We start from the raw sequence: 144,179 nt of genomic DNA, 5'->3' as shown, positions 1-144,179 counted from the left end.
CTTAATTACATTTATAAATTTCAATAAGATGGAATAGATCCTCAATAGTCATTCATCTCAAGAAAATCAGTGAATTATATAATGCCCACTATTCGATCAACCTAACCTAAACTTTTAAAAATGCAGAATTTATGCAAAGTAAAGTCAGTGTTAACTCTAGCAATGGGGAAGCTGTAAAAGATGTGATCATGCAATCAGGATGCGATCTTCAATTCTGCCTAACAAGTCATTGCCAACATGTAATTGACAAAATTAGGAAAAAGTTACCTAGGAAGTCAAAACTAATATTATTGCCAGATATATGTTTATACGTATCTGTTTCCCAATGCATTATGAGTGAGTTTTGACCTTATAACTTCTCAAAAAAGAACATATTACATTTATTTTGTCTACATTGGCTTTTAGGTCCTCCTAGTTAGTATGATAGTTTTCCATTTCAATGGTACTTGGAGCAACAAGGTCTACTTGTGTATTGATGTATCTTGTATTTCTTCTCCTATTCCTGTTCTCTTATCCTGCAGTTTGGTTTGTTCTCTAAATCTGAAAGGTTATTCTCATTTAATAGATAGCAGAGCAATGCAATTCTTACATTTGTATGAGGTTGGAAAAATCCCTCCCTGGTCATGTTTGAAGTCTGTCCAATTCTATTATTCCCTTCTTTGTAATCATGGTTCATTTGCAGGTAATGGCCTTGACTGTCAAACTAACCAATGACTATTCTAATATGCATAGGGATGCTTAACATTTATCAGCCCATCACCCAAGCACATAGTCCTACATTCTGTTGGATATAGTATAAGCACTATATTAAAAGCCCCTAAATAAAAAGCATAATGTCCATAGTTATTGTGTTTAGAGCCAGTTTAGCTCTTGGATTAAGAAAGCATTTACCTTTGTTATTAAAGTTTACTTTGCATCCCAGCCTTTTATAACAACTCTGCAACTAAGAACAGTAAATATTACATCATACAATCAATTTTTATATTGTACATTATTGATGTGGCAGTCCAATTACTAGGTGAGAAGCCTGTCATGTTTTTGTTTTCCTTCATATAATCTGTTTGATGGTAAGAAAAGACTATTTTTCCATTTACTGAATTTAAGGAATAGATTACTCTCTTCTTTACCTTTAGTTCATGTGTTTGGAACTGTTTGGGTAACAGTCACCCCTTAGGATAAACCAATCTGGAGGTCCTACAGAGGATTTTTCATCTACTGGATTCCCATCTTTTTACATGATTAATAAAATACAGGTCAGTGAGGTGGTATAGGTCTGCCTTCACATTATGGGATGGACTTATGTTTATCTGACTGACCATCACCTGAAAAAATTCCATGTGTGGCAAATACCACAGGATAAAATTGGTGCAAATCCAAAGGTGATTAAAAACATGTAAAATCACATTTTAACTTTGCCTTGGATATTATATACATAACTAATACTATTCACTTGAGGAAAACATTTGCTCATAGATACCTATCCAAAGGTTCTGCAGATGTTCCCTTTCCCAAATGGCCTTCCACATGCCCCAACAGTAGAAGTTTTGTTCTAGGATCAACTGTCCACTGAGAGGAACCTCCCTTTTTCTGAGTAGCAATTGATTGATTGATTAGAGAACAGGTAATTCTGGAAGACACTTTGTCATTTTTAATAGAAGTGCTGAGCAGCTGGGGCTAAATTACAGCTATCAGTCTCCAAACCTATATATAGATACATTAATTTGTCCCTCTATAGAGAGAGATAGAAAATTAAAGAGTTTTCTTAGCACCATCTGCGTTTGTATCGCCAACCAAAAGCACTTTCTTAGACTACTTAAGTATCTTTTATTTCAGAGACAACTTTTCAGTATCTGATATAACATTAATAGAAAACAGTGATACAGAGATTTAATCCTTACAGACAAAAGGTTTCTCTGTAGTTAAAAACCATCTTAAATGTACATCAGTGCTAATACCTGTCCATAATTATTCTGAAGTGATGCATCTTTTACAAGAATATAGTTTATGCTCAGTCATAATGGAACTTTTGTTACTACTGCTCAGGAAGAAAGCTGAAGACTAGAAAGGTCTAGTCAAATGCTGAATGCCCAGAGACATCAGTTAGGAAAGAATGTTTAGATTAGTCAGAATTGTGTATTATATCTATTATTTTAACTAAAATGTTTTGTTCAGAGTAGGGTAATTACACTTGTGATTTGGATGAAATCTGAAAATAACAACACATTTTGTTATTTGATCCAGCTAGAGATACTCTGCTGTGATTTGGGGAAAGCTCCCTTGCCCTTATTTCTTTTTGCACTTCAGATCAATAATACTGTAAACAGACTTTAAAATTAGAGGTGTTATTCTTTAAATGTGAAAATACACTAGTACAATAATATGGATGGGAATTTTATTTTTAAAACATTTTAATGTTAATGTTACAATAAGGAGGAACTATAGTGAAGCACTGACAAAAATGAACTATTTGAGAATTCCCTATGAAAATTGTAGATGAGTCATTTGCAATTCAAAATGAGGATAGTTCACCCATCACCCATTGCCATATGCAGTGGCTTTGATACAACAAAATAGTTTCTCTCTTTCTGCACCTGTCAAGATTCCCTTTTCTAAATGTTATTTTAATGCAGTTTTTAAAACACATAAGAATTCAATATTTATTTCACCTGATCAGCATCATTTCAACAATACCATAATTTACTCATATAATTTCCCTGACACACATATGAAATTGCTGAAAACGTGCTTATTTTGAAATGTGTATTTTAAAAAAATAACCAAAAAATCCTGCTTCTGTTTTAAATATTTCCTTTTATAAGGCAAAGATGTAATATGCAGTTTACTATAACCTTTTTCTTCATGTTTCAGTTCTACTTCATTAGACCAATAAGATGCTCTATCTCCAGAGTGTACTTCTTGGCTATTAAAACCACAAGGCTTCGACCTTGTGTCTTATCAACACCACCCAAGACACACGATAAGCACCAAGAAATACACTGCCTGTCATCCCTTATTACTGAATAAACTTGCCAGCGGGCCAACTGCAACAAAATTATGAAGCCAGATTATTGCACTAGTCTCAATAAATAGAGACGCAAAACCCGCTTAAGGGAAGCAGTTGAGGAATCTAATTTAAGAAATAACGGTTGTGGTGAAGGGATCCTATCAGTTTAGCTACAGTTTGTAAACTTAGAAATGGCTACTTAGCACATGCAGAAAAGTGAGAATCTAGTGTAAAGAATCTGTTATACAAATTAAGTATTTATTATATTGAATGTAATATGACCGTATGGATGGATGCACATATGGAACTACAAATAAATTAGCAGGATTACGTTTTAGCTGTTTAAATTTAGATACAAGAGAATTCTATCTTTATGGGCTGAAGATTTTCCGAGGGTGCTATATAGTGATACAGTGAATCATAGACAATCTTACACAGATTTACATAAGAGCAAGTCTCATGAAATTCAGTTGAAATACAGGTAATTGGATAGCTCGGTTGCTTCCAGAGATGGCAAGACTAGGTCTAAAATTAATTTTTCTCCTAATTTCTAGGAAGTCCTACTCTACTCACCTTATTATATAGTTGGCTGTATTCACCTAGCTATTCTAATTGCCATTGTGCCACTTTAAAATGACTTTTCCTCAAGTCTAAAAAGCCAGAAATATCACACAAGAAGGAGAAAAGATTCTATATCCTCAGCACCAAATACAGGATTAATAAAGAAACAAATAGACAGAAAAGGCTGGATAAATGCATAAATCCTAGTCTACTCAGAAGTGCAAGAAGTTTATGTGCATATTCACACTGTGCTGCTTGAATTGTTCAGTCATGTGTTTAACCACATTCCATGCACTGGACTCTGCTGTGGCTACATCTTTCTTATAGCCTATTTGCTGTGAATAAAGAATTAGGATAAAGGAATCTCTTACACAGCCTCATGTTAGAGAAGTTCTGGATTCCAGGAGCTTGTTAGGGTAGACAGGTTAGCAGTGAGATGATGGAGTCAGCCAGTCAAAAATCATCTTCTGTACATACTTGATCAGACTAGCATTTGCAACTGTCACTTCCATAGCTAATAGCACCTGACTCTGTCCTGTGATTGTAATTTCAAATGACAGGGCTTTCCAAAACTAGCCACATGACAATTAACAAGCAAACAATGCCAAAACTTGACATAACACAAAGGGTTGCTATTGTACATAGCAACATAAATGCTGCCCTGATATGAGCATTTGTGAATATTGCCATGGTTACTTTTCACTTATTTTATTGATACAAGTGTTTCTATATTACACTACTTCCAAAAATCAAAATTAGGAATTTTCTAATACAATAACTGTTAAAAAAAAACACAAAAAATCAATACTAGAAATGTTACTGTGACCAGATCCAATATCCATATAGAAGATTTGTCAGAATAAGACACTTTTAATCATTTTACCAAAAAAAAATTAAGATGCAAGTCCCAATATCTCAGGGCTGAATGTTCTATAACATTCAAACTGCTGTCAAGAAGGGAAAAAATAAATGAGAGCCTGATGGGGCAAGGGAAAAAACGTCCAAGAAATGCTTGAACATGGCTGACTCAGGAATTCTGGGAGTGAAAGTCCACAGGTCATAAAGGAGCCATAGTTGCTCATCCCTGATCTACACAAAAGTCTTCTTGGCCACTGTTGAAATTTTTAAGCACAATTGTGAGCCCAACTGCCTCTTTCACCAAGATTGTACATTAATTTCTAATTGGAAAGTGCTGCAACACCAACCCAAATGAAAGATGGGAGGTTTCTAGAGCCAGGGGCCCAAAAACACACATGATCTCTCTTTTTTTCCCATTTACAGTAGATCCACAAAGCTTCTAGACATTGGGATAAGCCATCAGCAGCACTATCGCTTATATAGCCTGACTCAATATATACAGTACATCAGCATATTGATGAGGACAGACTTCAAACATAGGGATGAACTCCAAATTTTGTGGCCAAATTTTGTTTTATTGCTTGTAAAACTTGCTGTGATTGTTTATATTGATTATTTCAATTTATATTCCATTTATATTTCATTTCATTTCATTTATTAGATTTCTATACCGCCCTTCTCCCGACTCAGGGCGGTGTACAGCCATATTAAAACACATATAAATATACAAAATTTAAAACAATATGGATTATTTCATTATTGGTGTTTATTTCTGTGCTTTTGTTTCATATTTTTCTGTTTCTGGAAAGGACAGTACAGTACAGGAAAGGACAGATTATCTGACTTAATGTATAGGAAGTCATGTTAGTAAATAAATTAACATGTGAATGTAATACACTATAATGAAAATGTAGGTAGGAAAGCTAGTTAGGATTAGGGCTGCACTAATCATTAAAAAGTGCTTCATTACCTTAGCTACACTTAAAAACAAAATATAGAAAGCTAAAGTACTTAAGGGACTGCAAAGGAGTATAAGAAAACATAATATCTTCAAGACCGAGGAATAGTTATTAGAAATGAAATAAATACTATATGTGTCCCCTACTATATGTTTCAAACACACCCTGAAGTCTCCAAAAAAAGTTGCCCTGGAGTATTTGACTGAAATTTATTGGATAATAACAGAGTGAAGAATAAAGAGCTTAATTTTACATTGCTTAATTTTATTTTACTAATATATATTTTAGTAGATTTACAAGGTCTAGCTCATATATTGTTTTTATTGCAAAAGTGCTTACTTGGTTGGTATACCACTATTCCCTTAGAGAGCTGTCTAGGTTTGTAATGTGTCGACTTTCCTTTTTTTATTTTTCTAATTTAATTGATATTCCTTTATTTATGTTCCAGATTTTTTTAAAACTCAATATTGTTGCTATTGTTATAGTATAAATATAATCTATAAATCACTGTTAATCCAAAATTCACATGGGGTTCACAGGTTTTTTGCCAATACAATATTTTTTACAAAACACATAATTATATATTTCTAATCTTTCTAATAAACTTGGAGAAAGTGTCTATGGCAAAATTTACCATTAAGGATCAGATGATAATAGAGTAAAGATAATAAAGAGTAAGCATTAACACTCCTAAGGGAGTGTTTATTATTAATGTTATTGAGTTACTAGTCTCTGCAGAAAAAGATTAGAATGAATATTCTGAAAAGTTTCTTTGGAGGAATCAATGGCCATTTCCAACTAGAAAAAATATCTCTAATAAAATAAATGATTGTCAAGAACTTTAGTAGTTTTAAATCCTCGCAGGTTGAAATTATACAGACTGAAGTAAAAGAATAAATGACTGAATAATAGCTATTATTTCAGTGAATAGATATCAAAGATTGTCAGGTATTTTATTCAAAGCCCTATTAAAAAGCTATCACTCTTTTCTATAATTGTGGGTGTTACTATCTAAAAAGAGATATTCTAAAATGCTATTTTCCCCCTTCTAATGGTACTATAAGATTTAAATATTATGCTGCCGATTGTAAAATACAAAATCCAATATCCTGCATATATTCAGATATTAGGATAAATTATAATATATAATAAATCCTTTTAATCTATGCAATGTTATTACCCATACAGTACTAGCTATAGAATTTATGCCAACTATTTTTAAATAATATTTAAGAGTTGTTTTTGTTAATAATAATAAACACAATTCCATAGAAAATAACTCTCTGAAACTGGAATTGTCTTCAGCTGAGTGGGTATTATCACATTTTGAAGCAATCAAAATAATATATTCCATTTTTTAAAAAGCAAAGATGAGACTAAAATGAAAACTTTCAAAAATCTCTACAGCACTGTAGGGAGAATTAAATGATGATATCTGGCAAATATTTCTAGCATTAAAGGCACCAAGCTGCAGTCATATAGCAGTGAAGGAAATATTCCATCTTCTACAATAACTTTAAAGGATTCTTAGAGCAATTCAGCAGAACAGCCTTAATTGCTTGCTTCCAATGCTGCTCCTGCCTGTTTCTTAAACCTATTTCAATTTTCCCTTCTTTACATTATCAATAATTGCTCTGATGCTACAATAATCAAACTAATAAGGAATGGGTTGTTCATTCATTTCTACATTCCTCTATAAATTCAGGAAAATGTTATAGGAAGGAAGAATTTCATGCCGCTTCGGAGAAATAATGTACTTACATTGCAGCTCATAGATGTACTCAAAAAAAGAAAAAGGGAATGTCAGAGGTTAGAAAAAAACAGAGGGACCATGCCTCGCCCAGACTGGGCAAAAATCAAAACAGCCCAAGCGGGAGATGTAAGGCTGAATAGAATTTAAGTTTCTAGAGTTGAACATTCTTTAATTATTTATTTAGCATATGGCAATTCTTTAGTGATTTAAGGAGACACCATTGGATCATATGCAAGATTATTTTATTTTTTAAAAAAATCAGCAATAGCCATTCAATAGAGAAAATAGCGGCCCAAGGTGAAATGGTTGTCCAAGGTAACAATTACCAGCTGGAGAGGAGAAAATATGACAGGCAGGCTAGGAAAATAGAGCTGGGGCTCTATTTTCTATGAAGCACTGGGGAACCATCTGATGAAGAACTTAACATAGTTTCAATCAGAAAGCCGCAGGTTTGAATTGCACCTGTACCTGGAAAGAGCAGGGATGATATACAATAGGAGGAGAATGGTATTATCTGCTCCTGCATAGGAAGCTGTTGAATGCCCAGAACTAATGATGGTCCAAGCAGAAAAGGCTTGTAACAAGATTTTCAGAAAACTTGTTTTCCTTCCCTAAAACAAACCTGAGACAGAAGTGCAACAATTTCTCCATATCTTGAGAAGTTATAGCCACCATCTGTTTTGCTCACTTACGTTCATAAAGCTATCAGAAAAGGCAACGTGATAAGCTCACAAAATGTAGTTAAATGGATTTATTTTTATTGCTTTCATATCTTACAACATAGACCTTGTTCTTTCCAATTTCCCCTCAATCACATATTGAACTGGTCCATCATTTTCCTATTACATTCTTTCTGACACTTCCTGAAATAACTACATACTGTAAAGAAAATTAGAGAAAGGTAGCCAGGAGTAACTTGCAAAGCCTACACAAGAAAGCAACACAGTTGCCTGATATTAATATGCAAGTTATGTAAGCATTTTGAGAAAAGGCAGATTTCTGCCTACACTTTAGCCTGCTGGTTGCTAAAAACAATGGAAATTTGAAGAAATCATTTTCATCTAAATGAAAGTTGTCCATCAACTTATATTGATAATTGATCATTTGATCTTGGTACCATTGCATATTTCCTCCATTTGTGTTTTTTCCATAACTGGATTCCAGAAATTTAAATAGGAGTGGGAAGAAAACAGACAACAGGAAGAATGGAAGAATAGGGACAATAATTTCTTCCTCAAGAATTCAAAAAGTACTATATTTTCTGGAAATTTATCTAATGGGTCATCTTTTCTGCATTCCTGAATTCCTGAAATAAATACAATCACCTAAATCTGTGCCTGGTTTTATTTTAATAATGAAGCAAGCACCAAGTCTGATGCCTGAGCTATGGTTGGTGATGGTTTTTCTCTTTGAGCTTGTTTTCTTGCATATTCTCACAAGAGCAGAAAGAAAACAGAAAACAGAATAACAGAGTTGGAAGGGACCTTGGAGGTCTTCTAGTCCAACCCCCTGATTAGGCAGGAAACCCTACATCACTTCAGACAAGTGGTTATCCAATCTCTTCTTAAAAACTTCCAGTGTTGGAACATTCCCAACTTCTGGAGGCAAGTTGTTCCACTGATTAATTGTTCTAACTGTCAGGAAATTTCTCCTTAGTTCTAGGTTGCTTCTCTCCTTAATTAGTTTCCACCCATTGTTTCTTGTCCTGCCCTCAGTGCTTTGGACTTGACTCCCTCTTCTTTGTGGCAGTCCCTGAGATATTGGAACATTGCTATCATGTCTCCCCTAGTCCTTCTTTTCATTAAACTAGACATATCCAGTTCCTGCAACCGTTCTTCATATGTTTTAGCCTCCAGTCCCCTAATCATCTTTGTTTTTCTTCTCTGCACTTTTTCTAGAGTCTCTACATCTTTTTTACATTGTGGTGACCAAAACTGAATGCAGTATTCCAAGTGTGGCAATACCAAGGCATTATAAAGTGGTATCAACACTTCATGTGATCTTGATTTTATCCCTCTGTTTATGCAGCCTAGAACTATGTTGGCTTTTTTGGCAGCTGCTGCATGCTGCTGGCTCATATTTAAATGGTTGCCCACTAGGACTCCAAGATCCCTCTCACAGATAGTATTATTGAGTGAGGTACCACATATACTATACCTAAATGTAGAACTTAACTTTTTTCACCATTGAATTTCATTCTGTTAGATAGCACCCAATGTTCAGGTCTGTCAAGATCCTTCTGTACCTTAAACTATCTTCTGGAGTGTTGGCTATTTCTGCTAGCTTGGTGTTGTCTACAAATTTGATGAGTTCCCAATCTATCCCCTCATTGAAATCATTGATGAAGATGCTGAAGAGTACCGGGCCTAAAACAGAGCCTTGGGGTACCCCACTGCATACTTCCCTCCATGTAGATGAAGTTCCATTGAGGGCTACACATTGAGTATAGTTGGTCAGCCAGTTACGAATGCTGTCTAACCCACATTTTTCTATTTTATCAAGTAGGAGGTTATGGTCTACTTTATCAAATGCCTTACTGAAGTCCAAGTAAATTATATCAACAGCATTCCTTTGGTCCACTAATTTTGTCATTTTGTCATTGCAATAAGATTAGTCTAACATGATGTTTTTTTATTCTTGGCTGTTCACCGCCCTGAGTCCAGTAGGAGAAGGGCGGTATAAAAATTCAATAAAATAATAAATAATAAATAATGATCTGTTTTTGACAAACCCATGTTGGCCTTTGGTTATTACTTTGTTTGCTTCTAGGTGTTTGCTGATTTGTTGCTTGATTATCTTTTCTAGAATCTTTCCTGGTATTGAGGTCAGGCTGATAGTATGGTATTGAGGTCTGTAGTTTCCTGGATCTATTTTTTCCCCTTTTTTAAAGATGGAAACTACATCAGCTCTTTCCAGTCCCCTGGCAGTTCCCTGATGATCCAGGATCTTTGAAAGATATAGGTCAGTGGTTCTGAGATCTCATCTGCCAGTTCCTTCAGAACCTTGGGGTGTAATCCATCTGGTCCTTGTGATTTGAACTCATCTAGGATAGACACATGCTCACTTACCATTTTCTTACCTATTTCTCCATTCTCCATTCCTGTCTGTTTCTCTGGCTTAGCACTAATTAGCAATAGGATAAAAAGAAATCCATACAATTTAATTTAAGAGTGTGCAAATTTCAGTAGCAGTTCACCATTGTCAGCTGGATGGCCATTTATGGATCATCTAGAAAAGGGGAAACCATCTGCCTGTGATTTCTTTGGACTTGAATCAACACAGAGAAGATAATAATTTACATAGGAATGTAATACATTTTGTTGGATGGTGACCAAATGATTGTGTGTCTAACCACTTGGCTGCCCAGATGTAAACTAATAATGTCAAGGATCCTAGAGTTGTATTTTCTTTTATATGTTCCTCCTCTGAATAGCCTTACAGTCTTTTTTCTGACAATCTATCAAATAGAATATAATTATCCAGAAAAAGATCTATTTTTTGTAGGTGTGGGACACAATAAGACTGATTATTCAGCACCACTTGATCTATTAACCACTACCACAAACCACAAGCAGTAGAGTTTAGATAGAAAGTTAAGGATTAACTTCCTCTTTGTTTATCAGTCTAACTGTTCTTTATCTAAGAAATTGCTAATTTCAGTTTACTTTCTTCTGCCTTTCTTCCCAGCCCCATTGCCCATGTCTTTCATTTCGATATAGCTAGTTAGGTACTAACTTTTACCTATCAATAAAATATATTTTCTCTAAATAAATCTTCCTCTTCTTTATTATTACAGTTATTAAGCCTGTTCTTCTAATAAATATTCAAGTTGGATTCCCGCTTTCAGAAACATTCACACAAAGCATTGTTCATCACCCAAGATGTCTTTTTTTTCCTGCTAAAGAAAAACAATCTTAACAAGTGAATTTTGTGAACTTGAGAAACTCATATCACAGGTAAGGCAATAGAGTCAAGATATGATCTGAAGTTAAAATACTAAAGCAGTATTATAAATCCATAGTCTTAAGAGCAGAAAATAATAAAAATTAGGCTGTAGTACAAAGGTCTAAAAAAGCAAGATCCCACTACCCTGTTTCACAAGAAAAGTTATGACCAACATCATTTGTATTTATTAATCAAATTTGTATCCCATCATATCACAGGACTCTTGGTAGCTAGATGACTTTAACCCATAGTCTAGATACAGAGGCAGCAAAGGTTTGTATCTAAAATCAGGTTCTTATTAACCTTTATGAAATATTGTGTACTGAGGAGATATTCTGAAATTTAGAAAACCTAAAAGAGCTGTAGCTTAGCTGTGGTTCTGTTGAATTCCAAGGACCTGCTTCTGCCTGCAAGTCCATGATTAGATCTGGGATCTCAGACAAGAGGCTCATTTAGCCTTTCTTCTCTCTCTTCCTTACATGAGGATTTACTCAAATGAATTGTGATACTTCACTACCCTCGTGATAGCATTCAGAACCTGATGGAGGGTGTTGTCTTCCTTTTGGCTTGCCTCAAAGCCTCTGAAGCACATCTTTGTATTCTTTAAGCACTGTAAACATGAGATGGAAGCATCTCTTTCTGTGTAGATCATCTAAGAACTCATTGTAGAGTCCGATGCAATATATATATATATATATATATATATATATATATATATATATATATATATATATATATATATATATATATATATATATATATTGCATCGGACTCTACAATGAGTTCTTAGATGATCTACACAGAAAGAGATGCTTCCATCTCATGTGTGTATATATATATATATATATATATATATATATATATATATATATATATATATATATATATATATATATATATATCCCTGTCCATGGAGTGGCACTAGTTCCTGGCATGCAAGCAACCTGGTCATGCAAAAAGCGAAGTCCCATCCATGGGATGCAGGCAGCATACAAAACCACACCCTCTCTGGTCTGCAGAAAAACCACTCTCCATGGAACCAGTCTCTGATGCCCAAAAGGTTGGGGCCACTGACCTAATGTACTCTTTTTGGAGTTGGGTGGCCTCAAAATGCAATACATAAATACAAAAATAATACAAATAGCTTTGCTTACCTGCTCAATTTCTCAAGATTTTCATTAACAATACCCCCACTTTAAATGGATACTATATTCTTTAACAATTCAATTCAAACCATTGATAAGAAAATCTATCCTTGTTTCATTGCTTTACCTTCAGCCTAATACAGACATCTTTACTACATAGACTATTGCAAATACCCCATTTGGAAACTCATTGCAATCCTAGGCTTTGGAAACTGAATTGCAGAAAAGAAAACTATGATCAGCCCTAACCACGTAGCTTGCCTACATAAACATTCAGTCATAAATTCCCATAGTGAGCAGTTCTCTCACGCTTGGAGAAACATCTAAAGGGCATCAGACTAACATAAGAATGTGATGCCTTGGTTATGCTGGTATTATTATGGCTCTAAAGGTCAGTTCCTTATTTCAGATTTCACACTGAGCCTCTCTTCTCCAATCCTTTAAATAATTTCTGAAAGATAAATTGTGTCTATATTTGTGTGTGTGTTTGTATTATATATAATTATATAATTGAAATCATTAAACAAAAATATAAAAAATGCAAACTAATATAAAGCGAGAAAAAAAGAAAGAAATCAAGCAGAAAAGTGCCAGAAAAAGAAAAAAGTTGAAGAAAAATAGAAAGAAAAAAATGAAGAAATAAATAATAATAATAATAATAATAATAATAATAATAATTTTATTTCTATACCGCCCTTCTCCCGAAGGACTCAGGGCGGTGTACAGCCTATTTAAAAACACAAAAAAACACGACAACAATTAAAATTTAAAATCATTAAATAATTAGGCTCCAATTAAAATCCCAGAAATTTAAAATACCCCAATTTAAAACATTATGTTAATAGCCCTGCCTGGCGGAACAACAGGGTCTTCAGAGCGCAGCGAAACACCCGGAGGTCGGAAATCTTTCGTATTTCGGGGGGCAATTCATTCCACAGGGCTGGAGCTCCCACAGAGAAGGCCCTCCCCCTGGGTGTCGCCAGCCGACATAACTTGGCTGATGGCACCCGGAGGAGACCCTCTCTGTGGGAGCGAACTGGTCGGTGGGAGGCTATTGGTGGCAGAAGTCGGTCTCGAAGGTACCCGGGTCCTATGCCATGGAGCGCTTTAAAGGTGGTAACCAACACCTTGAATCGCACCCGGAAGACCACTGGGAGCCAGTGCAGCTCGCGCAGGAGGGGTGTCACATGGGCACAACGGGTTGCACCCATAACCACCCGCGCGGCCGCATTCTGGACCAGTTGGAGCCTCCGAGTGCTCTTCAAGGGGAGCCCCATGTAGAGAGCATTACAATAGTCCGACCGGGAGGTGACAAGGGCGTGAGTGACCGTGCACAAGGCGTCCCGATCCAGAAAGGGCTGCAACTGGCGAATCAGGCGAACCTGATAAAAGGCCCCCCTGGCCACGGCCGTCATATGCTCTTCTAAAGACAGCCGTGCATCCAGGAGGACACCCAGATTGCGAGCCCTCTCTGTGGGGGGCAAAGATTCACCCCCAATAGTCAGCGATGGCACCTGCTGACCATATCGGGGCGCCGGAAGCCACAGCCACTCGGTCTTGGAGGGGTTGAGTCTGAGCCTGTTCCTCCCCATCCAGGCCCGCACGGCCTCCAGGCAGCGGGACATCACATCAAGGGCATCGTTGGGGTGGTCTGGGGTGGAGATGTACAGCTGAGTATCGTCAGCGTACAGATGACACTTCACCCCGAAACCACGGATGATCTCACCCAGCGGCTTCACATAAATGTTGAACAGGAGAGGCGAGAGGACCGACCCTTGTGGCACTCCCCATGCGAGATGCCTCGAGGTCGACCTCTGTCCCCCTGCCAACACAAACTGCGAGCGGTCGGAGAGGAAGGAGGAGAACCACCGCAAAACGGTGCCCCCTATTCCTAACCCCCTCAACCGCTGCAGCATGATACCATGGTCGATGGTATCAAAAGCCGCCGAGAGGTCTAATAGGACTAGGACAGAGGAGCAGCCCCTGTCCCGAGCCCTCCAGAGATCATCCACCAACGCGACCAATGCCGTTTCAGTGCTGTACCCCTGCCTGAAGCCCGACTGGTACGGGTCTAGATAGATAGCTTCATCCAGGTGCCGGGGAAGTTGTCGTGCCACCACGCTCTCAACAACCTTCGCCACAAAACGAAGGTTGGAGACTGGACGATAGTTGGCTAATTCAGCCGGGTCCAGGGAAGGCTTCTTGAGGAGGGGCCTCACTACCGCCTCTTTCAAGGCGGCAGGAAAGGCACCCTCACTCAGAGAAGCACTTATAATCCCCTGGAGCCAGCCTCGTGTAACCTCCCGGGAGGCCAGCACCAACCAGGAGGGACACGGGTCCAATAAACACGTGGCGGCACTAATCTTACCCAGAACCCTGTCCACATCCTCGGGAGTCACAGGATCAAACTCCTCCCAGATAACATTCTCAAGACCTGCCCTCGTCTCCTCCCGTGGACTCATCCAGTCGGAGTCCAAGCCATCCCGAATCCGAGCGACTTTATCGTGCAGGAATTGCACAAAATCCTCAGCGCGACCCTGAATAAAGGCTTCCAATATTCTTTACAACAAATACTGGTATATATTTCATCAACCATTCCTTCATAGTGGGTTGTATGGTATTTTTCCATCTCTGTGCATATAATAATATTGCCACAGTAATCTTATATTGAAATAATTGAATATTTTGGAATAATTTATATAATATTCCATGACTTTTTCCTCTTTATCTATTAATTCTAAAAAGGAAAAGTTCTGGTTTTAATTGAATATTGGTCTTTTGAATCCTTTGTATCAACTCTGTATTTGAATCCAAATTTCTTTCAGCTTTTGTTATATGTCCACCAAGCATGATAAAATGTCCCCTCATTTTTCACATTTTTCACATTTCCAATCTATATTTTTATAACTTTCCATAGATGTTTAACAAAATAACAAACAGATAAATCCTCCTTCTCTGACCACTATTTTACATCTCATTCTCAGCTCAGCCTTTCAATCAACATTAATCTTGATTTCTGATTCTCAAAAGCAATACCTACTATTTCCTATAGTTGGGGTATTTGATAAAATCCAATGCTTAGTGTGTTATAAGATGGCACTGGAGATCAGTCTCATTCAGCCAAGAACATAGAAGAGGAGAAATGAAGGCAAAATGAGATGAGCAAAACTCCAAAATTGCTCACATTTCTCAAGGACCTCTTCAGAGACAAGTGGTAACATGAGAGGGAAAATTGCCTTTCAAACAGCAGGGCGGAAAAACAAGACTTGTTCAGCAAAAGGAAGTCAGTTTGAGATTTCCTCATTTTTCTCCTTTTTAAAAATCTGGTAATTTTAAATCATGAGTTCTCATCAAGTATTATTTAATTTAAGAAGACCATCTACCCTGGGGCATCTGCAAATATAGTTACTTTTTGCAGGCCTGCAGATGTCTGTGGCCTTGGCCTAGCTCTTATGTGAGAATCTTCTTCTCTCCTTATCTCTCTCTGTCGCTTCCTTTGCCTAACCCTTTGCAAAAACCACAATTAGTGTGTTGCCTCTGACAATGAATGGGACACTGAGTCTTGTACATAGACAGGCATGTGCACAGCTCAGAGAAAGTATTGCCCTCTTGTGATAAGGTTCCATGTACTGAGACCCTAGATAATTTCCTTGTATATAAGACACATGTGACTTTCCCTCAGATTGTTCTTCCTTCCCTTCTTTGTGTATTCCTTGTTCCTTCCCTGTGTTATTTCTTTTTTGACCAGCCCAGGAGCTTATTAAACAATAAACTTCATTAAACATTTTCATTCATTAGTTATGTTGGAAAAAAATATTCCCTTGATCTTACTATCTCTTCGCCTTCCTTTTCAAAAAACAAAACTCCTGGGACAGTTGTTTATTTATTTATTAAACTGGTTTGCCATCCATCTTGCCACAAGATGACTCTTGCTCTCTCTCAAATAAACTTATCTTGCTTTTCTTAATCTTCATGATATTTTTCAGATGGAAGTTTTATTGGTCATTTCACTAATGAAGCACTCGCTCAAATATTAATATTCTCAACCATCAGATGATTTTGTTTTGGCAGGCTTCTGCATGAGGCTCTATAGCACATCAGCGGCTAATCTTTTTGGCACCAGGGATCAGTTCCATGGAAGACAATTTTTCCATGCATTGGGGAATGGGATGGTTTCAGTTTCAGTCGCTCCCCCCCCCTCACTTCCAGCTGTGCGGCCCAGTTTCTATTGGTCCATGGCCCAGGGGTTAGGGACTCCACTATAGCAGACTAGATGCCTCTGAAGGAGTGGAGACATCACAACAGTGAACAACACAATACTGAACAACAGCCAGTAGTGATTTCTGGCCAGCAAAGTCTTTCTGGATAAAAGAGAGACTGAGAGATTCAGATACAAATCTGGACTGATACTCCTCATGAGGAACCCATGAGATGGAAATCTTTTGGTTTTCTCATGAGTTGAGCACTAGGGTTCAAAGACAAAATAGCTTGATTGCACACACAAGTGCAGCCTTTTAAAGGACAAACTAACAAAACCCTCACTTTTTAAATCACTTTTATATATAATCAATTTAGAATTGGGACAAGGAAAACAGACTGTGGAAAACAGACTCATAAATATGAATTTTAAATGCCTAACATGGAATATAAATGGAGCAAATGCTCCTCAAAAAGAAAGAACAATATTTTAAAAAATATTGAAACAAGATGTAGCTTGTTTACAAGAAATGTATATTAGAAAAAAAGATACAAAATATTTGATCTGCAAAAATTTGGGTGAAGAATTTCTTTCAATGGGAATCAAAAACAAAAGTAGTTTTGCACACAAACCCCCAATTACAACCAAAATTGATGTTGTCTGATAATTATGGCAGATGAGTGGATACTGAAGCTACTTTGCATGGGACCAAAGCTTTAATAATGGGAAATTGAGCTCTAAATAAGGATTAAGTTAACATTTAACAAAGACCTTATGGATAAATTAATGGACTTACCATGTGAAAGTGGGCATTTAATGTAAGACTGAAATCAAGTAATTTGTCCACCAAAAGTTTTTTTCCTTATGATAGACAATTTAGAGCAGGGATGTCAAACTCCAGGTCCATGGGCTGCATCTGGCCTGTGGGGTGCTTAGATCTGGCCACAGGGCCACCCTAGAAACAGCAAAGGACCGACCCGCAGTGCCTCTGCCAGCAAAAATGGAGCTCAGGAGGCCTGCTCCGTATTCACTGGCAGAATGTTCAGGCCAGCATAGACAGCCCTGACAAGAGTGACATCAAGCTGGCCACACCCACCCTGGCCATGCTCCCTGCCCTCCCGAGGTCAAACACAACTCTGATGCAGCCCTCAATTAAATCAAGTTTTACACCCCCGTTTTACAGCTTGTATATGCATGGAGATATAAAAATTGTGGTACAAAAAGAATACATTTCTTTTTCTAAAAGACATTGATCTTTCTCAAGAATTGATCTACTTTGGATATCCAAGAATTAAAAGATCTTTTCAAACCAGTGATTCAGCATTTAAACCCAGTGATTCAGCATTTAAAAGAAAATCAATTCCTTTAGATGGAAGTTAAATGAAACATTGTTAGAGGAAGAAACAGTAATTGAAGATTACAGAAATAAGTTGAAAGAATTTTTGACAACTCTGATAAAGTGATAGACATAAGTATTGTTTGGAATGCAAGTAAAGCTTTTACATAACATAATATGAAGCTCAAAAAAGAGGGACATCACAAAATACAAATTATGTTAAAATATGGAATGAAATTATGAAGGATATCATAAAATGGGAGAAATTACAATTGTCATTGAATACAATTGTCAATGTCAAGAATTATGTCTTTGTTTCAAACAATGCCTATTTTTATGCAATGGCAGAAAAATATATGTAGGTTTGTATGGCAAGGAAAAAGGCTAAATATAATGCCCTGCAAGATGCAAAGGACCATGGAGAACTGGGATTGCCTGATTTATAATTGTAGTATATAGTGGCTGCTTATTTGGGATGAATGAATGGATGTTGCAGAGGAATGAAAGCATTTTACAACTAGAGCACGATCTGAGGTTTGGTGGCATGATTTTCTGTGGGGCAGTCAGATTAATGTAGATTTCATAAACTATTATGTAAGAAGTGCCATACTGAGAATATTTATTTTTGTTTATTTGCCACCTTTATTGTTTTTATAAATAACCTAAGGGAACAAACATACCTAAAACTAATATTAGTATTTTATCTAATAAATACAATTTTATATATAATATAGATATAATAGGTTTACCATAATACTAGTAGTAATATCAATTTCTAATAGATATAAACCCAGACTGTGCCCAAAAAATGCTTTTATAGTCTCAGCATAAAAGCATTTTATAGGAAAGAAATAGCAGGCAAAGACATGTGTTTAACCTATTGAGAATTATTATAATATGAACATAGAGAATATAAGAGAACAATTGCCTACAGATGGATATAGTTTTCAATGGTTTTCATACTCACAGTTAAGAGTAAAATTAAAGGTAGATAACCAGACATTTGGAATTGAGTAACAGAAAGAGAATTTGGACTTGTGGTTATGCTATTGCTGCACTGAGCAGGGTTTAAAATAATCCAGGTTGTTTTCAATTTTCTTCTTTTTCTCTCATGTGTCTATTCCTACATAGCCCTGCACTTGTTCCCAGTTATAGCCAGGTAGCACCCAGAATCTTAATTTGAGCCTTTAGGGCACTGAAATGTGCTACTCATCCACTATCACAGGGGTGTCAAACTGGTAGCGTGCAGGCCAGATGTGTCATGTGCAAGCCACACCACCCCAGCTCCACAAAGGCAAAAAATGTCATGATACATCACTTGACGTCATGTGACACGATCGAGTTTGATACCCATTCACTATTGCATTGTGGAGGAACTACATTCTATAACAGCTACATGATGAGCCTCCTTTCGTATTTTGGCTCTTGCCACACTTGGATAGCAAATTTACGTATTTGCCTCTGTAAATATGAATACTTTTATTATATAAATACTCCATTTCCATTCCATACATAGTTTTTAAGTGTGATATAAATTATTAGTGGTGGTAATAGTAGTCCTCTGTGGTACCTCCAGTATGGCAATTTTCAAACTGCAGGTTGGAAGGCAGGGGATTAATTGTAAACCTTTATCTTCAGTCACAAAGCAGATGTGAATAGGAAGTGCTTTCTTCCCAATGCAGAAGCTCACGGGAAGAAAATAACTGCATTTCGAGGGACTGCAAAACAGCTGGAGAATTTGGCTGCCTGTAGCAAACAGGTGGTTATGTGAGAGCAACAGGGTATTTTATAGTTCAGAACAACATATCAAACAAAATGCAAAGGGATTCTTCGGTGATTTTGTCTATTGCAAATAATTGCATAATAAAATGCGAAAATAGGAATCAATCTTAATTGAAGATTAGTAAATAAAGGAGATTCTTTAATAGAAGGAATATTTTGATTCTTGCTGCAAGCAAGTAGACTAAGGTTTTGTGGAGAATATGTTTCCAAATGCAGGGATATGTTCAATATTACTTTGGGAGGTAGAAGTGCATTTGCATGAGTGCTCTTTCAGCCCCAAACACAATGGGGAACTCTTCCTAGTAATTATCAGAAACCAGCTTTACAATGCTGTATATCAAGAAGTCTCTCCATTCAAAACTGTTAAAAACTGTTGTGCTACAAAAAGGCATACCACTTAAAACAAAGACAATTCACCAACTCATGCTCAGTTCCAAGATGGAAACACACACATCCCCAACACACCCACATGCAAGGTGTAACCCAACTCATTTTGCGGGTTTGCCCATTCCCTATAGACTTCACATCTGATTCCCTCCATCCTGACCATTAAAATAGTGTTCAGTCCAGGGAGTATTAAGTAAGGAAATCACCCCTACGTGTGTCAGTCTCCTCAAGCCAAGAATCAGCAATACATCTCAATTTCTTGACCTCACTCAGTTCAATGAGATTGAAATCTCTGAGATACATTATATGGTAAGGCTGAATAAGAACACTACTGAAAACTGGAATAGAAGTACACTAAAAACATGATAGTCTTCTCTCCATCTGGGCTGTCCCACTCACTTACTAACACACATAAATGGGGTTTGGAGAGTTTATTAATGTTTCCCAGCAGTTCCTTTCACCCAGCCTCAGAACTGTCCCAAATAAATCCAGCCACAAGCAGTCCAAGATTAGCCCACAAGGCAATGGCCAATAGCCCATAAAACAATGAAAAGCCATCCCAACAAATAAGTCCATCAAACAAACGTAAATCCACCAGGCAAAACTGAAATACACCCCAAGAGTTCACTTGGCAAGAGAAGTTCAGAGTCTCCAAGGCACAAAGTCAAGCAAGAAGCACGAGGAACAAATGCACAGCCAGAAGCCCAACACATTGTTTCCAGCAATACCTCCCTCTGCCTGCTGTGATAAATAGCTTTCCAGTGCAGCCCATCAAGACAGGTAGGTTCTCCTCCCAAATAATCTGGCAGATCTCCCTTGCTCTTGTCTTTTCTGTGCCCTGAATGCTTTCGGATCCACCACAGAAGACAGCTCCTCCTCCTCCTCCTCTTCACTGCAAGTTCATCCCTGCAAGCTGTCCCCAGCTGGAGCCTCCTGTAAATCTCCTTTGACTGTCCATCATCAATTAACACAGTTCCTGATGTTCTAAGAATGAGCTCATCCTCTCTTGAGCTGACTCCAAGGAAGAATCTGGCGAGTTGTTCGAGGGAGACATCACATCGTCTGAGAGTGCAACTCCCTCTATATCTATAGTAGTTTAAACTTGTTGCTTTCCTTATCCCCCCCACCTTTCCACATTTCAAAGGTCTCTGCTTTGCACTTCTAATCCCCAGAAGTTGAGCAACTGATTGTTGACATAGCTGACATCTCTGCCCTTAGAACTGCTGCCTTTCAGCTTCTCTCTTACAATAGGAAAGCACTTTAAAGCCTCCAGTGTGTGTGCCTTCATATGAAACTACCTTAGAGTAATTTATGTTGAAGTATGCAGTTTTCAAGGTTTTAGACAAGACGCTTTTTCCTCATACCTTCCTAAGAAATGTATGTATTGTATGCATATTACAACACAACACTTAGTTATCATACTTCTTGCATATGCATTTTGACTTTATGTATTGGCCATATTGTAAGAAACTAGCATTCAGACTCCATGGCTTATATTTTTCTTTAAAAAATCACTGTGCCCTACAGTGTGAGAGCAGTCAGAATGTTATAGTAATTATATAAATTCATTACAAATTTATTATCGCCTCAGGCATATTTTACATGAACTTTAATTTGCTATTCATCCTCCCCCAGGTCTAAGAAAATGGATACAAGGTGTTTTGTTTTTAGAACCACACTGTTAAGACAAATAATTGTAACAAAATGCATTAAATGCCAAAGATGCCTAAGGCATTTTACAAAATAGTAGCATACTAGTGGAACCTTGTTCAGAAATGTAGGTTCTTTCATAAGAAGTGGTGGTAACTTTGCAGGACAAAAGCCTTATTTAAAAAAAAACCTAAAAAACAGTCTTATTATACAATTATATAAAATATGCATTGGATGCCTACATATTAAAAGACTCTGAGGTCTTATTTGTGTTTCTTTTAAACTTTTATCCTCAGAATTTCTAGAAGGTGTTCTTTTTCTATCTTAATTTAACTTAATTTCCTCTAATTAGACTTCAGTTTAACCTTGATGCTCTCTCTGAACCTGTCAACGTTTTTTTCAGCTCAATCACTGAGTTCTTCATTTAACCTCTCCTGTTCTCACTCTTTTATTACTTTACACTTTTAACCTTTTCTTTACTGTTTGACTGCTTCACAGCTTAAATCTTACACTTCTATTGCTTTATTATCTTCTCTCTCTCTCTCTTCCTCCACCTGCCTTTTTCCTCAGAGTCACTGTTTCACTTCTCTTGGCTTCTGAGAGCAATTACTGTCAATAGGAGAATAGTTGTTCCTCTCTTCTTGCTAATGGGACAGCATTCTCCTCTTTCATTCTTCCCTACATGAGTGGGAGAATCTCTTTTGACCATCCCCTTCTTCCTATCCTAGGCTTGTGACTTTCCTTCACCATCACTATGTTAAGACTGAACAGTCCTCTCTCAACAGAGGGAGAGAGATATGACCCCATCTATCTCCTGTTTACAACCCAGTCCTTTCAACCTTCCAAGAAGGTTGGAACTGTGCCCAAGAGGTTTATTTGTGCCCAAGAGGGCACAAATAAAACTTAAAGTCGCCATAATGACTCCCAGAAAGAGTGCTTATGGCCAGATGACTGCAAGGACTATAAATCCTTCCATTCTCCACCACTCAGTCAGAACTGAAGAAGCTTCTTGGATGAGAAGTGAAACATCTTCAAGGAAAACAAAGAAAGTCAACTGTCTTTTAAAAAAGCACCTTTGGGACAACCATGACCTGGATGATTGGGAATCTCCAAATCTTTCTTTTCAGAATTTTTTCTATGCCTTGAGGTACTTTGTAACTTCTCCTTTTTCTCTTTTATTTTGTTTTTCTTTTCTTCTCTGTCTCTGGCTGCCAGCAACAACAATTTAACACTCTCATAAACAAGAGTCTCTTCTGTACCTCCCAGCTGTTTTTATTTAATACCACCTTCCTTCTCAGAAAGTTATAAGTCTATTTGTTGTGAGATCTGCATTTCTGATGGGAGACACTTGCAGGTGGCTAATAACCAGGATGAGATGGAGGCAGAAATGCATTCTCATAGCAGGAATATATAATATAGTACTGAAGAAAAATAGACGAAATTAATAATAAGATGACCTACAGAAGAGATGCCCCTGAATCTTTTTCTTTCTTTATTCTAAAGATTTAACTGTCCAAACTCAACATTCTTTGTTGTTTGGGCTTGCAGTAGGGCCATGTCAATTTAACACCCCAGATTAAACAAGATTTTACAATCCTTTTTTTAGCATTGACCTGTTTTACTCTGATTCCTAGCTTTCATTTTCATGGATGAAGACATCCTTTTCTTCCTTGTATTCTCTTTTAATATTGTTTGCCCCAAAAATATGCTTACTTGTACACCCCAAAAATACAACCCAAAAATACAACCCAACAAACAAGCAAACGTAGAATTACCTCTGTTAGAATATCTACTGAGTCCAAATCCTGATTCCATGTAGAGTTCTTTTGGGGACTTTCTGTGTCTCATTAGGTTCCCAGAATGGTCTGTACTCTATTCAAGATACTAATTGTTGGTTCAATAATAGCAGAAGTGACAAATGTAAGGCATTTACTATTACATTGTAAGGCATTTACTATTTACTATAAATGTAAGGCATTTACTATTTACAAATGTAAGGCTTTACTATAATTGCCAAACTACAAGACCAGCAACTTCAGTTACTTAGTCCACCTGGAAGGATGGTGGAAGTTGCAAGGTAGCAATATCTGGAGTGGGGCTGGGGGGGGGGGGGGCAACACAAATTATCCAGATCTCCCTTAGGTATCAATGGTGTCAATACAATCTTGCAGCCATGCCATTTCTTTTTAGAATAATTATATTATTATTTTAATTGTCTTTCCCTTTCTTGATATCAGAATTACTAGTGCCAATGAGAACCCCTGTTTTACAACTTTCCATTTAACAAACAAAAGGGTTTGGCTTCAGATGGTTTAATAGTAGCCAAACCTCAGTTCAGCCCAATTTAGTGTTCTCTTATCACAAATGCCAAAAATCCAGCCAACTTTCAAATATTTCACTTTTTGGTCTTTCTGGATAAGTTGTTATACAATTCCTGGGCTCAAACACTAAGCCAAAATGTCATTTGCTTCTTTGTGCATGTTGTATTATGTGTGTAAATCAAGGTTAAACCATCTTGGTTGTTTCTCTAAAACAACATTATAATGGTCTGACTATTTTTCTCTCCATATTTCACTAACATTTGAATTTTCTCCTGGCAGATCATTTCCAAACTCTTTCTTTGCGCAGTGCCTTCTTCTATACTATATTTGATCAGTCCTATGATACTTTCTTTCACTATTCTGAACTATTAAAAGTAATATATTATCCCATGAGCTAAAGGTTGGTACATTAAACAAATTGTCACTTTTGTAAGACTTATTTATTGAAAATAAAATATTTGTCCTTTAATTATGGATTCTTCTAGGAATAATTCTGGAAAACAAATCCCCTGATTATTGCACCCATTTTGATGTGTGTGTGTGTGTGTGTGTGTGTGTGTGCGTGCGTGTGTGTGTGTAAAATGCAGTAGGGATGAAGGGTTTCCAAGTGGAAACACACTTGGAAACACTAAGAAGAAGAAAAATCACCTCATTTTGATTCATTAAATAGCTACATCAGTTGCAAGGCTAATACAAGCCAAGAGACAGCTTCCAAAGCACACGAGCTTATAAATAATAGAGCTGCTTTTGAATTGTTTGTATAGCTTAACATCAAATACTAGACTGTTTCTCAACCTTAGCAAGGTTGCTAAGACTGAAAAACATGGCTGCGTAATATTGTAAAATCCAAAGTTCCTGCCTTTACAATGAAAGTGGGGACAGTGGGCTAGATCCCAATTTTCTCCTGCTCTTCTCTGCTTTTGAGTATTATTACTGTAACTTTTCCCTCCATTTTAACATCTAACTTAGGCATCAAACTAATGCCTAACTAATCTTCCTGCCTCCTATTTTCCCCATAACAACATCTGCATTAGGGAAGTTGAGTTGAGAGCAGGGGTAGAAATTCAGCAGGTTCTGACGGGTTCTGGAGAACCAGTAGCAGAAATTTTGAGTAGTTCGGAGAACCAGCAAATACCACCTCTGGCTGGCCCCAGAGTGGGGTAGGAATGAAGATTTTGCAATATCCTTCTCCTGGAGTGGAGTGGGAATGGAGATTTTGCAGTATCCTTCCCTTGCCATGCCCACCAAGCCCAGCAAGCCAGGCCACGCCCAGCAAGCCAGGCCCACAGAACCGGTCATAAAAAAATTTGAATTCCACCATTAGTTGAGAGGGAGTGATTGGCTCAGTCACCTAGCAGCTTTCATGACCAAGGCAGGGCTAAAATTTACCATCTCCTGGTTTCTAAACCAGCACCGTAGCCACTACACCAAATTAGCTCTCATATTCAAATTTATATGATATACAAAAATTCCGTATATTTGAATCCTCTGAGGCACTTAACTTCAGAGGATTCATTATATAATAATAATAAAAAGTTTCTATTTCATTGTGGAAAGCACTTGTATCTTAAAATGTCTGCACCTTTGTCTTTTTACTTGTAGGGGTGACTGTTTTCTTTCAGGGATTACATTCCGCTGGCAACCATAATGCTCATGTTCTACTGCAGTTTCTATAGAATGACTTCACTGGGCAAATAGACAAGAAGAGCAACCAGGACTTTGCTTTAAGGAAAGGGAATAGACCAGGAGTCATCAAACTTGGCAGCTTTAAGACTTGTGGACTTCAACTCCCAGAATTCTGGGAGTTGAAGTCCACAAGTCTTAAAGCTGCCAAGTTTGAAGACCTTTGAAATACACAGCGGAGAGAGGAAGAGCCAAGAAAAAGGAGAAACTGTTGGCTGATTGCCCAATGCATGTAATAGGAACCCTGCTTTCTACTGAGCCAGTTTTCAAGCCTGCAATGAGCACTGCAAGTCAAATTGGAGATACCTAAGACCAAAAAAAAAAATTCTCTTATTTTCTCTGGGAGAACTACCAGCCGGGATAGGTGGTCAGGTGTTGTGTGTGTGTGTTTTAATAAGAAGGGGACTCTTAAGTTTTTGTCCCCCACTCCATACTTCTTCTCATCTGATGAACGTGTAAAAAATGTGTCCTCTTATTTTTTTCCCCCTGTAAAGATGACAAATACTGCACATATTGTGAGGTCAGGCTAATTGCCACTCTGAAAAGAAGGTGAAGGGACTAACTGTGAATTTGCTCACTTTCCAGCTTCACTAGCAAAAAGAATGACAGTGAAACAGATTTTGATTGGCTATCAGGAATAATTTCTTAGAGTAAGAACTGTATAACAATGGAACAAGACACCTCAAGAAACTGTGGATTTTCTTTCAACAAAGTATTTAAAGTGTTTTAAAAGAAGCTGTATAGCCATCTGTTCTGAACACTGTGATAGTGAATTTCTGCACTGGAACTAGATACTCTGCAGTCCTTATATTCTATAATTGTATGTGAAATTCTTCCCCATGGTGCTACTAGGCAGCACATGCTGATACGACAATCACATAGGTTGGCCCAAACTATGGAAAGAAGTCTTTGGTATTATCACATTTCAGTTTCATATAGAAATTCTTGGCCCTGAAGAATTAATGGATTAAGGTTTTTCTGCAAGCACTACAATATTTAATCTTTCTTCTCTCTTGTGTATTAAAAGGCTCATTGTGGCTCTAAGCTTGCAAGTTGTTAGTGCTTCTCTTGGGAATAGCTAAGTCATTTGGAGCAATTTTCCTTTTATAAAGAAATCTTTAAAATTTTCATTACAGAATGTAGGCCAAGGGAAATGAGAGAATTTAAAAGTCAAATTCAAAGCCACAACAAGACAGAAATTAAAGGAAAAGGGTAGATATATAATTGAATCAAAGACTGTATCTCACCAATTGTTGGAAATCTATTGAACTCCAGGATCTTTTGAATTCCAGCTGATTTGTTTGCAATACAGCATAATCTTATAAACCTTTAAATGTGATTAGAGTAGAGTGAGATGAGGTGATTTACAATATCTTTAAAATTATATCAATCCTTTTCAGTAGCAATACACACACACACACACACACACACACACACACACACACACACCAACACAGGAACAAACATAGGCATACAGTATATCTAGCTTTGATCCCAATATAAATCACTGAAGTAGCCTTTTTTCCTCAATTTTTTTTGTGCAGCTCCCATTGATTTATATCACCCTTCAAAGTGTTTCCAGAAAATATCTATCCCTTATAAAAAGTTGATACTTCTCAATGCTGAGAAGTATCAACATACTCATTGAAGTATACTCAATGCTGGGTCTAGAAAAGGCTGATCATGGGAGCAAATCTCATTGAATGCTATGAGATTTCCTTCAGAGCAAACCTATTTAGGATTTTCTGTGAATTGTTTGGAAATTTTGTGTGATGCTACACTTAATACTTGTATCAATCTCCAGTACTTTTAGAGAAGATATTTGTCTTCTTTTGACTTGGATTGGTATAACTATGCAACTGAAGACAGATGTAATACCCTGATGAATAGAAAGATGACCATTTGTTGCAACAGAAGATTTTAAGCTGGGATTTTAACCAGGATTTTAAATATTTTAACCAACTTATTTACAATGACATGGGAAAACACCCGAGATTTTAATTTTTTGCATATGCATACCCGCGAAAACTTAAGAAGACACATATATGTGTGTGTGTGTGTGTGTGTGTGTGTGTGTGTGTGTGTGTGTGTGTGTGTTTCTTCTAGCCAGGTTTTCCCTACGTAACCAAGGTTTTTCTGCAGCCCCAGCTCAGTAGAATCACATCCACTCGATTCTGGGCTTTTTTCCTTTCTAACAGCCAGCGAGCTCTTCCTGCTAGGTGGGAGACCTATATAGATCTATTTCTAGCTCGTTTGCTTTCATCAGTAGGCCACACCCACATCTTATGTATCGTCCCTGTAAAGGTATAGTATCTATTTTCTTACTTCTTCGTAGGGTTTATGTGTGTTTTTCTTCTAGCCAGGTTTTCCCTACGTAACCAAGGTTTTTCTGCAGCCCCAGCTCAGTAGAATCACATCCACTCGATTCTGGGCTTTTTTCCTTTCTAATAGCCAGCAAGCTCTTCCTGCTAGGTGGGAGACCTATATAGATCTATTTCTAGCTCGTTTGCTTTCATCAGTAGGCCACACCCACATCTTATGTATATAGAAATCCACATCAGTAGGCCACACCCACATCTTATGTATATAGAAACCCACATCTTATCTATATAGAAATCTTGTGAGGCTAATACTTTTTCCCCCTATGAATATATAGTGCATTAAACCATATATATCTTTTTCCCAGTATCACACAACCCCCAGAAAAGGTACGCTGCTCTAAATTCTAAAGAATTACGAACAAATGCTACATCCATGCCTCCAGATGCACTGAAACAATTTTTTTATCTGTGAATCCCAGGTCCTGTTTAGGCCAGTAATAAGCAAGGTGTGACACAAATTAAAATAAGCAACTGTCCTGTAAAATTACACTAAAGTCTGAAAAAAATTAAAAGTGTCTCACAGTTCATGTTCAACTGTTTAATGATTCCTTTTGCTTGGCGTATCATGCATTTTTCTAAAAAATTGAAACATATTCTCTTTAGTCATCTTGCATAATCTGTCTAAATCATGTTTTTGAACCACTAAACTGCCATCTTCAATCTGCTACCATTTAGACTTAAATTCAGAGGCAGAGAGAAAAGACTATAGGAAGTTTAATGAAGGAAATTATGATAAACCCCTGCCTTTGGTATGGCACAAGAGTGTCATCTAAAGCATTTGATAAATTGATCCATACTGATAGACCTATATGGATGGAATTCAGCTTTTATTTCCACAAATTGGGGTTCTTTGTTCTATTGCCCTTTTTTTCAAAATCATAGTGCTTGAAAACCAAACTATACTTTGTAGTTCCACCAAGGTTCATAAGGAACATCAATTAACATCAAGAGCTGTGGTGTGGTGCAGTGGTTAGAATGCAGTACTGCAGGCTAATTCTGCTGACTGCCAGCTGCTTGCAATTTGACAGTTTGAATCACACCAGGCTCAAGGTTGATTCAGCCTTCCATCCTTCTGAGGTTGGTAAAATGAGGACCCAGATTGTTGGGGGCAATATGCTGATGTTGTAAACCACTTAGAGTGGGCTGTAAAGTACTGTGAAGCAGTCTATAAGTCTAAGTGCTATTGCCATCAATTAGTCACTTGATTTGCTGTCTGGATCTAGATATCATAGATGGGACATTGTTTTTGGTTTAGCAAAGCAATAATCAGATTAAAGCGGTTAATATTTACATCTCCCATATTCTATAAAACTGAAGATAAGAAGAAAAGGGGGAAATGACCAGGAAGAGTTGTTCAAGCAGAAGGTTCTGAAGACCTTCCAGTCCTTCATGGTTCGGAGACCGTCCAACCATCTCCTCTGCAATTAACATGTTAAAACTCTAAAACTTTAACTATATGTAATTATACTGACTAGAAATTTCAATGTGAAATTACTTTTTTTTCTTATACTGTATATCTCTTTAATAAAATCCTATTTGTAGGTAAAAATTTAGTATCATTTGTTTTAAAAGGGCTTTTCTCATTAAAACCTTCCCCAAAACTTTACAATTGCAAAGCAACTCCTTGTGTTTTAAGATTGGCACAAGATTTGTTAAATTCAGCACTTGTTGACTTTAGGTAGAAATAGCAAAGTATTTTTCATTCTATTTTCTAGAGCTGGACTGGAGGGAGAAACTCTGGATGGAAAGACTAGGAACTCTGTACCCAGGCAGACAGACAGATGTCAGAAGGTTCAGTCTGGCTGGTAGCAACCTATCATAATAATCTTTTATTTGGAAGAAGAGGTTTGGCAGGGAGGTTTTTAAATTATTCCCTTCCCAATTTATAACAGAGATGCACAAAAAATAATGGTCAGTGCACCTTTGCCAAATGCATGTATTGTTTATATTTCAAGCTTAGTTATGTTCTGGTAGAACATTTACTGTATAATAATATGGCTGCCTGAGGCACCTTCTGTAATTAAGCTGAACTGCCAAACTCACTTGTTATCCATAGTACCAAACCTGCTTATTTGCATTTAGAACTACGAAGTTATTTACAGATCTTTTTACTCAGCCATGTAGGAATAAATATGGCTCTTATTTTCTATTTCAGCTGTCCTCTAATTGAGCTCTCATGCATTTTCCAAAATTCTAAGGTTTTTTTTTTTAGATAACGTTATTAGATCTAATAATTAAGAGAGGAGAAAGAAAACAGTAAAGAGAGGGAGAATAAAGCTAAAAGTGCAGAGAGGCAGAAAAAGAAATATAAAGAAATGACTTCTTTTTCTAAAAACGATAAGTTGAAATTTAAATTGGCACCTTACTCTAAGGCATGGGTGTCCAAACTTTTGCTTGCCTGGTCTGGATTGAATTATGAGGAATTGTCTTGACCCACATAAAATATATAATGTAGTTTTAGAATATAAAATCACATGTTAAAAGTTTATGATCTTGTGGGGCTACATTACTACCTGTCCAAGGTCTCATGCAACACCCAGGCCACAGCCTAGACACATCTGTTCTAAGGTTACGTTACTTTTTTTCTATTATCTACTATTTTTCTAATAGTCAAACCCATATATCACAACTGAATCTTTTTCTGTCTCATGTCCAAAGTCCAATGTATTTTCCAATCACCATTAAAATTAATCAATATATCTTCTCTAATCAAAACTGTCAGGTTCACCTTCTCATACTTATCTTCAGTATCCCCTCTCTAAGTTGTAAGGGAGAAAGGATTTGAGGCAAGAGAAATTTCAAGAAGCATAATTTCATCTTGTATGTCTTCTCTAGTCAGGCAAATTAGCAAGTATTGAAATACTGTACAAACTTGCAAAACCTCTGACAATATCAGGATGTTCACCATACAGACAGAGGTGACACTTTGGTTCCATCTTCATATGTTTAAAACCCCTTTATATATATATATATATATATATATATATATATATATATATATATATATATATATATATATATATATATATATAAAATTAGCTAGAAATACTGGAATATGGATGGAAATTCTGATGCATTTTGAGTGGTATTCTCTTAGATTCATCTGTTTTATGAGACAGCACAAGAGCTGGAATCTCTCATTTTGTCACACTTGGAATAATAATCTTCAGCCAATTAGATCTCTATAAACACACATGTGAATTTTCTGGTCTTCAAAATAGGAAGAGTTTTGTTTTGTTTTGCAACATAAGAAATGCTGTAAATTTGTCAAAATTCCAGAGATTATGCCTATTGATTTTTACTTTTTAAAAGTGTTTTGGTTTTTATATCTTTTTTAACTGTTTCAAAACAGCTCTTTCAAGCAAGGTTTTAATGGATTTGCTTTTTATGTTTGCAACTGAATGATTCTGATGCAGAAGGAGTGTGTGTAGGATATTTGGTCAATTGATGGCATTTATGTCAAGCTGTGCCCTCTTTTCCCTTGTTAAAATGAGTAGAGAAGAAATGACATAGCCAAATGCTCAGTCCAAGATGTAATTGTAAAATGCACTAGCGACAAACTTAAGATAAATCCTTTTCATTTTATAGGTAAAGAAAAAGAGAAGAGGGCAGGAAGAAAAAAGAGACAGATAAAAGGCTAATAGTCTGGTACAGTGATGTACAACCTTTTTCAAGGGCATGATTGCATCTATCTGTGAGAAATTGTGGGGTGGCTGGGAAAGCAGAAGCAAGTCAATTGACAGATACGTGATAAATGGCAATTACGCCTAGTGGGGAGACAGCTGGGGAACAACATCTCCTAGACAACAGTCATGAAGCTTATTCTTCTACAACAGAAACCTTTGGCTTCATGTCTGGGATTTAGGCCATGGCCATTGACCCACAAGGAAGTCCATTGACAGCAGAACAACTAGCTATACCAGTAGCATATAGACAAATCAGTAATCTAAAATAATGCACAGGTCATGAAACAATCCTTGCAATTTCATTGGGAATAAGAATAGTACTCATCCACTGCTTGGAAGGCTTAATAGTTGTGTGTGAGTGTGTGAAAGGAATGTAAACAGAAAAAGGAGAAACATCTTGGTCTAGAGGTTCTAGAAACCAGAAGGCTGTGAGTTCTAGTCCTGTGTTAGGCATGAAAGCTGACTGGGTGCCTTTTAAACAGTCATTTTTTAGGGATAGATAAAATATTGAAAGTCCAAGCTTCTTGGCCACTTATGGTTTCCATCCAGGTGGGGATGACAGAAACACCTATTTCCTTTTTGAGGAAAAAAAATCAGGCAATTGCTAATTACACAAATAAATTCATACCTAGTTTGTCCCAAGGAATACAGTACAACAGGGTTACAAAAATCATTTTACATTTTAAAAACTTAAGAAAATTAGAAGTATTTAAATGGGAAATATGTTAGCAAGAGACCCTATTCCCCCCAACAGGAAAAAAAAAACACTCTAAAAGCAATTATCTTGCACTAATTTGTTTCTGTTGTCAGAAGGGAAAACAACTTTTTAGATGTACAGAAGATTTTAGAACAAAGTAAAAAGAGAAACTAGTACTCAAACACATGTGGTGCAGTTATAAGCCAAAGAGGAGAGCTGAAGTCTTAATGTAACTATCTTTTTCCAATAAAAATGTAGACATGTTTTATTGTGTACAGCTATAGACCATCATAGAATAAAACACAGAGCCATAATAAAAAGTAAGAACTTAAACAATCTGCATAAAATCACTATGTGATTTCTTAACAGCCAACAGAATGTTTTTCAAACTAAGAAGCATAACGAGGTTTATCACATAATAGAAATATGATTTTGCAACATTTAATTAGTGCAGGATTTATCCAGAAATATGCATATCCACTCCAATACTGGTGTTCCCAGGTATCTCCTCCCTGTATATTCTAAAGATTCATGTAGAAGAATCTTCTTCAACATAATTCTATCAGGGTGGTTACAATTGATGGGCCAATTATTGATGAGTCTTAGACTCTAGTAATCTGTGGGTAAATTAGTCTCTGTTAGAGTAGAAAGAGTAGAGTAGAGTAGAGTAGAGTAGAGTAGAGTAGAGTAGAGTAGAGTAGAGTAGAGTAGAATTACCTTTCACCAATAACTTTAGTCTATTAAAGGAAAAATGTGTAACATCAAGAAAATCATATAGTCCACAGTATCCTGATCAAATGCCAACTTGTTTTAATATAGAAATATTACCTTCTGTTAGAATAGGCAAATTGGTGCTGCCAGAACTATGCAGTCATGAGCCAAATTAAGTTATCATGACTTAAGGAAGAGGGCATCCCTTTAGTTCAATAAGATTGAGCCTGGTTCCTCATAAATCTTTTTTAATCTCAACCCTTCAAATTTCTGTCCTCAGTAGCATTTAAGCAAGCATCTTTAGGTCAAAGATTTTAAGAATTCAATTTATAATCTTGCTTTAAAACAAATTAACAATCAGGCAAGCAAGCAAAAGACTTGAGAAGCTTTCAAAGGGGCTTTTCTCTGTTTCCAGGCTTGTATGAAAACATTCAAAATGTTTGAAAGACAGGTGAAACCTAGACATCTGGAAGCAGGCAGATTGGAAATGGAATGGGACAACTTGCCACTGTCAACTCGCTGCGGCCAACTCACAGCCAACTCATCATGGTCAACTCACCACAGCCAACTTACCATGGCCAGCTCGCTGCAGGAGAACTTACCACAGCCAACTTGCCATGGAACAATTCACTGTGGGACAATTTAACAATTCTATTTAATTATTTAAAATAAATGAAAAATTATTTTAATCTTTCCCATTCACATTCTGTCCCTCTTATTGTATCCTTTCTTTAATGATTCTATTCCACCACTTCTTTGATTTTAGGGCAACTCTTGTCCTGTAGCAAGTTGTCCTGCGGCAAGTTGGCTGTGGCAAGTTGTCCTGCAGCGTTGTAGGAGCGTTGTAAATGTTCATTTTATCCCCCTAAACCAGTTTCTATCTGGCAGGTGCTACGTACTATCACTACAATAAGCAAAAGCTCACCATCCATAGTCAATTTAGATTGACAGTCACTGTTTATAATAAAATATTTAGGATAAGTAATTGTTTATGCTCCATTAATCATTACAGAATCCTAGACTAAGTTTGTATTCCCCATCACAAATGCAGCCTAATAAACTGTTGTGTGATTCCTTCCCATTTAAATTTAAACATTGTTAACTGAGATACTCAATTCATCAGTGCAATTTATACAATAAAGCAATTTATTTATTGCTTTATTTCAAGCAATCAAGACCATCAGTGAGAAGACTGAAAAGGCTCCATAGGACTGCAATTTTGGAATTGATAGATATAGAAAAAACTTTCTAAAATGGAAAGTCACAAATAATCATTTATACTAAATTATATTCCTGCAAAGTATATTAAGGGATCTAAACAGTTTGTATCCCTGGAAATCCATCACCAACAAGAACAGAATGGAGATTTTGATGCTAAAAAAAATAGTTGAGCACTTCTCCCAATTACAGTATATCAGATCCTTGAGCATTTTTTAAAAAATAGTATTATAACATAGTCTGAGCACTTCCATTTTGGAGACAAAAATGTAATTATAAAGAAAAGAAAAACAGCAACAGGATATTTCTGCTTTTGTAGGGTCAGCATGAGTTCAATCCTATCAAACTATATAAAACAGTAATACTTGTCAATGTAGATAGGATTATCCATTTGGGTACATACCCAAATATAGACAATCACTATGGGATAGCAAAGAGATACAGACATCACTAACCCTTTGCTGCCATCTAATGCCCATCTGGCATTTTGCAGCCCAGTTATAGCTTTAATAGAGGAAAAATTCATACAACTGAATATCTGCTGCCTGCCTGATATTCCAAAGTAAAACATATGCGTTAATTTCAGTAAATGAATTGTGTAATAATTTAAAAACATTTGATTCAGTTAAACAAGAAAGCCCAATTAAATGGATGAAGACATTTTAAAAAAACTAATATTTACCTAATATTTTATTGATGATGAAGGATATAGTTTTCTCTTTTTTCTTACTCTCCTCTCCTTGCACTCTTGCGTTGCTCTAGGTAATCTTATTCATTGGGCCTCTCAACTGTCTGAAATAGATTTAGGGTAGGTGCACAGGAGTAAAGCGAATTACATTTGCCAGCAATGTCTATTCTCTTGCTTTACAATGGATCAAGCCAAATACCAAGTGCCATCTTTGAAAGGATATTTTCTAATCTTGCACCACAAATAAAGGGAGGTGCATCTTTTCCATAATGGCAAATACCTAGGTAACAAGAGTAGATTATTTTCTACTGCTCAACTAATAAATGCATAACTTTGCTGAATGCTATGAAAGGAGTAAACGATGCATATAATTTATGGAGCTGAACTGCAACTTTAGGATTGAAAGCATGGAGAATTATAGAATTGAACACTTTGCCTGATATGTTTTAAAACTGTACTTATTGTTATGGTCAGCTCAACCATTAAGATGAATAAGACCATTAGACAGTTACCCCAGAAAGATAATAATTGGGTATTATGGAATGAAGATTAGGAGATTGCTGGCTATTTGATTTCTTATTTTATACATTTCCAGAAGAAAAGGAGTTTATGGAATTTTCAATACTAGTTTAGCAGATTATCCCTATTCATTCTGAAAAAAAGGGAGACATTACAAAGCTATCATTAACTATACTCAACCCTGCAGTCTTAAAGATGGGAATCAACATAGCAAGATATATGTCAAGAACTTTATACTTTAATTCCACACTGCATTGTAAATGTAGGGATTATACTGGACTTTGGAGGAGTCTTAATCCCTGTCCAGTTAAGATCTGAAGTATGTGGGTAACAGTGAACTATGCCATACAATCATACTCTCTACTACTTCACATATAATTTGCAATGTGGGGATAGAAAAACCGGATAACTACAGTATGTTGTTTTCTTCCCATGCAAGAAACATTTGAAATCAAAACAAATCTTCTTAAAATAATTTAACATTTTACTACACAGTGAAAATTATTTTAAATCTCTCAGCATGAATGAAGTTAATTGATGATATAAAATGCTACCAAATAGTACAAAAATAATTTTCTAAATTTCTCTCTGTTTCCTATAAATATCTATAAATTTGACACTTCTAAAAAAAGCATATCATCAAAGTAAAGAAGATACCCAATGCGTAGATATATGTAAAGCCTGGTTAGTAGTTTTTTACAGTCCAAATTGAAACATACAGAACTTCATACGTATGAACAAATGTCAGGTAATATCAGAAAAGACATTTCCTCCAACCAATCCTATATAAGCATTAACATTTCCTTGACATCGGCTTCATTGTCCAAAGAAATGTTCTAAATCCCTCTGAAGTTATCTATGTTATTAAACCAGATAGCAACTTGGCTTCTATGAGCCATGTGCTAGTGACTGTTCAAAGTAAACATGAAAGATAATACAGTAGAAATCTCAATTACAAGAAGACATCAGTTATGGCAGTGGAAAGCAATCATATCACTTTTTCTTAAAAATTATTTTCTTAAAACCCAGAACAAATGTGTGTTCTCTGAATATGAATTCTGTGTTCTGGTTTAATAAAGTGATCGTTAAATGTGCAGTATGACATTTCAGTTGTCTATTTGGCAACAGACTATTGTTTATTAATATGCAAATTTAATCTATTCCAATTCTTATGATTAAATGACATAGATTGCTTGAATCTGACGGCAATTCTAGCTAGCGAAAGGGAGCAGACCTGGTTGATGTGACTTCTAGAAATTCTCAAAAAAATGACAGAAATGAGGCTGTTTTGAATAACTTAGCATTCTGGAGGTGAAGACAAAAGCATCAGGTAAAGATGTTAGCAGTGCTCCTCTCTCTGATAACTTTTAAGTGTGTCTCTGAGAAATGGGGATCTTTATGAGTTACTGTCACAGTTCCCAGTAGCCCCAGCCAGTATGACCAATGATGAGAGATAATGTGTTTATGCAATACATGAAGCAATGTGTATTCTCTATATATTTCTCTATACTTTCCTTCCTTTTTTCTTTTTGAGGAACAGTTGTCACACTGTAAGGGTCCATGAAGATTTAAGACTAAATAACCTTTTTAAAATTAAAGCCACAAAGCTCTAATTTTTTTACGTTGTACCTCTGCAATGAACAAACAACCAGAACTTGCTTTATGAGGTCAGCAGAATGCCCATCCACAAACAGTATTCATTCCAGCAATGGTCCCATTTTTAATTGTGCTTCAAAGATGCCATCTATCATCCTTTGCCTTCTCTTTCTTTCAAATAATGATTCATTCATTCTTCTAAAAACCATGAGAGGTTTGTTCTGTTTTGCCTTTGTCTGAGAGGAAGCAGATGTGATGGATGGTGTATACATTAATAAATAAAAACACTTTTTTTGTGTGCAATCCTTTATTTCTCTGGAATTCAAAACCAACCCTGCAAGGCAGGGATATCAAAAGTTGCAAACCATACAGGTCAACAGTTGGACATACTTGACTTTTCTAATAATCCTCCATCTATTCTAGAAGCATGCTGCTCACAGCTGATCAGGAAATAGCTGACCTACAACTAAAGCTTTGTTTGTCAATGCAATGAGATAATCTTCTCACACAATATAAATTAAGCAATTACACTGTGCTACAACCTATTCACTTTTATGTGCATATCTAAACGATTATTGCTTTTCTCTGCATAATGGTTTTTGCTACATGGGATGCCTCATTTATTTATTTTCTTGGCGAGCATTCTTGTCTGTGGAGAAATAGGGAAAGGGGGGGGGAAGCTTTAGGCAGTTATTATTGCCACCAATGCAATTTTCACAAAGGAAAGCTTATGAAGCTTTAAAAAAACAGGCTTACATGAATGCAAAACTAAAATAGTGGAGAATTCCCCCCATCCTCATATTCATTTCTCTGGGAAGGGGGAGGGAGGGGAAAATGAGAAAAGAATATGCCAATGAAATATAATTTTAAACAGCAGATAATATCAAACAAAAGAAATCCATGCTAGCATGGGACAGCAAAAAACATCATACGTCTCTGGCAAGGAAATTAAATGAGACAATTTAATGAAGCATAAAATATTGTTGGGGAAAGTGGATCTTTTCTTTTCATAAATAAAAGTTACATTTTTCAATATTAAAAAGGAGAGAATAGATTAAATTTTGTGATGCTGAAATTGTTCAATACATTTCACCACCTCAGCAGAGATCCAAACTGTTCGTAAATTTATTTACTTGTATAAATCATGTGTGTTTCTAAATTGTAACTTAGCAATAATGGATGGGAAATAGGCAATTATGGAGAGACAAATTAAAGCTGGCCACCAAGGAGCCTTCTAAAATAACCTCAGTATTGCAAATAGAGAAAATTATTTTTTATTTACATAGTCGTGTTTACACAGGGTAACTTAAAAAATGACTAGACCACATGCAAAGAAAAGCTTCATGAAGATTAAGTTTTGTGAAACTGCTTTACAAATCTCATGGGACTCAATTTTCTCACTGCCATCATCTACAAATAACAAGATACAGGTAGACCCACCACAAAAACTGCTGCAGGCACAGCTAGTTTCCCAGAACTAGACCATGGTCAATAGTATCAATACCATTGGTGGGTTGCTCCTGGTTCTGTCTGGTTCTTTAGAATCGGTAGTAAAAGCAGCGGGAGGCTCCGCCCTCCCGCCCGGACATCATAATTGACGATCTGCGCATGCGCTCCCATTGCAAACCGGTAGTAAAGGTAAGTAGAACCCACCCCTGATCAATACATAGAACAAGGCATCCCATAGCACCAAAGCAATTTCAGTGCTTAAACCAGACTTTGAAATGGAATTGAAACATTCCTTTTATCTAAGAACATTTGAAGCTGATTAGTCACTTGCTCATGCACTTTACTTGGGAAGTAAAGTGCTCTGGAGGCTGGGGACAGCAAAAAACATCCCTTCCTGTCCCACCAGGAGTTGGGAAATGGGCCGTTTCAGGCCTTTGGAGGGCCTCCGAGGGAGTGGGAAAGGCTGTTTTCGCCCTTCCCAGATAAATAGAGAGGATCTGGAACCAGATAAGAAAGAAAAACAGGCCTACTGGGCCATTGCATGCCAGGAGCGGGGGGGAGGGGGGTTGCATGCGCATGCGCAGGGCAGGGCACATAGAATTATTGGTGTGGGCACATGCACGAGCAACCCTCCCCCACCCCCCCTCCTGGCATGTGATGGCAAAAAGGTTAGCCATCACTGGTATAGAGCCATGATGGTGAACCTACGGCACGCGTGCCAGAAGTGGCATGCAGAGCCATCTCTCCAGGCATACGAGCCATCGCCCGTTGCTTTTCCGGGTTCTGGCACATCGGACAGCTGGTCTTCATGCACGTGGGAGCACTGGTCTTCCAGTTTCTGACACGCATGCACACATGAAGACCAGCTGGCCAGTGCACATGCACATACCAGAAACTGGAAGATCATCTTCCCAGTGCGTGCATGCGCACCAGACAGCTGCTTTTCTGGTTTATGGCACTCGCACACTCCCGTTTCTGCACACGGTGCTGAACAGTGGTATAGAGTCTCCTGCTTATGCAGGAGGTTGGACTAGAAGCTATTCCCTTCTAACTCTGTTATTCTGTTATCTCCATCTTCATGGATATAGGCCATATGGAACAAAACTGACTTATCTCAATTGAGCTATCTTAAAATATTATTCTTGTCCACATCTTCAGAACTTAAGAATTGAAAAGTTATCCAAAAGTTTCTCACAAATAATGCCCTGGATATTTTTGCAGGCTGAACCCCAAACCTCAGAGTCTAAAAGCCTATCTGCTCCTGTGCCCCTGTCAACTTCAACCACAGCTGGCAAACTATTTGATATGAACTGCAGGCTACCATGTCCTCCTCTTGGACAGCTCCACAGCTGTGTTCCTTCCCAACTTTCTCCTTAGAAAGATTAATTGTCGCTGCTTTCCTTCCTACAGGCAGTTCCTACAGGACATATACAATTTGTGTCGTGTGTGTGTGTGTGTGTGTGTGTGTGTGTGTGTGTGTGTGTGTATACATACACATAGACACAGAAACAAACACATAAAATAAAATTAACTTTATCTCTGCACATTTAGAAAAACAATATGCACATATATGTAGTCACACAGTCATAATAGCCAGGTTTTTTAAAAATTAAATGTTTTGCTGTCCTGTTAGATTCTAGTATTTCAAAGCTCCTTTTCAGTGCAGTAAGAACTACTTTCATTTAAAAATAAATAAATTAATTAACTGTGCATCATTTCTGCAGTTACTAGGGTATTAACTCAAGGCTGAAGAAATGATCAAATGATCTGTGAATCAAATTACAAAGAGAAGAAAAGAAAAAGCCCAGTAAGTAGTGTAAAGAAAGAATAGTAATTTTAAAAACTAGTAGGTTTCAAACTAGCAACATTCCATACATAAGACAAGTGCTATACTATTGTGGTATTACAGAACTATGTTTAGGATCAGATTTCGAAGACATCAGATAGTATGGCACCCATTAAATCTGTCAAGGGGGCATTCCTGTCTCTTTGAAGTAGTCAATGTGCAGAATTTAGCCCAGAAAAATGTCATGTGCTGCAGGCAGAACCGTCAGTATTGCTAGAGGCAACCAAAAAGTACTTCAAAATCACAGCAAGAAAACACCCCTACAGGTTGTTTTTGCAGTGGGTGAGTAGCGAGTTCAGGGCAATGTCATCCATTCAATGTCTGCCACCCAGAAAAGATTGTCAGTCCAAACTAACAATGCGACCAGCTGGCTAGGCGGACGAACCCTTAAGCATGAGAAATACATCCTAGGTTCTATAGATTTGACTTGACTTCCTTGGCTTTATAAAGAAAATCCACGTTCAAGACTGCATGTTACCAAGTTAACCCTTGTCTTTCAAAACTGGCACAAAAATTATTGTTCTGTATTTCTAGGTTTTAAGTGAGAAGATCCAAAACATTTCCTTTTTGTTTTGTTCAAGCTGGGCTAAAGGCAGAAATTCTGAGTAAAATTGCTAAGGGCTACAATTCAACATACTAGGAGAGGTCAGGAGTTCAAGCTGACTAGTGACAAGCTATTATAATTATCTTTTGATGTGGGGCCATTGGCGGAATGTCTTGCCAGCAAGAATTTTAAATTATCCCCATCCTAGTTTGTAATACAAGATTTCTAACATGACAGACCCAGCCATGAGTAGGAGTGCATGTGTTTTAACGTTTTTAAAGTTTTAAATGTTTTAATGTTTTTCTTTTTAACATTTTTTATGGGATTGTTTGCATTGTTTTATTCTTTGTTGTAAGCTGCTCAGAGTCCCTTGGGAGTTGGGCGGCATAGAAATGCGACAAAATAAATAAATAAATAAATAAATAAATAAATAAATAAATACTGGTATTCTCTGGCTATCAGCCCTGCTTTTGTTTTAGACTTGCTTTATTTCCTTCACTGTGGTTCTTCTGTGCGAGCAGAAATAAGCAACTGAAATAACACAGAACATGAGAGGATACAATGGTGAAGGAGAAAAAGTGTTCCTTATTTCTATCATCACCTTAAAATAGGATTTATAATGAGCCTTTACTGGTATCTGATCAAATTTACGATGAAATTTCCTTAATCTGCATTTTAGCTATCTCCTAATTTACTTCACTGACCTTCGATGAGAAATATATCAATGGTATCAATGAGCTTTATACAGGGGGAGAGGACTATCAAATTCCAACAAAGGAGCAAGAAGGACATTGACAGAAATATCAATCTTACTAGCTGGAAATTACTTCAGCAGACTCCATTATGTTCTGGAGACAAATCAACATACCGGGAGACAAAATAAGTATTCCAAGTCTAAACCTCAGTAAGTAGTATGCCCATAATAAAATCTTCCAATTTCAGGACATTATTGTTCTGCCCAATTCAACAAAGAAACACACACATACACACACACACACACACACAAATCCCTAGATCCAGAATGTTGTAGCAGGACAATCAGGGCAGACACATAGTTGTGATGATGCTCCTACATGGATACTGAAATCCATTCGTGCCAGAATTCTGACCAATCTCATTGTACGTATGTTGTGCACTGACAATAAAGATTTGAATTTGGATCTTAGCACAAGATCAGAGAAGGAAAAGCCACTTCTCGGCAATAGAAAGGATATCACACAAACAGAATATTCAGGTGGTCCAAATATCCAACATCAGATACAAATACTCTCATTTGGCTCTAGAATGGGCAGGAATCTTGTAGAAGAAAGAACATTCCTAGAGATCACAGTCACTTTCTCTTCCTGGTTCTTTTTTTATTATTATTATTTGATCTGGTACTGCTCTGAATCTCCCATGGAGGCTCAGCTGAGTGAAATTTCCAGCTCTCCAACTGTAAGCTATGTAAATTATGCCAGTCCTCTCACCCATAATCAAAATCTCCCCTCCCAAAAAAATCCCATTATTGATTTATTGAAATTTAACAAGGAAGAGGTCACAAGTTAGTACACAATGTAGTACAGTTAAATGGAGAAAATTCTCAAGCACATGAACTAAAATGAGAACAAAGAAGCCTCACCCACACCCCCGCTCCTGCCAATATAAATTAAATACTACTAGCAGTGTATATGTTCAGTAAATAAAATGTGTAACATCTCCTTCAGGATTTATCCCTATAAACGTTGCACTGCCACTTCTTTCATGCCTTTCATAAATTTAAACTTATCCTTTTGCTGACTTCTAGGACCAGGTAATGCCAATATCCAGGTGGAAAACATACATGGAAATTGCTCTCCTGCAGATTTTTGGCAATTTTTGACCTAGTTCCTGAGCTAGCAGGACTACTTGAAAATAAAAGAAGGAATATGAGATCCTACATCCTTTCTCATTTCCATTTCAAATCCAACAAGGATGATGGAAGTTACAAACGCAATTCAGTCTACAGCTGTAAATTACATTTATCTGTTGCTCCAGTCCTGATTGGAAACATTTACTCAAGGATTGTTGCTTTGTAATTGCCTTGGCTGAATGATTGTGACATCTACGTGAAATTTTCCATGGCATGCAGATATGCAAAGAAATAAACAAGCAACAAATATATTTAGGATGCACATGAGGCATATCTACTAATTTTATAATATAAAAAGTAACAGAAAGGTAAGTGGCTGTGCTGAGTGTTATCTTCAAGCACATTTCATGGCAGTTTTCCAGAATGTCCATTTTTCCTGTCCCACTCTATCGCCAAGGTCTGGGAAGTTAATTGTATAACTTCTGCATGACTCACGAGAAAATTCTGCAGTCTTGAGAAAGATTGTCAGAGACAAGAAGCAAGCAAACAAGATGTCAATCAAAGTCTTCAGCTACTTCATCAAAAAGCAACAAACTTCATCTAATCCTCCTTGCTGTTTTGTGAGAAGTTTCTGGAGACATAAAGTAGGACAGGGCTGAAACATCAAAAAAGAAGGGTGGGGTAGCTCATTATATTATTTCTTAAAAATAGTCCTGGCTAAGACTATGTAGAGTTTAAAGCTTGAAATCCCAGACAAGCTGTTCCATACCACTGCCTCAGCTTTGAAAATACCATTGAAGGAAGAGTTTTCCTGAAATGTCCAGCAAAATAATGTTACTTTGAGAGGGATTAAAGAATTAATATTATACTTCTTTTTGGAAGTTATGTACACACAAAAACATAAAATTTTAAAAGCCTCAAACTTGCTTATATTTACCTAATTGGTAGAAATCAATTTGTTTGTATTGATGAGATTATATCAGAGTGGATTTCAGAGTTTTTATTTTTCTTTCTTTGCCTGGATGGTACTGGAAATCTATCAAGTGCACATTTCCTCTATATTGAACATTTACAATTGAAAGAATGTTCATCTTCCTTAACAGTAGATCAAAGCCCAACAGTTCCAAAAGAAAACCAATTCATTAAATCAAATACATTAATCCTGATGCAAACACCAGGTGGTCTGCTTCTGTAACTCTGTGCAAAGGATCCTATTTCATTTCAGAGTCTGGAGATAGAATCAGGAACAGATGACTCCTGGAAAAACTTTCTGTTGCTGGGTTTTTGTTTTTATTTTGTTTTTATCTATTTCTTAGGTAGTTGCTAAATATGTAGAAGCACTGCTATAAAACACTTGCACTCCAGATCAGGGTATCAAACTCACAGCATCACAGCTCATGACATATCGGGACTTTTTTCCCCTTCACTAAACTGGGTGTGGACATGGCCAGCATGTAACACATCCGGTTCACAGGCCAGTAGTTTGACAGCCCTGCTCTAGATCACGATGATTCCATGAACAAAACTGAATTATTTTTATTTTTCTCTTAATACCATAAGTGAATTGTATTTGTGTATGCAACAAAAATATGAAATATTGATTCTATGACATAGAGATATATAAGCTCTATGACTAAGAGCTTTGGGGAAATTTAATATCTTTCCAAAACTAATATTAGACCAGTAACATTTCAATGTTTCAATTTCTGTGCTCGGTAGCATAACTACAAGGCACACCCATTAAGGGTATGTAGAGTTAAGTGAATGCACTTTGTTGTATACCTGCTGAAACCCTTAAATCTTCTGACAGACATTGCTGGCAGTAAGCTAAATTAACTCACTATTCTGACTCAATATTCAGCAACTATGTTCTAAAAGTTTTTTACCTTTGCTTTGTTTATATGCGGAATGCATTTTTTTTACTGCTTTAAACAACTATGAAACAAATGGTAGGAATACAAATAAAGACAAGGGTTTAAGAAACAAATAAAACAAATACATTAAATAAATCATAATGATTAGGGAAACTATATAAAAACTTCAGTTTTTAACAAAAACTATTCCAACAAATTTAAATGTTGACCATATGGAACGATATTGTTCAGTCCTTTCTTAATAGCAAAGAATCAGTTCAAAGGCTGAAATATGACATAGTTCATCAAGCCAGCTTTTGACAGCTGCTAAATGAGTGTCTTTCCAGGAACACAGACAATCGTTTTAGCAAAATTGCAAGCACAGACTAAATATAAAATTCTTCATATATAATACATCCAAAATTTTAAATATCACATTGATACCTTTCAAGAATCTGGTTCATCACAATAAGTAGATTCAATCCCATTCAAACAAAATAAAGCAACCTCAGAACATAACCAAGGCAGATACTATACCTTCAAATGTACTACATCTCCAACTTCAAAGATAAATGGTCAACCTTCCTGAGAGATGCATATGGGATGCTTATAGGGAACTTACACTTGAAAAAAGAAGTAGATGAGATTCAAGACCTGGAAAACACTTCAACTTTATTTAATCACAAGTTATTAATTAAAATGCACATTTAATTCTGGAAATTGTTCCATATGACAGGGTCCAGAGTGAGGGCCCAATATTTGAGTTTTCCAAAATGTTTTATTCTTGTCTACCTTCCAATTAGCTGCAATGTTATGTTTGAAGATGGCATCCATTCCTCTTCTTTGTCATATGATATACAATATATTTAGCTTGGGTACAATGATGAGCATTGTATTTTCTGGATTTTGGTGTATTTGTTGTAAATTCATTATTTTCAGCTTGGTCAACAAAAAGCCATCCATCCAGTGTAGATAAATCAGTTGCATAGGCCATTGCATGCAAAGGAATACATTACCCTAAACATGATTTAATTTAAAATATAGTAAAAATTGTGTTCGTGAACATTATGCTCAAGAGCAATTAGGAAGAAGAAGATTAAGACTGCATTCACAGATATGGCAGTGACAATAACTGGACTCCTACAAAAGATGGAATGAAAATTGAGCTGAGAGCCAAGGCTTCTCAAGCCAGCTTGGCGGTTTCAAGTAACATGAAGCTAAATGAGCAACTGTTCATTTTCAAGGCCAACCAAGCACCACACAAAGGGCTTTTCTGTTTGCAGCCTTTAGTTGCTCAGCTCCCAACATAAACCAACTGGAAATAAAGCCAGTTTAAGAAATCCATCTCCAGATTTCAATCTCTTTTACTGCTTTGGCTATGGTGATGGCCTGATGTTCTGCCCGTGATGTATTTTTTGAGGCCCTTGTTGCCCATTTCTTTACCCATCATGGGTCAGTTAAAAAAAGTTACTGTTTTATTTAAAACAGAAGGGGAGAGTGGCAGAACTTGTATTACTTTCATATGTTATTGTTTCTTAAGGACAAGTCCATTGTTTCACTAATTCATGAGTTGACTTGTTAAACAATTCACTCTCGAGAAGAAGGGCCAAGGACTGAAGGGAAGGGGTGTTCCTAGTATAGCACATGGTAGTCAGATGGATTAGACAAAGCAGGAAGTGAAGGATTTCTTCCCAATCAGCTTGGGCAGGGAGCAAAAGAGACGAAGGGTATTATCTTGCTTTCCTCCCCTTGAGAAATGGTTGGTAGTGATTATCCTCTCACTTGGTCAAGCTGGTTATTGTGGAAGAAATAATGACGTGTTTGGCAGTGAGAACTCAATGGTATAGCTTCTTTCTGGTCCTAGATAACAATTCTTATCTGGCCAAACAATATTTCTTAGATTTCTACTAAGACCTGATCATTTTAATTGCCTACTAACAGTGACATGGCAATGTAAAGAGAGATATGGCTCCATCAACCAAATAGCCAATGCCTCACTCCAAAGTTAAAACCAAGTGGCTACCCAAAGGGACCAGCTAGTCCAAGTGATGAACTTTATAGCTCTCAACAGGTTAGAGAAAATCAACTCCAACAGGAAACCCAGGCTGACTCTGCTGCTCCTCCCATACTGTCTATGACAGATATATAATAGGAATCCAAGCCTATTTACTGTCCTCCTCAATCAATATGAATTTTATACCTCTCTAGGACCAAAACATTTTCCATTGATCAGGCCCCCATAGGATTTGTAATGAACTTAATATCTGAAAGATCTCTAAAGTGTAGAATTTAAGACAGCCCAGATAAAGAGAGTTATCTTAATTTTGTGACATGTCTGATAGGCATCAGACAAGCAAATGACTGACTGGTTCATCAGCTAGTTCAAAGAGGGACTATCAGATGAAAATGGAGATGAACTAATACATTGAACATTATGTATTGAACATAGAAAGAGGGACTATGATTGCCTTAAAACAGATCAGCTTGGCAAAAAAATTGAAGATTCAAAAAATTGGAGATGCTACAGATAGGAAGGAAAGACACCAGTTCATGTTTTCTTGCCCTCCTTTCCCATTCTCCTGCACATATGAGACTTTAAAAGTTGAACCTCTTCAGCAAGTCTTATTGACCTGAGAACAATTATGCTATTGCACATAAGGCCAACCAGGAGGGAGGGGAAAACCTTACACTTCCAGATAAGGTAGAATAAAGGAGATGAGGGAATAGTGTGAGAAATAAGCTGAGAGACAGCTATTTTCAGGACAGTTAGGGAAACATTCAATCAACATTCAGTTTTAAGACCACTACATGAAAAAAATCCATTAATTCAGGGGAGGGGAGGGACAGAAATTACGATCTAAAACTTCCCATTGTCAGAAGCATTTACCATTACCCTGCAGACAATCAACTGATATGTATTTCTGTATACAATAAAGATTTTTTTAGCTAAACTGTATGAGTGAGATTTCTAACTTAGGAATGAGGCAGGGGTGAAATACTCCTGGTTCGGACTGGCTTGGGTGAATAGGTAGCGATGGCGGCGGGCAGTTTGGAGAACCGGTAGCAAAAATTCCCACCCCCCCATGCCCAGCTGAGCCGCGCAATCATCAGAGCCTTTTTTTCCTTTTAAATGGCTCTGACGAGCCAAGCTCTGACGATCCCAGCTGAGTTGCCTGCTAATCAGGCAACTCAGCTTGGATTGTCAGACCCATTTAAAAGAAAAAAGTTTCTTTTTTTCTCTCCCCCGCCCCCCCAGCCTCCAGCTTGCTTACCTTAGCTGCTGGTCGCAACGCGCTTGCTGTAATACCTGCAATCCATTGCATCAGCAAGCAATGAATCTCCCTGCCTGCAATCAAGCTCATCGGTGAGCAGCTCTATCTGCAACTTTAAGACTTGTGGACTTCAACTCCCAGCAAAGCTGGCTGAGGAATTCTGGGAGTTGAAGTCCACAAGTCTTAAAATTGCCAAGGTTGGAGACCCCTGTTCTATTGGAAAAGTTTTTTTCCCCTTTGGGAGCTTTAAAAAAAATAGTTAATTGGGGGGGGGGGTTAGTTGTTCTTTTTTTAGACCTAGCCATTTAAAGTTTAGGAAGTTTTAAATTTAGCTGTTTTTATATAAAAATAAAAATAAATTAAAATAAAATAATATTTGTGCAGCTTTCTGAGATTTAGTGTGTTTCTGTAGTGTTTCACTCTAACTACACAAACACACAAAATCTCACAAAGGTGTATGTGGTGAAAGTGTGAAAGTTGGTTTTTGGGGCTTTTTGTGGCTGTGTGAGGTTCCTGCTTGTTGCAGGGCCATTTTGAGTCTAGCACAGGTGCTTTTACATTGTGGGTGAGCCAGTTGTGTTGTGTTGTGTTGTGTTGTGTTGTGTTGTGTTGTGTTGTGTGTGTAAAGTGTGAAAGTTGTTTTTTGGGCTTTTTCTGGCTGTGTGAGGTTCCTGTTTGTTGCGGGGCCATTTTGGGTCTAGCACAACTGCTTTTACATTGTGGGTGAGCCAGTTGTGTTGTGTTGTGTTTTGTAGGTTAAAAAAGGGCAAAGAAGTGACATTGACTTGGCCACGCCCACCCAGTCACCTTACCACCAAGCCACGCCCACTAATTAAGCCACGCCCACAGAACCAGTAGCAAAAAATTTTAGATTTCACCCCTGGAATGAGGTGTAGTCAAGTAACAATCAAGACATCTGTGATTTATTGTCAAGTCCTAGTTGCAAAATCTGACAAAAATAGAGTTTTGTGCAGCTGCAACTATACCTATAAAAAGCCATCTAATTCTTTCCAGTTCTACATAATTAGCTTGGATTATTTATGTATTTTACTTGCACATAATGTATTTTCATTCTGTGAATATACCTAGAGCGTGCTTCTATCAGAAGTCCTATAAAAAAATCCAAACAAATATCTCTTACCAACCCATCTGCATCATCAACCATGGTAGATGTTCAACATATTTCTAAATAAAGTATTCTAATATAAGCCCCAGCAGATGGCAACATCTGGGCAGCTTTTTCTGATCTCAGATGTTAAGCAGGATTGTCTGAGTAAAACTTGAATGGGACCACATGAGAATTCCTGAGCTGCTAAATCAGACTAGAAGATAAAAACACATTCCAGAAGAGGGCAATGGCAAACCATGTTGGCTGTATTACCAATAAAACTGCATGGAATCAAACGCTACTCAAGGGTATCTTTCTCTCCTCTCCCCACTTCTAAAAAATTCAATATATTTCACTCCTTAAGAAAGGATATGGAAATTAAGTACTGTAATGAAAAAGTCTTAATGCTATTCAAGGTTATTTTTAACCTGACATTTCTCTGATGCTGATGTTCCTTAATTGATGATGTTGCCTGGAAATATTATGTCTGCCTCCAGTATTTATAGCTTCCTAATTATCTGGGCACTACTAACAAGCTGCTAACAGATGAGGAGAGACTTTCAAGATCCAGATCTTTCTCCACTATGAATCAACACAGTGCTATTAATCCATTCACGTTTGCTGATGGACCTCAGCTACACCCTTCCTCTCCCCGCCCCCATCAAATAATGTATCCTTCTGCCCAAATTCAATTGCCCTTGGAGGAGACACTGAAAGAATTAAGTAAAATAATGGTGTTTTTTTCTGGAACAGAGATAAGTTTCTGTCCCTTTTGACAATGTCCCTTCTTTTTCTCAACATTGTTTTGCAAAGAAAATTCAAATAGCATGCAAGGGAGATTTTAGACCCTCCCCCACCCCAGCATAGTCAGGAATAACTGCTATTAGAATAGCAAGTTGTCTAGGGAAGAATGCCACTGAAGTGAGATAATTAGTTTTAAACTGGCAGAAATATAACAATTTTTGAGGTTCTTTTTCCTCTACTGAGAAAATAGAAGTTAGCTGAAATAAACATTTACAAAAGAGAGATGGGCAAGTTTTCAGGCTTCCCGTGGCTTCATTTCTGCCACCTCTCTCGAGGATCCCAAGAAATGCTGCTTAAATTTGGAAATGTTTTCAATAGGGAGCAAAGCTTCACGAAACAGTTTTGTAGTAAGAGAATCCGAATCTTCCTCAAAACCAATTGAGTTTGGTTTTGGTTTTACAGTACTTAATTTTGAGAAAATCAAGCAAAGCATTTTAGATCCACTCCCTCTAGTGATGATTCTTTTCTTACCTTCTGGCCTTCAGAAGCTGAAAAAATTTAAATGGCAACCTAATACTATTCTTTTTCTTCATACTTAAAGGTGTCACATTTATAAATCTATTTAGCCCCTGTTAAGAACTAATATCGCTCCCCTGAGCATCCTGAATAATTACATAAGCTATTGTTATGTCTGATCGTCTAAGAAGCTGTGTAAGACCAATTGTTCTGTCCTGAAATCAAAATGCTAAATCATTCTTGCCCTTCTATCTTAAAAAGTTCACAGAATGAGTAGAATGGACCTAAGGAACAGGGTTAATGAATAAGGAAAACCAGGCATCCCCTTTCAGAGTTTGCATCTACTTCTCATAAAATTTTCATTAACTCCTTTTAACATGCTCCATAAATCATGAGAAATCCTGTATCGAGTAGCAAAGCGTTTCTTTTTAAAGGTTCATCATCCCTTCACAGTAGGCAGAGTATTCCATGCAGCTAAAGGAACCTTTTGTCCCCACCGATGTTAACACCCTATATATTTATGCCTGTGTTTGTGTAAATATGAGAAATAAAAATGAATCATGGTAAGTACTTAAACTTTTTTTGCACAAGTTAAACGATTGATAATGTTAACAAATTAGAAAGTGCAGAATGCCAACCCACAAATTACTCATTGAGTAGCAAAATGCCACTAGGTTCCTTTTGTGATTGGAGTGGAATTGTCCACATTAAATAAATCAAATAAACTAAACTAAACATTAAAAAAAGGAACAATCATTCAGAATTACTGCTTGTCAGAGAGCTGCGCATTGCCTTTGGTGGCACTTGCAAACAAGCCTTCTTTCCTTCAGTGTTTGCTGAAACTTGCAAGTGACTAGAATCAAAGGGAAACTTCTTTTCTCCCTTCTTGAGTGAACCAATGTTGCCTTGCATAGCAACAATCTGAAATGTATAGACACCGCTCTGCAGTCTCTGACATACTCTGCTGTTTTAAGTTTACTCTCTTGAGGAAAATTTAAGCAGTCTAGCCTTAAATGTGTTCACACAGAATGGGAAGCAGACACTTGAAAGACATATAAACATAAGTGTTCGATGGTCAGCTGCCTTTACTGGACAGCACAATAGCCACAATGCTTACTATCGCCATACCCCCACAGGAGATGAATTGTATGATGGTGTAATTAATTTGTGCAGAATCATAAACTCAAGGACAGGACTGAGCAGAACAGAATTTTATGAACTCTCCCTCAAACACAACACTCCATCAACAGTAATTTGAAGGAGATCATTGAAATATAATGCAAACAATGAAAGGATTTGTGCATTTTTACGGAGTAATGTCATGCTGCAAGGGAACTTTTAGAGTTGTAATGTTAACACAACTGGATGAAATTAGAATGGAGGAGACTGTTCTAAAAGAATTAAAATTTAATATGGAGTCATGCATAACAATACAAATAAAGAGGTTTTCCAATGTGCATCACTATAGCTATGCATTTATATAACCGAATGCTATATAGCTATTTCATTGAGTTCAACAACATCTGTTTCCAGCTAAGAACATATAGCTTTCTAGCTTTCTTGCTTTTTCTTCAACACAGAGAAAGAAAAAATTTAGAAACATTTAGTGATAGGTATTAGTACACACAACTCTTCACAAAGGTACTAGAAGAACTAATACCGTCACCTTTCTGCAAATTTATAGATTGTATTTATTAACTGAATTTTAAAACCACCTCACAGAAAGACTCTAACAGTATTCTGAGCATCTAGCAGTTTCATTCAGAGCTGGATTTTGACTGAGCAAATAGTTTTGAGGTGTAGAAGCAAATTCTTCTCTGGTTATCTAGGTTGAGTTTGAGCCTATGACACCTGGGAATGTGGGTTGATGAGTCCTGCCATCTCAGTATTAGATTCATGGCTTCTGATGAAGGACATCCAGGAGCTAATGTATAGATGACTCCATGTGGTAAAATCTGGGAAGGGGAATGAAAGAAGAAAGAGGATCTCCTATCTTGAAGGACACAGTGATATGCCCTCTCTTCAATAAACCTTCTCTGATCCCAACTATTCTAGAAAATTTCACCAGTCTCTTTCTAGGGAGGGTTGCTGAGAAGGTGGACAAGTTACAGCTTTGGAGGGTCCTAGGAGACATACTGTTCCACTGATTTTCTTCATTTCTCTATGGTTCAGCCAATCAATGTTGATAGGGTAGAGAGATCCAATCAAAGACCTACTGTATATGGGGTACACCAAAGTTTAACATACTTAACCTGCCTGTTTAAAATCTTCATAAGGCTACATAGGTTGACATCTTCCATTGGTTTGATATCTGGCGACATCAATTATTCATTACATATCAGCCACCATTCATCCAGATGATGCCATTCAAATCTTGTATCGATGTCTGGATAGGAATGATCATGCTCAGGTTCCTGACCAGATTGAGTGGCTGCAGTTACTTAGATTCCAAGTCTGAGTGGTTCCTCAGTGGGATTGCAGTCCCCTCTTCAGGTTATTTGCAAAAATTAGGGTTCTAGAATTAAGAGTCATGGTGATACAGTGGTTAGAATAAGTGGTGGGATTCAAGTAATTTAACAACTGATTCTCTGCCCTATTGATTTCTTCCAACGACCAGTTTGTCAAACTGCTCAGCAAGTTAACAACCAGTTCTCCCGAAGTGGTGCGAACTGGCTGAATCCCACCACTGGTTAGAATGCAGTATTGCCCACTAACTTTGCCAACTGCCAGCAGAGTCCTAACTGGCTTAAGGTTGTCCCAGTCTTCCATCCTTCCAACGTGAGTAAAATGAGGACCCAGATTGTAAACCACTTAGAAATGGTTGTAAAGAACTATGAAGCAGTATATAAGTCTAAGTGCTATTGCTTTCTTCATGGACTCACAACTCCTGCTTCAGAAGCAGATGGAAACTGACCAGAAAGGCTTTTGCATCAATTCATCAAGTGTGCCATTTGCACCAATTCCTAAACCAGAAGACACTTAAGACAGTCACTCACTTGTAGGTCACCTCATAATTGGACTAATGCAGGGACCTCTACATGGATCTGCCATTGAAGTTCATTCGGAATCTGCAACTGGTCCAGATCGCAGAGGCATGGATAATTATGGACATGTAGCAGGTCTGTCTAATTCTTCTGGTCCATGAGATGCACTGGTTGCCAGTAGGCATCTGGGAACAATTCAACATGATTGTTATAATCTCTGATGGCTTTTAGAACCTAGGGCCTGTTTTTTTTTAAGGATTACCTATCCCCTGTAGCTTCTGCCCATTTACATGATCTGTCAAGTAAACAAGATATAGGTCTTTTCAATTAAAAAATGCAGAGCCTAGGAAGGGGGCCTTCTTTTCATGCCATCTGCCCTATAGAACAAGTCTTCCTGCCTCAAATTCGTATGGGTTTCACCAGTGGTGAAATGTAAACTTTGTTACTACCGATTCTGTGGGTGTGGCTTGGTGGTGGGGTAATGTGACTGAGTGGGCGTGGCCAACTTTTTCTTTTTACTTTTTTAAAGCATTTTTTACAACCTATTCGGGCACCAAATAATTTAGGCCTTTGAACTATGGTGCTGGAGAAGACTCCTGTGAGTCCCTTGGACTGCAAGGCAATCAAACCAGTCAGTTCTAGAGGACATCAATCCTGACTGAAGGTGAAACTCAAATAATTTGGCCACCTAATGAAAAGGAAGGATTCACTGGAGAAGAGCCTAACGCTGGGAAAAATTGAGGGCAAAAGAAGAAGGGGACAACAGAGAATGAGGTGGCTGGATGGAGTCACTGAAGCAATAGGCGGGAGCTTAAATGGACTCCAGAGGATGGTAGAAGACAGGAAGGCCTGGAGGAACATTGTCCATGAGGTCGTGATGGGTTAGACTTCGCAACTAACAAAAAAATGATTTTTGAAACTATGAATACAATTTAGAGTTCTACTTGCCTTTGTAGTCTCATGCTTAGTTTTCATGTTAATTCATATTCATCTTGTGTTCATTTATAATTCCAAGATCCTTTCCACAAGTCTGCTATCAAGTCAAGCATATATCATTCTATACAAGGGCATTTTATTTATTTCTTGTATATGAGGACTTTGTGTTGTCTCTATTAAATTTCACTCTATTACTTTCAGTACACTGCTCTAACTTATCACAACCATTTCAAAACATGTTTCTTCTACTATATTAGCTTTTTTGTCCATCTTCAGAGGGACAGAATAGCCTGATATAAATGTGCTTGCTTGGCAAGCATTCAAAATATTGCTGGATACAAGTCAGAAATGTTCTTGATTATGTATGGTATATAAAGGCAGATATCTCACTTCCCCCCTTCTGAAATTGAAACGTGAGTCCATCTCAAAGGCAGAACTCCAGAAGAGGTGGTTGAACTGAGATTGGAAAGAACAGACTTGATTCCATCACTGCAGTAGCATCAGACATCCTGAAAAGTTAAAGCAGATTGCTAGATTCATCAAATAGCAGAAATAAAAATATTTAGCCATGATTTTGCACTAAATTCTTATTTATTTTTCTATGTTGTGCATGTTTAATATTCCCATTTTTCTGTAGAAATTGAAAGTGGCTTTTATCCAACCATCAGGCTATGAGTGAAGATAATATTTTTAAAGAATGCCTTAATAATATATGATAATGATTTGAAAATCATAACTAGTCGCATTTTTACAAGATTTTGAACCAAAAAAAAAAACAATTTGTGTCATTGTATTTATCTTGAATGTTTCTTTGAAATAGCTTTTTAAAAGCATGAACTGGACAGATCTGGAATTTATATTATTATAATGCATGTGATTAATAAGGGATTCTATGTTTGTTTTTTTTAAAATGTTTATCTTTATCTCTGGACAAGGTAGTTTATCTCCTACCTGATAGGAATCCAGAATTAGAAGTCATAATTGAAACCATCTTAGATCACATTTAAAACAGGCTAGAACCCATTTAAGTTTTGCAGAGAGAAAGCTGCTATTACAAGTTGCAGCTAAGGCACATAAACAAGAAGAGAATAGAAACTGCATGTTTTTAAAGAAATAGTGTGTGACAAGTATGTCTATTCAAGGACAACAGATAGTTACTATTTCACAGCTACTGCTTGCTCCAATAAGGTATATGTACAGGTATGTCAGAAATGTGGAAAACATGAAGGGTCATTTTATCACACATGATGGATTTGTAAGAAAGCTAGAAAATTCTGTGTCTAAACACATACAGGGATACAAAGAATTTTAAATATCACTATACAGTTGAAACCAATTTTTCCTCTTTGGAATTGATGGATAATTGTGTAAAAAAATACTCATAGAAGATTGTTTTTGCTTATGGTAACTGCAGTGAGAAGGGGAATGTTTGGTAAGATGACAGAATTTATAGAGATCACAAAATTGATTTGTTTGATTAGGAAGAAGACAGAAAGTATATTTATTAGTGACTAGAAACCCTTTTTGCTGAAAATGGAAGAAAATGAACTGGTGATTAATAGGTTTGATAGCTAGAAAAGGTAAAATATGGAAAAAGGGGAATTATGATGTAACCTTAAAGAGGGAGTACAGATGATAAACTGCTATAAAGATGACTGGAAGCTGCTTCTTTATACTATTTTCTCTTTTTTCTATCTTTTTCCTTTTCTTAAATTTACACAACTTTTTATTGTGTACATTTCGTCAATAAAAACATTTTAAAAAAAACAAATAAGGTTACAGGAAGATAATGCAGATGATATCTGAAACTAACTTGATCAAAGAGCTTGCTTTTGCACATGGCAAAAATTGTACTTTCTAGGAATACTTTAAAACAACTCTCTGCTGAATGTGAAACCCTTTGACACCCAAGACTCCAATAAAAAGCTTCTGGAATTATTTTCAACTGTTTGTGTGCAATTGTTAGGGATTAGCAAAAAATTCTACATTCCCAATGAAGACAGGAAGAGTTGAATCATCTAGTCCAGGGATGTCAAATTCACATTGTCATGTTGTCGTCACGTGATGTATCATGACTTTTTTCCCCTTTGCTAAAATGGGCGTGGGCATGGCTAGCGTGTGACACATCTGGCCCATGGGGTTTGACACTCCCAATCTAGTCAAATGCCTCTACAATACCTGACCACAGGTTGTACTCCTGCAATTATTTTGCTTATTGTATTTGTGTTAGGTAACAGTGAGCTCTCAGAACAAGCCCAATTCTTTCTTATTTTTCTCCTCAGGAATTATAATAACAGATTGGGTAGCAGTTCATGGTGACTGATACTGGCCTGTAAACTTCCAGAAAAATTGCCAAAAGACAAGTTATTTTGAAGAATATGTTAGAAACATTAACAAAAACATTAATTGGAAGGGAGTTTTTTATTTTTTAATAACTTTTTCCTAGGCACTTGCTGAGTTTATTTCCAAAGTATCCTTCAGGAATCCAAAAAAAATATATCCCACACAGGAAATGCTGATGACAATGTGCTTAATAAATTTATGTACCTATTTTCTTTAGTAGTAAAACACCACTAAATTGCCATTTCTGAAATTTAAAAAAAGATGCACAAAGTGGCACTCACACATGACAATTATTAATTCTTTGTATTAAAGCTTCCACAATCTACTACAGACTATTGAAGCATAAAAGCACCCTAATAGCCACTAGTTTAAATAAAACAAGACACAAAAATTGATTGTAGAAAAGGAATAGTGAAACTATATGTATGGAGGTTGAACATCCTAATGTAATTTTTGCAGGCAAATTGGTCTCAAATTTATATTATCCTAATTTCAACTGCACACAGCACTTTAGCGTATAATCTTGTTTTTATTCCACCTATTTCTTATATGGGAAATAGCTATGATGATGCCATTATTATTTTTGCTATATAGCAACTTTATCGTCCTAAAGAGTTTTTTAAAACAATTTTCTGTATAATTGAAAATAAAACTAAATACTGGGTAATCGTTAATTAGCAAATCTGCTACTGAAACTAGAGGAAGGAAATCATTAGACAGAAGGCATGGATAAGTTTAAGATGAAACCATCTAAAACAGCAGAGAAAAAGAAGTGCTCCCATTGGTATGTTCTTGAGAGTAACAATGGGTAAATAGCAGTGGTGGCGCAGTGTTAGAATGCAGTATTGCAAGCTAATTCACTGCTGACTGTTAAGAATTCGATTCTGACTGGCTCAAGGTTGACTCAGCCTTCCATCCTTCTGAGGTTGGTAAAATGAGGACCCAGATTGTTGGGGGAGGCAATATGCTGATATTGTAAAACACTTAGAGAAGGCTGTAAAGCACTGTGAAGCGGTATATAAGTCTAAGTGTTATTACTAGAGCTAAACATTGGACTTCTGGTTTCCACTCTTCTTCAGTGAAATTCTGAAATCAGAAGAATCCCAACTGGACCAGGTGTAAGAAAGGTGAATATAACAATAGCAGAAGAAAAAAATATGTCCACCACCAATAATAATTGAATTGAAAGAAATGGAAAAATAATGCATAGTGTTGCAGTTAAAATGTATATCACTATAGAATTCAGTGATACCATTTCTTACATGTGAATGTGTAGAAATGTAATCCATGTTTTTCCCAAGGTATTTTTTTTTCACCAGAAGAATTGAAACTTGCAGAACAATTATTTCCTACTCAAGTCTATATTAATCCCATCCTTTCATTTTCCTAATTCTAGTAATCCATCAATCTATTGGGAAACAGAATGTTTTTGTTGATGTTTAAATTATCTGGAGATATCATTAAAAATATTAAAATAGCCCTGCTGGATTAGGCCAAAGGCTGATCTCAAAGGTATTCTAGAAGTGCTCAAGCATGGACAATACTGCCTTAAGTCTTTTGAAATGTGTACCATTTGTTTGTAAGCCAGAATTTGCATTTAATACCTTGACTTCTTCCATTGCATATTAAAAGCTAATATGTTGATAACATACTATGAAACATGTCATATGGTCCAGTGGTGGGTTTCAAAATGTTTTACTTCCTGTTCTGTGAGTGTAGCTTGGTGGGCATGGCATGGTGGGCATGGCAGGAGAAGGATATTGTAAAATCTCCTTTCTGTCCCCAATCCAGAGAAAGGTTACTGCAGAATCCCCATTTCCTCCCAATTAGCTGGGACTTGGGAGGCAGAGAATAGATGGGAGTGGGGCCAGTCAGAATTTTTACTACCAGTTCTCCAGACTACTCAAAATTTCTGCTACCGGTACTTCAGAACCTGCTGAAACCCACCTCTGATATGGTCCCTTTTTGCTATTTGATTTACCATTTTTAATTCAATTTAAGTACATCCACTGTAAATACGTCTTTTAAAAGATCAGAAGGTCATAGTCTCCTTCTCTAAACTTAAGGTTTCAGTTAATAGATTAGAGCTATGAGCCAGTGTGACAAAAAAAAACTTTTTTAAAAAAAACCACAGCTTTCTGATTATAAATGTTGATTTATATAGTCTTTTGTGTTAAAAAGTGAGATCATAAAGCCTTGGGATACTTTGACAATCTGAATTGAATACTGCCAATTAAATGAGGCTCCAAAGTGATGTTTACATCATCATATCTGGAGAGAGATGTACAGGAATGGAATCAAGTGTTTCAACACTGTATACTAGATTTAATATTTCTCCTGACCTGCCCAAAATGACAATATACATTGTATCCTAATTTAATATGAGCCCTGCGATTTTTAAATTATGTCATGTTCAAATATTAAAGAGGATAATTTTAAATAAGGTTTACCTGATTTTAAGAAAGGTACACCTGATTTTAAGAAATAAATCCAGGATATAAGCCTGTTATCTATTTTTGAAAAGTCGCTGTTGTTCTGAAAATAAGATGACCCAGTAAGTTGGTATAGGATCTAGACAATAAAGGAGAGAATGGAATTAAATTCATGTAATTGTTTAGATTTGATATATGCATATTTTTCTTGATAGTTTTTTTTTAATTTTGCTATATTTTTAATCATTATAATATAGTTAAAAAAATTCTCTTAATAATCATTATTTGTTTGTTTATTTGTCACTTTTAAGTCCATATTTAAGTCAGTTCCATCTTTATCCAGTAAAATGTGTTTCTCTTGTTCTCTTGTCATCTAGTCCAGTGATGGTTAACCTTTTCGGCACCGAGTGCCAAAACTGGAGCATGTGTGCATGCGCACACATGCGCACTGGATCTGGAAGAGAGCAGCTAGCAGCTGCAGCGGAAGGCTCCGCCCATCCACCCAGATGTCATCAAATACAATCTGCACATGCGCAGAAGCTTCTGCATATGTGCAGAAGTGACACGCATCCGAGTGAAGCAAAGGTAAGTGAAACCCACCCCTGGTGCATGTTACTTTATTTGCTTCTGATGCCCTCTAGTGTCCAACCTTCAACAACCTAACTTATCATATTTTTTCCTTAAAGAATTCACGGAGTCACAGTTTCCCATGGTTAGGATTTTATAATTAATTTCAAACTTTTATTCCAAGTCTTTCTAGACCCTTAATCCATTTAACTTTCCAAAAGCAGAACTCGAAATACTTTTTTTGCTGTATTGCCAAAAGTAATATTCTTCCAAATCCTTAAATTTAAATTGTATTTAAAACTTCTAAGTTTTCTAAGAAGAAAACTCACCCAATGAATACAGTAGAAACTTGCAATCCAAGAGATCTTAATATTTTCAAAACAAAAAGATAATTCAAAAAGTGATTATGAAATGAGGCTCCATCAACCTTTCTGTCCTTAAAAGACTATGTTATGAATGTGAGCTTAGATGGTATCCATGACTCTCAGCTATGCAATTTATAAGCTGACCATAAAATTGTGTTTCCTGCAGTCTACTAACAAGAAGCATCTATCCAGAGTCCATTTGGTTATGTCATGATCTCACCTTTCTTTGGAAATCAAATATAAGCATCAAAAATTAGACATTTTCACCAAGAAAAGTGCAAAATGCCTCCTTCCTGTATTTGATTCAGTGGAAAGGGAACAGGGACAAGTGTGGATTTTTTCATAAATTAAATATTGCTACTGTGCTGTATATTTGTGCTTTCAATGCTTGTTGTATATGACTTTCAAGGACATTTTACCATGAAATCACACAAGACTGTATGTCTGATATGTTTGCAATTTACAATTTTGAAATGACTAGACTGTTCTTCCTTTTGATTCTGCCTGATTTGTGCTATGCCAAGATTCAGTGACAATTCCTCCTTCTGCATTATCAGATTTCTCATATCAGATAACTCTCAGGGGAACTGTCTGTAAGGTCTGGTTTTTAACATGCTTCCTTTCAACTTCAAATTCCATTATTATTTGTTAGTGAGAAATCTTTATTAATACATTCCGTTCTATGTCCTTTTCTGACTGCATGACTAACAAATTGGAGTCTAAATCTGGACAATACTGTACATTTTTAACATGCAATGTAATTCTCTTCATACACTTCAGTACTTACTTTATAACAGCCTTTCCAATCCCCCTGAGAGCTTATTTACTTTTCAGTTGCACTATGCTATGCCCTTTGTAGCATGCATCTTTGTTTTTATTCAACATTGGAGCAATTGCTCCTCTAGCCATGTTGATCTTGAATTCAGATTGTCACCACCTTTATTGGCTCCTGAAGTAAGGCTTCTTTGGTTTATCTTTCAAATAATGCATCTTTTCCCATCCTTAGCTCCAGCCTTCTCCTGATTTAACTATTTCTTCCTTCCTTCCTTTCCAAACTTCATTTTGGCCAGTTCTCTCTTCATTTGCATTTTTAATGTGCAGGGTAGGTTCTTTATCTCTGTGGAGAAAATGCCATTAGATATGATATGCTTTTGCATATAAAACAGATTTTTTTTCCTGGCTTCAAATACAGATGCTTCTGTTGACTTATAGGGCCTTCTTTCTAGGCATGTACTTTCAAAATACAAAGAGTATGAATCATGCTGCCTTCTGCAGTCTGCATCTTCATTCCTTGATGTTACTTCCCAAAGAAAAAAGAAAGAAAGAAAATCCATTAAAATTTTGCCTATTTACACTTCTCCTGCCAAACCTGGGATCATTGTACTTGACTTTTATAACTCTTTATTCCTGCAGAAATTGCAGTTGGGCCATCAATGAAAGCAGAATGTTATATGCCAGTGACTCATCAACTGGATTTACCATATATGTATGCTTTTCATTCTTCTCAAATGACATGTTATATTAGAAATGATAACTTTCACAATGACAGATGGGCCTTCCACAAAGCGACAATCTCTTTTCTGCACCTGCTTCTGCAAATTCAGCTAACTAAATACCGTATTTTTCAGAGTATAAGGCGCACCTACCTTTTTTGGTGAGGAAAAGAAGAAAAAGAAATCTCCCTCTGCCTCTGAGCAATTATGCCTCATTGCAACAGCCAGCAAACAGCCTGCTTTACTTCCATTTTCGTTTTCAGTATAGCTTGATTAGTACAAAGGAAAAAAATCTGCTCTAGCAATTTACTTCTTTGCAGCAAGCAGCAGAGCCCTGCGCAAAACAGCTGAGAGCAAATCAGCTGAGAGTCAGGAGGCTGATCCAATCAACTTATGCTAATTAGGCTGTGCTGAAGCTGAAAGGAGCCGTTTTTTCTTGCTGTTTGCTTGCAAAGAGGTAACTACTGCGAGGCAGAGGCCAAAGGGTGGGGGCCAGTGGGTGGGCGGGGCTACATTCGGTGTATAAGACGCACCTAAATTTTCACCCCGTTTTAGGGGGGGGAAGGTGTGTCTTATACTCCGAAAAATACGGTAGTTGCAGAAAACATTCCACCTCAATTGTTAATAACCAGTATAGGTTTCTGGGTAACCATTTTTCTAGCTTGTTTTTCTCACTTAGAACAGCTAGCAAACATTCCTAAGGAATGGAACTATGCAATCATTATTCCATTTCACTAAAAGAGAAGGAAAGCAAATAGCAAACAGATCTGGGTTGTCAAACTTGTGATGACACATCATCACATGATGTATCACAACTTTTTTCCCCTTCACTAAACCGGGGGTTGGCCTGGCCAGCGAGTGATCATCCGGCCCATGGGCCGCAAGTTTGACACCCCTGAAATAGACTATTCTGCTAGCTGTAATTAGTAAGCTCAATATCTCTATTGGAAATTACTTGATTTACCAGAGTGAGGTATCTTTTTTCAAAAAAGCAACTATGACTGCCTCTTTTTAATAAAACAAATATTATTCTTCCACCACTATCCCATAATACTCTAGATTTTAAATCTGTTTTAACACAATCATGCAGAAAATCTAAATTACCTTTTTCAAAAGATAATTGTTTCTTGTTCATCAACTTCATAAAAATGCTTCCTTATGAATCAGATATAACTACTTGGGTTATGGGTCAGATGTAATTCAATGAAGAATAGAGTGAATCAGGGGTACATTTTTACCTTTAATTTTTTTTTTAATTTTACATTGGTTAAATATCTCATTGATCCAACTCACCAATAGAGTTTTACATCTGTTATTGTATACAGGTCATGCACCTATCCTTTCCGTTTCATTGGAAATAAGAATAGTGCCTAGCCGCATTGGAAGGCTAAATTTTATGTTTGAATGTGATTGTGATTTTGTGTGTGTGTGTGTGTGTGTGTGTGTGTGCATGCGCAACGAATCTAATCACAAAAGTAAACTAGGAGAGCCAGTTTGGTCTAGAGCAGGGGTCTCCAACCTTGGCAACTTTAAGACTTGTGGACTTCAACTCCCAGAATTCCTCCCAGAATTCTGGGAGTTGAAGTCCACAAGTCTTTAAGTTGCCAAGGTTGGAGATCCCTGGTCTAGAGGTTTAGGTACCAAGCTAGAAACCAGGAGACCATGACTTCTAGTCCCGCCTTAAGCATGAAAATTGGCTGATTTTGGATCAGTTGCTTTCTCTCAGCTCATCAATCAGGCTTGCCAGTTGATTAATTCCTGTCACAACCAAATCAATACTTGGCTGATCTGAAAAGAATAGACCCTGAATTTGTATATAAAGCACTAAAAAGGGGGGGGAACCCAAATAAGCACAAATTACCCCAAATATTTGAGATTTTCTTCCATGCATCAATGAGGAGTGGGTACATTCCAAATATACTGTATTTCTGAGAAATTTCAGTGAGGCTGCCATTAAAAAGTTATCAAAGGATGTTATTATATACCCTCTGCCTTAAAGCCAGCATTATTGCCACAGATATCAAGTTTTAAAGACTCATAAATCCTATGGAACATGGAAGCTAAAGATATATCTTGGCATTCTTACTACTGCAGTTCCCAGATATGTGCTAAATGTGTTACTATACTTGGAGGCAGAATTAAAGGAAGTAGTGATCTGATTCTTGTTTTTCATCTTTGACTAAAATTCGCTGACAATGTCTTTTTGATTGTTACGTGAATCAATAGGATGAAAGTCTAAAAGCTGTTCAGCTTTTGCTATTAGGGAGGGAAAAAAATAAAATGGTAGTTATTGCGAGCCAGTATCATTGTCACCGATATCTGTTTAGTTTACAACTAATCAATGCCCTGATGATGCATCAAGTTCTGGGGTTTTAGCTCTGCCCCTTTTAATGAAGTTGCTATGTCATTGATTAGTCCCCTCCAGCCTCCAGAAGTCAGGAGAATTGTGTTGCCCATTCCTACTGTGTCTTTATATGATCTTGAAGAAGCATTTTCCCATTAAAGTTCTCCTCTGAATAGCAAATTCCATTCAGTCAAAAAGTAATTATGAACATTCTAACAAACAGTAGGAGAAAAGATGAGTAAGCAATTACTGTGCAGAACTATCATTCCATAATCGGAAATATTACTGGGAAACAGAGCAGGGAAGATGCTTACTGAAACAAGTCAGGATCAGTAGATTTCATTATCATACCTAAAAAAGCTAAAATCAATACCCTTAATTTTTTTAAAAAATTGACATATCTATTTTTCTACAGAATTCAATATAAGCCATTACTACTTTAGCCTCCTTTCCATTAAATACAATCCATCCTTTCCTTGATAGTTCATCACCATCACCAATGCAATTTTGTATTCCAAGTATTTACACAATCTGCTACAGTCACTAGAAAATAAAAAGCCTGCAGCATGAATATCTTATTATTTATGATAACATATTTTTTTAATTCTAAGCAAATAAAGTATATAAAGTAAGAAATGAATGTCATAGAAATGATTGTATGATATTTAAAATAACAGAGCTTTATTTAAAAAAAAAAAAGAGCTGTCTTTGTTTTTAAATGCTCCAGAAAATATAAAAGCCAAATGAATCATTTGAAATTATAGGTATTACATATTACATGTATCTTTGTTACACAGTGGGCTTTTTTTTTATCAAGAAACAAAAATGACAACCACTAACCAGTATGATTTGCAACATTTTCAGTGGTTTCATTTCTGTTAAAAGTAAATGCTATTACTTACATCCAACTCTATTCTACTTAACATGTCAATAAAATGCACGATTTGAAAATTATTCAGAGAATTTTTGATAAGTTTGGAATATTACTTGTCTTTGCCAAATAAAAAGATGTAATCTATGAAATACAGGTAATCCTCAATTTATGACCATAATTGAGCCCAGAATTTATGTTGCTAAGTGAGAAATTTGTTAACTGAGTTTTGCCCCATTTTATGACTGCAGTTGTTAAATTAGTAACACAGTTCTTAAGTGAATCTGGCTTCCCCATTGACTTTGCTTGTCAGAAGGTTGCAAAAGGTGATCCAATGACTCCAGGAAACTGTGACTGTCATAAATATGAACCAGTTGTCAAGCATCCAGATGTAAATCGCATGACCATGGGATTTACCATGACCATGCTGCAACTTTTTTCAATGCCGATGCAGCTTCAAACGGTTGGTAAATGAACTGTGGTAAGTCGAGGACTACCTGTATTTCATTCATCTGATTGGTAAAATGTGTCAAGTTACAGGAATTAAGTGACTGTATCAGAAGTGAGCCCCACAAAACACAGTGGAATTCCTTTTCTTATCAAATTATGCTTATCTCTAGATATTTACGTGTGCTTCCACTCCTCATTCTGTTACAGTCTCTTTATTTTTATAAGCTTCCCCAGTTTTGGCTTTCATCCCTCCATTCTTATATCTTGATATATCCTCAGCTCTATTCCATCACATTCAGTATTCTCTTAACTTCAATCTCATTCCCCAACAGATACAGTACAATACATTATTTTTCTTTCAAGTCTTTTTCTCAAAAATTACCTTTTTTATAAAAAATCCTTGGCAGAGTCCTGTAGTTTTCATGTCAAATTGAAATAATGGTCAAAAGACTGAAACAACTGCACATTCTTTTCCCATTTACCTTGGCAACCATTTCATATTTTACATGAGGCAAATAGATTATGAACACCTCAGGGAAGGGATTTCTCTTCTGACATTTTATGAAATGTTACATTTCTCATGATACTGTATTATACATATCTATGATCAGAACTGCCCACATAGTACCTGATATAATTGATGCATTGTTGTCAAATAAGATTTTATTCTTACTTCACTCTTTTCAGCCTCATTCCTCATTCCACTATCGGACCCAACTTCTTCTTCCCTGATAACACGCAAGGAAGAAATCAGCAATTTCTAAATAAATATTTGATTGTCCAATTGATGTACAAGCATTAATCTTTAATAGAAGTCATAGCTCAAACTTCAAGGACAGGCATCATTTGGGCTTCAGACAGGAATCTCAAAATTATTCCTTTAGCCATCATTCCAACAATTAAAAAACAAACTGATATGGTTAGTTAATCACTTACATATCACTGATTTGTATCATAATTGTGTTGAATATTTTCCGGTGTGGGGAGAATGTAATCAGCATGTGTATATATGTATGTATTTATGTGTGCCTATGTATGTGTATGTATATTTGTGTGCATGTGTGTGATTGTGTATCTGTGCAAGTGCAGAGATAAGCATAGAAGAAAATCTTTATGTATTAAATTATTGCATTATAGGTTTAAGTCATAAATAAAATGTATGAAATTAACTTTAAATTTTGAATATCCAAGGTATTCAAAGCAGAACAAGTAAGAAAGATACCAAAGATATGTTCGTTTGGAACAATATTTAGTTCAAGGTTAACATGCTGCACTACATTAAGATTCTAGTCAGATAATTATATTAGATATTTGCTTAATAAGTTCAGGAACCTAGAAAACATTACAAAATGTTTCTCCCCATTGAAAAATAGCTCTAAGAAGCATAAAGATGAAAGAATTATCTTCTACTTTGCTCTTCATATTTGTAATAAAAATGTTTTAAAAACATTAACCCATAATGTTCAAAACTTGAGAAACAATAAATGAGTATACATTAATAAAATATTTTTTCAGCATCAAAACGGTTTACAGTATAATGCAGTAAAGTGCTGTTTGATTAAATATACATTCAAACTTTAAAATGTATTATCCTGATTCATAAATATAAATCTAATGCTAGGTCTGAACTCTGATAGTCATATATCATTTTTATAGAACATTGTGTGCATTAATAATTCACCGTATATTAAAAAGAGTTCAGAGAAATCCTTGTCCATGCAAGGTTTTTATTTCTCCACTGAGAAATTAGTGAGATAATCTTTGCAGGTCAAGCATATGTTGTTTTAAGTCTCTGGCTATAACAACGATGAATTTTGATATACTACTTATCATTAAATTATAACCTCAATGTTTTGAAAGTTCTCTGATTTAATTACATTCCAACAAACAACACATGTAAGGATATAAGGATTCACAGAATGTCATCTTTCTTACTCACTTTCCAGAACGTGTCCCAAATGCTCCCCCCCAAAAGAATAAATTTCAGTCATACACACTTCATTATTTTTCTAGTCATCTGAGCTGGGAAAATCACAACCTCAGCTTCTACTTCATGTGGGCAGAATAGTGAAATAGTTCACCAATGAATATTAAAAATAAAAGAATAAAAAACCCAGAGAAAATAGGAATTGTTTTTATATGTTTCTACCAGTTTTTCAACCAAGCAACCTTCTTTGGCAGTGGTTCTCAGCCTGTTTGTCTTCAGATCCCTGGGGGGGGGGGTGCTTGATGCCATCACAGGGGCTCTGTGAAGGCTTAAAGAAATCTTATGAATTTAAATATTTAAGTCTTGGGGGTCTGTGGCCATGGTCCACGGCCACAAAAGGTTAAAAGGAGTCCATGGTGAAGAGAAGGTTGAGAACCACTGTTCTAAAGTATTGTGCTGTAGACATTTAAAGAGCATTACTAAATCTAGTGGTGTGTGTGTGTGTGTGTGTGTGTGTGTGTGTGTGTAGACTTTAGAATAAAGAGGACAAGAATAGTTAAACATCTTAAAGAACATATTGGTTAGATATTTTAGAAAATGTTTAGAAAAGTTGGCTATCTTTGTTATGCTGAAAGTTTAAAATCATACAGAGAAATATAGCTTGTCTTATTGTTCTGTTTTCATTCAATAGTTATACTTTTGTTAATATGATCTGATGAGAACAATGGACTAAATATGTTAATGAATTATATACCAAGAGTTTGGAATTGATTAGTATACTGTATCAGAACATTGATTCTATGATACAACTAGGAATATTGTTGTGAAAATTAACAGATCAAGGTAGTTGTATTTGACAAAGAAAATGAAATAAATGAGTTTAATGCCTATGTAGCAAAAGACTAGACCAAGTATTTCTCTATTTTGATGAAATGTTTATTAACAGTGGGAACAATTTGTCAACTGTTGTGACAAAAGTAGCTAAAATTATGAGGCCTCTTGTGAAGAATAAATCAAAAACATTGAAAATAATTGCGTATAACAGTATACTTCTGCCCATTTGTTATATAAAAGAGAAAGTTGGTTATGTCATGAGAATCATCGAAGTTGAATGCAGTAGGCACAGAATATTATTGACTTGTGTAGTAAATAAAAAGTTATAGGGAGGTATAGTAAGCAGTATCACCACAAATAAACTGGTGATGTAGGTATAATTGCTCTTTTTTCCCTTTATCCCATGCCTTTAATTTCTTTGGCTTCTTATTCCTTGTTTTCTTCTCTTTGCATAACATAGTTTACCTTGAAAAAATGGCAAACTAAGAAGGCTTATATTTGTATTTATCAAGAGCAGTAGTATAAATATCCTTACTAGTACATCCTCTTCTGAAGAAATCACCTCCGAATTCAATTATTTTGGATTATTACCATCCATTTATCAACCTTCCATGTGTTTTACAAAAGATGATGGGCACACAATTATAGGTAATCACCAACATACAACTGTAATGGAACTTGCCCATTATGATTGTATGTTGTGATGGTTGTAAATTGGGGCAGTCACATGACCAACCCATTTTTACAAAAAAATTTGGCAGTTGTTAAGCAAATGCTGCAGTCATTAAGCGAACCTATTGCTATGTGGCTGGTCATAAATTGAGGACTACCTGTATAGGGACATATGGGAAAGAAGATTATCTGGACTGCTAATTCAGGCCAGGATATGGGAGTATGGGACACACACATGAGTTAGTTATGCTGTTTGACAATTTCTGATAAGACTTGAATGAGCTGAGTGAAACCCTCTTGATCTTGAATGCAAGCTTCTTGATTTATCAATAGCATTTAATACCATTAACATTATTAACTTGCTGGACCAGCTATAAGGCTTGAGAATGGGATCCATACATACATCTATTTAACATTTTTAATGAAACTATGTTGCATAAACAAAAGACTTACATTTAGTGCTGTTTATATAATTTTTATTAAAAAAAATGTAAATAAGAATTATTAAAATCTAAATTAGAAGAGGAAAAAATGAAAAAGAAAAAGTAAAAGATAAAACTAAAAGTGAAGAAATTAGAAAAAATATATAAAGACATAAAGAAGTAGCTTCCGATATGCTTCACAGAAGTTATTACTAAACTAGTATTAAAATGCTGCTGCAAAACTTGATCTCTGGTTGTCTTCTTGACAAAGTATACAACATCTCTTGGAATATTTCTTAATTTTGCAAAGCATGTATCAATTCTATAAAACTTATAAATCACTATCTTAGTGTCTTCTTTCTCCCAGTTCAAATAATTGATAGAGACTTAATAACCTTTTGTCTAGCACAGTGATGGCAAACCTTTTACTTCCCGAGTGCCGAACAGGAATGCGCATCACACCTTGCGCATGCTCGAGGGCCATCTGCGGTAATGCGCGGCTCCTCCCCACATGCTGTGCACACAACTGCACCATATGCGCATGCACACAGCTTTCACACGCGCAATGCATGTGTGCAAGTGCTGTCTGCTCATGTACGCACAATCTGGCACACATGCGCAAATGCACACATGTGCAGGAGAGCTCTGAAGACCAGCTGGGTCCCCTGAATTGTGTGCATGCACACCAGAGGTGCACGCATGCATAGTTTCATGTGAGCTTGGCGATGACTCATGTGCCCGGAAAAATGGCTCTGCGTGCCACTTCCAGCACGCGTGCCATAGGTTCGCCAACACGGGTCTAGCATCTTCTCCATGTTATCTAATATCTTCTCCATGAATTACTCTAAATCTTAAACAATTTTTTTTTCTCTCAATTGCAGTAATGCCAAGTTGTCCAAGTTTTTCTCTATTTATAACTTCTGTCTTATTTTCCAAAATTTCCACTTCATCAGTAATTTGTTTTAGGTTTCCAGTCAGTTGCTCTAGAGATTCCTCAATCTTCTTAATTTCTACTTTCATATCTTTTGTATTTCTGAAAATCCTTCTTTCATTTCTTTTTTAAAAATATCCAAACTATTGGCAACATTTTCAGTCATTCAGTCATTCTTTTACCAAATTCCTTAAACATTTTCTACAATAAATCTGGTGAAATGCCCTTATCTATAAATTGTTCCCATCCTTCTCCTAATTTGACAGTTTTTCTTGTGGTTGCCATTATGAAAAAGTGAAACATATTTAGTTACTGTTGTAAAAGTAAAAGACAAATTTCCCTTTTTTCTTTTTTGCTTTTTCCTCTCTTTAAAATTTTAATCCCAATTAGCTCTCCCTAATTACAATCAAACAGTTTAGCTCATATTACCTTTCTCTTATTTTGTAAAGTTCACCAATTATCTATGGTTCTTAATAATAAACCATCAGTATCCCCATATAAATCCAGTTTGTCTAATTAATTTTGCTATTTTCAAAGGCATTTTCATCTTTAAAAATTTTTAGAAAATTTTATTTTCTAAAATTATTGTCCTTTTATCTGTTTAAAACTTCCTTGAGTCACAATAGTAAGATTTTTGCTTTTAAATTAAAATCCTTTAAGTTAGGAGTTTTTCCTGTGGTTAATTCAAAGAATGCAAATCACCGAGAGTCTTTCATCTTCCCTGATGTTCAGAATCTCCCTCTTGGTTTGTAAATTAATTAAATCTAAAGATATTTAAGAAAGGCTCTTTTTTCTGAACTATATTGTAAAGGCTGCAAAGCAGTTAAGAGTATGTAATACTCCCCAAGTTATGAAGCCACTCAACTTGTGACTGACCACAAGAAACTCAGTTCCTGTACTCTCCTCTCCAGAGCATAAATGGGTGATCCTCCAATCTCTCTTTTTCTGCTGGGAGATATTCATTAGCCAGAACTTGGTTCTGGACATCAAATATCACCATGGAATTGTCCTCATTCATGAAACTGCTCACTACCAGCCATACATCTTCACCTGGAAGCCATATATAGTGTTATAAACAATGGATGGTTCGCATTAAAATATTTCAATTTCTTTAATGACTCAGTATAGTTATTTAATATCCTAAATGACATCTTTTTCTTGTTTTCTAAAAATAAAACAGCATTTTTGCTTTCTTTTAAGAGTAACAGTATAAGTTATAGCAACAGATGAGCTGCTCTTAACAACTGACAATTCCTCATAACCTAAATGCCTAGACATTTATTGTGAGAATGAAATATTACTGTTCTTACATACTTTTTGTGAATGTCTACAGAGTGAGCAAAAATATTGGCCCTAATTAAACAAGAATTTAAAGATAGAAAGGTATAAAACCTACCATTGCTTCAACAAGATAAGCAGATAAGATAAACAAGGTAAGTGTATAAAATGTTTGACATTCTATAAAACTGTTATTTTCTATCCTTTTGAACTATTTCCCCTTCCTCCATTTTCAGTGATATCCCTGCACTACCAAACCTTTAAGCCAGTACTATTTCACTCAAACAGAATGACCACAATCAAGTGTGTATAGCCTCTGTTTGTACAGGGTCATATTAGCTGCAAAATTTATATGCTGCACTGTTCTGCCATCCTGCTATTTTCATTTGCCAACATTCACTCATTCTTTTTCAGTTTATAGATAGGTCAATCTCTACAAAGACATTTTTGACCGATCTTCCCTCCTAACCTGATTATTAGCATGGCACCATAGACCTGTTTTGGCATCAGTAAAATTACTCTTTATCCAATTTGAAAGTCATAGAAATCTAGACATAAGAAGTTTTAATTTTCCCTGTCTCTCGCTTGCGCTCTCTCTCTCTCTCTCTCTCTCTCTCTCTCTCTCTCTCTCTCTCTCTCTCTCTCCCTCTCCCTCTCCCTCTCCCTCTCCCTCTCTCTCTCTCTCTCCATTTTCATTATCTCAAATACAAGATAGGCTGGAGAAAAACAATAATCTGATAAGTATTTTTTTCAATAATTTTGCAAAGACTGCAGAATGCTTGCTAATGCCATTCATCATCAGTACTTCTTTCTGTCTATATTGTGACTTCATCCTTATGCTCAGTGTAATTCTTTTCACCTAATGCATGGGGTGCATAAGAAAGGCATCAATACTGTGTATTAAAAATCTAAAACAGACTTCTAGATATATTATGCATTTGTACACAATAGTTGTCATTTAAATTGTATTTAAAATCATCTCCACTTCATTGCAGATTTAAACAAAGCACTCATGAGAGTCAGTTTTTTTCTGTATATCAAAGCTACATTTTTTTTTAGATTTGCTAAGAACTGATTGATACAATTGATACGAATTACTTTGTTTGGCATACACCAATGAGTCAGCAACAAGGACTGCTTGCATAGAATGTTCCAGACATTTGACAGTCATTTATATCTGAACTAGTGGACCCTTTCTCTTCATCATCTAATATAATTATCAACATTCTAATGAAATCCTACTGCAAAGAATTAAGAATAGTACAACTACTGAATTTAAAGAATATATATTTTTAAAGGAGAATTCTGGAAATTGTATACAGAATACTTCAAAAAAGTATTCTTTCTTTTATTCCCTTGTAAGTGCCCCACTGATGTCCTATTTGAGGGATCACCTCTCCCACTACAAGCTTGCCTAATTACTTAAGTCCTTTGGACTTACCCCTATTGTCAGATACTTGGCTACCTAATATACAGGAAAGGACCTTCTCCAGGGTGGTTCCGAAACTATGGAAAGGAGTGCAGTTTCAAAATTCTCTGGATTTTTTCCAGTAGGAAAAACCATTAGGAAAATGTTCAGCCAGAATTACTGTAAATTCAGTGAAGCTTAGTTCATTGTGATTGTGGTTGGACATTTAACATAATATTTTCATCTCTAAATAATCTTCAAAGCATATTTTAACAAATTTATAAGCAAGAAAATGCTATATAACTCCAAAGCATGCGGATCCATCTGCAAGCATATCAATCCTTGTAAATACTCCAAAGATATGTTTACAACATAACCACTTTGTGTATAGGCTTCTGTGTGCAATCTTTGCACTTTACAGCTCACTGACATTCTACAGCTGGAAATTGTGTCTTTTTTTTTTCTCAAAGCCTATGTAATTGGTTTTGTAAGGTTTATCTTCTTCAAGCCTGAAAATTTCCTGAACTATAAATTGCTCTTTTAAAAAAAACCAGCACATTATTGCTCTCACATCATTCACATTCTGAATTGAGCTTCCTAACGTATCATTTAAAAAATGATACGAGGAAAATTACAGAGGAGTTATAATCCATCTTCTGTGGAAACAGTCTTTGTGTTTTGTATCACTTGTCAATGACACTCTATCTCGCTTATATTATTTTGTCTGTCTAGATCAATGAAGAGAGAGCAGCAATGTGTTTATGTAAGCAACAAGTTATACATAGTACCACTCTATACTGCACTACTAAGGCCACACTTGAAATACTATGTCCAGTTCCCCACGAAGAGAAGGCCTAAGGGTGATAGCCATCTTCCAATATTTCAAGGGCTGTCACAGGAAAAAGATGGGTTGATTTATTCTCCAACGCACCAGAGGGCAGAACAAGAAGCAATGGATGGAAGCTTGTCAGAGGGAAATCTAACCAAGGAGAAACTTCCTGACAGTGAGAACAATTAGTCAATGGAACAGCTTGCATCCTCGAATTGTGGGTGCTCCTTTACTGAGGTTTTCAAGAAAACATTGGACAACCATTTGTCTGAGATGGAATAAGGATTCCTGCCTTGGGCAGAGGGTTGGACTAGAAGATCTCCAAGATCCTTTCCAGTCCTGTGATTCTATATTTAAATCCCATAAGCCTACACCATGTGGAATCTGCTGGACATTGAATTTCATTATTAACATACAATGCATTACAAAAGTATTATAATGGCAAAGTTTTAATATGTTACAGTCCAACATGGCTTGCTAAAAATATGATTGACAGTTATGTAAGTCCTTGTGTGGAGCATACTGCATTGCCTTTAATCTACTTTGAGTGGGTATATCATTTTACTGATTCCATTATCCATTCATAGTCAAATCAGGATGTAAGACACTCTTTTGTTGCTAAGGCTTAAATTCTGCTGCTTTCTAACTCTCTTGTTTACCTAATCACTCTGGTTCCATTTTGGAACTTTCTTATTCTTAGTTTTTGAGTGCAATCTCTTCCCCTATTTCAATTGATTAAAAACAGCTTATAGTTGCACACAATCTGCTGTATACATGCAATATAAAAGCCTTTTATAAATAGATACTCAATAGAATGGAGAAAACTTTATGCCACTCAGACATTGCAGATTGAGGCAGAAGAGATCCAGACATTGATATCACTTTTCATTTGCTTTTAAACCACACAAGAACACATAATGTGTTAGGGGAATTCCTTCAAGTTTACCTTGCCTATTTAAGCTTGATCTCTCCTTTTATTTAGCATGTAATAGCACCATTTTCACCTTAGAAACCCTGGAATTGATCTAGTAAGGATCAGTATATTTCTGATATGTATGTGTTTCTCAAATCTGCTTCATCTTATATCTGCATCAATTTTAATTATTATTTCAAAACAAAATAAAGTGCATTGGGATGAGAAGGAGAATGAACACTAGAGGTTCAAAAAGGTTAAAGTCTAGAAGTTGAATTAATTGAATTCAGAACTTATTGGTGGGTAAAATAAGAACTTTTTTGTTCTTACTGTGGATTCCTAAAACAGCAAATTAGGGGACTCTGATTTGCATCTTACTTGGCAGGGAAGAGTGAAAAATAACAGGACAGTTGCAGTTGCAGTTGGATTATGATATATAGCATTTTAGTTCTTTTTTCTTCACTTTATTTTTATATATGTAAAATAAATTAGGTATCTATTTCCAAACTGTAGTATTTTAATATAAAATAGCAATATACAGTCATATGAAAAAGTATGGAGCCCCCTCACTGAAATATCTGGCATTTTCAAAATATTACAACATATAGATGCTTGATTTTTATTTCATCAACACTGATAGCTAAAGAGGATAGAATGAATAATATATATATACCCTGTACCATTTACATTTGTGGTCCATTGTGTAATTTAAATAAACATGAGTGCAAATTTCATGTGCAGAAAAACTAAGTATTTGTACATCCATATACAGTATCTCAAATACCTAAAATTAGAATTAACTACACCAGATTAGATGCAAATGATTAGAACATTAGAGAGGAAGGAAATTGCATATCTGTTAATTTTTTGTTGAATAAATGATTGCAAAGTCACATTATCATAGATTTTTTTAGTTACATTACCTTTAACTTTATAAACTGTTTGAAGATAAACTATTTATATATCCAGACATTTAAAAAATAAAAAACTATATAATGTGCACTTATTTTTCACAATTGTAGTGATATTATTGTATTGCTATTTGCTTTTGATATAATATCATAGTTAATTTTTTGTTAATTGTAATGTTTTCTTTGAGTGTAGTGAGTTCTAGTCACAGTTTAGGCACAGAGCTAGCAGGATGACCTTGGACCAGTTATTCTCTCTCAGCCCTAGGAAACAGGCAATGGCAAACTACTTCTGAAAAATCTTGCCAAAGAAATTACAGGGGTTTATCCAGGCAGTCAGCAGAATTCAAGACATGCACAGAGATTTTTTTTTCCAATTTCCAATTAAAATTAAAAACAAAAAAGCCACTCTGTTAAATATTAATTACTGCTTGCTTCATTTTTGTTGCTGTTGTTTTAAAACATCAGCCCTTTAAGATAAAAGGTGTTGGCCTCAGTCTCTAAAATCAGCCTAATTTGATCTTCTAAAATAAATGATAGTTAAAAATCAGAATGTCAGTTAAGAGTAAAAGGCGCTTCACTAACTGAAAAACTTGATTCTTAAAAGCTTTGGAGATTGGAGCCATTGAAGAAAATTAAACCAAATATGCACCAACATCATTCACTTTAGCTTTGCATGCCTTTCTAAACTTCTTAACTCTAAGCAAATCATCTGTGCTTTTATCACATTCATACACCAATTGATACATTGCTTTTTATTTTTTTAAACCAACCTTCCCTCTGTTTGAGGATCACATCAGCTCCAGCCAACCATTCGATCAATTTTTTGTTCTTTCACACATTTGTTTCAATCTTTATTAAGACCTCATCTTCACATCCGCTAACCAAAGCAGAACGAATACTATAAGGGCAACCAACACTCACTTTCACTCCAACCATACTTTTGCTATTCAATACAAGCTTGGATCTCTAAACTAAGCACTACCTTGCAGATAATATACTCTCAAAAACTAGAATGTGAATGCAAAGTTAAAGACAATTAAAGAGAATGCTTCGAAATAAATAAAAGGGCACAAAGAAGGTTAAGAATTTCAAAACAAAAATGTGTATTTAAAAAAGTAGTTTGGGGTAAAACCTAAGAGGAAAGGGACTAAGATTTTTGTAATGGATTCTACCACTAATAGCTACAGAAATGTAGGTCATATGAATTAATCCATTGTTGGCTGTTTTAAACCTACTTTATTTTTAAAATAAAAACATGTCAATCTATGGGACAACACATGTTTTTTTTTTTCAACTCTGTTGCTACAGTTTGAGCTTCAGATACCAATATCTTCTAATCAGATTATTGTTCCACAATTTTCAGACTTCTTGGCAGTAATTCCATGGCAGGCATTTCAACTTTGTGATTTCTGTCTTCTTTAAAATTAGTATTTCTAAAAGCCAGATTAATTTAAATGAAATGGACTCATAAGGGATTCACTGTTAGGAGTTTGTGGCATATTTCTAAAAGGAAAAAAAAAGCTCAAGTCTAACATTTCATTTTACAGACCTATTAATCAAATTAAATGGTATCCTACAAATAAGACCTCAGTTGCTAAAGGAAAAACAGGTGAACAAAATTCTTCAAGTGATGAGCAATGCATATATATCACTATCTTGATTTTACCTCATTTAAAATATATAAACCAACTTTAAGCAAACATGGCAGGGACAAAATGATGCAGTTAAATATAAAATTGTCATCTAAATAAACTGTTATAGCAAACCTGCTAGTTGAAATCTTCCAGTGTTTTGAAACCTACTTTCAAAAGGAAATTAGATGATAATTTGCATACTATAATTTAAATCTGCATACACATTTTAATTGACCATATTAGGGAAATAACCCATTCAACAAGAAAAAAGTAGATTTATAAACTGCTTTCAAATGGATTAGGTGACAATAAAACTGTAATATTCAAGTCAAAATGCTAAGCAAACATATTTTTTAAAAAAGTGTGGTTCCAATCCTTGTGAGGTAAGATCAAATATGGAGGTTTTAGTACCCTTTCCATAACTAGATAATAGAACCAAGTACCATTTCTATCTAAATAACCCACCTCCTTTCCTAAATGTCAAAACTTAAAATAATAAAAATTTATATAAGATAAATTGAGGGATAAATGCCACAGTGTTTCTATTAATATATTGGAGCAAGCAGTAAAGAATCTTGTGAACTTTAAGAATATATTACTATGGCATGAGAAGTTATCTTGCCTACACAAACTTATGCCAAATTAAATTATTAGTCATTATTAGATTTTACGTTATTTTGTCACTATGTAATCATAAACATTAGTATATTCTTCCAAATTAGAACACATTTTACAAATTTGCTAATATCATTAAAATAAGTCAAATATGATAAAAACATGAAGAAAAATGATAGTTCTGAGTTTATAAGATGATGACTTTAAAAAGTGAAGATTCTCACGGTAGTTTTGTTTGTCAACAGAGTATAAAGAGATGAAAAAGAACTAAAATGCACAACCACAATCATCAAGGCAAAAAGAAGGGATGGACATGTCAAGATACACTAGCTATTTCATTTATATTATTATTGTTGTTGAACAATTGCTTACACAACGTGAATGGCTATCCATTTTAGCAATGTTTATAAAATGTATTGCATTCTTACAGTTTTTCATTCTGATCAAACTTAACAATTGCTGATGAATAGTGTACTTCCTTTATTACCTTGCCCCCACCACCAGTAATCCAGACAAGGAAAGATATTAACTTATATTCTTCTAGAAATACCTACAAGCAAAATTTTGGATGTAATATTGGGCAAATTCATTCCATAGCTACATAATTTAGACACTTCAAAAGCAAAAGCTGAATCCAAATGATTTCAAATCATGTTAATGGGACTAAATCTAAAAGTTATAAATTATGCATTGAGAATATTTCCTTCTGGATCTGTTAATCCCTAGAAACAGGGTACAAGAATTATATGGTTCATCTTTTGCTTATACAGTAGTAAATATACTGAATAGATTGTTACAATTATATTTATCAAAATCTTAGATACCCAAGGCTATCTAATACTCTTCAGGAAGTAAAATACATAATTTGGAGGGTTTAATAATTATTGTTTTAGAACTAATCTAATGCCTAACTTTAAAGTAATTTGTTTCTCTGAATAAAGCACGTTAATATTCTCCACAATAGTTTTAACATTTAACTCTGTATTCTTCCAAAGCAATGACCTTTCCAAAAGATAGGTTTATATATATATATTTATCATAATTTCTCTTTGTATTTAATTTTCATCCCTAAGGCAGGAAGAAACATTTCATCACAAAGCCACATTCAAAGCAGTTTATTTTAACGCACATTTCAGCACCTCATACAGTGATTCCATCATATGACTTGCTACTGAATGATAAAATCTCATAAGTAAAGAAGTTTAGGTATAGAAAGTCATACACAGTTTCATTCCTAAGCAATTTTAAATGTTTCTTCAAGCTTTCTCACAGGTTCCTATCTTCCTAATAAATTTTGTTATTGCATATTACGCGATTACATTGCTATAACTTAATGCTGTTGTATGAAGTTTATAAAATTTAATTTTTAAGATATTAATAATGTAAATATTTTTCCTGGGATTTTAGGATGTAAATTCAAGAAGAGGTAGTTGGAAACAGTGAAGCTTTAAAACAACTGCATGTATTACATCCAATCCTCAGTGTATTTTTTGCAATCCATTGACTTCAAGAGAACTAACTTCCAATTCAAGCATTTTTTAAAATGCAATATAAGATTATGTTGCTGTTATTTTTGTTTTTTAAAAAAACATACTCCACTGATATCAATACAGTAAGATGTATAATTCTTATGGGTAGACTCCAATTCACATGAACTTGCCTGTGCCAGAGTTGTATAAAAGAACACAGAGATCTTTAGAAGCAAATAATATATGAAAAAGCAATATACTATAGAGGGATGCCATAACATGTGACATTATGTCTTGATGCTATAGTTATGCCACAATTTTGGGAGGTGGATTGCTAAGCGGGAAACCACCTCCTGTGAAGCGTGGAACTCTGGCTCTTTGTCCTGCGAAGTCATGTTCTATGTTACTCAAGGCTTTTTCCTTTTCCCTTGGAGATGAAGAAAAACAAAAGAGAAAGGAAATAAAGAAATAAAATGTATATTCATAATGGCAAATATTCTATCAAAAGATCATTTAAAATATGTTGATGAAATACATCAATATTTTAAGCACCCACAATTAGACATCTGTTTGAATCTAATTAAGTAACTCCTGATTGAAATGTATTAAAAATTGGAAATGAATCACTCTCCTACTGTTAACCCCTTGAAATCGTTTCTCATTAGAAGCTGAATAATTGTAAATTAATTGCAAACTTTGTAATTCAGAAATTCTAATCTTAATACCACTTTTCAAAATAAGTATTTTTTTTCAACTGATTATCAAAGGCAAAATGGAATGTGTGTGTGTGTATGTATAACACATTTTATATTAATTTCATGTGTTCATTCAGACAAAACCGAGACTATGTATATAACTCTAAACTGTTATGTTCTCCAGAATATGTACCATAGGATGAATAAACACTGCTTAAATTTACCAGCTAAAGGGAAAAAAACAATTTGAATGTTTATTCAGCCATTTAATGAGTACTAAGTAGAGCAATGTAAGGAACCAATTTTTGTGCACAAAGATGCATGACTGCACAAATGCTACAGAATGTTCCATGAAATTCATTAAACCAATGAAAAATTATATGACCTTAATATAAAAGCTGTGCGACTAAATCTGAATTCAACACGCAGCTAGCTAAGTTAAAAAATACCTATATTGTTTTCTGCAATTGATAATGTTCCAATAATAAGATCACTTCCTAAGAGCCAAAATGTCTATCATGATTTTAAATAAACTTGCATAACATTAAAAAATTAGAGACTACTCGTGTATAATATACACATGCATGTCCAAGCCAAATCTTTATAGGTGGTCAATTAAATTGTATAAGGCAGTTGTTGCATTAGTGATATACAATGGAGACATCTCTATTACTTTATCTTGCTATTTCTATCTGAAAACTGGTGCAATATTTTTAAAAAACTACTGTAAACTCATGAAATTATAGCAATAGCACTTAGACTTATATACCACTTCATAGTGCTTTTTACAGCCCTCTCTAAGCGGTTTACAGAGTCCGCATATTGCCCCCAACAATCTGGGTCTTCATTTTACCCACCTCGGAAAGATGGAAGGCTGAGTCAACCTTGAGCCGGTTAGATTTGAATTGCTGAACTGCAACTAGCAGTCAGCTGAAGTAGCTTGCAGTACTGCACTCTAACCACTGCACCACCTCGGCTCTTTCTTATTATGCAGTAAAATTAATCCTCAGCAATGGAAGAAAAGGCAAATCTTTGATCGCCCGCCAGCCAACATTCTTTGCCCCTCTTTAATTTTCATGAAGAAACAAATCAAGTCCGATTCACACATTTTGAAACCACCTGTTCTGGTTATCACAACAGTTCCAGAGTGCATCAGCAAAGTTCTATGGTTTCTATCACATTGTAATATTTATCTTATACTCTTAGTTTGAACTAAATTGGTAAAGCAGAAAAAAGAAATATTCTCAGCAGAGAACATTTTGGAAGAATAGTCTACTTTTTGTAATACTTTCATTTGGTGAAAACTCAGTAGCAGCAAAACTATATAAAAGGTTAAAAGGTTTCTTAGTCTTATGCCACAAGTGAATTCTGTAGATGCATAAAAATTCAGAAGACCAAATATAAGTACATTCTCGTCAATACAGATACTATATATAATGGTATTATAATTTGGAGCATGACAAAACAAATAAACAGATTAGAAACAGAGAGAGGGAAGTGGGGCATTTCACTTAAAATAACATAAAATTCCAGTTGTGGCCAATCTCAATTATCTAATCCTGGGAATATGTGTTACCTGTTCCAAATAGGTAACTTGAAAAGTGCTGTCACTATCAGAGTTCAACTAGTCATTTTTCATTAAATGCTATTCTTGCAACTGTTCTTACTACAATTACTAATACTTCTTACCTGTTTTCCTGCTCCTTGCGTTTTTGAGTGAGGTATTTCTTCTTTATATTCAGAAGTTCATTTGCAAGTCTTTCAATCTCGTATTTGTATTCTTGACTCTGTGATTCATACATATTCAGCTCAGAAGATAAAACCTTAAAAAGTTAAAACAAAACCTATTATAGTGCACCAAATCAGTGATTTGCTTTTATGTTATTTCAAGTTTTTTAAAAATGTGACACAAATCCATCCTTGGAACAAGGAGAACCTTGATTGTCTTACGCAGACAACCTTATGCAGGGAATGCTGCCTACACCAATAGATTGGGAGAAATGAAAAAGGGAAAAGAGAAAATGATGGTTATTTCTATACTTAACCCACTCTATAAAATTACTCCCTTAGAGATGCTCACTCGCTCCTAACTTTGGCCATCCTGTTTAGAAAAGCCTTAAGATATGAGATAATTTCTTAATAAACTCATTACTATTCATTGTCAACATCTGCTTTTTTACAATATTTTAATCTGGCTCTTTATTGTTTTACATTGAATCATAGAAAGTAGAGTTTGGATGGGATCTCTAATCACTGTCTGTCCCTTAGACGTTTTCTGCAAACTAGTTATAAACAGAAGAAAAATAGTTTGACTGGTTTACTAGGAAATTAAAATGAAAAGAAAATTGAAGGGCATATAAAATTCTAGCATTGTCTCCAATTGCCATAGAAGGATCTACATTTACAGCAATGATTTATTAGTTTTTCATATCTTAATCTGATAAACATTTCACAAAATGGTACTCTTGACACAATTATGAAATTTCCATACAAGCTTTTTGTTAATTGAGTTAATGCTGTCTTTTCCTCCTGTATATAAGATGAAAACTCCAACAAACCAATGTAAATCTTCATCAATATTTATTTAAAATTGTCTTTAATGTGATTCACTAATATTATTCAAAACCTTCTTTACTTTTATGGATTTTTGTTAAACTGAAGAAATTAGGACTGCAAGAGAAATTTGGATCAGACCAAAGATGAAGCTAGAAGTATTCAGCTTTCAACTATTTACATCTAGACATTTCCTAAAATCCTACAATCAAGACATAAAGGTACGTCACCATCTTGATTGTCACCAGAATCTCTTCTTTTTAATATTAGGCTTCTCCCAGGCAAGGCTGGGGTAAAAAAAACCTTAACCAAGTATTCAAGAATCCAGGAACATCTGGCAAGGAAGTTGTAGGAAAACTAAGAAGTCATTACAAATACTGCTGTGTAATAAAAGTAAATCCTACTTATATTGAAAACAAAGTTCATTATGTTATACATCTTTCTTCAAGTTGTGCAACAGCCTGAAAGACCCTCTCTTTTGGGTAGAAGATCTGGTTAACAAAAGTGTTCTGAACTGAAATTATTTTGTTTTGAGATTGGAATTTCTGATTTGAACTCAAATACCTTTAGTAAGATCAAAACAGTGACACAGTATTTCTTATGAGGCTGTAACAAAAAAGTAGAAAAATAGCAATATTCTTCTAGCATACACTATGAATTAACATGTTCAGCCCAACCTCTGAATGTTTTTGTAAATTACAAAAATCTAAGCTTCATCATTTATTAATTAGAAGGCTAAGAGAAATCACCTATGCTTTATTTACAAGGAGTTTGAAAAAAAACAAACCCAAGCTTCTTACTTTAAGCTGTTTTGTCTTCTCCCTCAGTGTGTGTCGATACAGCTGTAATTGTTCTGCTGCTTCTGGCCCAGGCTGACGAGCTAAAATGTGTTTCAGTTCCACATACAATTTTTCCTTCTCCTAAAAGAAACCATTCAATAAAATTCCAAAATATTACACCTATTCTATTTTAAAATATAAGGGAGCAAATGTGACAGCATCAGAAAAGAAAAACAAGAATCAAAAAGTAAAGAAGTTAATAAGCAAACTTGTTTTACTTAATTTTTTGGACATTTCAAGCTTATCATTGTTATATTAATGAAACGGATTAATGATATCACCAGAGGACAAGGCTTCACCTCTTACTCCTGGGAATGTAGGAATTTACAAAAGTAAATTTACAAGTAATTTCAATTTCTCAGGTTGTAAAAAAAAATGTAGACTATCTCAAAGGTGCTTTTTTAAAAGGCAACTGGACTAGGAGGTTGTCCTCAGCTTACAAAGCTTCTTCTCCCTACCTCTGTCAAAGAGAGTTATATGTCTTATGACATATTTAGGACAGTACTTTGTGCCCTGCCTGGCCTATGCTTATTTATAGTTCAGTATCAGTTATTGACCTATAATAATCAAAATGAGGAAATGGCTATTTGGAGCCATTTGGTTATTATGTTATTGGAAGTATCAGGCTTGTTACAAACCAAACTGCAACAAGTTAGAAAAGTTGTAACTCTAATTCATCCATCTATTCATTCACAAGAGCCATGGGGCGCAATGGTTAGAATACAATATTGCAGGCTAACTCTGCCAAAGGCTGGGAGTTCAATCCTGATCAGCTCAAGATTGACTTAGTATTCCATCCTTCCGAGATTGGGAAAATGAGGAACCAGATTGTTGGGGGCAATATGCTGAAGTTGTAAATCGCTCAGAGAGGGCGGTAAAGCACAATGGAGTGGTATATAAGTCTAAGTGCTATTGCTATTGCTATTGCTAGACAATATATCTGCCTTTCCTCCTCTGAGTGCAGAAAGAATAATTATGTTAATGCTTTTCTCACTCAGCAACCAGAAACTATCTGAAGTTCTCCACAGTTAGCTCATTAGCTGAAGAAACTATGTAACCTGTAATTATTTGTATATGCTTTCATCTACAAAGCTAGCTTGCTACCAGATTTGTTTCTACTATGTATAGTTACAACTTAGTCATGGAAACATACAGTACTTAGAGGGGAAAATGTTCAAGTCTTTCATTGAAAAAAATTAATTAATTCACTATTAATATTCTTGTCTACTGAACATTAAAAGGTAGCTAGGAAAGACGTACTGGGCTTTAAAGCCAATGCCTAATGAATTGTCATTGGAACTGGGAGAATGGATTGTACAATATATGAAGGAGAAAAGGGAGAATAAAAGAACCACTTGGATAGGTCTGTGTATGGAACTCTATAGAGCAGAACCATTCAGTTTATTTAGAATGCAAAAGATTTCAGAAAAATATAATCTTGATTTACTAAAAGGAACAAAAGAGGTAAAAATAAACCCTATTCCTTGTATCTTCTTTGTGTTACGATTGTTATGCCCCCTCCTTAGTTTAGGGCACAGAAAGTAGCAGAAAGCAAAGTGTAGTGTAAATGCTAGAACACACACTGCCTAATACCACTTCAAAGCTGTGAGGCGCATCATTCCTACTCATTACACTATGCAAGTACATTCATTTTGGAAAATTAGCCACAATTAATTCCCTGTGACAAAATAGAAATCCCTCCTGCCAAGTCTTATAAATATACCATAAATGATTGGTGTCAACAACTATGGACACACATGACACTTTTGTGGATTTACTAATATTTTTAGTAAAAGGTATATTTATTAAGTGCAATATGTTGAAATATTAGTGCATGATCTGTTTCAAAATTTTGATACTTATTTTGTTGTACTCCAATTTTCACCCAAGCAAATTGCAATCTCTTCAGTCTTACAAGCTTCAGTTTTACAAGAACAGTGGACAGACTGAATCTGACAGATGGTAGAATAAACATTCAAAATCATCTAAATAAATTCAGCAGCTAGAAGGACAAACATATAATGTGTCACCCAAACAGCAAACGTATAACAATAAGAATCAGGAAATAATATTGGCAAGGATAATTTAAGTCTTAAAGTAAATCAACAACATGATTAAGTGGCATAAAAGTTCATTACTATTTAAAATTGGAAGTTTTAACAGAAGTTTCCATTTATGATTGGGTATAAAAATAGGCCTCATTTGGAGCCCTTGCCTCATTTTGCAACACAATGTTTCAAGAACAATATTAACAAAGTAAGAAACAATCTAATTATATCTACCAATCTCAGATTCTGAAAGTCTATTTTGATCCAATAAAAACATACAATCTCTTCTTAGAGACAGATTACAAATGTGTGTGTGTGTGTGTCGATAGCTTGCTAGATTATCTATCTATCTATCTATCTATCTATCTATCGATCGATCGATCGATCGATAGATAGATAGACAGACAGACAGACAGACAGACAGACAGATAGGGAATGGATGGATGGATACACATACATACACACACATATATAGGATTAATTCTAATAAAAATATAGTATTTTTTGTAATTTATTTAGCATCAAAAACTACATACATGACATCTAATACCAATTTGATTAATCATGGATATTTGAAACATGTGTTTGGCTTAAACAACTTCTACTGCCAGTGTCCCAATCTGTACTGTGCTATACTTACAAACTCTTAAAGTAAAATTTTTAACAAGCACGTGGGCTTTGTCCTCTATAAAAATATTTTTTTAAAAAGAATTGAGCAGAAATATCTGCAAGCATTAGTCAGAATTCCCTTTCTCCCAAAACTTGCAATGGGTCAAGCAGGTCATCAAAATTGTCAGAACATTTGTGCTAGTGTGCTTATCTGTAAATGTTTCTCAATGCATGATGTCCTGAGGTACTGACAAATGTGTTGTGTATTATGTGTTTCATCTCTTTTTGTGCCAGAAAAGCACCAACAGAGTTGGGAATACCTTTAAACCTTTTGTGATAGGGTTAGCAGTAGTGTTAGCAGTAAATCTCTGCACCCAGAGGAAGGTCATTAGCAAGCATATGTCTTCTACCTATAAGATCTACATCATACTCAAAGAACAACAAAACTCTAACCTATTGTTTTCCTTATATATGACATATATGACACCAGACTGGATATGTAGCCAATCATCTATTGGGCTTGGAAATATGCAGCACAACCACACTTGGGTAGGCACCTGTATATTAACCACTAGTTAACATACACACATTTGTCATACTAAACATTTTTATGCTTGATTAGAAAAAATAACAGCAGTTTTAAAAATACTTTACACTCACTTCATAAATTTGAGATTTACTTGGAGATTTAATTTCAATTAACATGAGCAGAACACTTTAAACTAGTTCCAATTCACAGAATTTGCTTCCAGAAACAGTAAAACCAACAGTCTCTAAAATACCATGCTCCAGAGGGGGATCAGGATGTTCCAGAATTCTGTGAAGAGCTTCATTATCAAATGGGTCAGTTTTACATATCTCTCGGTGAAAGCTGTTGTTGAACTGATTATGTAGTAAATAGGTATTTGATATGCTTGCTAGAACTCTTAGTACTAAATTATATACAAGTAATCCTTAATTTACAATCAGTCATTTAATGACTGTTTGAAGTTTCGACAGCCTCAAAAAGGGTACTTTACAATCTCTAAAATACTTTCAGTAATCATAAAATGTCATGCTTCTACCCACTCCTTACAGTTATGTAACTGCATTTCAGGGGCTTGGCAACCAGCTTCTATTTATGACCAGATGCAGCATCTCACAGTCATATGACCAATTTATCACCTTTTTTACATTTTCTGGCTTTTTTTTTTTTTTGCCAGTTCACAACAAAAAACGCCTATTCAGGAGAATGAATTCAGAATTATGACCATGTAGAATGAAATTGCAATTGTGTTTGTAAAGAGAGGATTATCTATACTTTTTAATTAACTGATTTTCTTAAAGACACTATAAACCCTAGAAAAGCATTCTTAAATGTTTTAGCATATAGGGAAGGAGAAACATTATATTATTTTCATATATTGAGGCCTGAAAATGTTTAGGCAAACTAAACTGAAAAAAATGTTCTCAATAAAAAGAATGTATATTTTAGTGCATGCTGCATAAACAGAGATTAAAAAAAGAAATGTACAGAAGGAATTTGCAAAATGGGTTGAGAAGTTTGTAACTAGTTTACATCCTGAACAAGGAAGAATAAAAAATATTAGAATAAATTGAATGACAAGATGCAGAAATATATTCTCGTGATCTAATACAGAAGCAGATTCACAGAATATTTCAAGCACCCTGAGGAAAAACAAAATCAGTCTGCTGGGATTTTTCTAAAAAAGAATCCTGAATATTATTTATATAAATTATATGGGCAGGCACTAACTGAAATTCTTAAACTCCTCTAAACCTCATTTAAGTAATATGTTAAGAAAAAGGCTGGAGGCTAGAAAAGGAACAAGAACATCTTTGTAGTAAACTATTCCATTTCTACGGTTTTCCACTAATGCTCTGTTCTTATTTTAAACAGATTTTTTCTTTACGAATTGTACATTTTTATTATCTTTCTTCTCTATACTCATTTGTTTGTTCACTGGCATATACCCTACAAAGATATAGAATTCATGCATACATGAATATTTACACATACATGTACATGCATATGTATTTTTCTGTATCTGTATCTACATCTACAACTATATATCTGTCCACTGCTATAATGTATTTAATAGAAGTTAAATTAAAAGGCATTATTAGCTTTATTTTATATGGATATAATTCTCATCAGTTAACATTGTTGCACTCTTGTAAATTTTAGTGGTGACTGATCAGTTTCATGCTCGAGAAACATTCTTCTTCACTTAAATCTGAACCAGAACTTATCTCTGGAATGAACACAACATTTTTCTTGTAGGTTAAGCAACAGTAAATGTTTTGAGCTGCAAAATGGCACATATCAACAAAACAATTCTCAAGCAAAGACAACTTTTAACTATAATTTAAGAATATTTACTGCAATACTATAGATAAATCTAGGGATGTGTAGCTCAGTGGCTAAAATGCTGAGCATGTCAATCAGAAGGTTGTTAGTTCAGTGGTTCGAATCCCTAGCACTGCATAACGGAGTGAGCTTCCATTACTTGTCCCAGCCAACCTAGCAGTTTGAAAGCACATAAAAAATTCAAGTAGAAAAATAGGGACCACTTTGGTGGGAAGGTAACAGCACTCCGTGCGCCTTCGGCATTTAGTCATGCTGACCACATGACCATGGAGACGTCTTCGGACAGCGCTGTTGTTGTTGCTGTTGTTGTTGTTATTGTTATTGTATTCAGACATACATGGACTTGTGCAAATTGAGTGTATCCATCTTGAATCTTTACATAACTTTACCTAAGTACAAAATTGTCTCAGACCTATTGGATCTGATCACGTTAACTAAATTTGAGAATTAATTCAGTTTTTTCATGCTTTCACTGGTTTATTTTAAACCACAGCAAAGATGAGTTTCTCTTTCTTAATGCTACATATTGTATCTGTTTTTTTCGATCAACTGGCATTAAATCCTAACTCTTTCTCTCAGTCCCTGAGCTTATGCAAGTCATTATGTTTCAAGGTACCCAGTTGTTTTTTAAAAAAACTTCAATAGCCAGACATTTTACAAGGGACAATTTTTATAATTTCACTCCATGTGCATTTTGGATGTAAGATCATGAATCAAAACAGCCTGGGTCAAACTTGGCTGCATTTTAAGATAACATTTCTAGAGATTATCTACATCGCTTAGGGTTTATCTGTTTCTATTCTATTCCAACAGCTATGGTAGCATTCAGCCATAATCAGAAATATTGGGGGAAATATCTGATTGCAAAACTACTACTATGATATCATTACACCTTCAGATGTTTTTATACAGTATGCATTATAGTGATGGTGAATAGACAGTTTAGAGGTTTTTCTGTTTGTTTTTTTGGGGGGTTGTTTTGTTTTGAAACTATAGTCCCTCACATAGCATCATATTATTACAACAAGATTATTGCAACATTATTACAATCGAGAGCAACAATTTTATCTTATTCATCACACACACACACACACACACACACGCACAGAGAGAGAGAGAGAGAGAGAGAGAGAGAGAGAGAGAGAGAGAGAGAGAGAGAGAGAGAGAGAGAGAGCTGCTCATGGATTTCATGATTACTTCTATTAGGCAGCAGACAAATTTGTTTGTTTTGCCATTATTTATGTACCCCAAAATAGAATCATATAAGAGACCAATATAACTCATACATACAAATGCATATATATCTATATTTGGGCCAATGGGCCATCATTTATTAAAACTCTGACATGCAGATCTATTCTGTATTTTCCTTTGTATTTGCCAAATCTTTACCTATTTGTTAGGATAATAAATGCTTAAGGACTGGAATCCTTATGCGTTTTCTCATCTTTCCAAACAGATTTTAATGCTCCCCTTGTCTTGTTTTAGTTGAAATAATGGCTTGGGAAGAAAACAAGCAAATAAATAAAAGCCATTCCATGCAATAGTGCAGAAAACAGTTCTGAACTTGTTGCTGTCTTATAATGACTTGCCACTTTCTGAGGAAAAATCATTCTAAACCAAGTGGTTAATTAGGTTTGCTGGGAAAACACAATGCAGCTGTAATGTTGCCCATTATACTGGCTGAGGCAGAACAACTAGCGTTAATAATAGAGTCAAAGCTCTAAATCGTTTTGTGGGGATATTTACAGGGAAGACTGAAGTGGTAGATGATGTTATGCATTTATGTCTTCCTGAAATAGTTAACAAGACTTGTCTATCACAATTAGTAACCTTTCTTTAAACTTTAAATGTTAAACGTTCTTTGAGCTGACATGTATAATGAACAAGCAATAAAGTTATGTCATCTTGAATCTTTCAGTCTATGTTCCTATTATAAGTGAAATCTGGAGATCCTTTATGCAATATTTCCAAGCCTGGTATTAAAATAATACACTAAAAAAATTACAACTTAAACTCTATCCAAGCATTTTACTAAATATGCCAAAAGAGAAAAGGCTCATGCAAAATCCTGCTCCAAAAGTCTTTGCGTATGCCAGCTCCACTTCAGACCTTTAAAAATTCAGGAGCATACCAAAAGACTCTGGGGCTTCTAATTATGTTCATTTTCAAATGTACTTGGAATCCTTCTTTACATCTTAGTGCTAAATATGCAAAGATGGAAATAGAGATAACATGCTCAAAAATTTCATTGAGTCCTCCTCCAATCTCCAGTTTTGCTCTTCATGAATTCAGCGGGTCAGTTAAATAACGGTCTTAACTGGCACATGATATGAAAAATATCCTTGTCATATTCACCTATTCCATTTAATAAAGGAACATTCACAGCAAGCAAGCAGGACACAATACAAGCTGTTTTGATGCTGAGGGACTGGAAGAAACCCATCTTACCATAGGCAGCTTATGTATAGGACTAGTCAAAATACTGTGAGTCTTTCTGTAAATAATAGCCTTTAACAAATGAATATTCGATGTTCATTTTTATTCTGTTCTGTCAATTTTCACAGTCACCTTTCTGTACTATGGTTATGCTGTGTTCTATTTAAATCTTGAGAATAGGTAACTTGAATGACTAGGAAATGGTGGAGCCCTTGGTGCTCCATGAGTTTGGTTGTTAGCTTGCAGACATTTCATTACTCAGCTAGATAATATCATCAGTGCTGTCCCAGATAATGTTACCTACTTGATTAATTAAACATCTGCATTGCTTAAATTCATCCTGAGCTACATATATTTTCTTCTTTTGAAACTAGGAAATGGGTGAGATGTTACTGTGGCTCATTCAGTCAAACTCTTTTTCTTGAATAGCTACCTGTATTTCTTCCTAAAAGAAATAATGTAAATCTCTATTTTTTTATATCAGTGCATTAGGAAAACTGTTCAAGAATTCGAGTTGTTGTTGCCTTTTATTATTTTTACAATTACTACACAGCCCTCATAGATAACAGGGCATTTAAAATTAATGTGTTAACTAATGTGTTATTACTATTATCTTTGATTAATAAAGTATCTATACACAATTTCTTTCCATATGTTTCCTAACTGCAAAGCCATTAATACTAAAATAGAAAAAAGTTATCTGTTGAGTCACATGGTACTCATCACTTCTTTCAATAAAGTTTCAGCTAGGATCTATCCTAATATATATCCTAATATATCCTAAACTAAACTATCCTAATATGTGTGTGTGTGTGTGTGTGTGTGTGTGTGTGTGTGTGTGTGTTTTCTTTTCGTAGGTCTTTATGTGTATTTCTCTTTAGGTCTCCCAATGGGCAGCAGAGTGTTTGCTGGCTGCCAGAAAAAAAAAACAACCTAGAAACTAGTGGATTGTGATTTCCTTTATTGTGACAATTTCAGACATTTACACAATAGTCAATATTCAGAGACAGTATATGGTTAATATTGAACATTAAAGACACAATACAAGTAGTCTTTGACTTATGATAATTGGGACTGAGATTTACATTGCTAAGTAATGTAGTTGTAAAGCTTGCCATCAATTAATGACAACAATCCCTGCAGTCCCATTGTTAACTGAATCCCATGGTCCCATGGAAGATGACCCAACTTCCTGTCAGCTTCCCACAATTGAAATCTGTGGGGAACCTATTGGGAAGTTGGAAATCCCAGGCCAGCAAGCAGGTAAGTGGGAAAGGGAGACGGTGAGGGAAAGACTTGGGAGGGAGTTTAGAGGGTTCATGAGAGGTGTGCAGTTTGGGGAGTATGCATGGGATGCGGCACAGATCAGGAAGGGTGCATGGGGGTGTGGCACAGGTCAGGAAGTATGCACAGGATGTGTAGAGATGTGCAAGAAGTGCTCTACAAGTTGGGAAGGATGTGCTGGGGTCTGGTACAAGTCAGGAAGAGTGTATAGGGGTGTACGGATGCACAAGAAGCACCAAGTCAAGGTGGGTGCACGGAAGTGCACATTTGGCTACTGACTTTCTGGAAAAGCTGGCAAGGAAGATTTCAAATGGCAATCATATGATTGCAAGGGCATTTGGCAAACTGGTTGTAAGTGCAACTGCCAAACCCCCAGATTACGATCAAGTAATTGAATGGGTCCTGCAAGCAAAGGCCAGTTGTAAATCTCTTCATTTAGCATTATCATAATTCAAAAATTACTAAACAAATGCTCTTAAATTTAGGACTTCCTATAAGCATATACATTATAATAATTCCACATTGATTAAAAATATGATTTCTACAAAAATTTGAGCCAACACTAAAGGATATATTCTTCTATTCCCTGTATAATCTAACTGAATGAATAAGCACAATAAACATTTGGGTTTGAGATTAAAATTTAGTCATGAAGGTAAAATGCTAATTTATGAGTGAAATTACCACCCATAAATTTGGTATTTACACTGTCATATTGAAATCTTCTCAATAATATTTATTTTAATTTTACATGAGCTCTCTTATGCCTAAACAATTTATTACCACAGGATTTTGTGTACATTTTTAAAAGAGAAAAATACTATTGCAGAGTTTCCCAACATTTCTGGTTTTGTGGACCGAAAGGGAGAGGAAGAGGGGATGGTTCTGCACAAGTGCCGGGCAATTGCGCATGGGCACAACTCCATCTATGTGAGCAGTGGGCGCTCATTCATACTGCTCATGGAAATGAAGCGCATGCACTCGCCTGCTGCTCATGCAAGCGGGGATGCATACATGCTCACCCACCACTTCTGCAGCCTTGTTCTGAATGGCTCAAGGCCCGGTAGCAGACCATGGCCCGGGGGTTGGGGACCCCTGTACTATTGGATCTATATATGACTTTTTAGTATATCAAGGATTACACAATTTATTTCTTAATGAAGACTACTTTTTGCATTTTCTTTTAGCTAAACGTTTTCTGTATCCAGTTTCATTATGATAGCAATAACACTTAGACTTATATACTGCTTCACAGTGCTTTACAGCCCTCTCTAAGCAGTTTACAAAGTCACCATATTGCCCCCAACAATCTGGGTCCTCATTTTACTGAACTTGAAAGGATGGAAGACTGAATCAACCTTGAGCCAGTGAAAATCGAACTGCCAAACTGCAGGCAGCCGGCCATTCTAACTACTGTGACACTACAGCTCTTGTCTTTAAAATGACAGGTTTCTATAAGGTTTTATGATTTCATCTGTGTTAATCTGAACATATAGTTAAATAAGTCAGACTTTTAGCCAGTTAGGGATAAGATCAAATTTTAAAAGGAAAACTGCTTTTTCAAAGTGTGTAGTGCTTTTTCAAACAGTTGTTTTTGAACAAAGACAAACCTATATTAATTCCATTTACTGGGACACTTTCCTAAATATCCTTACAAAATTACTTTGTTAGTTACTGTTCATTGATGTAGTTTAATAATAGTATACAAATAAACACATGTTCCAAACAAGCAAGTGAAGTGCCTCTAATACTAACCATGCACCCTTGGTGGCAAAAAACAAAACAAAACCCTTGATACTGGGAAATTCAAGAAATTAGAAACATAAGCAAAGTTGCCTCAGAGCTTTTAGACACCACTGTAGTTATGCTTTCCAAACTCAATTATTGCTTGATGAGTACACAGTAATGAATTAGGCACCGTATCTAGTATATATCTGTAATATGATCAAGTGTCTCGCTCTAGTGCATAATGTTGCTTTTGTGTAACAAAGGGTGGTCATTTCTAACGCATTTGTTTTCATAATGTCAGCACAAGCCACTGTAAAGCTACGCACTTTGAAAAAAGTAGGGTAGCATATTCCATTTTAGATTTATTTTTATTAACCTGGTAAATACACATGCAACTACGCGGCTATGCATTTTTAATGCAGGCTTACAAATAAATATTGTATAGATTTTTGCAATTCTGTAGGTGCACAATGAAAAACAGCTTACATTAACAATGTGGTGGTGGGGGAGATTACAGGAATTTCCTGCCTCTCTTCCTCTCTGCCCAAAGTCAGAGAAAATTATGCAGGAAAGTTCCACTAAGCAAAATTCTATATTTTCCAACTATTTCTACCAATAAACGTTATAGGACTTGTAGAACATAGTAAACATGTTGGATGAAGTTAGCCATTCTGGTTGGTAAACTACAATCCATTTCTTAAATTACTTATCAGGATGGCTTATCAAGATGTGCAGATTCAATTAAAACTTTAGTAGGACATAGAAACCCAGAACAGTACATACGATCATAGAAGATATTTTGTCAAAAATAGAATATTGAGGAGTGGGCCAATCCACATTACAGTAGTCCATGCAGGAGATGACTAAAATAAGATATCCTGATCCTGGAATGGGCACGCTTGGCATATAACCTGAAGTTGTGGAAAGGCCTTCAACAATTACTACATTTTTTATCAAGCAAGACTTTTGAATCCAGAAGAACTCTCAAACTGCACACTGGGTCATCTGGGGCAGCTCCACCCCATCAAGAGCTAAATAAAGTAAATTCCAAGATCCAGGTGACCCCAAAACCTAAAGCCACTCAGTTTGCCAGAGTTGCCTGTTGTTCCTCTTTCGAGCCCCCACAGCCTCCAGACACAAGACATGATGTCAGCACCAATGCTTCATCTGAGATTTTCAGTTGCTGATTTTGGCACATGTTCACCTCTAACCATGTCCACTATGAAGATGGAAGCACTGCTGCTAAAAAAACCCCAAATGCTGTTGGATAGAGTGTTACAGTTAACAACAACTTTGCAGGTCTTTTGACCCATCTGAGGCAGGGTATTCCTCATACAGCATCTGTGTGACTTCCTTGTTGGCAAAATCACCAGTACCATCTCCTGAAAAGTGGCGGGGGGGGGAGGGAAAGCCAGCACATTTGAATTATTTCTGATCCAAGTACCTTATAAATTCAGCCCCAGGTAGAGGATTTTGTGGATGATAGAACCCAGGTGGGATTTATTATCAGTCTGATGACAGTGGCAGCTGCTAAATGAACTATACAGTTCCTCCTATAACAAAGCCCTTACTTAATTATTTTCTAGAATTTATAGCTGAAATTATGTTTAGGGACTATAAAGAGCCATGTCAGCAAAAGTGCTCAATAGTATAATGCACTGTAATTTCTGGGTTATCACACATTTAACCTGAATCATGGTGGCACTGATGCACCATGAGAGCCTTGGGAAAGAGACTTTGAATGAATTGGCAAAGATGAAGCAATCTACTGTACTAAAGTTAATCCAGCTGAATAGATGGCTGGTTTGAATCTACATATACTCAGCATTGCTGGAGTGCATTTTATAGCACAGGCAATAAAGAATATTCAAAACTGATTAAAGTGATAGAGGAAGAACTCATGAAGTTGAAAGGAACCAGACCGTGCCTTTCTGAAAAAGGACACCATGTAAACATAGTGGGATGGCAGGGTATTTTTACAACAAGGACCCAGAAGAGGTGAGGGAAATATATTCCAGGAGGGAAGCAAATGCTCTGTGGTTCAGAAGGGGCTGCTAGTATGAGACAATGAAAGTGCTTCTTTGGTTTAAACTATTCCTTGACATTGACTGTAAGAACCAAAGCCAGGTTCTCTGTCTTAACTAAGCTGGATCCTGGGATTTCAGGTAACCTTGTTCCTATCATATAGCATGAAAAACATTACTTCCATTTAAATGGAAACCACTAAAAGCAACCATTACCCAAAGAATCTCCCTTTTGCCTTTCCAGGTAAAGGATGAAAAGGAAAAAGCCAATTTCTACATAGCAAAAGTCATATCTTTCTTTGTAACCTTAGGGATGGAGTTCACAATGCCCATTATCTTATCATAAATTTGTCTCAAGGAATAAGTACTATTCAAGTGAATGCATGGAGTCCTACTGCTCTCTAGTGGCAAAGTTTATTTTGACAAGGGAAGGAAATGAGCAAAAAAGAAAATAAGCATTGCTACTTTCCAGTGTCAAGATTTGCTTTTAAACTGGAGTGGAATGCAAGAGAGAGAGAAAGAGAGAAAGAGAGGGAGAGAGGGAGAGAGGGAGAGAGGGAGAGAGGGAGAGAGGGGGAGGGGAGGGGGAGGGGGAGAGGGAGAGGGAGAGGGAGAGGGAGAGAGGGAGAGAGGGAGGGAGAGAGAGAGAGAGAGAGAGAGAGAGAGAGAGAGAGAGAGATTGTCCTTATCTCTGTGTTGAGATCTGGGCAGGGTGTAATTTGAGGGCAGGATGCTATGAAGTGTTTTTCCTCAAGTAGGAATAAACATCTAAAACATCAGTCATATAACTCTGCCATTGATCAGTTCCCAGGGGCTTCAATTACAGCAGGATACCTGTATCAGCGTCCGAATTGGAAACAGATTTACAGCAGAGAGTCATTTGGTGCTTAATCTCTCTGGCAGCATCTCCTATTACATTTGTCAATAAAGTTTGCAGAACTAAGATTTTATTTCTTTATTACTACAACCTCAGTAGAATTACAATTGCTTGTTTTGAAGCATACATTTATTGGGATGCCCAATAATGCCATAAAACTATAATGTCATAGTATGTGGCAAGTTGGATTCTGTATTGATATAAAGACTAGAAATAAGGAATAGCATTGCAAACCCATCTATCCCACTCCAGATATTTTGAATATACTGTGATGCCATTCAGTAATAACTGGAATAGAATGGAAAAGAGAATCAAAGGAAGCTTATTCATTCTGTGCTCAACTTTACTAAAGGCTTGAGAGAAGGCCCAGGTTTTCAAGACTCTTCAGGTCACCAGTGAGCGCCATCCAGATCTCAGGGAGAATCTCATTTCAGAGTACAGGAGCTGTTACAGAGAAGATGCACTTCCAGGATACTGGTATAATATATATATTTAATTGTGCCAACTCTGCCATTTCAAATCATCTGGAAAGATAAGTGGTCCCTCACTTATGCTAACAGACTTTATGCTACGTATAGGTAATAATCAGCATCTTGAATCACATCTGGAAGCTAACTGGCAACCAGGTGTCAGCCCTCCCAGATAAACCAGATAGAAAAAATGGCCTGATGAGCTCATTTTACACCAATATAAGGCTACATTAAGGGAATCTTGCAAGTCTGAAGGTACAAATCTCCTGCCATCACTTTTAACAGTCTGATAAATTAGGACAGTCTGACTATTGAGCAACTTTGGGCTCTTCCCTCTCTTGTCTGATTGTTCCCTAGGCAACATCTCTTCCCATCACCCCAGATCAATCCCGCATACCAGTACAACTCATGAAAAGAGGTATTACATACACATACCAAGTATGGACTAGCTGAAGATTCTGGTGGTCTTCAAGGGCAGCCTCAGTAGTCTCATTGCAGTAGTAAAGCTATGAGACTATCACGGCATGAATGACTGCCTGAAGGTCCCCAAATCTAGGAAAGGTATCAGCTCTGCAAAGGCACCCCTGATCATAGTTGCCCTTGCAAATTGAGCAGGAGCTATGCATTTAAGGAGACTCCAAAATTTTGCATCACTCTTGAATGGAAATTGCAATTCTATCCAAGGTTAGATACCCCAGATTTGTAGAATGCAACGAAGATCTCAGTGGCCCAACACCCACACCTACTTGGTCTTGGTAAGACTGAGTCTGAAACAATTCTTCCTGATCTAAACTTATACCATCTCCTGGTACAAGGGCAGAAACTTGACAGTCTCACTTGGCTGGCCTGGATCCAAAAGATAAATGGGTATGAACAGCATGCTTATGATACTGAACTACAAACTGGCAGATGACCTCACCCAGTAGTTTCATGTAAATGTTAAATACAAGAAGACAATGAGTAGAACTCTGGGGCACTGCCCAAAGGAGAGGTCATGAGAATGATCTCTCCTCCCCAATTAGCATTGACTGGAACCAGCTCCAGAAAAAGTGTCCTCAGTTCGCAGCTCAGGAATCAGTTCAAAAAGGTGCTGTGGTTGACAGCATCAAAAGTGGCTATGACATCAAGGAGCACAAGGATGGATGCACACCTCCATCCTGGCTCTATCACAGATCAACTACAAGCACAACCAAAACTCTCTCAAAATGTAATTTGTAACTGCTTTTATATGTTTATATGTATTATAATAGGACAATAGATTTCCTGTGTTTAGTTCTCATAGTTCTCATTCAGCAGCAAACTATTTATTGCAAATTATATATACCCTTTACATGTCTTTCCTGCTACAATGCCATCCTCTTCTATATCAACAGTTGACAAATTGATAAAAAGAGTTACCCCTAACCTGTAAAATACTAACCAAACAAGTATCATAAGAACAACAAAATGTAGACAGAAGATGCCCCTCATTGGCAGTCAGAACTAAGGTTTGGCTGCCTATAAAGAACCCACAGTAAAAAAACAGACCTGAAAATAGGGATCATGTTTTAGTGCCCTCTTCCCTACAGAGATTCAAATCATCTTTATCCTCTATAGTTATCAACATGTCTTCATATATATCCTTGTTTTCACCCCATCTCATAGATCAAACCAAATTCTTCATTACAGGTCAGTCAGCATAAGTAAAACTTACCAAAAAATAAATTGCAAAATAGAGCTACAAAGTAGAGCATCAAAAAGAAAGTGTACAAAATAAAAACATACACTTGTGCTCACATTATTTTGCTGGTCAGCCATATGTGAATTTTATAAGCTCAAAAGCAAACTTTGCAATGCCAGGAGTTACCTTGGAGTCCTTATCTGCTAATAGAAATGTTATATAAAATCCTTCAATGCATCTCAGAAATGGAATTGGAAGAGATAGTAGGAGGTACCTTTGCATATATCTCAACAGAAATTACAATATAACAGAATATGAATTTTTTAATATTACCATCTTTACAAGAGCAAAATCATTTGTATATGAGATTCTAAGAAAATTTCCCTCCAGGTGTGCTGATGGTATAATATTGAATTGTACTAATGTATATAAACTTGTCAAAATTAATTGTTGTGAGTTGGTATTTTACCCTAGCCAAGAGTTTACTATACTTTGACTCTAATGCTTGATGTTTTATCTTTCTTTGCATCCAGCCTACATGGAACATGCACCTCCCCATAAGCAGCACCTATTTAATAAAGCTAGCAGTAATGGGATGGTAAATGAGAAAAAGAGTAAAGTCATTGGAATAAATGGACAGTTTTATCAATGGAGGAAGGGACCTTAGATCCTTGAGAATTAGTCAATCAAAAAAATGACAAAAAATGTAAATTAATCACAAAATGCCAATCCAACAATAAAACAAAGAGAACATCACAAATAGGGGAGTTGCATCCATCTTATCCAGGGGCTGGATAAATTGCCAGGTGTTCAAGGCTTTCCAGAACATCATCAGGAATATTTTACCAGGTAAAGGGTAACTTAGATAAACATAATAAAGTTAGTGAAAAGACTAGAGTAAAATCAAACATACATATTGGCATATAGGAAGTCTGTGGTTACAGGAAGTAGAAGAAAACTGTTCCTAGGCTCCCTGTGCCTGTATGTATATTTCTAGTATACCATTGCTTCCTAGAGCCCTTAGTATAAGGTGACCAGATGTCCCGCTTTTGGCGGGACAGTCCCGCTTTTGAGCAATTTGTCCCGCGTCCCGCGGCGTTTTAAAAAAGTCCCGATTTTTCATTCTGCCTCCTGAATCCCCGCTGATGGCTAGAGGGAAAAAAAAACTCTTTAAACTCTTGCCGCGGGGCTTCAAAGGGCCGACCTACAGCTGATCAGTGTTAAAAAAAAAAATGAATAGACCCATGCCTGCAAAAATAGAAAAAACAGCCCCTGTTAACAGCTTCCGCTAGGTTAATTAGCTGCAAAAAGTTCCTGGAGCAGATTTTCCCCCCCCTAGCTATACTGAAAACAAAGGCGAAAGCGAAACTAAACCTGCAACGTGACAAAATGAGGCAGAGAGAGATTTCTTTCTTTTTCTTTTTCTTTTTCCTCACCAAAAAAGGTAGGTACAAAACTGCAAACAATGGGAAATTTTGGGCAAAAGAGGAGAGTTCAAGATTTTAAAACACAAAAGAAAAAAAGCTCTATTTAACTAGGGAATTGTAATAATTGAGATACTATTAATAATTGTATATTGTGTTGAAAGCAGAAATGGTTAAGTTGTGGTTTGGAGGAATATATGGGGGAAATTATTTGGTTTATTATTATTGGTAAATATAATTAATTGATTTGTAAGAAATTAGATTGCATGGAAATAATTGGAATATTCATGTTCATATTGATTAATATACAAAAAAGATAGTTATATAACTAATTGATTTATATTAAAATGTTGAATTTGTATTAAACAACTGTATTACATAATTACATAATTAACCAATGTGAGGATGGATATAAAAATAGATGACAATGGGAAGGGGTATAATATAGAATAGAAGGGAAAAATTGAATTTGATTAAGATTAGAGATGAGGATGAAGGGTAATATTGTTTTTTTTAAAAAATAGATGAGGAATAAATATGGCAAAAAGGAAATATAGAAATTGTAAATTTAATTGAAATGACTAAACGCTGTTTAAATTTGTGAACCAGCCAAATATTCTGTTCAAAGAAAATACATTGCATGTTTGTATGTGTGTTTCTAAATTCTAATTATTGCTATTTATTCATATTTGTTCTCTTTTATTCTTTAAAGTTTAACAATTCATTCTTAATCTTAATATCTTTATATTTGCTTGGGGTTGGCTTTCTTCCCTTTCATCTTTTTTATTGTACAGCAATCTTTCTCCTCAAACCTACCACCACTCTCTTTTCTTTCCTTCTTACTTTCTCTTCCCCCCACCCTCTTTTTCTCCTCCCTACTTCCTCTTCCTTTCTCCTTCTCCTCCTCTCTTCCTCCCTCTCTTACCCTCACTCCTACTCTAATTTCCATTCCTTCATCCCTCTCTATTGCTGTATCCTTTAATGCATATGGACTACTCAGAGGGCTGAAAAAGTTATTTTTGACTGGTCCTCACACTTTTGACCAGTCCTCGAACTTATGACTGTCCTCACATTTTACATTTTTGCCCTATCTTGTCATCATGGTGAAGAGAAGCAGTTGTGAAATGAGTGACATGGTTGTTAAGAATGCTGCATGGGCATAAATGATGACCAGTCATAACTGCGAAGACCGGTCAAAAGTGCGAGGACCTGTCAGAAATGACTTTTTTCAGCCCTCTGGTTAGTCCTTTTGTGCATATGGACTACTCAGAGGGCTGAAAAAGTTATTTTTGACTGGTCCTCACACTTTTGACCAGTCCTCGAACTTACGACTGTCCTCACATTTTACGTTTTTGCCCTATCTTGTCACCATGGTGAAGAGAAGCAGTTGTGAAATGAGTGACATGGTTGTTAAGAATACTGCACGGGCATAAATGTGAGGATGGTCATAAGTGTGAGGACCAGTCAAAAGTGCGAGGACCTGTCAGAAATGACTTTTTTCAGCCCTCTGGTTAGTCCTTTTGTGCATATGGACTACTCAGAGGGCTGAAAAAGTTATTTTTGACTGGTCCTCACACTTTTGACCAGTCCTCGAACTTACGACTGTCCTCACATTTTACGTTTTTGCCCTATCTTGTCACCATGGTGAAGAGAAGCAGTTGTGAAATGAGTGACATGGTTGTTAAGAATACTGCACGGGCATAAATGTGAGGATGGTCATAAGTGTGAGGACCAGTCAAAAGTGTGAGGACCTGTCAGAAATGACTTTTCAGCCCTCTGAGTAGTCCCTATACACATAGCCATGGCCACCCGGTCACATGACCAGCTAGCCACGCCAACCCAGTCACATGGCCTCCAAGCCACGCCCACCCAGTCACATGACCAGCTAGCCACGCCCACAAAATAAGCCACGCCCACAATGTCCCTCTTTACCAATGTTAAAATCTGGTCACCTTACCTTAGTACCTTATAGACGATTTTATTGTAACCATTGCATTTTCCATCAATATTTACAACTTCCAAAATTCAAAGTGTTCAGAGTAAATGGTTTTTTTTCCACACAAAAGAGAGAGTGTGGTTTACTAATAAAAGTGTTAGATTACCATTAGGGAGACTCAGTTACAGTCTATTTTCAATCAGGGAAGCTTATTTGTTGACTTTAGGATACTCACTCATTCTTAGCTCAATTTATCCAACTTTCTTGTTGTGGGGGAAAAAATCAGAGGAGTTGGCGATATGAATTGTATTTCATGCCCCTAGAGGATAAGTGCACGTAAACCAAACTAAATAAATTAAAACTAAGTAATCCTTATTATGCACCATAGCACTCTAATGCATGCAGTCAATTAAATACAAAGTATAAAACAGTTCCTTTTTTTAGTCTCTTTTGTGTGTAAGCTTTATAAATACATATGTTTGCTATTAAGGAAGATGAATAAGTTATCACAGGATTATGCAGAAGAAAACAGACAGGTTCTAATTTATTTTTCAACTCTCCCTGAACCTATTAAATTAAACTATATTAATTGCTTAGTTGCTGAAAATAAAAAACAAAGGTAGCTCTTCTGTCCTTCTGTTCTTCGTAGTAATCACTAAAGAAGCAAGCTACAAATGTCTTCCTCAACCTTTTGTCCTGTGCTAAAAGCATTTTCCTGAGGGACAAACAGTTCTTCCAGAAGATCCATGCTTGTAGCAATTACTCAAAGTAAACAGAGCTATAACACATAGGTATGAAATATGCTAACCAGAAATTCAGAGGTGACTGGAATGAACAAAGATTAAGGCTACATTTTATTATTTATATTTAATTTAAATATTGTCCTTTCAACATCTTATTGTTGTGTGAATACAGCACAAATAGACTGACAATTAGCTACTATTTCTTATAAATATCAAATCTACTTAGCATTATATCTAAACATATGCTCTAAAGTGCTAAAGTGTACTGCATGAGATCTATATTTATTCTTTATTCACTGAATTTCCCAGTGCTCAGAAAGCTACCACAGATATTGAACAAACTCTAATGAAGTTATAGCAGTGACAGAATATCATAAGGAGATGAATTCCCAGGAGTGAGGGGTACATTCCAAAGGAGTAAGAAGCAACTCAGTCCAGATGTTAGGTGTGAGAGGAAAAGGGTGAAAATAGCCTCTCCCTAATAGTTCAAGGAATATAAATGCAAGCAGTAAAGTGCGCAGTCTGGCAAAATTTTGTCTATAGATGTGAAACAATAAAGAACTCAGCTTAGAAGAATCTCAATATGTCATTCTTGGTTTGAGGCCTGACAGTCTCTGTTTTAAAGTATTCTGAAAAAATTAAGGTGTCATGCTCGTAAAATAATTTCACTTTTATCCAAGTACCCTTGGTTTTGTAAGTTTAACTGACCCAGCCACAATGAAAGCAGTATTAAAATGTATATATTTGAGGGAATGGCAGAATTTCCTATAGCAAATCAATAGCATTTACAACTTAAGTATATAGGGAAGCATTTACTTTCATATCACCTTTACCCATAACAGAAAATCTTAGGGAATAACAGAAATTATCAAAAAGGGATATTTTTCCTATAATCACAGTACAATTCCTGAGAGAGAAAGTCATGTTGGAATCAATAGTAATATATTATCTATCTATAGGTACAAGGGCTTTAATCAAATTATTCATAAAATATGGCAGAAATGTTGTTCATTGAGCTCTGAGCTTGGCGGTTTGCTTGCAAACGTTTCATCCCCATTCAAGGAGACATCTTTAGTGCACTTTGGATTGTGCTTGTCTGTGGGAGCACTGGCCTTTAAAATCTTTCTGAGTCCTGGTCTAATTTCAGGTTGTATGATTGGCTGGCTGTAGTTGCTGAGTCATAGTCCTTGGTTTTAAGTACCATCTCTGTGATGTAAATTAGTGCTGGTGGTGTTATCACCAAGCTCAGAGTCAAACCAACAACATAACTAGCAACCCAAACTACTAATATTCAAAGATATTTCAATATGGCAGAAATGGCTGGGTTCCTATGTACAATGTGTTCCTATGTACTATTTTAACAGCAACTATTGTCACAAGAATATTTTATTTATTATTTATGGGATAAAATCCTAATGGACTCAACAATATCATCTACAATAGTCAGTAATCAAATTTCCAAATGTTTAACATCAGTGTAAGCAATAGTATCCTTAATTTCAATTTGATGCTTGAGGAGACTGTCATTCATGAAAAACTCATAAGCAATGTAATGGCATCATGAGTCTCTAGACAGTAAGATTTTTGTTACATTTTTAGTTTCATAACTGTAGAAAAAAAAATGACTATATTTCAGAACCTGCAAATCACAAATCCCAGTTTGAATGTTAAGAATTACCAGAATCAGGATGATTTAATTACTCTGTTGGGTGTTTTATTATTCTGTTGTTTTACTGTAATTACTCTGCAGATCAGAGAGAGTTAGTTTATTTTTAATTATATCAAAAACTCCTTCCAAATATCAGCAACATTTGGGGAAATTGCCTGTCCCACAACGTAGAAGATGCAGATGTTGGTTTTGAAAAGCAAATATAGACATTATTCTATTAACAAACTTTCAAATTGCAAACTTTTGCCAATATGAACAAACCTTTCCACACCCAGAAGTTGGAGAAGGCAGGAAAGGGGCAGCCTCCCTTGCACCTCACATGCTGTAAAAGAAACCCCTCCTGAACCCTCTTGACCCTGGGATCCTTTAGGCTGGAGTTGCAAACAGGCGCATCACACTGACAGCCTCACAACAAAATCTTGCTTGCCTGTTGAACTTGCAAACGAAATAGACTTATGAACACTTTCTCAGTATATATATAAATAGGGCAGAGGTGAAATGCTCCCGGTTCAGACCGGCTCGGACGAGTAGGTAGCGATGATGGCCGGTGGTTTGGAGAACCGGTAGCAATGGAAGCTGGAGGCTCCGCCCACCCACCCCATTCCACAGAGTTGGGGAATGTACCATTCCCCGTCTCCTACTGCCCACCTTTCTCCCGCAGCTGGCTGTCAGGGAAGGCAAGCACCCGAAAGGTACTCACTCTCTTTCTTGAATGAGCCGCTCTGGTCCACACACCGGCTGCACAAGTGCACACTGTTTATTTAATTCAGTGGCAGGTTGGATGTGCACTTGCGCAGCCAGCGCGTGGACCAGACCGGCTCATTCAAGAAAGAGAGTGAGCAACTCCGGTACCTTTCGGGCACTTGCCTTCCCTGACAGCCAGCCGCAGGAGAAAAGTAAGCAGTAGGAGTCAGGGAATGGTGCATTCCCCGACTCCGGGGAATGGGGCGGGTGGGTGGAGCCGTGGGAGAAAGGTAAGGACACGCCGGCAGAATAGAAATTTAAAAAGTTTTCCTACTGGGTTCTGTGGGCGTGGCTTGGTGGGAGGGGGTCTTGTGACTGAGTGGGCGTGGCTGAGTGACTTTGAGTTGGCCACGCCCACTCAGTCACAGGACACTCCCCCCCACCAAGCCACGCACACAGAACCGGTAGGGGAAAATTTTAGATTTCACCCCTGAAATAGGGGACTACCAGTAGCAGATCTTGTTTGAGAGCCAGTTGGGTTAAGGCATCAAACCAGAAACTGGCAAACAATAAATTCTAGTCCTACTTTAGGCATGAAGCCAATTAGGTGATCTGCCAGTCACTCTCTCTTAGCCCTAGGAAGGAGGAAATGGAAAATCACTTCTGAAAAACCTTGCCAAGAAAATTGCAGGGACTAGTCTAGGCAATTGACAAAAGCTAAAAACTGATTCAAAAAAATAATCAAAGAAAATCTTTTTTACAATAATCTTGTTTAGTATTCATTAATTGCATTTAATGAATAATATCTATGGATGCATTAATAATGTTCATGTTTCCTACAGTGCATTACTATGAATGTCTCAAAATTAAATCTCAGTGAGTTCAGTGGGGCTTTCTATTAAAAAAATGTATATAAAATGGCAGTTTATCCACTCATTCATTGGGGTGCCATTAAACTCAATGGGCTTGTTAGGATATATGTATAAGACAGTCCTATTAAAATCCAAAAACTGAAAGATTCACCAAGTATAAAGAAAAGACAAATGGAAAATTTGAACTGGAGTTACAATTTCTCAGCATTCTATATGTACTCAGGTTTGAAATCCTGAGAGAATTCTTAATTATTTTTTTGAATCTTAGTAAGTTCCCCTATATACCTTTAAAATGTTTTTTTGCAGGGCATATCTGCATTTGCTATTCTGTTACATATTTCTGAAAATCAGAATGTGATTTTTAGAATGCCTATATCGGTCAGAGATCTCCGGTTTTTTTGTTCCTAAAATCAAACTTCTTTTTAATCATTGGGAGTGATCCACGGTTTTAATGGTTTTGCACCATTTAACATACATTGCAAATGCCTCTCTGTTCATTTATAGTTCTACAATGCATTTAAATGCATTCAGGTTCATTTACTGGTTGTAATTACAGAAAAAAATCCTTGGATTATTCTCCCTTACCATCCTAAATCCTTGTCTAATGAAACAAACAAAAAAATCTAGTTAGGCAGCCACTAAATGTTTCACCAACAATATAGTCTGTTAACACATATATTAAAGTAGTTTTTGAATTTGAGAAGGGATGTATGAGACAAAACTATATTCCATCAATACCGGCTTCCTGGTGAAAGAAACAAATTTCATTTTATTGAGTAAAGTAAAAAGATGCACTAAAGAGCTGTAATAATGAGTAATCATAGAGATATAGCAAGAAATATGTTAAATTTTCATCTCTTACTCAGAGAGCCTGAATAAACTAGCAACAGAACTATTCAAAACACCAAAGTAAATCTCCCAATCTACAATATGATGATGATCAAACAAACAAAAAAATCTAGTTAGGCAGCCACTAAATGTTTCACCAACAATATAGTCTGTTAACACATATATTAAAGTAGTTTTTGAATTTGAGAAGGGATGTATGAGACAAAACTATATTCCATCAATACCGGCTTCCTGGTGAAAGAAACAAATTTCATTTTATTGAGTAAAGTAAAAAGATGCACTAAAGAGCTGTAATAATGAGTAATCATAGAGATATAGCAAGAAATATGTTAAATTTTCATCTCTTACTCAGAGAGCCTGAATAAACTAGCAACAGAACTATTCAAAACACCAAAGTAAATCTCCCAATCTACAATATGATGATGATCAAAGCAGCAAGAAACAGATCATACCAAGGTAAAATCAACAACCCACTTAACTCTTTTGATACTCTACTGACTGCTTTTTTGTTTGTTTGTTTGTTTGTTTGAGAATAGCACTTAACAATAGTATTTAGACTTAAATAGCACTCTCTAAGCGGTTTACAGAGGCATGAACTTTTACTATTTGAAAAGAGATTAGGGAAAATTTTGTAAATGAAAATGGAGATATAAAATACTAAGTGGTTTATTTTTATAACCCTTGCTGGACTTTTGATTATTATTAAGATACGCTGAAGATTTAGAGATGGACTTATAGAAAATTGGGTGAGGCTTGAAATGAAGAAATATTTGGTTGACTTTTAAGAGACTGTGATAAGTTATTGATGTTGATTACACTTCCTGGAGATGAACACTTCATTATATTACTTTTACTTGTTTAATATAATCCTCAATAAAATTACTGAAAGGCTATTAATTATAGTGTGTGGATACAGCTAATATATAATACAAACATATACAAAACATTAGTACATTCACTGAAGAAAATTGCCTTCTATAATCTGGAATAGAATCACAAGCAATACCAAAGGGCATATTGGATGCATTCAATGTCAAATGTACCTGGAGAAGTAATTCTTTTTCAACAACTTCTTCAGTCTTGCTGATAAGTCGTTTCTGAAGTGCATGTATCTTCTGTATCAACTCATAAGTACTTGGGTCACTGGCCTAAACAAGAGGAATATTTTCCTTGGTTAGTTGCAACTTCTAAGTATAATAGTATTGGTGTAGATACTTTCCACACCAATATAATAAAACTTGTTAAAGAATAAATAATGAAACTTTAATTGTGTTAAATCATAAATGACTTGTCATAAGAAAGATTGGGCAGAAAAGACAAGTTTGTATAGGTAGTTGGTGACAGCTCACATGAAATTTCTACTTCTTAGGTTACTAATTTGGACTATCAGGTCTAAATTGCTTCCACAAAAGGCGATTGTGAAGTCTTCATATGGAATATTTATTTATTTTATTTTATTAGTTTGTCAAAAATGTACAAGATAGCAGGTATAAATATGAATATAGACATGAACAAAGGAAATGAATACAAATAAATGGGGGCAGTAGGACAGGGACAGTAGGCACGTTGGTGCGCTTATGCACGTCCCCTTTATGGGCCTCTTAGGAATGGGGTGAGGTCCAAGGTAGACAGTTTGAGGTTGAAGCTGTAAGGGTTTGAGGAGGTAACAATGGAGTCGGGTAGAGCATTCCAGGCATATATTTAGAGCTTGAAGAGAAACATAGGCAGGCTCAGAACAGACTGTTGGAAGATCCATTTTAAAAATGTCTTATTTTCTCCTTTTCTATTCTTTAACCAATTATCAATTCAAGGGAATTTCGGATTTAATTATACCTCTAATTTTCTCCATCTGTGAACATTCATTGGATTTTCCAGCTCTTCTTCCAAGGCTCTACAGCGCGTCCGTTCCTTCAATAACTCCTTCTGCATATGATAAACTTCCTGCCTTCAAAATAGATTTAATGTAAGTATCATGAACTCGGTTAATGAGCTCATATTTAAAAACTTGTTTAGCTCTCTCCTCTGCTAAAAGGTATTTGTACAATCATCATTAACTCTCATGCTTTCTGACATATTTTTACTGATCCTGATATGTTGTGTCTGATATAATTTGTAGAAGTTTCAATTACTGAAATAAAATAATTTTACCGATTATTATAAATGACTTTACGGTATATGAGTTTTATTATACTATTTTCAGATTCCCTATTTGCTTCTTGCCAAATATTATAGTAAATGTCATTATATAAATAAAATTCACCACATCTTCTCTCAAGAGAAAAATAGAGAATCTGAAAATAGTATAATAAAACTCATTTATAATAATTGGTAAAATTATTTTATTTCAGTAGTTGAAACTTCTACATATCAGGATCAGTAAAAATATGTCAGAAATCCAACTCTGTAATTCTGTAATTCTGTTATACCCTGATTCCCCCAAAATAAGACTTCCCCTGATAATAAGCCCAATCGGGCTTTTGAGCATATGGCAATAAGGCCAAGCGCTTATTTCAGGGTTCAAAAAAATATAAGTCAGTGTCTTATTTTTGTTTTCTAAATTAAGCAATAGGATACTGGCACTCTGATTTCAAAAACAAATGAAATACAAAATGGGGAAAAAAAACCTGTTGAAATCTTCAGATTTTATTTAGGATTTTGTAGTAAAATAACTATGCTCATATACTTTCCCGATGTACCCTAACGCCACTTTCTACTTTGCGCAGTGGCTTTGTTACTACCAATTATCTTCCAGAGACTTTACTTGCTATTCTCCCCCTAACCCTGGCTTTTGTGAGTGCAATTGGAGATACACACGCACTGGCCCGCCACTTCCACAGCCCAGTTCTGAATGGTTGAAGGCCTGAAAATGGGCCACGGCCTGGGAGTTGAGGACCCCAAATCTAAGTAATTCACTGAATTGTAATACCTTCATGTTGCTGTTTATCAAGTTTATTTGCCAGACATATAAACAAAGGTAATATTTGAAATGAGTGTAGTTTCAGAAATTTTATGTTAAATCATTATTGCTTTTTCATGACTAGTTGTCAACCCTGCTAGGTACACCAGACCATGAAAATAACTCTAGCAGAAGGTTTATTTATTTATTTATTTTATTTTATTTATTTTATTTTATTTGTATACCGCCCTTCTCCAACAGGACTCAGGGCGGTGAACAGCCATGGTAAAACATAACATATAAAATTTAAAAGCAATTTAAAAAACATTAAATAATTTTGGCTATCCATTTAAAACAACCCGGATTAAAACCAATTACAAATTAAAACCGAAGGGATGGGATCAAGCCAGCCCGGCTAGGTGAAGAAGATGTGTTTTCAGGGCCCGATGAAAAGTCCAGAGGTCTGGTATCGTGCGTATCTCTGGGGGTAGGTCATTCCAGTAATTAAAACTACTTTTATTGAATTAGCTATAATTACAGAATCTTGCAAGTCTGATTTACTGTACCTCCTCATATTTCTTATACTTCAATGAATTAGAAAGGTGTCTGTCTGAGCTGCTTCCAAATATTATCTGGATGTTCTGGCCTTAAAAAATATTTAAGCCCTTTGCTTAAGCAACAGGTTCTTCATATCTCCACCAAATTCATCTTCCATACTCTGTACACTATTGACTGATTTGTTTTAATTTAAATCTATATTATATGAAGTCACCCAAAGCAAATCCTTTTCTAACATACTGTAGCTGATATGACAATACAAATCTTTGTGATATGTGAAAAGAAACAATCCTTGGCATTATGCCAGCTAAGTACACACACTGTTTCTACCTTAGTTCTTCCACATTAGCCACACTCTTGCCAAGTATCGCCTTTTCCCGCCGAAGTTTTTTTATCTCCAACTTAAGTAATCGGATGTCTTCTAGTCTTTGTCGATACTGCATTTCTCCCTTATTGAGAATTGATTGCTGAATTTTTATCTTCTCATACAGAAGAGCTAATTCATCATTACGACGAACTAATTGGCTCCCCAGAATGTCCCTTTCGCTAATAACCTGCAAATAATACCGACAAGACATAATTTTACTATTCATAATGAAACATCTTCACTGGCAAAAGCATACAGCTTCAAAATATTACATCTCATCAATACACTATTGGGAATGTATTGCCAATTGTTGTTTGTTCAGAAGGCTAGACTTTCAATTGGACTTAGTATGTTATTTCTACTTCCCATAGATTTCATTCAGTGGGTTAGTGCAATACTCTCCATCTAAGTTACATTGAACATTTTAAAAATGTTGTTGTTGTAACCTACTTGATCTAATTCTTTCTTTTGTCTTAATCTTTCTGCATCAGCTTCGGAAATAATTTTCAAGAGCTTTCTTTCTTCTTCCTCTTGTTTTTCAATAAAATGCTTTGTCTCCAGAGCCTGTTGTCTCATTTTAAGCAGTTCACCCTGACAGAAACAAAAGAAAGAGGAAAATAAATTGTGTTTATAATATCTTTCCACTTCATAAATTTGGAAATTTAAGACTGTTAAAGATACAATCTCATACGCTTATTTGACTTCTCCTGCTTTATTTGATTCAATTAGCTGATTCTCAAGAACAAATGAGATTTACTACAAAAATATATAATGAACAAATGTTGCACTGCATGTCATACTGAAAAGAAACATATGTGATTTAAGCTCAATATATCATAAATGCAAAGAAAAAGTTAATCATAGAGACTCAATGATTCATTGTATGCAGAAATAATCCACCAATACCTTTACAATTCAAACCTGGCCAGAATTGTTGCCAATGAAAATATAATAAAATAGTGACTGGTGTTATTTGTAAAATTATAACCATTTAACATTTATTTTAAATTGACAATAAATCATACAGAAAGCTAATTATTATAATAAAACATTTGATCTCTAAATAATATATTCAGAAGGATGAAAGTACTTTTAGAAAAAGCTGACAATTACGGCAGCAGTCAGGGTCATTTTTCAAGTTCATACACTGTTGAATAGAAAGCAACAGACTACATAAAAGTATCACAATATACTTGAGCACTACAATTTAACTACATCTACTTCAATGAGTTGCATGTAGAGCTTCCATTATGAACAGTTTATTGTTCTATAGTTGGACTACAGCAACTAAAGGTATGCAATATACAGATGAAGGATGAGGTCTTATAACTATTGTTTGTAGACAAGGAGAAGGAGGCAGAGATCACCTCCCTTAACCAGGGAGCTAGTCTCATTTTAAAATATTTAACAATGTAGAGGGGACAAAGTTGGTATTAAACATAGCACACATTTCTCCAGTCATTATGCCACATCCATGTGACAATTATGTGAAGAGTAATTCAATTCATATCCTATCTTAGACCAGTCTCCAATTTACAGTTTGATATCTACAAGGAAAGAAGGTAATCCAAAATATAATCAGTTTCTGAGATTACATCTGTCACCTGTCCCAGCACTTTAGTCTGTGTTAAGGTAAATTTCACTGAGTTTATTCTGAAAGAATGATGCAAATTGTGTACAGCAACCTACCAACTATTTTAGCTCTTCTCTAAATCATATTGATGAAAGAAACACCATACAGTATGGAAAAGTAAAACCACATTGTTATGTGTATATGAAGTTACAGCAATATTTTTGCTGTCTCCAGTGTTGTAGAGCCTGTGTTTAAGTAAATTTCAATTTGTGCTCAATCTAATATTTCCAGAGAGGTCCTGCACTAGCATGCCAATGTTACCCTATCCCCTTCATTGCTCTCAGATCCCTAGGAAATCAAAAGGCTCTGTACTGGCATCCTCTAAAAATGTCATATTTAATCTAAAAAGGGAGAAAAATAATAAAAATAAATGGGAAACAATTATTTTAATGATGGTTTCATAACTGCCCAGTTAGTAGCCATTTTTAAACAATAAATAAGAACAAGAATATTTTATTTAGAAAGCAGAGATTATGTTTTTATTTTCTTTATGAAGCCAAATATGGAAATTCTTATTGAATACTCCTCGGCTTTTAACTTATTCTTATTGAATACTCCTCGGCTTATAACCATTTCTTTAGCAACAGTTCAAAGTTACAGCGGCACTGAAAATAAATGACTTATAGTCAGTTCCAACACTTACAACTGGAATTTGTATTTTAACTTTTTGAATTAAAAAATAAATAAAAGACAACCGCTGTAGCATCCCCCGTCATGTAGTCAAAATTCAGGCACTTGACAAGAGGCATGCATTTAGGACGGTTGCAGGGTCCCAGGTTCATGTACCGCCTTTTGCGACCACAGCTGGCTTCCAACAAGCAAAGTCAATAGGGGAAGAAGGATTCACTTAACAACCATGTGATTCACTTAACAATCACAGTGATTTACTTAACAGTGGCAAAAAAATCATCAAATTGGATGATTCACTTAACAACCACCTTGCTTAGTAATGCAAATTCTGGTCCCAAATTTGGTCATAAGTTGAGGACTAGCTTCATTTAAAAATATAAAGGAATAAGAAATATAGGCTTGTTTCTTATATTCAGCAAATCTTCCCTTAGTGAATGTTGCAAGGTAATATTATCATTTTCTTATTTGAAAGCATGTCATCTGCTATTAGAGGCAAAGAAGTATTCTTCCTACATCTATGAAAGGGAAGATACAGCCATAAAGCTTCCAAAAACATAACATGCAAAGCTTAGGATAAAAAAAATATCCTGATGTCTTTCAAGAATTTAAGTTGACTGTGTAAAAAATTAAAATCTTAAAACCTTTATCAATAAAATTTTGCCACAGTAAACAGCTATTCTTAAACTTCCAAGAACCCTGCGATCAATGCAGACCTAAACATATTAATTTGACAATACAATGTTTTAGGTATTCAGAAGAAATTCCATTCATATCAAAGTATATACCTTCAAGCCAGTTACTAAATGACAGCAGACCACAGACATTTTTATTACTGATAAAGCAATAAAAGAGAAGAGCAATCAAGCTGCTGTCAAATTGTTGGCAAATGACTCCATAATGATAATGCAGCCTTGCCATCTAGTTAAATCAGGTTTTGTGTAATCTGAAGCTCTGAATGCCTTCTCCATCATTGATATAACAACTCTCAGGCAGATAGAGAATCCACATTCTTTACCTTTTTAAAAAGATTTATTGATATCCTGTTATAACAGTAAAGGTGCTGATGACAGAAAAACCCCATAACAGTTAATGAACAAAAAGAAAGTAAACCCATAAAATGGCAAAACAGAGATTTTTCCCTTTTTATTGAAAATAAATGTCATGTGCTCAAAATTGTTTCTCTTAATCTTTAAAGGAGAAAATTGGACTGAATTCATGGGTTAGAATCATGCAGTCAGACTATGCTAAATTGTGTGGCTTTCACTAAAAGAAATCATTTTCTACTTTTCTTTTTCTTTTTTTATTTATTTGTTATTTTTATAAATAACTCAATATCCTACACACCTTGCTCCTCCTCCACAAGAGCAACCCTGTGAGGTGTGTTCATCTGAGAGAGAGTGACTGGCCCAAAATCACATAGCTGGTTTCATGGCTAAAGGGGATTGAATTTACGGTCTCCCACTTTCTAATTCAAATGTGTAGTTTTCCACTGCTTTTCAATCGCACATTTCTTTCTGAGCAACAGAAATACCTTTCACAAAGATTCCTTCACATGGAATTAGTAATTAAAATATATTTTATTTCTAATATATTAATTGTGTTAATACGATAAAACTAGTAGTGCTGTATAGTTTTTCAAAGGACAAATGTAAATAATTATCAAAACTAAACATAAATCACCTCAAAGTCAAGTAAATCCATATATTCAATTTTCCAAATTCCACAATTTGAATTTTTTTTTATTTCCTGGTTTTGCCTTGTCTTCTATCAGCATTCTTATTTCCTTTATCGTCTTTTCTACTATATATGCTCCGAGATCAGCCTGTCATTATTCAAATTATTTTATTCTCAGATTAATCTCATTGGATAACTTAAATAATGATTTCCTCAAGCTATCTTGAAAGCATTAGATACAAAAATATATGTAAATATTGTTGCTGTATAAAGAATTGTGTATAAATTACCAGCAGAACTGACACTAAATGACAGCAAGATAGTAATTAGTAATTGAACTGATTATAGGCAAATCAACTGATAAAATATAACAACTTGCTGTTTAGGAAATAAGGTATCAATTGGCTCACCTGCTATAATAGCTTTATGTCCATGTTCTTGTTCATTCTTTTCTTTGAATACAACTGTAATATATTGTTTCACCAATCTTGTAACTAGCCATTTTTCTTGATGGGGAATTCCCTTAACTTGTTGGTAAATTTAGGAACTGGGATTACACTGGTGGAAATAGTTCAATTAGCCAAATAAATTTAGATTACAGAGGGTCAGAATTTGTATCTAGCATTAAAGATCAGAAATTGAAGTCCTGAAAAGCCCTTACTAAGAAGGCAGTGTACTGAAAAAAAGTTCAGAAAGAAAAAAAAATAACAAATCATTATGCTCCTTTCCATTTCCTAATCTCCATTCATTCATATTTTCCTTCTCTCATAATTTTTATAATATGAATGCAATTTTATCTCTCCAAAAGGAAAAGATTCTAAGACACACAATAACATACCATGTGCAGGTACAGAGTGACGGTAGGGCAGATGATCCAAGAAACATACTCACAAGGAGGCCACATCATCTAAAATGATTCTTTATTTCTAAGGAGCTTAGGTGTACTTCTTCTGTTGAAAGTACCTTACCTTTAAGGCTTCTTTTTCTTTTTCTATCCGCTGGTGATCCAGATGCACTTTCACAAGGGCTGCCTCCTTGACAGAAATCTCTTCTTTCAGCTGATCAACCTGGTGTGTCATAATCTTTAACTTCTTTCTCATTTCATTTATTTCATCCTAATTGCAGAAAGTCAATGCTCATTACTGGTAACCTTTGTATAAATACAGGTTGACCTGAATGTTACAATTTCTAATACTAATCACATCTCTGCCTATTTACGAAGATGTCAATGAGAAAAAAGAAGGAACAGGTTTTATAAAAGCACCTGGTGTACTTAGTTTGTGTAGTTCCTGATAAAAACATAAGTTTTCCTCCCCAGTAAATATAGACTGCGGGTTGAAATTTTTCCTTTCCCATAACCTTTGAAAAAAATGAATGCTCAAAAAGAGGCTAAGGCTGAAGCAAATTAATACCAGAGCTTTCATTTACACTTGTTATCACTTACAAAGAAACCTCTCTTTAAAATGAATAGCAACGAGTCAACTATTCAGCCTCGTAAAATGAGATTAGTATTACTCAAAAGACATTTTAAGTAAAAAATAAAACATTTTTAAAATAACTACTATGTAAGAATGACAAATGATAACCAATGTTCTGAAATGCTGTATGTATTTTACATTGAGTAGACTCTTAACTCTATCATATATAAAAATCTGTATCTGTGAAATTTCATACAGTACCATGGCTTTAATTTAAAGAAAATATGGCAGATGCAAGTTCCCACAATAGCAATCGGGAAGTAAGTCATGAGGGTAGAGCTGTCAAGGTCAAAGGCAAACAGCTTTGGCACCAGACCAATTCATTCCACAAAGAAGTACAGGTGAGCACCACTCCTCCTGTCCCCAATGGATGCTGACAACCCATTGCACCACACAGGTAGGGGAGATATAAAAATTAAAACTTGCTTCTAATTTAAATAGGGATTGTATATTATACTTGGCAGTTGTTGACCTTCTTTCTAAATGATTTTCTTATTCCTTGCAATATCTGTATAAAAATAACTGCCTCCGTGGCTTCTATTGTAATATCAACTAAGAGAAGCATGACTGCTAGAAAAATACAAGAGCTGAGGAAAAAATGTACTTTTTTTGCTTGATGATAGTGATGAAGATGATTTTCAGCTAGCTGAATTGCCTAAGATTTCATCTTTATTTTTCTATGATGTCTAATTCAGTTCAGAAATCTATCATTTTCAGAGCATTGCATTCAGCAAAAATAGATAATGGTAGATAAGTCCATCTTATCAGGAAGGCCTTCATTCCTTATTGAGTAAGAAAATAACTCCCCAAGTAATATAGGAAAATCAGAAATTGATGTAGTTTTACTTTTGAATAGAATGGTAAGAAATTTGCCAGCACCGATTAAGAGGGCTAACTTTTAGTGAAATAAATACAAGGCTTTGGAAAACAAATTTCCTTAAATTCATTTTTGGACAGAAAACCCATGTCTTTGTGAAGAAATCTTTGTTTCAGAGAAATCAGATATGTAATATCTAAGAATATGACATAAAACAAGAAATCTTTTTATGTAAAGACATAAAATTGGGTAGCATGATAATATGCATTAGTCATCACTAATACCAGTTGAACAATTCTAATGAAAACTGGAGACATTGCAGCCTTGGGTCAATACCCAAAATACTCCATAAAACAACAGCTCCATAAAATTAATGTCAGGTATTTGACAGAATATGGTTTCTAAAACATAAATCAGCTAATGCTCACCTATGTCAAATGTTTGGTAAATAGTCCTCTCATTTGCTACTATAAATCTCCAGATCACTTTTGGAAGACATATCATTCAGCTACACTACTGTACCCGTGGGACTACATGAGATCCGGCTCAATGTGCCTTTCGGTGTCCTTTTGTCATCAAATACATATGCAAAAGGTTGTCCTCTGAGAGCATTTAGACAGAAAATTATTTTCATAAGTACCACTAGGGTAATTAGTATGCTTAGTATAATTAAGAAAAACAAAAATGTGGAAAATATCACAATAGATTGAACTTCATTCAAAAATATTATCTCAAACCAAAATTAAGAGGAAAAAGCCAACAAAAGTGCTTTTTGATACCTGAGCTTCAATTAAGTTTTTACTATAGAGGTTTCTGTCTGATCTCACAGCTTCATAGAGATTTTGTTGCTGTTTTAATTTTGTTTCAGACTCTGCTATCTTCTTTTTGTAGTCAAAAATCTGCATTTCCCGTAGTTTGATATCTTCCATGTGATGAAGGACCTGTTACAGAAATCATAAAATTAACACCACCTGTATATAGAATATGCTATGGATAGATAAAATTGATTTTTGTAAGGGCTTCCCATCATGTTATCAATACAGCAATATTGGGTAGCTTGTACTGTGAATGAGTAGCCCATTCCCAGTAAACCCTTAGGAAACTGAACCCAGTGTCAACATTTCAAATTCAATATCTTAATACTTTTGTGTCCAATAAGGAAGATTTGGCTTGAGGATGAATTCTTTTTACAAATTTCTTTTACAGAACAAAGCCACTGAATCTACAATTTAAACATAGAAACAAATACTATGGATGCTTGCATTTTCCAACTTAAAATCCATTAATTTGTATAGAAGGAAAATAATTTTTTTTAAAAAAAAGATAAAAGAATGAAAACCTAAAATAAGCAGTTCTTCCTGGAACATAACTATCTGTATTTTCAAAATTTAGCCAGTATTTTTTGTTGTTGTTACTGATGTTGTTCCTGCTGTTGGTTTTTAAAAAAAATAAGCATCTTTATTTTATGGAGAAAATATAGTGACACATAAGCTACTTTATTGCTTTAAGGGGTTGTTATATTACAAAGCTGGAAAATCTCCTGGCCACCATTTTTATATAAACAGAGAACTACAGAATTTTAATCTAATGCCTCAAGAGTTGCTTGCTGACTTGATGAAAATATGTATTTCCCTAACAATGTTCAACTCTTCTTTTTTGGACACAACAGCAGCTATCTTCACTGCACGTGAGATATTGGATAGGTTGGAAGACATTTTATCACTTTGCTTTAGTAGAGTGATTTCTCCTTCATGGTAAGGTTTTATTACAAGTTATATTTGCAAAAATTTGCATATTTTATTCCATAACATTCATAGAACTGTTTCAAAATAAAGGAAGATAGAAACACATAGCTCTCCCTTCAAAAATAGTACCTTTAGCTGCAAGCTAGAATTAAACCAAGAAGTCTCTTATTAACCAATATTTCCTAAATTGTCACAATAAAGATACTATTGTTATCAAGCAAACAAATTGATTTTGTTGGTAAACTTAATTTCCAAAACATATAGTTAACCAAAGTATGGTTATCTATGTGTTTAAGCAAGAAGTAAAGGGCCTGCATATTTGAGCAAAAATTCATTAATATCTCAATTACTTTGAACCAATATATAATTATATAAGTATAGGATCTGACATGAGTTACTTTTCAAAAGAATTTGGCATGGCTCTAACTCAATGTGAAGTTTCCAAAAGATGCCCTAATTTCAAGGTTAGGGCATCAAGGTAATTTCAAGTTGCCACTCAATTTGTTTCTATTCCAGAATTAAATTTGTGCTATCTATATTAATAACTGTTTCTTAATAGTTTTTAACTTCTATATGTATTTGTATTTATTATGGCTGTTCACCGCCCTGAGTCCTTCGGGAGTAGGGCGGTATACAAATATGAAAAATAAATAAATAAATAAATAAATAAATAAATAAATAAATAAATAAAATAACTGAAAGTATACTGTATTAAGCACTTCTGAGGTAATACTTGTTATTCACATCTGAAATGTGAATAACAGGTGTTCTGTTCCATACATTATAATAGTTATATATTAAATATCCTTTATTTTGAGGACTAATCGTATGCAGTGGACAGACTCTCATTTTGGTTAAAAACAGCTATCCATATTACCAATCCACTGTGTCTGAAAAGGAAAAATAACCATAGTCATAGTTATTTCTTTCATAATAATTCTTGGGAATCATTTTGCACATTATATAATATTCACAAATCACAGTATTAAAATAATCCCCCCTCAAAGGGAATTTAAATGACTAGCTTCTTTGAAACTGAAGTCAGCAGGAGAAGATGATTTCTTTTTGGCTACCTCAAAAGGAAGTATATATTTAAGTGGTCACTATCTCTCTCAAATAATCTCTTATTTAAAAAATTGCATTAATTCTGTAGTTATGTAGTCTGAACAAGTTATCATCCACTATAGTGTTTCTCTTATCTCCACACCTGATCTACATTAGTTTCTCTGCTAATTTCTAGGGAATCCTATATTTCAAACTATATTTGACAGCAATTAGGGTGCTGATGGGGAAAGTACCTAAAAAAGAAAACAAAGTGAAACAAATACAACAAATTGCTTTTGTATTCATTGGACATTCTCTGATTCAGAAAGTCTTTGATATTATGTCCTTTTAATCTCTTTTTCATGCTGAATTTGTTCAAGAATCATTAAATACTAAGTCTGCTAATTTAAATATGTATAACTGTATGACTAATGCAAATGTGATTTGAGAAATACAAAATTAAATGATAGAATACTGGTTCTTTCCAGCAAAATGGTTCAGTAAAAACTTCCATTGATATACTTCCTTTAAATCACATATCTTTTAAAGATCATACAATACATATATATTTGGAGGGTGATTGCCTGGATAATTATGATTGTGAGCTTGGTGTCACTATATTTTGGACAGAACATACATATAGAACTTTTTTTAATCCAAAACTGACCAACCAATGAAATCATATGCCACCTTTCTACCCTTCTCTCATCCCACTGTTTGGTATTGTTCCCCTCCTCCTCAGTCCATTCTCTCTACCTATCAGAGAAGTAGTTCTAAAGGGAAGCTATTCAACTGAGCAATGAGGAGGAGATAGAATATCAGCACATAACTATTCCTCCCCATAAAGAAAAAATAATATTTTCAATTTTCCTTTCAATTTCTCTTCTGTCACACAAGCTCTTAAGGAGTTGGCCAGAAACATCATTATATACAATGTAATCAGTAACCCATACTTGGTTAGTAGAGAAAAAGAGGGTGGAGGATGAAGCAAAATCGGCTGAGTGATCGATTGCAGAGGTTTTGAAACAGGCTGGGTGTCTTGCAGCTGATATTTGAAAGGGCATGGCTAGCCCTTTAGTGAATTAATTTCATGGTGGCTGGAAATGAAATGGCAAAAGCTATAAAGAAAGAGTTTAGGAGCTATAAAGAAAGAGTTGGAGGGCCATGTTTTCCACAAGCAGAGACCAACTTACTCTTACAACTTATTTGTCCTAACAGCATAGAGGAGCACTATCCAGGAAGCAAGAAATGTTTAGAATATTACTATTTTGAATGGTACTAGGGTACCTTTCGGTGGATGAATTGTGCTTTTAGTGGCATAAAAAGGGGGAGAAAACAGCTTCATAATGAACTATAAAAATATGCTTGGCATTAATAGGATAACTAACAAAGTTTTTGTTAATAGGTATTTTGGTGGCACTGTAATCCATTAATGCAGAAAGTTAGTTTACCCTGTTAAAAACTTGTGTGTTGAAGAGAATAGACTTCATGATACTTCCTAGTAATTCTGGAACCTCTTATTTTAATTTTCCATTCCTACATTTCTGCTAATTAACAAATTCCCATACAGCCTTCTCATAATATCTGTTCCTTAGAAATACTCAAATATTCAGTCTAGTCTTCCAATAGTTTTCTATCACAAGACACATAGTATAATTTCTTTTATTAATTTTAATTTACTTCCATTCAGCACAGCCCTGTGGTTTCACCATACTTGGAGGATATCAAGTTAAGAAAGGCTAGTTTAGGTGTGGCTTCCTCTCCCCCACCTTTTTTTTCAGATTATTATCTACAGATATCAAAGTAAGAAGTTATATGAATGACACAGATGAATTTTATTAAAAGCCTTTTGTTCTAAAGACCACTGAAATGAATGAAATAAAATCCACATTTTCAATCACGAAATTAAGTATATCTTTCAAAAAAACGTTCTCCTACCTTCTGTGTGAGATCGCTAGCTTCATTAATGTAACGATCTCTCTCTTTCTCCAGCTGAAATATAATCTTCCTCTGTTTCTGAGCTTCATCTTTATAATTCTGAATTTCTTCTTCTAGATTTTTCTTGGACTGTTCATGGAGCTTAACAAGGTTCATCTGTTTTTGAGTGACGCTAGCAGCCTTCAGTAAGTTCTATAGAAAAAAAACCCCATGCAGCAAAATCTAATAATGCCAGATACTCAGAATCAAACTAAGCATTGAATAATTTCTAGACCAACGCCTTTAACTGCTTTAACTGCTACAGCAAACCGGTTCTCATACTGGAGATCTATTCTTACAAAATACACATATCTCTGAAACAGCTTGAATATACTGTAGAGTCAGTAAACGTGATAAATGTGTAGAAACTTTAAAACTATAAAAAAAGTGGAAGGAGATAACCAAATAAAACAGAAAAAAAGTATCATTCCATGTGGAATCCTTAGTGTTCCTTGATCGTGGTTGATTGCTTGCAGATCTTTCAATATCCATTAAGTGTTGTACCTTATGATTCTTGACGAATGTATCTTTTCTTTTATGTACACCGAGAGCGTATGCATCAAGACCAATTCCTTGTGTGTCCAATCACACTTGACCAATAAAGAATTCTATTCTATTCTATTCTATTCTATTCTATTCTATTCTATTCTATTCTATTCTATTCTATTCTATTCTATTCCACTAAATAACTTAATCAGTTATCTGGGTTACATCAGTTATGTAGGTAAAATCACCAAATGTCTCCACAGTGGAACCTTGAGCTATACCATATTTTTCACACTATAAGATGCTCCAGACCATAAGACGCACCTAACTTTTGGGGAGGAAAACAAGAAAAAAAAATCTACCTCTGCCTCTGTCTCCCAGCAATTTGCCTCCTTGCAGCAAACAGCTTGGTGAGTTTCAGCACAGCCTGATTTAGCACAAGCAGCTGGTTGGTGTTGGATTGGCCTCCCAGAATACCACCGATCAGCTGTTCCAGGCTGCAGAAATCACTGCCGCCCATTGCCGCCATCACCACCCATTGCTGCCTCCACACACCCCATTTTCGGCCTCCATGCGTCCCATTTTTGGCCTCCGTGCACCCCATTTTCGGCCTCTGTGCGTCCCATTTTTGGCCCATTCCAGGTGGCGGGGATTGCCACCGCCTATCACCACCATACAGCGGCGGCGGCAGCGATCAACGGTGATAGGCAGAGGTGATAGCAGCGGCGATCCCCATAGCCTGGATCAGCTGATTGGCGTTATTCCGGGAGGCCGATCCAACAACCAATCAGCTGCTCATGCTAAATCAGGCTGTGCTGAAGCTGACCAGGCTTTTTGCTATTTGCTGCAAGTAAATTGCTAGGAGGCAGAGACCAGAGGGCGGGGGCCGGAGGGTGGGCGGGGCTTCGGCAACATTCGCTCTATAAGACACACAGACATTTTCACCCACTTTTGTGGGGGAAGTGCATCTTATAGACTGAAAAATGCAGTATGTATTCCTTTCTATTGGAAAGAGAATATCATTTACCTGTGTCAAAAAAAAAAAGGTTTTGGAATAAAGCAGAATATCTTTGGATAAGAGATAAAAATCATATTTAGATAGATGGACCTTCATTATTAAGGGAGGGGGAGATTTCTTCTGCTACTCATAAAAAGATAAATTAACCAATGTAAAGAGGGGTGGAAGTAGAAGAAGAAAAGGAGGGAAGGAGTGAAGTGGAACAGATATCCTGTCTTGGATCAAGGCCAGAAAAAAAAATGAAAGTAAGCAGTTTGCACTAAGAAAGTTATTATTTTCATGTTCCTGAGACCTGGAACAGGTAAAAGCACCAACATATCATCTTATGCCAACCAAAATATCATCTTATGCTACATTAAAATATATTATCCCTTAATTATAAAACCATTCTTAGGTTCCTGGTATCTTTCACAATGTCATCATTTTAAACCACTATCACAGGATTTTTAGTCCTGTGTCAATTCCTCAAGTATATTTCAGCAAATAAATATCAGTGCCCTGTGAAATAGACACTATGAATTCCATATCTATATGAAACACTATCATAAATGCTTTCAAAATCATAGCATTTAATGCAACATATGCAGTTTTATTCTGTGTATGTATATGTGAGTATATATTTGTGTGACAGCACAACAGCTAAAAATCAGACAAAGAAGATAAAGATCAGATAAAGATTTGGGTGAACTGCAGAATCAAATGTATGTACGTACCTTGTTCAGGATATCCCTTTCTCTCACCAGTTCATCTATAGCCTTCTTATCAACCTCTGCTTGCTTTTTTGCAGCTTCCAGTTCTAAAGTACAAGAAAAAATGATGTATGTACTTAAATTGTATGAGAAATGAAACCTAACAGAATTGTTTCATTTTTCCAAAAAACTCCACTTGTTTCAATGTTCCCAAACCCCCCCTTTACAAACATAACAAAATGTTGCACTGTAGAGTGCCCTTGTTCAAGGCTGGGGCATCTTGCCCTCTTCTGAGATATTTCTTTCAACTCATCATTCACCACCAGTTTTTCATTCCTTTTTTTTCCCAGTAAGTGATTATTTCTTTCCCACAAGGAATCTTCAGTCCGAAGAGTTGGGATGCTCACCAAGAATACCGGACAGCAGGGCCCTAACCTGTAAACACGGGGAATTGACCCTATTTAATATAGTGGGAGATGCACACAGGAGAGAATGTGCCTTCAGATAACATCTAGAGCCATGTATGGTCATGGCAGTTAATACCTTGAATTGCATTCAGAAGCCAATTAGTAATCAATGCAGCAGTGTCACCTGAGTTTATCAAAACATGCCCATCCCTGCCCAGACTATCATATTCTATGCTGACTGTGGTTTCCAGGTGTTTTTTTTTTTAAGGACAGCCCCATGTAGAGTTCATAACAGTAGCCCAAATAGGAATGAACAGGGCTTGAGTGACTGTGAGTAGGGCTTTCCAATCTAAGAAGGGTTGTTGTTGATAAACAAAATATAATGGGGCAAAAGGCTTCCTAGCCACAGCTGTTACCTGCCCTCACATAGAAGCTGTGAGTCTAGAACTCCTAAACTAGACAACCTCTGAGTAGGGGAGTGTAACTTCCCTAGAGTTATTAAGCCCACAAAGCCACTTCATATTGGCCAAATTCAGTCAAAGCCTGTTCTCCTTCCACTCAGAACCTTTTTCTGTCTTTCTAGGGATCACTTCACATGAACACTTTCAATGGGTCTGTAGACAAAAGAAATAAACCATAATTACATTGTGTTATTTTTATTTTTAAACTGCATTGGTGTCAATGGAGGTAGAAATGAAGGTTTTCTAAAAAAAAAAAAAAAAAGCAAGTGTATAACAAGTTATTTAAAACAAGCAAATATTAAGAACTGGAGGAGTTTGATTTTATCTGAATACAAGTAATACAGATCAGACCATCATATGTTCACATTTCAATAAGTAAATAGAGAAAATGGAGCAGAACCACACAAAAAACATTGTTTCTTACCCTTTTCCAGTCCAGCTATCTGATTTTTAAGGGTGTCCCTTTCAAATTCTGCCTGTGTTTTGTTCTCCTCTACAACACGTAATTTTCGCTGCATTACTTCTCTCATTTTAGTTAGCTTTCCAATCTCCTGACGCATCTGAGACACTTCATCTTCTCTTGTCTAGGAAAGACAGAATAAGAATAGAGAGATAATAATTAATATGAATTCTATCATATCTATTTGCTACTCTCTGGAGTTGGGAAAATGAAAAAAATGATAATATTAAATCACAATAGTATAATAAACTTCCAAAAACATCTAAGACATAACTTGCATCCCTCATACTTTCTTTTCACCGTTTTTTTTTTTTCCTTACTTAAACAAAGAAACAAAACCATGAACTCACTGACCTCATGACACAGGAAACTTTTGTCACTACATCTAGCAATACTTATCTAAGGACAACTGGAAATAACTGCTAGACATTATTTTACTGTTTAGCTTTCTCTAGCATCTTCTCTGTTAAGTTAAATGACTACAGTAAAAGAAAGGCCTGGGACAAATCAGGATGCAGTCCTAAATATCTACCTTGCAACAGATCTTATTTAATCTAGGGCCTATTTCTGAGGGAGGCATTCATAAGATCATGCTACCAACCACTAAAAAATTCAAATGACATGTTTTTTGTGTGCATGAGTTTATAATGTGCCAAATTAAATATTTACATTTTCCCCATCCTACTGACCCCTAAACATATGCCTGGATTTAAATCCAAAGTTGAATAGGTGTTTATACGCTCATGCTACAACTTTCAGCACCTCCTTAAAATATGTTTCAGTGAAGGGACAATGGCAGATGAGACAAGGTGCTTTGGGCAGGCCTGGGCATGCTGTCAGTACCTTAATTTGAACATATTTTCCTGGATTAAATATTGAGTATCCTAGACAATGAAATACCAATCAACACATTCCGTAGTTGATCATAAATTGAGCATGTTTCATCATGGCTATATTAATGTTCTCTCCATCACTGAGGACACAGAAAGTATGTCATGATACTTGGTATTGCCTCTGTAGCCAATCTTTACTATGCCTCAGCAATGAAAATGAAGAGTAATGCTGTCCTTATAAATTTATTATGGGATAGTTGTTGTTGTTGTTGTTGTTGTTGTTATATATGGGACATGAATCATCCTCCATAATTTATAGTAAAGCAAGATTGGGGGCTTCTGGAGTGCCTCTTCAATTTAATCAATTCCCACCTTACACTCATCAACCAATCAAGCAAAAGAGGTTAATTTTTTTCCCCCTACATATATGCAAACAAATACTATCTGATGGAAAGGCACTGATATGTAGAAGTTTTTGGTTATATTAGATAAAATAGTACTGACAAATGGTGGTATCATCAGTTTCATTTTGGAAAAAGATTGTCCAATGTTTTCAGATATGAACATTTCGGATCCAAAAAAAAGACTAGTACTAAATAAAAACAAGAAAAGGGTTAGAAACCAACATGGAATAGAAAAGACACAGTAATTGCCAATTACAAAAAATAGTATACATTGTTATGCAAACAATTCTTATACATGCTTATATTCAAGATCAAAGTAGACATATTAATTTTGTGAATTCATATTTCTGTTGTGTAAACAGCAGCTTACAGGGGAGAGAAAGAAGAAATGCTTTCCTTCACACTCATGTTTTTCTAAACCTATTCTTTGAATTTCAACAAAAATCTTAGTGCCGAATATCAAATATTAAAATATATGAACTGCAAATACTAATAATCCATAATGGATTATAATTTCAGAATTAGCATTATTCTGGATATTGCCCTGAACTTACTCTCAGTTCAGCGGTTTTCTGCTGATTCTCCTGCATTAGTTGTTCAATGGCTAAACTGTGTTGCTCATTCTCTAGCTGAAGCTTGGTATTTCTTGCTGTAGATTGTTCCAGTTCTTTCGTGGCTCTTTCATTCAGAATCTGCAAGATTATGGCATAAAGAAGTTAATTTCTTTGTAATCAGATTTTGTGGTAAACTCAGTTTGTTTCTGGTTATTACATGCTACTTATAACCATAACAATAATCTAATAGATGAGATATGTGATAATTGCTTGACAGCTGTAGTAGGAATGGAGCTTCTAACAAGTAACACTGTGAGTATAATTCTTTTTCTAGAATCAGTTGAAGGATAAATATTGTAAGGATGGTTTGCTATCTGGGAGACAAAGTGTACATTTTCTGTAATGATTATAAATGAACAGGGTAGCCAAATGGTTTTAATCAGCAGTATTTAAAAGGAGGTATGAATTTTAGCTACTCTTACATTAGTGAAAAAGATTTATTGCTCAGTAGTAGAGGACCTTCTTTATAATTGCAAATAGAGCCCAGATCCAGTTGCATCAGACTCAATTAGGATGAAGGTAATCAGAAATTTTAACATATGAACCTAGAAAAATTATTAGCAATAGGGCCATGGTACGTTACTAGTCAGAATGGCTTAATACCAGAGGTGGTATTCAGCAGGTTCTGACCAGTTCTGGAGAACCGATAGTGGAAATTTTGAGTAGTTCAGAGAACCGGTAAATACCACCTCTGACTGGGAGCAAATGGGGATTTTGCAGTAACCTTTCCCTGGAGTGGGGAGGGAACGGAGATTTTACAGTATCCTTCCCCTGCCACGCCCACCAAGCCATGCCATGCCCACCAAGCCACGCCCACAGAACCAGTAGTAAAAAAATTTGAATCCCACTACTGCTTAACACTACCTGTTGAATCAAATCTTGGTTCCTGAAGTGGAAAAAAAAACATTTTCATACAGTTACTGCCCTCATATTTTATTGTGGGATTTTTATAGGCAATTTGTTAAGCAATAGGGAAAAGCAGGATGGTAGAGTTAAATGGGCATTGACTCAGCAGAGTAATTTTTTTTTATTTTATGATACTCCCATTCCTAGTTTTTCCTCCATCATTAATCCAACTTTACTGAAAATAGCCTTTTTTGCCCTGAAACTTTATTGATTATAAATATAATTGGATATACATATTCTCTAGGCTTGCATATCAACAAAGTATAATATTAAAATACAAAAATAACAGTAAATCTTTAGAAAGTGTAACATGCAATTTTCCCTTCTGCTAATCAAATAAGAAAATTGCTAATTCAAATGATCAAAGTTCTTTAAAAAAAACCAGTCCAGCCTGTTTAAAAAAATATTTTGTGAAATAAAAAGAAAGATACATTCACCTTGCATCTGGCATTTTCTACTGCTTTGCATATCTTTAATTAAGAACTTATATTTTTGTGATGAAAGAATTTGGAAGATCAAGCATTACTGTTTTAAACTAAAAATGACCATGCACAGTACATTTTAGATGCAGAGTAGTAGAGTAATGTGTGGAATATATAGGTAGTTCTTGACTTATGACCACAATAAGGACTGGAATTTCACTCGCTAAGCCATGCAGTTGTTACAGGAGTCATCAGATGAACGGACTTGATTTTATGACCATGTTTAGCATTGTCATTAAGTGAATCTGGCTTCCCCCATTGATTTTGCTTGTTGGATACCAACTGTGAACATTGCAAATTGTAAACATGTAACCACAGGATGTTGTAAAGTTGCCTAAATCATGATTAAATTATGATCATGTGACCACAGAGGCCATAATTTTGAGAGCAGTTTATAAGTCTCTTTTTTCAGCATCATCACAACTCCTAAACATCATTAAATGAATGGTTGTAAGTCGAGGACTAACTGTATTGTCATTTGATGCCTGAAAACAACCGTATCAAAACTGACTTACTGATATCACCCAGAATTTTTAAATAGATCCTTGCATTAATTTTACAAGGCACAACATTCTCCAATGAGTCAGATTTCCTTTCTTGAAAAAAATCTGTTTGGTTTCACTGAAACAATTCTACTGAATTAATTATTTTCTTTGTCACCTGCGTGACTCATGAAATTCCCAAAAAAAGTTCGTTCAAAAAGAAATATGTTACAATTACCAAAGTTCTTTTTCTGCTAACTAAAAACGTTCCTGTAAAGTATTTGCAGCCTCAGGGGAAATGGCCTGAAAAAAAATCAACAAACTTCAGATAATACTTTTAAGTCTGGGATAGAAAAACACTAGAAAATTATACTTTATTTTTTTAAAAAAACATATTGAGATCTTACAATATTACCTTACAAGGATCTTACAATATCTTACAATATTACCTTACAAGGAGAGCAGCATTTCAACTGATTTTATCACCACTGTCATATCCTAAAGCCAGCCTGGGTGAACACACCTAGAAATACTGAAATTTCTGGAATGTTTCTATCCATGATTCAATTTATTATTTTCTGAAATTAGAAACTCCTATTATGTTTTAAATGTGATCTTGTTCTAAGAACTTAAAATGTGTGTTAATGAAAATCTTTAAAAATACCTTTTGTTCCTTCAGTTGCTGTTCACATTTCAGGAGTTCCTCCTTGCTTTTATTTAAACCCTGCTGCATTGTCTTTATATCAGCCACTTTGAACTCTAATTCATTCTGAAGTTGTTTCAGTTCTCTTTCCATTTTTTCTTTCTTTCGTGTCTCCCGTGAAGCCTCATTTTGACGCATCTGGATTTCCTGATGGAGCTATAACAGCACCAAGCACAAAAATTCAAAGAAAAAATCCATGCTACATTAACCTGTTAAAATATCTTAACTAGACTCATTATTTTCTTTTTAAAATATCTTTGGAATTTTATAATGTAACTAGACAAATTGTGATTCACTGGTCAATTCCTTTCAGAAATATTTTCTTACAAGATTTTTCAATGCCTTCAACAATGACAGAACTTTTTTCCATCCGCAGAGCTCGGATGGGCATGGCCTGCGCATGACGCATTCGGCTTGCGGGCCGTCAGTTTGACACCCCTGCTATATATGTATGTATATATATATATATACAGTATATGTATGTATGTATGTATGTATATGTATATATATGTATATATAATAGTATCATATAGTGAGATAGGTGGCAATAAATAAATCATCTATCTAGAATAGGGAATTATTTCATCTGTTTGGATAAAGATTATTTACATGGATTATGTATCTAAATTATAATAAACAACAATTGTCTCAAACAGGAGAGGTACATGCAGTGTCTCTACAGAAACCCACTACCTGCTACTTCTTTCCTTTGATATGTTCACATACAAACTTCCTTCAGGAAAGGCTTACTGTTCTTAAGAACCATGGTGCAGCCAATGAATCCAAATGAATTCATGACACAAGTGTGCATTTCAACCTTCTCTTTCTTAAATCATTTTTCTCCTTTAAAAAGGCTGATAACAGAAGGAAAGAGGTTCACCACTGGAAATATACATATATAATAGCTGATGCACATCTGAGCATTAAACTTCATGACGAAGTTTAAAAAATCCATGATTATGACTAAAGAAAAATTGAGAAATGAGAAATATGAGAAAAATTGTGTGCATTACGAAAACACAACTCAAATTACCCTATACCTCAGCCAGAAATCTTTGATTGGAGAATAATAATTAGAAGGAAAACAAAACAAATTATTATAAAGATCATAGTTGTAGAATAATAATACTATTCAACAATCCATATTAGAAAATTTTGTAACTTTTTTTAGATTTGAATATAAGATTTGAAATATAATTTTAAAAAATTCTCAGATTACTGCAAATTTGGCCACAAAAAAAAAGGAAGTGCCTTACAGAAAACAAATTGTTCACAGAAACAGGGCATTGCCTCCTCCCACATAACTGCCAGAAAAAGAAGTAAGGGAAATGAAACAACAGTTATGAGCTAATAAAGTAAAATGCAAAGACAGAATAGCAATCTAGTCAAAGCAACAATGACTATAACACAATTACACAGACCTGAGCAATAGTAGATTCTGCTTCAAGTTTTGTCTTTTCTGCTTCTTGTTGTTGATCTGCCATATTCGTTACACTCTCACGTAACTTTACAACTTCTGCCAAAAGCTGGTCTCTCTCTTTTGTTACTTCTTCTTTAAATTTTAACAACTCCCGCAAGCTGAAAGAAAACAAATCTCTGTTCTGAATTGAAGTTTCTTAGAAAATAATTAGGTCGCAAAATTTGTTGGCATATTTATGCCACTTTGATTACCCCCACCCCAATTGTTAATTAAATTACATATGTGATACAGTTACTAAAAACATCCATATTGTACAAGGAATAACTTAAATAGTTTCTTCAACGCATCTGGAAATTTTCCTATATCCTCTTTTGACATTACTGTTGAAAACTTGGCCTGTTTATGGAACATGTTATTAATTAGATCAGTTTACTTTCTTTCCTTACACAGTGTAATGTTGATGCCCTTGGTTTCATGGGGAAGTAAGGTCAATGAAGCAAGAGAAGTGCTCATTTGAGCAGAAATGGAGAAAACCTCAGAATGAATCTGACCCACCATAAAAAAGGAGGCAGTGAAGAATTTATCCACAGTCAGAACAGATTTGTGTTGTTTCTTCTGCACTGTGTTGTGGCAGCAACAATACCACAGGGTTAGGAAACAAGAATAGTTAGTGTCTTGCTGTGAACAGCTTCATTTTATGTACATAGGAAGTTTATCACAATTGCTATGATTTGAATTCTACTGTCAGAGTAGGATATAGTCTCAGTAATGCACTACTTCTCTTTATAGAGGAAAAATTTGATTATTGTCTATTTAATTAATATATCACCCCCTATTTATGGTCTCAAATAGCATAGTTTACAAACAGGTTTAACTTGCAAACCATTATCCATTCTAAGGATGTAAAATACGAAGTTTTGAATACATAAATCTAAAACAAATGCAGTATTTACATAATAATATGCATAAATTAATACATATAGCCTCTGTAAGAAGAAGACATCATGGATAACTATCTTTTCTAATCTCTCACAGGCCCAACTTACTTGTGCTCTTGACCCAATGACAATCCAGATCCTTGTTCTACTAATTTAGTTAAGTTCATAATTTCCTCCTTAAGAGACATGATGGTTTCTTTTGCTTTCTGTTCTTTCTCATATGCTGCATCCACCATTTTCCAAGCTTTTTCGATCTCCTATTGTTGTTAGACAATAACAGTTACACATCATACAGTATTTAACTTGAAAATCATAACAATTCTTTAACTTCCACTTTAAATAATTTCATATTTAGATTTCCATAATAGGTATAGTAGCAGTATTCAACATTCCATACAAGGAATTTTTATAACTTTTTTATTTTTAATTTATTTATGTCAGACTATGAGTTACCTAAAATTCATTGGAACAGAGCTTTTAGGGGTATGTAATAGCCAAAAAAATAAAAACTCTGAATTACAATAGGAAAGATTTTAATACATCTCAGCAATTACATATAGGGTTGACTAACAAAGGATGCAAGCAACAACACAGAAGCAATATGCCACTAAATATACCACTGAGTTGCTTCCTCATCAACTCAGTACAACCAGGAATGGATTTTTATTCTTTTTGGTTTTTTATTCAGTTGTTTTTTGGTCTGTTTAAGAGACAGATGAAAACAAGGTCATCCTGTATTTATGGCCTTATGCTACATTGCCTGCTATGTCTCACAGCTCTATTTCACTATCCACCTTGAGGGAAAACATCTTGAGAATAACATTTAAAGAAAAAAAGAGAGACTTGATGACCAGATAAAAGAGTAAAACAGCTCACAACATCTGTTTTAATGATTCTATGGTAAAATAAAGTCTAATTTTTTTCAAAGGTTTATTCATTGAACATCCCCAGGAAGTGATAAGAAATAATGAATGACTGATTATGGTTGAATATATGAATGTTTTTAATAATCAGTTGATGTCTAATTTGGGCAGATGAAAAACAGATCAAAGGAACTCCTGACAATTCAATGCCACACCAAACTTGCTTGGAATCTGCAAATACTGAGGGTAAAGGGTTTGGGGGGGACCTACTGTGTTTACAGTATCTTCAGGATGCTTCACAAATGAAATGAACAGTGAACTTGCAGAACTCCATAAATCTTCACATCGGTGTTTTTAATGCAAAATCCTTATTTAAAGTATCCCATTTTTTATCACCTTTAACTCAGTATCATAGTGGATTCTGTAAATTGAATGTATTTTACTCGTATTTTTATTTTATTTATCAATTTTTTAAAGCCACCCATCTCCCCCAAGTAAAAAAATCAAAATATAAACCTGTATATGAAATTTGCAATTTAAAAAGGCAAGTATGGATTAAAAATTAATATTAAAAGTTAATTAAAAGGCAGGGGCTTTTATGAAGCTAACCAGCCCCATGGCTATATGCTCTTCTATGAGCCCCAAGTAAGGCCATGACCAGGTGGGACGGGCTAATATACTGGGAGGAAGATGGTTCTGTGGGTAACCTGGCCCATGCCATGTAAGGCTTTGAAGATCATAATCAACAACTTGAATTAGAACCAGAAGCAAACTGGCACCCAATGCAGCTCATGCAGTAAAGGTATTACATGTGCCATTCTTTAGATGCCCAAGATTGTCCATGCAGCCATATTCTGTATCAGCTGAAACTTCTGTATTCTTTTCAAGAATAGGTTTATGTGGAACACACTGCTATAATTACCAAGGCACAAGTGACTCCCTATCTGCTTATTCTCATGTGCACTTTTGTATTTCTTGCTTCTGAACATTGTTGGTTGGTTGTTTAGTCAATGTGTTTAGGTTACCATTACAACTCTGGTCAACTAACATAGGATTCAGTTCAAAATATAGTTCAAAAGAATGAAACATGATACATAAAAAGTATGGCATGACTAAGGCCAACTCACAATCAATCAATTTTAAACTGTTACAGGCAGGTTCATCCAGTACCCAGGCCAAATGTTTGGAAGAATTATCACAGCATTACTGGTAGCCCTTGATTAATGATGGTATCTGGGACCAACAATTCCATCACTAATTGTGACATTCCCTGTTGCCTTTATCAGGCAAATCCCATATCGTTGCAATGTCCCATAGACAGGTCATTGTCTTTTGTGACCTCCTGCCAGCTTCCCCATTGACTTTTTTTGTCGGAAGCCAGCAGAAAAAGTCACAAAGAGCAATTACATGACCATGAAAAGCTGAGTTGGCCAGAACTATTACAGAACATAAATCTCTCTTGTTCAGCACCATAATAACTTTGTTTGTTTAGTAGATTAATAAATAAGCTTTTGAATGTTGTCAACAAGTGGTCATTCAACAAAGAAATCTATAATCACACAGGCATCAGATAATTTACCAAGAGGATCACCTTTGATTCTGACTTAAAGCCAAATTCAGGAAATGATATTTACAACTAAGTTCTTTCAAGGCAATTTTTCCCCCATATCAGGTTGGACTAATAGACCTATGAAGATCAAAGCCAAAGCTAGCAGGGAATGATAAATCTGAGGAAATATATTCAAATTACAGCTAATGTGGAGAATGTTTTCTGATTTTATTTTTTCCTGGAATTTCAACCATTTCAGACATCTAAAGCAATGGTCCATCACACTGCTTCAGAATCACAATCTTGGACAACAGAACCAAAATATATTTTTAATAGTGCTTTGGAATGAGCACCGCAAATTATTGCTCTGACTTTAATATTTACATTCTCTTATACATAATGTAACTGAATTAAATATTCAGTTAACATGCATAACCTGAGATCAGTAAGGTGGGTCTCAGTTCTAATATCAACTATTAGATAGCATCATTTTAGAAGAACCGAAAACCATATAAATACATTTTACAAATTTGTTCTCACCATTGAAAACAATATTGTTTGATACATTGCTCTATATTTGTTAATGAAGATCATGTTTTACTTTACCCTTTTCAATGATGTTATTGTTGTCTGATCATCCTGAGAGAGCTTTAGAGCAGTAGCCACTTTAGCTGAATTCACCACAATCTCTGCATTCAGTTCCCTGCATTTTGCCATGAGACGCTTTTCATTCTCATAGGACTTTTTTAGCACTGCATGGAGCTTCTCGTATTCCACACGAAATTTCTCCAGGCTTTGATCTCCTGTAAGTTCACTGATGACTTCTTGGAAGTCTTTCTCCAAAGCTTCAAAGACATTTTCTTCTATTACAGGCTTATCATATTTTTCCTGTGTGAGAGGAAAGCAAAACTATTATATCCTAACCAAAAATATCTTGATCTGAATGGTGGTACATTAGGGATTATGTATCCTCTGTGATTATGGAAATTCTGCTCTAATCCCGTTTTAAATTTTTTGTTTTAAACTTTTGCCTTTAAATAAATATTTGGAATATCATATAAGTATATGTAATAAAGTTCTACAATTAAGCAAACCATCCCATATATGCCCAGTAGGCATATATCTTTTTGATCTAATTTTATATCTATTCATCTTGGTATATAAAATCATATATTTCATGAAGCTCCTATTTTTACTATGTAATTATTTCTTCAACAGTTAATGAGAGGTAAATGCACAGAGATACATACTTGCTCTAGATGTAAATAATATTCCGGCTCTGACGACATCATTTATAGTTCTACTAAATTTGTTCATTCTAAAATAAGACCAAATTGATTCTAATGATTACATCATTCTCTTCTATGACTTGAATGAATTCTTCATTCTTCCCTCTTATTTTATTCTTATAAATTTAGATATGAACAAAATTGTTCATGTTGTAGCTTTGTATCTGTACTGAACTTATAGCCCACAATAAAACTATTTTTATTGTAGTAGTAGGAAGGAGCCTTACAAAAAAAAACTCTCAGGGAATCTTATTTCCACTTCTCGGTGGAAATTATACTCTTAAGTATCAGGTTGAATCAACTTTTATTGGAAAAAATATTTATCAATGGGGTTTCTAGCATATGACACTGGTCAAGAGAAAATAACAGGAAGTACTGGGTGGGAGGAGACCCAATAATGCACAGATAAAAAATAATAATACTTATTCTGGGACAATAACAGAAAATAAAATACTATCTGTAATATGAGAAATAACTTCATTCTAAATTATCCATTTAGAATATTTGATTTACATGAACAATATTGTGGAGATTTTGACTTGCCCACCCCTGAATACTGGGAAGATTGTGAGATTCAAGAAAATAGATCAGAACTTTGCAAATTAAAATAAATGGAACTTTATTTATTCCATTTCTGTAGCTACCCATCTTAATCCAATTGACTCCAATTAGTCATGTCTATCTTTTCGATAAGTCTATTGCAAGCTTGACCCAATCCAAGACTATTAGCGGCTTGAGGGGGGGGGAGGAATCTAGGTAGTCCTTTACTTACGACAATTGAGCCCAAAAATTATGTTGTGATGCAAGACATTTGTTAAGTGAGTTTTGCCCTATTTTACAACCTTTCTTGCTTCAGTTGTTAAGTGAATCACTGCGGTTGATAAGTTAGTAACCTGGTTGTTAAGTGAATCTGGCTTCCCCATTGCCTTTGCCTTCAGAAGGTGATCACATGACCGTGGGACACTTGCAATGGTCATAAATACGAATAGGTTTGCCAAGCATCTCAATTTTGATCACGCGATCATATGGATGCTGTTAAGGTCCTAACTGTGAAAAATGGTCATAAGTCGCTTTTTTCAGTGCCTTTGTAATTTTGAACGGTCACTAAACGAACTCTCGTTGTAACTCGAGGACAACCTGTACATTTTTCAAATGCAAGTGAATCCATACTGTGATGTAAAAGATGATGCAATTTACAAGGGAAAACGATCATCCTTCCATGGGCTGAGCAGCACAAGGCAACCGCTGGGGTATCCAAGGATACACAAGGCTTCATTTCCTTCCATGGGTGGGTCCCTTATTAAAGAGGGCGAGATCTGGGGGAGGCGACGTCGAGCGATCTAAAAAGCGTCAGCGTGGGGAAAGGGGGAGTCTCACTCTGCTGATAGGAAAGATACGGGAAAACAAACGGAGGGGGTTGCATTGCCTAGACGGGAGGCTCACCTCAGCCATGTCTGCAGGGAGGGGGCGATAGGCAGCCCCGGCGCCCGAGAGGGAGAAGAAAGAGTACGGAGTTCCCCCCACTGGCTGAACCGGGCGGAAAGCCTGAATCTCCCGGCTGGGTCTCCGCAGCTGTGTACGCGGCCGCGCTCTTGTCTCTTAGCAACCTCCCCTTCCCTCTCTCCTTTCCTTCCAGCGCCCCCTGGTGGGACACGTCAGGGATAGTTTACGCTCGGCTTGTGGAAGGAAGGCGGGAAAAAAAGGGTGGCGCTGGGCCGCTTTTCTCCAGCAGGGATGGAGCGGCTGGTTGTTCTTCACGTGCCCCACAACCAGGGTTAGGCTTTCCTCTTTTTCCTTTGTTTCCTGCTTCATGCTCGGAACCGGCGTTTGGTTTTCTAATGTGGTCTGCTGCCCCGAGGATTGGGGAAGGGAGGCGTTTTAAGAAAACGCTCGAATAAAACACATCCTATTAGGCAAAAGGCGCCGCGGTTATCAAAATAATTGTTGCTTTATCTCCACGGTTTCTAGGCAGAGAGGGGCCCGAACCTGCAAGTTCCTCCCTTATAAAAGTGGAGGGAGGCAACCGCATGTCCGTGCAAAATTAAAAAGTACCTGGTTCACATCGATTCAGCATCAAACAACCCGGAAACTTTACAAGCGATGTAGGTCGCTTGTATGGAATCTTATCTGGGAAGATAAGAAGGGCTCCCGCGTTCGGGATCGCAAGGGATCGACAGCATGCATTTGGCAGCTCATCAGCCTGGTTGGGCTGGAGAGTTTACAGATGTTTTCCATTCTCTTTCCGGCATCCAGGTTGTAAGGCTACTTAAAGGTAGTTAAGGACCTTCATTATTAGCAGCCGTTGATATCCTGATTCTCTGCGAACCCGTTTATTTTCCATTTTAATTTTATTTCCAAATTGACCGTTATCACCATGGTTTACAATAAATGCCACCGTACCTTCTATGTCATAAAGCATTTCTTTTTGTCAATCTTGACCTTCCTAGCACTTAGTTTCAAGAGATAATCATGAGTTCTAACACTGAAGATGGGGGGGAGGTTGATATCCATTTTATTTATTGCCCGCTTGATTTTACACATTTCTATCATGTCTTCTTTGTACTTTCTTACATTCCAAGTTAAAAGAACTTAGTTGCTGTATTTTTTTACTTGTAGGAAGGTTCTTCATTCCTCTAATCAATGTAGTTGGGGTTTTGTTTTTTGTTTTTTTGCATCTTTTGTAGCTCTTTATCCTCTAAGATGTAATGATCAGATGTCAAATCATTAAATGGGGAAAAATAGCAAATTATATTCACATAGGTTAAGAGGTTTTTTCTTCCCATCATATTTTATTAAGATAAACTTCTGAAGCCTTAGAGCAAATTAAGTTTCAGAATAAGATAAGGGACAGGCAAGGAATCCTAAGCAGTAGATAAATATCTTAGGCCTAGTGAGGAATTTCCCTTGAAGGAGGACAAATTGCAAGGAAGGAAAAAAACATTTTGGGGTGAATGAAATTAGGAAAAAACATAGGACCCAATATCACCCTTAGTCTTTGAAAAAAAATTAATTCCGTTTTAATGGGCTTATATTTAAGAGTAGAGCATAACTGGTTTCTGGAATAGGTTCTAATTAACATTTGTGAACTATTGCATACCTTATGATTATAAACGTTATAACCACCAGAATCTTTGTTTATTTCATATATTCTTTCATTTTTCATTTTTAAAAGAACATTTTAAAACTATTTTTCCCTCTTTTGTACTTTATAAAATTAAATCCAGTGGAAGTAATTTTACTGAAATCCAAAAGGCTCAAGAGCTTATTCAATGAAAAGAAACTTTTTTATTTATATTTATTTATACAATTTATAGGCAGATTCCCAACTACTTGCTTGATCTTTTCTTCTTTCAGTGATTACGTCTGTGCAGAGGTTTCTTGCAATATTTATTATCTTGTATACTTATGAATCTGCTGGTTTAAATAATGGATATATTAAAAAACCAAGTCTATAGTCATAAATTTGTGCAGGCTTCTGCTGATTTTATGTAGGTGACATAAGTTCTGTACTGAAATCAACATCTTACCCTGCTTCATCTGAAAAGAAAATATAGGGAAATCATGGAAGCACTGTTATTACCTTACAACAAGGTTATCAAACTTGCAGCATCACGTGATGTATCGCAACTTTTCCCCACTTCACTAAATCGGGGATGGGCATGACCAACATGTGACGCATCTGGCCCGCAGGCTGCAAGTTTAACAGCCCTGCCTTACAATGTCATCACTCAATTAGTATCAATCTGAGGCAGGCTTCTCAATTCTCAACATCCCATTAGATGTTACAACTATCATTCCCCAAATTAGCAGCCAAAATGGCCATTCCGGAAGTTATACCAGTGGTGGGTTGCCCCCGGTTCGCACTGGTTCTATAGAACCGGTAATAAAACCATTGGGAGGCTCTGCCCACTGATCCTGATATCATCAAAACGCTTTGCGCATGCGCAGAAGAGCGCGCAAGCAAAGAGCGTGTGCACATGCCCCAGTTGCGAACCAGTAGCAAAGGTAAGTAGAACCCACTCCTGAGTTATACCATATAAAGCTGAGAGCTGTCCAGTTAGATAAAGATGGTATGGAAAGAATAATTCTTGCGTCAGACTAAAACAAGAATATATGCACATAAAAGAGATAGTACAACCATTGCTTATGATGAGATTTATTTTTCTGCATTTCTGCACTAATCAAGCCTAGAATACAACTTTTCTGAGAAGTTTGAACTCTAGGAGTATGAAAATGAAGTAAACCTTTATGTCCAGCATAAAATGAAGCATGTAGACACATTGTGCATGCTGTGAAGCCTCAAGAAATAAACTACTACATGGTTAGTGTATCATAAATAATATCTCAAATATTAATACTTTATAGCACCAATGTGGCCAATAAAATTCAGAAGATACATCTATAAGCTTTAAACTAAACATATAAGATCTAACTTATGTGACAATGTTGAAATAACCATCAGGCAAGAGGCTTCACTGGCCATTTCCCAGATATAAACAATGAAATACAGAAAACTTCACCCTAATTTCATCTGCATATAAATCATTTGCAGGAGGAAATTATTCCCTCGTTAGCCATATTATAATAAAGACATGCACTAGGTGGCACTATGTAACCATTAAATGATAGCAATTATGCTTAACTTTTACCTTGTTTTTTTCCTCACTCTTTCATACTAAAATCATCCCAGATGAAGATGATTTTCTTTATATAAATTGTTCTCCATCTTATTATTTTTGAGCTTGTTTAATCTGTACATCTTCATGTACACAAAGCTGCAAACTGATGGCAAGATGGGGGTCTGTATTATAACACCATGATGGTGGGTGCTTTCAGGGGAAGAGTTCCCAGTTTTGCCTGCTGAAGGTGTTCTTCTATTTTAATTTCTTTAATAATTTGTGTATGTGCAGTGGGACCAGAAACAGAAAAAAGTAATTAAAAGGGACAACAAGTAGAAGTCATCATCAGGAACCTTAGTATAGCCATGATGTCTATATGCATCTTTACAAATACCTTCAGATTATGCAAACATAGAAATTTAGAATAACTTTATTGTACACTAACCAGCATATATTAAAATGAAATTTTGTTGCATACAGCTCTCAAAGAGTCACTATTTCCAATAATCACTAGATAAACATGACAAAATAAATAAATAATTGATGCATTTACCCACATACCCACATATATTATATGACATAAAGAAACAACATGGCAATGATATCACTTTATTTTTAATAGAATTGTTTCACTGAAGTGAAAGGGAAAGGCTCCCAACAGTGGAATCAAATAAATATAATACATTTTGGAAAAGCATGAGATAAAGCTTTTGAAGGGAAAAATATGAATAAAAATAAATATTGTGTCATTGTAAGGAAAAAAAATCAGTCTCAGGAGAGCCTTCAACAACAACAGCTGCTTATTCAAAGAGAAAACTACAAAGAGGATTTACAAAATATTGTAGCATTTTCTCTGAATCTGCAGGATGGACAATTTCACTCTGAGTTTTCCATTGTTACTCCATTCTCTCCAGTGGATCTGAGGAGGCTTTGAAAGTCTACACAGTAGTCCTTGACGCTGTGAAGGACAAACACAGGAAAGCAACTAGGGAGAAGTGGTCACTGACAGGACTACAACTTTTTGCATGTCTTCTTTGGCTCACTAAAAAGAACACTGGTCGACTTTTCAGCAGCATCAGAAGGGTTCAGGCGGCAAAAATGCTGGCTTTGTAAAAGCACACAAGGTTCTTTCGAGGACAACAGTTAATGAAAAGAGGTGGAAAGCTTGGGCTTTAGTGAACAAATAAATGTTCATGCAATTTACTATGTATGAAATTCTCAAATAGAGTGATAAACTGTATATATCTGGCTGTGTTCCTAGGCTTGGAGCTGAAATGTCAATTGGAGCCTGAAAATTGGTTGTATTGAAATATTTGGATTGTATTCATACTAACAGTTGGTTTGTTGTTTTTTTCTCAGCTGTCAATTGATTATTTTGGTTTTTGTTGTTTTTGCTGGGTCTTTTATTATTGTTGTTAGTTGTTTGTTTGAGATAGATAGCCCTAGGAATTGAATACATACATAAATATTGCTGAAATCAAGATGAACTTTTACTGTAAGAAAATGAACACACTGGAATAGTTGAGGTCTTCTTCCAAAGCCCAGCCACTGCAAGGAACATTTTCATGCTGCAACTTGTTATCATCCTCAGCTTCTCCATCTTCTTCTGATTAATATTCTTCAGTAGCCAACAAGAGAAAAACCACATGTATCTACCAGTATTACTCTGTTGCTCCCTTCCTTGCTCCATCTTCACTGCCTTTTCTCTTTCTAGTGAGGAAAAATAGGTTAGGCAAGCAATCAACATTGACTGGGAATGGTGATACTGCCATCCTTGGAACAGCTGGGAAGGATTGGGGCAGGGTAAAATGGCAGTAAATCGCTGTGCCTCCTGGCTATAGGAAGGCAGAAATCTGCAGTCTGAATGAGGTAGGACTTCCCATCCATGAGAAATAATTCCACAAATCCAAAGGAAGCTCTGAAAAGTTGTCTTTGCAACATTTCCCTCCAATGTGATAGTAACTGACTTAGCTCTCCAAGCAGCATCATACAACGTTGTGGAGAGTGACACAGCTTTCACATACAGAGGAGGCCAGTAAAAAAAAAAAATAAAGCCATCAAAGTCAAGAGTCTTCCAGAAAATAGTTAGATCGTAGAATAATTAACCCTTAATAATATGACACAAAGATATGTTTGTACTGTAATTTTCTCTTCTTTTAGAATAATCTCTTGAGATTATTTTGCCCATGGTGCAAAAGTATGTCACTACTCCAGGGAGCCAATTAGCCACCCATTGCATAGTTAATTGAGCCAGCTGCATGCAAACCCACTCAAAACTATGGCCTTAGGCACATATAACAATGTAATTGCACAAGTGTGTAATTAATTTGTGTATTTTTTTTCTTCTGCTCAATCATGTCTGATTCTCACAGACTTTTGTCAGTCAGAACCATTCCACCGAGTGCTGTCCCTATTCACAGAACTGCTCACAGGAACATCTAGTCTACCATTAGTCCACACCTGGAAGTCTTGATCTGAAATTATTTTTAAAAGGGTTCTTTATGGTTTGATATAAGGTTCTCCCATCTGCATCTATACAAGGTAAATTTTAAAAAATCCCTGGACAAGAGAACATGCTTATATTCTGAGAGGATTAAAACAAATAATATTTTATTATACTTTCTTTTCCACAAGACTTGATAAAAATACATTAATCCTCTACCCAGACAAAGAATGAATTTTCTACCATTCTGCTCCTTTCAGATGTAAAATATCACAAAGATTTCAGGATAATTAGCTTCAGAGTAGCTGCTATGAAAACACAAGATCATTCAATCTGAATGTGACAAGCTCTTGCTTGACTTTACAATGTTTGGAAAGTAGTGTTTGATCTTTGATTGTAAATAAAAGTTTATGTATGGGATATACAACTTCAAACCAGAGCTCTTATGTTATCTCCAAATCCCAAATATATAGCCATACCAACCTCTCCCAAAAAAATGGCAGCTAAACTGTAATTGTTAATGTGCAGAAGAAAAATATTAGATGAGAATCAGTGTCGTTTGAAAGAATTGCTTATAATTATACTTACGGTAGATTAAATATTCTTATTTGGCTTCATTTTCCTAATATGCCATTCAAAAATAAATCATAAACCTTAGCTAAAATGTAACGTGCAAAGGGAAGACAAACAGTAAGGCTTGGCCCAAAAATAAATTCTAAATAGTTAAGTACTTCATTCTTTAAGTTATAGAAACTGGGTTATATGTAAATATGCTGCCTTCCCTCACACTACAGTTCAGGATGGGAGAATAGTGCATTGTTACCTACCTGTTGCTTTGAAAGAAAACACATAAAGCAATCTTTCTATATATTCTGTTGTTCATTCTGCAAATTAGAAGTGTCCTGATTTATATTTCTATTCCACAATACTTCTCAGGCTACAGGTCAGGATGATCTACTAAAATGGCCTATGTGATTTGTTTCCAATCAGGGAGACTCAGGTTCACAGAAACTCACTGGATGACTTTGGGCCAGTGAAATAGGAGGAAAGAATTTATATGCACTACATTCCCTGAGTTCTTGTGCAATAGATGGAATATTTTAATTAAAGGCTTTGCACACCTATTCACTCATACAGTATATTGCACTCGACCCAAACGTTTTAGTTTCCTATCCTGTTATAAAAATAGTCACTTGTTTGAATTTGGATGCCTCAGTAAATCAAAAAGCTTTGCTAAATTTAGCATATAATGGTAAATCAATTATTGGCATGCACACACACATTTACTAAGCTTTTGAAGTTACTATTTGTAAGTACAACCTTTTCCTCAACATCAGTACACAAATATATATTCAAAAACAAGACATTTCAGATTCCATATGTAGACTTGTTGCTCTCTCAACAGAGAACAGCTTTGAAAAATATATTTATAAAACATGATTCAGAGAATAAACCTCTGTCTTTGATGTTTTTTATCCCTATCATATACTATATTCAGATAACATCCATCTACATACAGGTATACTATACACACAGTTCTATGTTGGGAAGACACATGAGTGTTTTGTAATAGGTTTTGATTGCTTGTTTTCCCTTTGCAAAACTCTGAACAGGGATCCTTATGTAAGCAAAACATTGCCAACCAAATGGAAGG

General features: G+C 35.7%; 1 protein-coding gene across 1 annotated transcript; it reads right to left on the bottom strand.

Moving 5' to 3' along the window:
* Window positions 1-79,172: 79,172 nt before the first annotated feature.
* CFAP58 (cilia and flagella associated protein 58) lies at window positions 79,173-136,915 on the bottom strand. Its single transcript, XM_070946281.1, has 18 exons — window positions 136,907-136,915; window positions 134,781-135,083; window positions 131,871-132,019; window positions 130,826-130,982; window positions 129,366-129,560; window positions 126,772-126,909; window positions 124,945-125,104; window positions 123,677-123,759; window positions 121,421-121,612; window positions 117,473-117,634; window positions 115,367-115,513; window positions 110,912-111,052; window positions 110,425-110,648; window positions 108,474-108,585; window positions 107,684-107,788; window positions 82,915-83,034; window positions 81,251-81,384; window positions 79,173-79,293 (listed from the first exon to the last, which is right to left on the bottom strand). The coding sequence occupies exons 1-18, from the start codon at window positions 136,913-136,915 to the stop codon at window positions 79,173-79,175; spliced, it is 2,652 nt and encodes an 883-aa protein (XP_070802382.1).
* Between the last annotated feature and the right edge of the window lie 7,264 nt (window positions 136,916-144,179).

Source organism: Pituophis catenifer, unplaced genomic scaffold (genome assembly GCF_029215685.1).
Source record: "Pituophis catenifer annectens isolate HBS135680 unplaced genomic scaffold, rPitCat1.0.hap2 SCAF_6, whole genome shotgun sequence".
Lineage (NCBI taxonomy): Eukaryota > Metazoa > Chordata > Lepidosauria > Squamata > Colubridae > Pituophis > Pituophis catenifer.
The sequence above is the reverse complement of the archived record's forward strand: the minus strand, read 5'-3'. Positions and strand labels throughout refer to the sequence as shown.

Coding starts and splice junctions, on each gene's coding strand:
- CFAP58 (XM_070946281.1), bottom strand. Junction 130,983..131,870: donor TCATTGGGTCAAGAGCACAA/GTAAGTTGGGCC, acceptor GTTTTCTTTCAG/CTTGCGGGAGTTGTTAAAAT. Junction 125,105..126,771: donor AGAAAACCGCTGAACTGAGA/GTAAGTTCAGGG, acceptor TGTCTTTCCTAG/ACAAGAGAAGATGAAGTGTC.